This window comes from Macaca nemestrina, chromosome 13, assembly GCF_043159975.1.
Source record: "Macaca nemestrina isolate mMacNem1 chromosome 13, mMacNem.hap1, whole genome shotgun sequence".
In the NCBI taxonomy this organism is placed as follows: domain Eukaryota; kingdom Metazoa; phylum Chordata; class Mammalia; order Primates; family Cercopithecidae; genus Macaca; species Macaca nemestrina.
The window spans coordinates 38,110,348-38,229,677 of record NC_092137.1 but is presented as its reverse complement, the minus strand read 5'-3'; the positions used below and the strand labels follow the sequence as shown (position 1 = coordinate 38,229,677).

Sequence of the window (119,330 nt, the reverse complement as noted above, 5' to 3'; positions counted from 1 at the left end):
CACTCTGTCGCCCAGGCTGGAGTGCAGTGGCGCGATCTCGGCTCACTGCAAGCTCCACCTCCTGGGTTCACGCCATTCTCCTGCCTCAGCCTCCTGAGTAGCTGGGACCACAGGCGCCCGCCACCACACCTGGCTAATTTTTTGTATTTTTAGTAGAGACGGGGTTTCACAGTGTTAGCCAGGATGGTCTTGATCTCCTGACTCCGTGATCTGCCCGCCTCGGCCTCCCAAAGTGCTGGGATTACAGGCGTGAGCCACCGCGCCCAGCCTCAAAGAATATTTTTAAATGAATTTTGTGATATATTGTTTGGCACTCTCTACAAGGAACATAGAAATTTATGCTCAGTGTTCAGTGTAGTAATTTCTTCACAATGTCATCTCTTTTGGATTTTACAATAGTTCTCTGTGGTTGTGGTCCAGTCTCATCCTTACTTGAAAGCCTGAAGGACTCAACTCGCAATACTTAGTTACATCAAGTGCATTTTAGCCAGTGGCCTTCCAATCAGTGGTACCATTGGGAAATAAACTTTAGATAGAACTGTTAGTTGGCCTTCTATGGACAATTACTCAGGACTTCTCTTCTCTCTTTTCTGTGATGAATTTTATTGGAGAAACTTCTCAACCTGAGAAACAGAAACTCACCCCAGGCATTACTTCTATAAGGTGAGTATTTCTGCTTTCAAACTTCCCAGAAAACTGGAAAAAACCAATGTTTCTTTCTGGATCAGATGACTTGAGGTTCCTTCCTAATGGGGACCTGAGCCAATCTGTAGCCTCCACAAGTGAGTACTTTGGAATTAGAAAGGTTGGACATACTCTAGTGTCATATTAGAAAGCTGGAGAATCAATTTGTGGCCTTTTGGACACTGGTTGCTCATTAAAATCCTCTTTTTGCATCTACTTTCTCACCATACTTTGTAGCCTGATTCTAGCTACTAAATCCAGCAACCTTTTCTTTTACTTCTCATCTTTTTGAGCTTTCTAGCCACTGTTCAAATGAATTAACTTTATGAAGTAGTATCAACTAGTAGCCCCATTTTATAGATGAAAATTAGAAGATTTGAATCCAGAAACTCTGGCTCCAAAGCCCACACTCTTAACCACTGTGGTGCTTTTGTGTTGATGATTAGCTGCCCCTCTCTCTTCTTTGAAGTGTTCTTTAGCCTGTCTTCTATGTGCATTCATTTCTTGGTCTGTTTCCACCTCTTTGTTTTCTTCTTCCAACACCTACAGGTAAACATTCACCAAGATTCCTTGGTGATGACATATTTATCTCCAGTAATAATCCAGTAATAATAACAATAATACACTTGTACAACTACAAGTGTACGTCACTTTTCTTCCCGCTGGTTGAACATCTGTGTTTCCACAAAACCCAACATTTTCAATTTTGACTGCATCATCTAACCTCAAAACATGCTTTTACAGGGTATATTTTTTATTGACATATAACATAAATGCAGAAAAATGTACCAAATAATAAGTGTACTTTGAGGAATTTTCATAAAGGGAACACACTCTTGTAGCCAGCACCAAGATTAAAAAAACAGAATATCACCAGCACTTCAGACACACCTTTTGTGCTTTTTCCAGTCACTATCCACTTCACCCCAATAATAAGTATTATCATAATTTTTAACATTATGAATTAGTTTTTCCTGTATTTGAACTTTATATAAATGTAGTTGAACTTTTGTGCTCTTTGGTGACTATCTTTTTTCATTCAACATTATGTTTGTGATATTCCATGTTTTTGCATGTAGAGGTAGTCCATTTACTCTATAACGGCAGTCCCCAACCTTTTTGACACTAGGGGCTGCTTTCATGGTAGACAATTTGTCCATGGACAGTGGGTGGGGGGCGGCGATGGTTTAGGAATGAAATTATTCCACCTCAGATCATCAGGCATTAGAGTCTCATAAGGAACATACAACCTAGATCCATTGCCTGTGCAGTTCACAATAGGGTTTGTGCTCCTATGAGAATCTAATGCCGTCACTGATCTGACAGGAGGCGAAGTTCAGGTAGTAGTAATGTTTGCTCACCAACTGCTCACCTCCTGCTGTGTGGCCTGGTTCCTAATAGGCCACAAACTGTTACTGGTCTGTGGCCCAGGGTTTGGGGACCCCTACTGTGTAATATTCTGTTATGGGAACATACCACTATTTATAAAGTTCATTTTATTGTTGATGGACATTTTGGGTGGTTTGCTGTGTTGGGTTAATATGAATAATGCTGCTTTGAACATTTCTGTATAAATGTTTTTAGTGGTTATATGCATTCTCTGGGTTCATGCCCAGGAATGAATTGTTAACTCTGTATTGCCTGTTTTTGTCTGTTTTCTTTCATTACTCATAATGATTTTGTGATTCGGCCATTTTGCTTATGTCAATAGTTCATCACTATAATTAATGAATAGTATTCCATTGTATGGATATGATACCATTATTTATCTATTCACCTGTTGATAAATAGTTTCCAGTTTGGGCTATTACAAATGAAGCTGCTAAGAACACTCATGTACAATCTTTGTGTGGACATACATTTTAGTTTCTTTTGGTTAAATACTTAGAAGTGAAATGACTGAGTTGCAAGGTAGGTGTATATTTAACATTTTAAGAAGCTGCCAAATTGTTTTGGTGGTGGTTGTATGTGTTAGTCCATTCTCACGCTGCTATGAAGAAATACCTGAGACTGTGTAATTTATAAAGGAAAGAGGCTTAATTGACTTATAGTTTCTCATGGCTGGGGAGGTCTCAGGAAACTTACAGTCATGGCAGAAGGCATCTCTTCACAGGGCAGCAGGAGAGAGAATGAGTACCAGCAGGGGAAATGTCAGATGCTTATAAAACCATCAGATCTTGTGAGCACTCACTCTCTATCATGAGAATAGCATGGGGAAAATCACCCTGTGATTCAATTACCTCCCACAGGGTCCCTCCCAGGACATGTAGGAATTACAAGAACTACAATTCAAGATGAGATTTGGGTGGGGACACAGTCAAACCATATTATTGTACTATTTTATATTCCCCTCATTAGTATATGAGTTCCACTTCTTCCCCATACTCGCAAACACTTGGTAAAAAGATTAGTATGTTCAATATTTTTAATCTTAGGCAATCTAATGGGCATGTAGTGTTATCTCATTAAGATTTTAATCTTCAATGTATACATATGTCATAACAAGTGATGTTGAACATCTTTTCATGTGTTGATTGGCCATTCATATCTTGACTTTGGTCAAAAGTCTGTTTACATTTTATCGAGTTTTAAGCATTCTTTATGTATTTTGGATGTGAGTTCTTTACCAGATAAATATGTTGTAAATATTTTTATGAGTGTTTTGCTTTCTTATTGGTTCTTTCCAAAGAGTTAAAGTTTTAAATTTTGATAAAGTTCAATTACTAACAGTTTTTCTCTTATGGATAGTGCTTTTGGTGTCATATCTAAGAAATCTTTGCTTGCCCTAAGATCTCAAATATTTTTCCGGTGTTTTCTTCTAGAAGTTTCATACCTTCACATTTCACATTAAGATGTGGAATACATTTTTAGTTGATTTTTGTGTATGGTAGGCAGTAGGATTGATTTTTTAATAAAATATGGGTACTTAGTTTATTGAATGACATTTGTTAAAAAGACTTCATTTTCCCCCATTGAGTTGCCTTGGCCTATTTGTCAAAAATCAACTGGTCTGTTTCTGGACTATATTCTGTTCCATTGATCTATATGCCTACCTGTACCATAATATTAAACAGAACGAATTACTATAGCTTTATAATAAGTACTGAAGTCAAATAGAATAAGTCCTTCAACTATATTCTTTGTTCAAATTACTTTGGCTCTTCTAGGTTCCTTGAATTTTCATGCAGACCTTAGAATCAGCTTGTCAATTTTTATAAGAATGCTTATAGAAATTTTGATTTGGATTGTGTTGAATATTGGGAGGAATTTGGGCAACATTGCCATTTAACAATATAGAGTTTTACAATCCATAAATGTGCTATCTCTGCATTTATTTAGGTCATAGAAGTTGGGATGGGAGACAAGATGTTTTGACTTTAGTGCTAAGCCACCATAAGCCTCAGTTGTTCAACTGTTGGTTTCAAAAGTTGGAAATAATTCTCCTCAGCTATGTCCACTGCTACTTCTTTCTCCTTTCATCTCTTCCTTTTTTCTTCTTCTTCTTCTACATCTTTTTCACTGAAAGCAAATTTACCACAGGCTTGGTGTTTAATTCATATCCTATCTCTGTCCTTCTATTGTTCAGAATTTTTATATTATTTTCTAAATATCAAGTTCACTTTCCCAAAGAGGTAGATCTCTCCATAAAATGAATTCTCAATCAGCTGATTAAGATTTTCTTCACCTTGTTGCTCTTGAATTCCCTATGCCTGGCACATTGATGAATGGTTGTAGACTACTCCATGGATATGCACTGAAAAGGAAGACTGCAGTTTTCTGGATGTTTTAGGCCAAAAATCCTGCTCTTGAGATCAAAAGGGAGCAAGTTGTTTCAAAAAACATTGTTTATCTACTAAAATCAATTTTTCTTGAGTAATCTCTTAATTTATCTCTTCACTTTGGTCTTACAGGTGCCACATGTAAACACATATCAATTAGTACAAGAAAATATTTTCAGTCAAATGGAATATACATTCTTTACAAAGTGTACCATAGAGTTCTTTGTTTTTGTCTCACTTGTAGACTTTTGGCTGACCACATCGATGATCACAGTTTTTATATTTTTTGGTCAGGTGAAGATACTTTAAGAAATACTTTTAATAAATGTGATGGCCAGCCTGCAAGATGGCTCCCAGAGATTCTTGCCTCCTGGTATTCATGCCTGTGTGTATTTCCCTCCAGCACTGAATAGGGCTGACCTGTGTGACTACTAGGATATTGTGGAGATGGTGGGGCATGACTTTGGACACGAGGTTAAAAAAGAATTTGTGGCTTTTTTTTCCTCTCTTGGATTATTGCTCTAGGGGAAGCTAGCTCCCATGTTGTGAGGACACTCAGGCAGCTCTATAGAGAAGCTGATGTGGCAACAGAGGCCTCCTGAATAAAACTAACAGTAATTTGCCAGGCATGTGAGTGGACCAAATTGAGAGGAATCATCCGGCCCCAGACAAACCTTCACATGATATCACAGCTCTGGTCAACATCTGCACTGCAACCTTATGAGGCTGCCTACAGAAACTATGTGAGATAATAAGTGTTTATTGTCATCGAAGCCACTACATTTTGTGGCAATTTGTTATAAAGCAATTAATTAACTAGTACAGCTAGGTAGAAAAGCTTGAAAAATCTTTCTTAAATCTCATTATAAAAATCTTTATGTAATTTTGTTTTCTACTGTGATGTCACTAATGTTTGAGTTAATTTATTATTCAGCAATCAATAACTAAAACAACTAGTTAGAAAGACTTGAAAGAAATGTTCCTAAATCTCATGACAAAACCCCAGTATAACCTTGTTTTATATAGTGATAAACTCTTCAAATAGAAAGATCTGAAATGTTTTTGCAAGACATGAGTGATTTTTGTTTTAGCGACATGGCAAGTGGATAGGTGTTCCTTCCAGTTTTCCTGGGGGAGGAATTAAGATAAGCAGTATGAGGTGCACTCTCATCCTCACCTCTAGTATGAGGTAGAGGAGAACATAATGGTGATCTCTTTTCAGAGTCCCAGGCACTAAATGAAGGTCAAGAGAACTCCAGGGTTTCTTGTGTAAATATCTCTGACTCTGAAAACTTGGGACATTTCTACATTGTTTCATGGATGTATTTTGATGTGGTAAAAATCCTTCCTTTGTGCCACATATCGGCATTAAATGATTGAGGTGTAGACTCTTGTGAAACTTTCATTTAATTACGCATGAAGCTCTGTAGAATTTCACCCACAGAACAGGGGTTGTTTTGTCAAGTGTTCAAGACCTCAATTTGCCGTTGGCTCACCCCCAGCGCAGTCATGCGATTAGTCACGCAAGTAGTCACGAACACCCTTTACCATAAAGGAATAATCGCTGATGGCCCCACCGGTGCTCCTTCCCCCAAACATGGCTCTAAAAACTAAATTCAAACATGTGTGTCAGTTCGGACTTATTTTTCATGTTTGTTTTGCCCAAAGCATGGACCATGTCAGAGAAGATGGAGACACCTTCACGGCCTGTTAGTCACATCTCACCAAAGCTTCTCAATGGGCTGTCAGACAAGAAAGGAGCCTCCTGTAGCCATCTTAATCAGCATCCCCCATCTGTGAGGTCATCGGGATATTTCAAACAATCTTCAGCTCTCATTAGTTGAGTGCGTTTCACAGGCAAGTCCTTATCTTTTGTAACTTTTGCTGCCACATCCTGAGAAAGCCTCTCTGCAGAATGACACTTTCCCTATGGGTCAGCCCGCCATAATGAGCCACCAACTGATGTGCCCTTTGCACTCACTAGCCGTATATGTTGATATTAACCTTTCGTGTTGCGAGATGTCGCTTTTACCCTTGGCTTCTGCCATGTAAGTCTCATTATTTCTAATAGGCTGTGGCAATTAGGGTCTTGGGGCTGTTGATCGCAGCCATGTGGAGCGGGGAAGGGGCACTGGGGAGAACAGTTGCTTTTTCTTTCATGAACAATGTGATGCATAGCTCAGCCCAGATCTGCAAACAGCGAGCTGTAGTAGACCTCCGGCCGAGGATGGGAAATTCCACACCCAGCGCTTTCACATGTCCTTTCTTCACACCAACTACTGGCTATTCGCAAATCCCTTTTGTGTAGAATGACATGCTTGGCAGATATTTCAGCACATTGGATTTGGCCTAATAAGGAATTTATTAAACAAGATTATTTGGGGGAAAAATGGGTACATTCAAAGGCATTCTTTTTTTTTTTCTTTTAAAGATAGTTGTCTGGAAAAGGAAGAGGATAACACTGATGACCAGCCATCTTGGGTGGCTCACAGGCTCACTAAGGAGGCAGTGTTGAGCCTGATGGATCCATGAAGGCCCCTCTGACTTGTAACTGTAAAATCATGGCTCTTGATGGAGCTCTACAGTCGTTGAAACCTGGTGGGCCACCTACAGCTGAAAGTAAATAAAAAGCTGTTTCTTCAAGGTTAGAACAATAAATTGGTAGAATCCTAATAGGGATAAGGGAATGAAGAGGAAAAAGTCCACAGTAGGGCAAGTGCATAAGGAAGCTACAAATAAGTAAAAACATAATATAAGGTCAGCTCTCACATTCTCTTTAGTTCTTTGACCTGAAGCTCTTACTATGTCAGAAAGAGAGCAAAACAAAATTAAGCATGATTTTTGCTTCAGACTAGAAAGGGTTGAAGGCTAAGGGACAACAGCTCAGAGGAAAGACATTAGCTTATTTATAGGTAGCAGAGCTTGAATATTCTACATCAGGGCAAGATTTTTCCAAAGAAATGCAAGAAAAAGCCCCTATATTAATCTGCTCTTTATGAAAATAACACTTGGGAAAGCCCCTGCAATGAATGTCTCATAAATTAAGGGCATTAATTCAGAAATCCTAGTGTGATACTGCTAAAATAATCCCTCCTGGCAATGGAGCAGTATGGCCTGCTGAGAGCCCCTTACTCCTGAGAGCTGATTTATTACTTGCTCTGCAAAATGACTCATTTAAAATGTAAGTTCATTTCAGCTAGGTTGGTCACAGTATAAATATGTTGTAATGGCAAGGTGGAGAGTTCAAAATATATAGCCAGTAAACATCAAAAATTAATTCTTCTTTGAATAGGTAAGAAGTCTCCAGTAGAAAGCATAAGAATCAATTTTCCTTCCTTCCTTCTCTCCTTCTTTCTTTCCTTCCTTCCCTCCTTCCCTTCCTCCACAAATATTTAATCAACTTGTGCTATGAGCAAGCACTGGACTGGGAGCCGATGATACTATGCACCTGGTAATGAAATCTATAGCCTCTTTGCTTTCATAAGTGCCTTTTCCAGGCTACTACCCCAACCCCACCTGGCTCCAATTTCATTCTTCTCCCTTAGTCCATGCCTGGGAAAATAGAATATAACCCACATGGAGGAGAGGAAACTGTTGGGGCACAGAGGAAGTCTCAGTGGAGTTCAAAGGCATTTACATATTTATGGCATTGGCTCTTTGGTTTCTCTTTCTTGGATCCTTTTCCTCCCATTGGAACATTGCTCCCCAGACCTCTGGAGCAGTACAAAGGGCCTGGGGCTGCCTCACACATGGCAGGGAGGATCCTGTCCTGGGAAGTCCAAGCAGGAACAGAATAGGACTCAGGGAAGGATGGCTTGGGCCAGCTGCTCTCAGACCCAGGGAGAAGAGTTCTGGTTCCTCTTATTTCTTGGGATCATCCTTCCTTACTTTTTTGAGTTTTTAAGGCTTTCCCACCTATCTGCCTATCTATCTATTATCTATCTATCTATCTATCTATCTATCTATCTATCTATCTATCTGTCTGTCTGTCTGTCTATCTATCTATCTATCTATCTTTCTGTCAATCATCTATCTGTCTGTCTGTCTACCTCTCCATCACAGTACCTAAAGGGGACTTTAGAAGGTAATAAAAATGATTGCAAATGACTAAACCCATTGAACAACTGCCAGATGAGAAAACTGAAGCTCAAAGAAGGCAGGTGACTTTACCAGGGTAATGCAGTGTCTGGTAGAAGCTGCTCACAATCTTAAATCTGTAATCTTTAAATGCAGCATTTATTGCCTACGATGTTATGACTCTTGGAATAGTTACTAAACTTTTTTGTTCTTCTGTTCCCAGTTGGGATCCCCCTAGTGACCCTTATTGAGAAAAGTTTTCTAAGTTCAAGAATAGAGGACATGTGGGAGAGGGTGAATTATGAAGCTGGAGCTGGAAAGAATTCAGTGGCGTGACTGCTGTGTGTACTATTGTCAGCTATAATTCAACCGGAGCTCTTACAGAGAACTTTCTTAATTTATGTTTAAAGTTTTTTTTTCCCTCTAGTGCTGTGTCCATAAATGGCCAGATTATATGGGACCATTTTCTTTGGTGGTGTTTATAGTTATCTTGTGCCAATACACAAAGTTGAAGCACTTCTTTCAGAAAACGAAATTATATTATGATAAACTACAGTTTGGAAGTAAATTTGGTGGTAAGTGAGCATTTCCTGGCCCCGAGGAGACTATGTAGGGCAGCAGTGAGGTGATCAGCCCTCTGACCTTAGAAGGAAGAACTTGGAGGAAGAGCACACACACCTCACAGGATATTATCACTTTCTCTGTAACTATTTCCACATTGTGTTGCAAACTACAATTCATGTCTGTTTCTAAGAGACCGTGAGATATTTTTCAGTTCAATTTCAAGTTGCTTCTGACAATTGAGAGGGCTTCACAGCTTTACAAACTGATCAGTGGTTTGGGCTTTCGATTATTTGATGCACAGAGAATTTCATGAAGGAGTGTTTTAAATGAAACTTTCACATTCATTCCTGTTCCAATGGGGGGGATGCACAGCAAAATTCAGTGGTGTAGCATCTCACAGTGGACAGATTCAGTGTCCATTTGACATTTGACAGTGGGTAAAATTTCATTCCCTAGGTTTTAAGGTTCAAAGTGAAAAAACAAACCTTGTATGGAAATAACTGATTGTGGAATGCGAAGGACCTGTGATCATGCAAAGGTGACAGAGCAGGTAAAATGCTTTGGACAGGAGGGAGAGAGTTTGCAGATAAGGAACCTATAAGGGGCAGGAAGAGGAATGTAGGACACTTAGGGATGTGGGTCACATTTTGTCCTGGAATCAGTACTTACCAGCTTAGTCCGAGGTCTTGAGACAGAAGTGCTGCTCATAAAAGTAAATTGTGTTTTTGCAATGAAATCTCTGAAACTTCAGGAGAACAGCACTTGGTCAGCTTGCTTGGGGTTACTGGTTCATGGTGACATACAAGTGTGTGTATGTGTGTGTGTGTGTGTGTGTGTGCTTAGAAGGTGGGTGCTCGTTGCTTCATAGAGCAGTTTCAGGGCCACCTGTTTTGGGCTTAGTGTGACTCCAGATAACCAAGAGTAGGAAACAACTCCCAGGGTGATGATGGCAGCAACAGTGACCCCAAAGTAAAGTGGTGAGTTTTTTTGACTATCTTCCCCGATTATGTGGGACCCTCAAATATTTCCCCCAATTATTTCTGGGAATCCCAAAGAGCTACCTCTTGAGTCCTCTAAACAAATTATCTCAGCAGCCTGAGAAAAGGGACTTGCCATTTTCCCTCTTCTCTGCCTCTGAATCCATTTGGTAATTATGGCCAAGAAGTCACATGTAGACTGCACTGCAGTGGGGTGTGGCTGAGAGGACTTGCTTTAGGGTAGAGCGAAGTAACGTGCTATTTATCTGTTCATGTAACACAAGCAATCTGTCTTTTATTCTTCATATTGTCACATTGTCCATAGAGCATTCAAGACCTGGAAAGGTAAGCCAGAAAAGAACAGTAACAACAAAACCAAAACAAGTAGACAAACAGAACAGCTTTGAAATATAGCTCCTGTTCTGTAAGAGCACATAGTCCATTGGAGATCCACTTACACATACACACACACACACACACACACACACACAAGGGTGTGTAAACAGTGGTGCTGGAGTCTCCTGACATTGTGCCTGGCAGCACTGCATGAGGAAAGACCCTACGGGAGCAGAAAATTTGAGATTGGAGCCATATTTTGAAGGAAGAGTAACATTTGGACAGGTTCAGGTGAAAGGAGGGGTAACTTCCTAGGTAGAGAAGTGGCACGTGGCAGGAACTTGTGTGAGGAGAAGCTGAAGCCAGCTGTTTGGTTGGAAGGAAGATCAGTTTTTCAGGAGAAGACAGTCAGTGTAGACAGTCCACACTGGCAAGGTAGCCTGGAGTCAGGCTATGGAGGACTTCAAGGACACCCTCATTGGATTTGGGGCCCACCCTAATGCAGGATTATCTTATTCCAATCCTTACCTTAATTATGTCTGCAAAGATGGCATTTCCAAATCAGGTCACATTCTGAGGCTTTGGTAGAGGTGAATTTTTGGGAGATGTTATTCAATTCACTACAGATGAATTAAGTTTGAGGCTGACTATAAACTGCTATAATTGGGGCAACAAGGAAAGGCATTTTGGAAGGAATCATATTTGAGTTGATACTTGACTGAGGACAAAGAAGTAGTCTGTGAAGTTGTAAATAAGCAGAAGGAACACCAAGAGGCAAGACTTTAAGATGACAATAAGTTTAGTGTTTAGAAAGAATGACAGCTTTTTTTTTGTCCTCCATGATGTGAATTTTCTCCCTTGAAATGGTGCTAAAGCATTTAAGCCTGAAGAGACAAAATAGGAGACAATCTTGAAATTGAATCCACTCCATCTATCTGCTGCTCTTGCTAAGGTCAAGGTTGTGCCGTGGATGAACATGACCTCGGCTGAAAGTATTTGAATACTATTGGTGTCCCATGAAATGAACTAAATTATTTCACGATTCTCTTCCTCTGCTAAACTTTGTTCTCAGAAATTAGAAGCCCAGAAAAGTAGCTCACACTCAGTATTCAAACTCTCATTGCAATGGAAGCAGCACTGCAGAATTTATTTAGTGCAAAGAGTTAGGAAATTTGGGTGTTAAATCCCAGTGTTAACAGTGGCCAAATGCGCCTTTTAGGTAAGTCTCTTTACCTCTCTAGGCCGCAGTTTTCTCATCTGTAAGGCAATGTTGGACCAGATCACGTGAGGGCTGAGGCAGAGTGGGACTCTTCCAACTCTAGCTTCCTAGCTTCCCACAATGCCCCAGGAATTGTCTGGCCTTCGCAGGATCTTCCCAGAGTTCAGGGACTCATTTGGCTCTTGGGTAGCCAAGGCTCTGAGTGTGGAATAGTTGTAAAACCACCATGTACAAGGGTTCTTGTGAATACACTTTCACTTCAACTTGACCTCTAATGTGAAGCCCAGTTTCTGAGTGTGGATTTACAAAGGCTTTCCTCTATACGCTTCTCCTTGCACCTGGAGAATCTGCTTGTGGACTTTCAGATCTACCAACTACCTTCCACAGAGCTCTCTGAGATAGGGAAGGAAAACCGGGCTTTACAGCTGAAAGACCAGGACTTTGTGAATAAGACAATTGTTCACAGCTGTATGTTTACCACAGCCTCTTCTAACTTTGCCTGTAATTACCTTGGCCCTATGCACTGAAGAATCTATCTGCACTGCAGTGGGACTCTTAAGTTCCCGTTGATTCTGAGTAAGTCCCAAATATATTTTTATTCTGTCTTCTGGTATTCTGCTGAGCAGAGAGCCTGCTCTGTGCAGGAGGTGATGAGCTCCTTGAGTGGCTCTGCTATTAGCTCACTGGTGACCTGGTGACCATCTCATTCTAGTCAGCCCAGGACAATCCCAGCTTGAAAATGGAAAATTCTGGATCCTGGAAAACCCCTCAATCTTGAGCAAACTGGGAGATTGGCGCTCTACAGCAGTGCATGAGGGCTTCTCGGAGTCCAGGAACAAATTTGGAGAGTAAAGAAATAAACTGAACACAGGCTGGGCGCGGTGGCTCATGCCTATATTCCCAGTGCTTTGGGAGACCGAGGTGGGCGGATCACCTGAGGTCGGGAGTTCGAGACCAGTCTGTCCAACATGGAGAAACCCCGTCTCTACTAAAAACACAAAATTAGCTGGGTGTGGTGGCACATGCCTGTAATCTCAGCTACTCAGGAGGTTGCGGTGAGTGGAGATCGCGCCACTGCACTCCAGCCTGTGGAGTGCAGCAACAGCAAAACTCTGTCTCAAAAAATAAATAAATAAATAAAAAAGGAAAGAAATAAACTGGAGACAAAGCACCAATCCTAATAGAAGGAAATAATGATCCACAGGCAGTGCCATGGAGCCCGCTGTGAGCCCTACTGCTGCTCCCTTCTCCCAAGACAATCCCCCTGCAAGGCTGCACAATGCTATGCTGAGCACAGGGAGTCTCTGGACACCTCTGCCTAGCTGCTTGGCTGGAAATCTACCTACATTTAGATTTTCTAGTAATACTCACTCTGTTTTTCTTAAGAGACCCTGCCTGGCTAAAACAATATATAGCAACATAATACATTCTGTAAGGAAAATCAGTAGGAATTCCTTACCTTGAAAAACATCTTTTCTGGCTCTGTCACAAAATAGGCCCTAAGTGGCGGTGGCGAAAGGACCAGCACTTCTCGTCACTGCTGATGCACAGGTGAGAAACTTGGATTGTGATTTCTGATGCTATTCTTTTCTCAAAGCAATCAGATTTTCTTGGAAGTTAGTTAATTGCAGTCTTAGGGGAAAAAAAAGCGAAGATGGCTTGGAACATTCTAGTGTTGTGGACTGAATAAAAGGAGTTTTCGAGAATATCAGAGGCAGTGCTTAAAGGAGTTTCTCCTAGCCCCACTGTGAAAATGTGAACATCAAACAAAAGACAATCACAGCTTCATTAGTCCAAGCTGAGTTGGTGAAAGGCTGTGAATTTGGTATAATACTCTAAAGAGATGAGTGTATAAAAACATAGCTAGCATACAAAAAGAGGCGAATATAACAGACAAGCAAATTAATATATATAGATATTCTAGCTTTTAAAAAATATTAAGTATATATCTTTTAAAATATTGATTCGTATTTGTTTCTTTCTGCACAAGCAGGAGAGAATAAACTGAGGGACCTACAAGTCAGCCATGACGCCCCTGGAGACGTCTGTTTCAGGAGCAGGAGGGATTCCTCGGCATTGTGCCATTTAATGATTAGGAAGGAATGGGGTTCAAGAAATCAGGAGTAGCAGGAGAGCTCCACAGTGCACCCCACCCTGATGAATTATCCAGTATCCTAAGGAGGGAGGTCATCTTTCATTTCTTAAGAGATGCAATCTCAGCACGGGTCCACTAATGAGAAGCAACTACTACTAAATAGAGCGTTCTTTTTTTTTTTTCTTTTTGAGACAGAGTCTCACTCTGTCATACAGGCTGGAGTGCAGTGGTGCCATCTTAACTCACTGAAACCTCCATCTCCCCGGTTCAAGTGATTCTCTTGCCTCAGCCTCCTGAGGAGCTGGGATTACAGGCACCTACCACCACGCCCAGCTAAATGTTGTAGTTTTAGTAGAGATGGCGTTTCACCATGTTGGTCAGGCTGGTCTCGATCTCCTGACCTCAGGCAATCTGCCCGCCTTGGCATCCCAAAGTGTAGGGATTACAGGCATGAGCCACCATGCCCGGCTACATTCATTTTTAAGAAGGCTGACAGATCAGGCCAATATATCAAAACTAAAGAATAATGCATGAATGCATAAGGACATGCAAATTTAATGAACACTTTATTTCTGGGAAAGAAAAGTCATGCAAAAATGAAATCTCTACGAAAGTCAGGGACATAAGAGTGCCACGTGGTGAAAAGAGGGCTATATTAGGTGTCTATCACAGTGCAACAGATTATCCCGAAACCTTAGTGGAAAAGGGAGAAAGAGAAGGGCAAGAGAAAGAAAACCAAATGTCTGCTCTGGTGGCCTAGGAATATTGCCTAATGTCAAAACAAGGAACAAGGGAGGCCCAACACTCGGGATATTTCAGGGCAAGAGATGATTGTGGCAGCCAGGCATGGTGCTTTGTAAAGCTCCCAGGTGATTGTGTCAGGCATCAGGGTTGAGAAGCTTTATCCCAGAGTGTGACTTGCCAATCTACATTTACTTTAGTCACAGTCAACTTGGTTAGTAGAGGTGTTGGTGGGGGGGTATAATGAACACTCACTGAGCATCAGTGATGTATCAGGTACTGTGCTAGGGCTGTTTTGTATATTTCCTCATTGACTCCTCACAATAGCCCCGGGCGAGTAGACAGCACAACTGTATTATCACCATTTTATAGAGGCAGGAACAGAGGCTAGAAAAGTTTAGTAAACTGAGACTGTCTCCTCCTCATGAAGGAAAATGGCGAGCAGTGGGCTGCAGAAAACAGTGTTTGGACTTAGAAAGTGATACCCGAAATGAAGTTCTCAGAAGCAAAAGTTTTGTCCTGACCTTATCCCGCCCTCCTGACTCAGTCCCATTCTCCACCTAGGCTAGCCGAACAAACTAGAATCCCTCTTCCTCGAGGTGAGTCATAGAGACCAGAGCCACTTTTCTCCAAAGCCAGCCACAAAACCTAAAAATATTACTCTGACATTCCTCTGCCTTTCTGTGTAAAACCTGGCCACAAAGAAATTATCTGGCCCACTTTGTTTGACTGCAGGTCATAAGACCCCCATTCCAGTGAGGGTCCTGCCCATAATCAGAAGGAAGGAATGCTGCACGGAGGCCAAGAGGAACCTAGGCAGACAGGCCTAGCTGGATCCCCACTCAGTCTGTTAGCGTTAGATTACAGCCTTTTTGTCGAATCATATTTCTACATGGCTGTACATACTTTGTTGAACCTAAGCTGTCATACTTTGTTGAACATGGAAAATTTCCCTTGCATCTTTGGGTCTTCATTCTGAAGGCTCTCAGGTACACATTAACAATAAATTTGTATGCCTTTTCTCCTATTAATCTACCTCTTGTCTTTGATTTTCAGTAAACCTTCAGAGGGCAAAGGGGAAATTTTCACTTGGCCCCTAAAAGGATGAGGTTCAACCACGGGGAGCAATGATGGGTGCTGGAAGGGAAGTGATGGGGGTGGGAGGGTAGAGGAGGGAAGATCTCTAGGCTTAAATCCAAGGCTGGGATGTAAATACGGAGCTCTTTCTCCTTCTTTGCCCTTGGAACATGGTGCTGTGGCTCTGGTGAGCTCCTACTGGGTGTTGAGTAACTTTGTGTGAAAACAATAGAGAAACTGAGAAGAAGAGGTCCAGGAGGAAGGGTCAGGAAATGCAGATTTCAGGTCACTGAAGAGGCCAGGCCAGTGAGGACATGGATGATCCTATGGAACATGTCATTGCTGCTCCAGGAGCAAAAAGATCATTTCAGGGTGGGGAGAAACTGGGTGTCTGGAGGCTTCAGGTTGCTGTTGTCAGCAATTATTAGAAAATGTTTTAAAGCAAATATGTACATGCCCACTCACCCATGCACACACATCTGCTTCTAGAAACAAACTGCATTTCTTTGCTACAACAAAAGGGTCTCATTACTTTATTTATGTGGAGAATGACATAGAGAATTCCCTTCCCGTAAGAACTGCAAGTTCACCTTGAAATGCAAAGTGGTTGATTGTCCTACACCCACTGAGTTTCTCCTTTTCTGAACATTTGACATCATTCAGTCTTTGCTGATAGGGAATTCTGCAGCTGTGTATCTCCTCACGTGGCCTCAAAATCTTAGCTGTTGGGGCCATTTCTTTACTCTGGCAATTTATAAGGCCTCTTGTGCTAACCTGTTAAATGACTTGGGAAAGCCATTGGTGCCCAAAAAATGATTGAAATCAGGAGCCAAGACAAACTTGGAAAGAAGGCCATGGTGCTAGGTACCAAATGAAAATAAAGGAAACAAACTGACTACAAAATCAACTTCAAATGCCCTGCATTGTGCCTTAGAGGCAATGAAATAGTAGTGCTGGCTTCCTAAAATAGGAACCCTTCACCAAGCAAGAACTGCCCGTTTCAGAGCCTGAAAGGTGCTCTTCTAAATCACAAAAGAAACAAGAGGAAGTGAGGTCATTGTTAGAGGTCTGAGTCTGGGATCAGAACGAGCCCCTATGTCTATGATACTAGGCTTGTGACCTAAGGATGTTTCAAGACCTGGAGAGCTGTGCTTGGCTAGACCTTGTCGCTTCTCATCACTGAAGCTGTTCCCAAGCACCACAGGCCCCTCTGGGAAATTAATGATGGTTGGAGAGAAAGCCAGCTCCACAGTCAAGCTGGGGGCATTTGAGGAGCCCAATGTGAGGAAATGAGGGAGGGTATGAATGAAAGAGGCAGAATATTTGCTTGGGTTCTGATCTCTGAGGCAGTATGTGGCTCAGATCCAAACTCTGTGGAGCTATTTCCTATGCTGGATGGAGTTCTCTCTTACAATATGAAAGCTTTAAGTACTGAATGTACTGTCAGCTATCTGGTGAATCTCTCCTATGCACAGTGTTGTAATATATCCAGGTGAGAGATGGAGCCCAAGGTGTGTCATACAGGCTGGTTTTTCCTTTCCAGAAAAAAAAGGTAAGAATATTTTTGTTTAAGATGAAAATTAATGAAAAGCCTTTCTTAAGGGTTATGGACTGAATATTTGTATCTCCCCCTCCCCAAACTTATATGTTGAAGACCTAACCCCAAATGTTAAGGTATTTGGAGATGAAGTTTATGGGGAGGTAATTAGGGTTAGATTAGGCCATGAAAGTAGGGTCCTCATGATGCAATGAGTGGCTTTGTAAGAAGAGGAAGAGAGAGAGGAAAAGACCCTATGGTACTTAATGAGAAGGCAGCTGTCTGAAGCCAGGAGGAGAGCCTTCACCAGAATCTGACCATGCTGGGACCCTCTTCTTGTGTCCAGCCTCCAGAACTGTGAAAAAATCAGTTTCTGTTGTTCAAGTCTGTGGTGTTTTGTCATGGCAGCCCAAGCTGACTCGACATTAAGTATCCACCTTTGCCCATGCTGGCCTGGGCTGTACTGAGAACATCTACCTTTTCATTGACTTTATCTGTCCCCAAATGGAATATTCCTTCCCTCTGATTGTGGCTTCTCCAGTGGGGATCAGATGGCCAATCTAGTAGCAGGTAGGTGGCATCATAGGAAACTGACATTTTGTAGGTCAAAAGTTATTTTTAAAAAAGCCATTGAAAATTGCTGCCATTTGGCCTATAAAATGGCTTTTCCACGTGGTTTCCCTGACATTGTGTACCTAGTCTATGCCAGGTGTTGTGGGTGCCCAAAATGTAAGAAGCACCTTTGTCTGCAGAAGATTTATATTATACTAGGATTCAGCAAACTATGACCCACGGGCCAAGTCTGGCCCATCACTGGTATCCATAGTTTTCCTGGAACACAGCCACACCCACTTGTTTACTTAATTGTCTATGACTGTCTTCATGCTACAAAACCAGAGCTGAGTAGTTGAGCAAAGACTGCACCACCCACAAAACTTAGACTATTTACCATCTGACTGGTTAGAGAAAAAGTTTTCTGAGCCCTGCATTACACAGTGGTAAGATTCAATGATCACTCATAAACACTGCCATTTTTCTTATTGCAATTTCACACATCTACCTTACCTTTTTTACCTTTCGTCACTATTTTTTTCACTCCTCTACTTGTTTGAATTTCCAAAGTCTCTCCTTTCCCCACTCTTCATGATTTTTGCTTGTTTCTGGCTCCCGTTCCTTTCTACTCTCTTCTGTTTGCTTTTCATTCTTCTCTTGATTGGCTTCTGCTCTCCTATCCTTGCCCATCTCTTCCCACCTCTTCATTCACTTCTTCTTCCACTTTGTTCCTTCCTCTTTTCCTCTGTGCCTCCTCCATGGAACTGGTTGGATTCTTTGACTTAGGATGGATGGATTGACTCACCTTCTCACCATTCACAGCGGCATTTCTGGCCCCTACACAATCTTATGTAGATTTCCCTCTTTAGATCTCCTCAGTCTCTGAAGCAGGACTGATATTTAACTGGTAAGGAAGGTAGCCTTGTAAGAATCAGTGTTTATTTAGACTGTCTGCTCTGATTGGTCAGTGTTGAATGTTTTGCAAACCATTCTTGCCATCAGATCATCTGCCTCAACCAGCCAGACAGCTCAAAATTTAGAAACGTTGCCCAGATACTTTTCTCTTAGAGACTCTATGAATTACTGTTTGTGGGCTCAGCCTCTGGGGTTTTAATGAGGCTCTTGTTGTTTTTATAGCATTGTGAGGCTGTGTCTAGAATTCAGAAATTAAGTCCATTCAAAATTAGGATGGGTGTGTATACTGGGTGGTGCCTTTCTTCCCACAAAGTAATGTGTTTTGAATCTAAGATATTCTGTGGTCAAATGCTTCTCAGAAGCCTGTACCAGCGGTTGCTAAAGACTTTCTTATGCAATAGTGTTGAAAAAAAAATACACCAAAAAACTGGGTAGTGTGGTATTTCTAAGCACTCATCATTGATGCCAGACTGACAAAAGACTTTATATTTCAGGGTTATTAACCATCAACCCAACCTACGATTGAATTGAGAGGAAATGGCCCCGGCACACAGCAGCCACAGGCTTTGCTTAGCTTTGAAGAATGTTGCCTAGAATATGTTTTAGTGACAAAGACTTGGCTGCATTTACCTAATTTTTATTTATTTATTTATTTATTTATTTATTTATTTATTTATTTATTTAAAGAGACAACGTCTTCTCATGTTGCCCAGGCTGGACTCAAACTCTTAGTCTCCAGGGATCCTCCCACCTTGGCCTCCCAAGTAGCTGGGCGGAACTGCAGGCACATATCACCATTCCCAACTTTGTCTAAAATTTGAATTTATTCACCCTAATTACTTTTCTTTCCCTTTAAAATGTTTTTGTTAAAGCTGTGCTCCCTGTTTTCCATGGTGAGTATGGCAATTCTGATTTCTGTATATTTTTAAAACTTGTGGACAAACCACTTAATCATTGTATCTAACAATAAAAGTCACAAACTTGTTATGGAAAAAAGAGAAAGGGATTTAGTCAAGCAATGTGTAATAGACATTTGTTGGTTGACTATGTAGGTTCTGTTATTTTCCTCCTAGCAGCCCTCATTGAAGTTTGGGAATCCATTTGGCTCTATGGAATCTGATTCCACCTGGGGCTCCGGGGTAGAACATGTGACCCAGAACAGCACATTTGGCTCCCCAGTTGTGTGATTGGCCCTGGGTGGACATATGACCAAGCAAATCCTATTAGAGTGAATCCCAGGACTTTTGCTTGGAATTCTAGAACAAAAACCTTCTTTCTTTCTTGCTGGATGTAAACGAGAAAGCACACAGCTCAGGGACCTCTTGGTGAACATCTTGGAACTATGAACAATATTGGGCAGAGGCTAGACAAAAGGAAGCTAGGTGCTCAGTGAAACTGTTGAGCTGTTGGACAATGCCTTAACTGAAACCTCTGGACTTCACAGTTATAACAGCCAATAAATTCCTCTACTTACTCAGGTCAAATTGGGTTGGGTTTTCCATCACTTGCAATCAAAATATTTCTACCTTATGCACAGGACAATTAAATAATGATCATAGGCATAGAAACAAGAGACCAAAGACTAGGTACTAGTGTCTGCTCCATGCCAACTAACTGGGACCTTCAGCCGGTCCTTATCCTTTCCTCTATGGGCCTCAGTCTCTAACATACAGAAAAGAAGTATAAAATTGGGCTTGGTGCCTTCTAAGATCTGTTTTAGATATAAGAATCTCTGAGTTCAACCCTCATCTTGATCCATTGCAAACTAGCTCTTGGTTTGCCATTTCTGTCAATGGCCCATCACACTCCCAGCCTCTGGATAGAAACTTTGAAGTCATCACTGTATCCATCTCCAACTCCATCTCTCCTCACCAACTCCAACTCCTCTCTCCTCATTATCTCCTACATCTGCTCTGTTACCAAGGCTTGTCAGTTCTTCTTTCTAAAGATCCCTTTTAATCTTTCCCTCCTTCCCATTTTTATGAACATTATTCATGTCCAGGCCTTCATCCACTTGCTACATCTCCCTATAGTTCCTAATCCCTTGAATCCATCTTCCTCATTCCTGCCAAATTAATATACTCAAACAGACTTTTAAAAATTACAGGAGCCCCACAATGGAAAAATGAAGTCTACACTGCTCAGGAGGCCTTCTGTGTGCTCCATTCATTGTAGCCATCCTGGCTTTTTAACATGAGTTACTTATAGCCTTGATTGAAACACAGAAAGAGGACTGTTTTTTTTGTTTGTTTGTTTGTTTTTTGTTTTTTTTGAGGGTATTTGGAAAGGACTTTTTCAGGAAATATTGGAGGCTCATATAGTAAATCTATTGCTGGGCCCAAGTTGTGGGGAATACATGTTGGTGAATGAAGCATGGCAGCCTTAGAGCTAACAACCTGGGGCTCCATGAGCACTGCGTCCTCTACACACTCCCTCAGATGAGTGTGCCCTGGAAAGTGTGTGGCACTTTTAGGTGTTAAATACACTTATTAAAGCAAGATATATCTTACATGTGCTCGACTCTGAAATGATGGGCATTTTAAACATTTGTGACTTTAACATAACCAAAACAGATATTGGTTAAGGTCTAACTGCTCTTCTTTTTAAAGCATATGTTAATGTATCAAGTATATATTTTATTGGGACATTCTGTAGTAGGTAGCCGTGAAAAAAGTGACTGTTGACTTATTATCTTCTTGGAGTTATTGCTGGATTAAGAGGAGACATTCTCTGTTTTTTTTTTCTTTCCTTATTTTTAATAACAGAAACCCTGGCCCATAAAGGCCTGTGTGCTCTGAGAGAATGTGCTGAGCCGGCCTTGTTTTTCTCCTGCTTCCCGTGACAGGGCGCTCCTCCCCACAGGACTTGCCAAGTCCTCATGCATGTTGAGTCAACATTTTGGATATGAGCTCATTACATGGGAAAAAGTGTTTAAACAACAGCTTAACATGCAAGTGTACTATGGGCTCTTTCCTGTCAATGTTTCAGTTCAAATTTCCTGAAGCTTGGAAAATTGCATGTATTTGTACAGTATCTCAGCATTCTCCCTCTGGCCTGAAGTGGGGCAGTTGGCTTCCTGCTGTAGACTAAACAAATGAATAAAAGATTCATGCCATGTATATAGTGTATCTACAGCTTTAGGCATTGTCTATTTTACTGACCGCCTTGTGGGTGTACTTATGTGTACAGTGGCCCATTGTGCTAATCCAGTGGTCAGAATAAGAATTAACATTCTTGAAAACCACTTCAGCTGGCCAATTTTGATTTCAGCTAGCAATCAAGTCAATTTGAACATCTAAAAGAACTAGATATAGTTATTTTCTTTATATTCATGGGGGAAGGAGGGGATCTAGAAGTGAATTAAGCTTCTTTGAGGAATTAGGGTTAGGAAAAAACAGGTAAGAGATGAGAAGAAGATAAGAATGACTTGGGAGGAGAGACTGGGGAGTTGAATGGTGAATGGGTAAAGATGGAACTTAATCTTCACTGTGTTGTCATGTCACAGACCAGGTATCAGTATCCACTGAGTACCCCCTTATTCTCTCTGGAGGAATATTTAGCCCAGAATGTCGTGAGTACCCCAGGCAGATGTTCATTATCTAATTGGTGCTTGAATAACTGAATTTAACTTTCTGTGTGTGTTGCCCTAACCTGAATCCCTTAGACATTGATAGTAGAACTGTGGAGAAGTATCCCTGGAGATAAGCCACAATCTCAAGAAGGCTGAAGAGTGGAGGAAGAAAATGGATAACAATCAGAAGAAGTGATTTGATGATCAAGGCCGTATAAGCCATATTAAGTTTAATAGTAAATAATACATAGAGAGAAATTTCTTCCTCTGAGTCATATGTGTTTATCAGTTTTCTATAGATGTTGATTGCCTTTGCCATGTATAAAATTTTATGCTTTTATGAGACTTTTCTTAAAAATATCTCTTGGTCAAAGTTGAACAAGTAATGAGTTGCATTTAGGGGGTAAACAGTGGTTGCCCTTCAGAAGGCAGGTGTGAGCTCAGTAAAATGTAGATTCACAGGTGAAGAGTTTCTGAAAATGTGGGACTCTGGAATACACTATATGTCTTTCCTTTTCTCTTTACTTCCTCTTTCAACTTTCCAGTTTTCAACTGAGAAAAAAGCTTATCTTTTTTTGTGTGCGTGACTCTGAAGCAATGTTTACCACCAAGGGTAGGGGCAAGAGGTACACTCTCTTCTAAATAATTTGGGATTTTCCCAAATAACCTAAGGTGTGGGGCTCTTTGGGACTTAACACGGCTGACGCCTTTGTGGATGCATGCTGATGGGCTGAGTTTCCTCCTAGGTTATGGGGCATGCCTGGCATGGAAGGCACTCTAAATTCCCTGATGGTTATGGCCAGTGTGGTAGGAGAGAATTAGAATCCATGTCCTGATAGAAGAGACTTTCTACATAGAACTTCCCACCCCCTCAGATCTTGTCTTTCTTCCAAATCACATTTGTAATATCCCTACACACCTCAGAGACATTTTTCTTTTTATCCAGCCCTACGTCATCTTGCTTGATAGACGTTTGCTCTTTTTTTCCCCTCCTCTCCAAAAAGGAAAGGAGAAACAAACAGCCAATATTAGGTGAACAGACTTCTTTCTGCCTTGTTTTATAGTTTTGTAAATCATAGTAAAACCTCACTTATTCAGATTTAAAGGTTGAAGGGCAGTTCAGGTTCATGAATAATCTCAAACATTGAAAATTATAAAAATAATGCATTGTTAAAAATAGTATGTATTTACAACAGTATGAATTAGTGGCTGAGAAAGTGGCCTCACTACTCCCAGGTCAAGGTTGTTGCCGGCTTGCTCTAATGAATTGAGAAACACCATTTGTATTTAGTGTGTTTCTTGTTGGTTTGCAAATCTTTACTGCTAAAATGTTTGAAAACAGCTTATCTTCTTGAGTAGTTTGAATTCCTCTTATTTACATTATTACTGCATCATAAAATATTTTGCTGGCACAAACTTTAGACCGGTTTGTATCCAATTCGTGATTAACACATTATTCAGGATTGGATGAATCAGACCTTAGCCTAGATTTCCTATGGGAAGTTGCTAAGACTCCACCGAGGAATATTTAGGAGAAGGAGCAAAGCTGAGTCAAACCACTCAACAAATGTTTGTTGAGTCTTTCTCTTTTGTGCCCAAACAGGACTGGATGTGGTAAACTGGGGTAACATAAGTATAGCAGCTAAAAGCAAAACCAACCAGACAAAAAATACTCACATATTTTACAAATCACACTTAGGTCACAAGCACCTCTTCACCCCACACGTCTCTTAGTCAAATGGCCAAGAAAAAGTAAAGTAAAATGATTTGAGTTTCACTTCCTCTCTCTTATTCTGTCCAAATGCTGGAGATCAGAGGATAGACAAGAGGAGGGAGCGAGAAGAGAAACAAGATTTGAATAACCACAGAAACAATTGGCTTTTGGGTGAATTCTAAAGCAGACCACAGGAAAAGGAAACCATTAAAATATTTTTGTTTTATCCGTCTTTCTCTCTGTGTGTGTGAACCTTAATTTGAATCTCACTTTTTTCCCAAATACCATCTAGTTTCTCTTGGCGTGCATCTCTCTGCTCATAATTCCCTCCACATCTTGAATGAACTTCATGTTCACCTCTTTGAACATTATTTTCATTTGAAGTTCAATGCTTTTCTCTCAACTTAGCTGAAATTGCTACTGCTCATGAATTCATGTCCTGTACTCCAGCTTCCAATTTTTTGCCAGCCTTTGAGAAGTCAGTCATAACTTACAGATTCTGAACTACATTCTTCCCTACCTTCTTACTTCTCTTTCTCATAGTTCAAGTTTTGGTCTATTCCTTTTACCCACTCTCTCTCTGGGCACACTGATATGGTTTGGCTGTGTCCCCACCCAAATGTCATCTTGAATTGCAGCTCCCATAATTTCCACATGTTGTGGGAGGGACCTGGTGGGAGCTAAGTGAATCATGGGGGCAGTTTTCCCATACTGTTCTCATGGTAGTGAATAAGTCTCATGAGATCTGATGGTTTTATAAGGCAAAACCCCTTTTGCTTGGCTGTCATTCTCTCTTGTCTGCTGCCATGTAAGATGTGCCATTCACCTTCTGCCATGATTGTAAGGCCTCCCCTGCCACGTGAAACTGTGAGTTCATTAAACCTCTTCTTCTTTATAAATTATCCAGTTTCAGGTGTGTCTTTATTGGCAGTGTGAAAATGGTCTAGTTCATACATGAAGGCTTTTTTTTTTTTGACTGTCCCTCTCTGAAAAGTACTCTGACCCAAAGGTGCCCCTATGCTCATCCAAAACCGTTGAAGTGAGAGAAATGAAGGCAAAGCGTCATTCAATATGGTATTATTTTTAGATGAGGACAGGAGATCCTGACTCATCCATAGAAAGTCAGTGTCATACCAAACCAAGTTCAGAGACTGTGGCTGCCGTAAACAGCTTTCAGCATAAAGGGACTGTGGATAGAGAAAATAAAGAAGGTAAACTCTTCCTACCACCCCTCTCTCCCATCTCCTCACTACTGCTCTTCCCTGCTGGTCAGGGTCTCTGAGGGTTTTGATGGGCAAAACTGTCATTTCTGCTGTTGAGAATACAACACAAGAAGCAGCCCGACCTTTGTTAATTTTGGTATCAGGATCAAGAATATTTTCCTGATGGATTCCTGTTTTCCTAGGAATTGCTTGAGAGCTGGGAGGCTGTGGTGGTGTCAACCGGTGATTTAATAAGGTGTGAGGGCCCCAATCTTTAACAGCTTCTCTTAAAATCACTCACAGCAGGTTCTGTGTGGTTCTCAGGCCTGTAATCCCAGTGCTTCGGGAGGTCAAGTTGGGAGAACCGTTTGAGGCCAGGAGTTCAAGACCAGCCTGGGCAACATAGTGAGACCCTATCCCTACAAAAAATTTAAAAATCAGCAAAGTGTGGTTGTGCACACCTGGAGCCCCAGCTACTTGGGAGGCTGAGGTGGGAGGGTCAGTTGAGCTCAGGAGTTCGAGGCTGCAGTGAGCTATGATCACCACTGTACTCCAGCCTGGGTGACAGATAGAGACCCTGTCTCTAAAAATAAAATGAGAATTAAAACATCACTCATAGCAAGCATGTAGCAAAGCATGTGGTTAACATTACCATATAAACATATACATGTAGTAATTGGCAAAGCATGTGATTAAAATTATCATATAAGTCTACATTTTAAAAAGAATTGGCAAAGTTTGTGTTTAAACTGCATCACACCATCATTTGTAGAAGGAAGATGCTAAGAAAGTGCTGTACTTTGACACTGGGAAAATGCATTGTTTGAAAGGGGGAGATATTCTACATTTAATTTTACTGAGTTTGTTTAAGAAACCGTCTACATGGATTTGTATTGGTGGTATTGGCTGAGGGGTCGCTGGCAGATCATATCCACCACCTAAACACAGCTTCAACGGAGTGTCTGGTTACCTCCTCATGCTCCTCTCTCATTGCCTTCTCAAGCCCCTCTTAGTTAACAATTCCCAGGCTCCCACTGGTTGCTGCTGAGGTGCACAGGTGGATGCATCAGAATCGTGGGACTCAGAACTCAGAGTAGAGAAGGATTCTGGGATCTGTGGAGTCTTAAAACTCAGGAGTCGGCCTTCATCTTTGCTCCTGCTGCTGCTACTAGCTGACATTTATTTGATATTTCCCATCTGCTGGGAACTTTATATACTTTTCATCTGTAGTCCTTCCAACAGCCTTGAAAGGGAGATTTTCTCCTATTTTGTTGAGCTAAACTGGAGGGTCAGACGAGTTAAAACATTTAATGTGGCACAGCGAGTTAGCAGCAGAGATCCCACAAAGATGTCTGACCACATACCTGACCCCTTTCCCTGCACCCACGTCTCCTTGATGATGGTGGACTGACCTGAAGAACGTACAAACCACTGCAATCATGAGATGACTATGACCAATTTTAGCCTTGTTTGATGTCCAATTCCATCTGATTATTCAGAGATAAACTCTCATTTCCCTTTGCAGGCACACAGGGCCATCCTGCAGCCCAAAACAACACTGCAAACTCCTATCCAATTTCCTGTTTCTATATCTTTTAGAGTAATTATGGCTCATCTTTCTGGGTTTTCCCATTGATATTTATGCTTTGTTGATTTTTCTACAGATGCGTTGGGGGCACATGTCCAAATTAAATAGCATTTTATTTTTTCCTGCCTCTTATTTTAAGTTCTCTTTGTCCTTTACTCTCCATGGGATTTGTACTATATTCCAATTAGTATCCTACACATTTAGGCTGTAGACTATTAGCTACACTTCCATATCACTAGACAAGCTCACGGCATTCAATTCTCTCTGTTATTTGATTTTGGACTCTTAGAAATTAGACCTTGATCATAGGTAATGCTTAGAGTCAACCATTGAAGACCACCTTTTACTTTCAACTTGAACACTTAATTCACCATTCTCACCAGCCCTCCAGGCCAAAAGGCTGGGTGTAATTGTCTATAGCTCATAAATAAGAAAGTCAAGGCCAGCAAGGTTGTGAGGCTTGCCCAGGCTCATGCAGTGATTATAACCATAAGCAGGACTAAAAGCTTTTGACTATAAAAGATCAAAACCATTCATGCCCTAACTACATTTTATATAAAAATGATTGACAATTTTTTTTATTAAACTGCACTTTATTTGTTGGCATAAAACAGCTTTCAGGTTTTTAAGTGAGTTATGGTCACCTTGGAACGGCTCTGGGTGAGATACTGACATCGCTGAACTATGTTTTCAGCTTCTGGAGCTCCTACTTTCATTCCTTATCTTGGGTTTGGTCCCCACCTCCGTATTTCCCTGGTAGAGCAGAGTCTCTGGCTGCTCCTACCCTCCCCCTGCCAACTCCACCTTCTGGGTCCGAACTTGGAAACTCTGGCCTCTTGATGCTCCTCAAATCACAGCCTGACTATGGCGGTCTTTTGCCCCTCAAGTCAAAGGTCCAGCTTTTGGTGGATTTCTCAGTCTGGGGCATCTAAGCTCAAAGTTCCTTTAACAGAGAACAAAGCTTTTCATTCCTCAATCAGAGCTAAGATGCAAGCATGTGCTTGGGAGAGGTGACACTTTGATTTAGAGCCACATGAAAAGGTAAGTGACTGATGGCATATCTGCTCTTAAGCTGGTTTTAATGAGCATGGAGAAGGGAGGGCAAGGGCATGAGTATCTAGGGGGCTGGTACAGAATGGATGTCCCTGAGAGAGTGGAGGAGGGACCCAGGAAGCAGCTTGGGAATGCTCATCTCAGGGCTACTGGCAATGAATGTGCTTAAAAATGCTGCTGACTTCACAACTGCACTGAGTGTGGCCTCTCCGCCATGGGTTACCACTTTTCACCTTGATCCTTCTTCCCAATAATTCTTGGCATCAATGTAAACAAATCAAGTCAATTATTTATCACCAGAAAGGGTGTGGGGAAATAGTGAAAATTAGTGCATCCCTTTGAAAAAATCTTGGCCTAGAGAATTTAGGCCAAGAGTCATAAAAATGTTCATGCCTTCTGAATCAGTAATCTTTCTTTTGGGAATCTAGCCTAAGGAAAGGATGCCAAATAGAGCAAATGGTATGTAATCTGTTCCACAGTGTAGGGGTACAAATACTAACCTGTTTCCTAGTTAGTCGCTTGAACTTCCAATGCCCTATTAGTAGGAAGTCTAATGATGACTTTTGAGGCCCACCTCTGTTGGTCAAGAATACTGGGAGCTTATTTAGTCCAAAGAGGGTCAGAGAAAGAAGATAATGAGATTCATCCACAGCGGATCTCCCAGTTTCCATTTCTGTTGCTTCTGCTGCCAGCACCTGCTTCACTATTGAACATGGTGGGCCTGGGCATCCATGGCCACTGGCATCCTGGTCACTGCTAGGTCCAGCACAGGCTACAAGAGTCCTTTGAAACCTCAGAGCTCAGCTTATTAATAGCCTCCATATGCCAGCTGTGAGGCCTGTGTGGCCATGTTTAGTTGTCCTTTCTAGAGCAAGCATGCTGTACCAGGGTGGCTGGATCCAGAGTGGCTTCCAGCCTCAGCTGCATAGTGAGTGCAACCATGCCCCATGTTTCATCTGCATCATAGCCGGAGACTCCCTTTCTTCATCAGTCTTTGTCTCCAGGGCCATAATCTTTCTCAGTGATGGGATCTTGGGTGGTCATACCAGTACACCCCTCCTGGGTTTCTCTAACTTTGAACTGTGGGAGGAAGCTTCGAATATTAGTTTCTTCTCTCTTATGGCCTTGCTTTTAGACAATTTAACCATCTCCTTTTAGTCATCAGCTTTGCACTATGATGGCTCTCATCAAAGACAATTTTGTGACAATTTTGATAGAATTCGACTTTACCTGAACACCAGAATAATAGACACTTATTTCTCTGTTGTTGCATAACTAAGGCAATCACTCAGTGATATTTTATAGAGCAATAATAACAACAGCAGAAATCAGCTTCTCTACTTTAAAAACAAAAATAAAACATCTATATAGGCATGCAGATATTCATTGAAAATTTTTTATAGAAATCAAATGTGAGAAGACTCCAAAGATACAACATTAGGGGGACTGTAAAGTAAATTAGGATGTGTCTACTCAATGAGACAGCATGTGCTATTAAAATGATAATTATGAAGATTATGAGAAAACATGGGTGTTATCTCTCCTATTTTCTAAGCTTTTAAAAATTGTCAGGTTAAAATGAATAAAAGATTCTTAAAATTAATTCTTGACATGAAACTGTTGCCAACGGGACTTGCCGATGATTCATTTGGGAAAGTGAGGGAGAGAGAACTTAAGGATGACTTCTAAATGTTTGCATTCACCAATGGGGTGAAAATTGCTGCTGTTTGCTAAGATGAGGGAGAACATAGAGAGTCTAAGATAGACACCGGGAAACCAAGACCTTTGTCTATACTACATTTGAGAAACTTCTTAGACATCCATGTAGTGATATAGAGAAGTCAGTAGGATATATGAACTTGACCTTAGGGGACAGGTCAGATAAATCAAGACTAGAAATTTAAATTTTGAGAGCCATCAGTATGTAGATGGTATTTAAAGACATGAGACTGAATGAGCTGACTTACAAAGAGCATATAGATGGACAGTATAAGAAGATCTGGGACAGAGCCTAGAGTCATTCCAGAAGAGATCAGACAGAGAAAGACAAACAAGCAAAAAGGCCTGAGGCAATGCAGCCAGTGAGGTCAGAGGAAAAGGGGAGAAAGTGGTGTCATGGAAACTGGGAGAGGAGACAGGTTTAAGAAGGAGGGAGTGATCAACTATGTCAAATATTTTCAAAAGTTGAATAAGATGAAGACACAGTGGTGGCCACTGCATTTGGCAAAAGAGGTTATTCATGGCCTTGAAATGAACAGATTCAGGGGCATGGAGAGAAGGAAGTTGACCAGAGTTGGCTGAGCTAAGAAAAGGAGGTAAGGAAGTGGAGCAGTGACTACAGACAATTCTTTGCAGGAAGGCGTGCTGTGAAAGAGTTGAGAAACAGGATTGTGTCTGGAGGGAGCTATAATGTGAGAGGATGTTTTTTTTGGAAAGTAGGCACCAGAACACATCTGACTTCTCATGGAAATGATCCAGGAGGGAGAGAGAAATTGATCATGTCGGGGAGAGAGGGGTTTATTGCAGGAGAAAAGTCTTTGGGAAGGGCAAGGGGATGGTATCCAGAGTATGAGTGGAGAGATTGGTTTTAATGAAATGGACATGCTTGCTCTGCAGATCCCTGGTGTCCGTATTAAGAATCCTGGCATACATACTAGGTGCTCAGTAACTCCTTGTTATTACAAGCATTAGTCTCCTTGAATCACTGAGAGGAATGACTGCTTGCTGGTCCATCTCATTGCTCAAAAGTCAGGCCTTGAATGAGGCATTGGCAATTAATATGGCCCAGACAAAGAAGAAAATGATGAAATGACAGAGAGGTCTGCCCTTCTCTCCTATAGCCCCACTCAGACAGGCTATACACAAGGGGTGTTGATATGATATGCTTAAAAAATGAAAAGATCCCAGTAATTGAATAACTGATATAACTGTCTTTAAGTTGAGCTCTTCAGAGCTCCTGAGAGCGGCCACCAGGGAAATGGGCAATGTGGAGAAAACTACAACCTCAAAACCTCTGCTATTGTGCAATCAGGATGAAAACCACTCGAACTGCCCAGAAGCGGTCATGTGGTTGAACCCTGAGGAGAAAAGCTCCTAACCAACTTGTTTAGCAACCTAAGAGAACACAAGTTATAGCTGTAGTTCCAGAAAGTACTGTATTTAAGCTGGGAAGTCAGAGCTTTTATCTACACGGAATGTTATCTTTTATCATTAGGCTTCACTGTTGAAATAGCGTAAGTAGATCTTCATTGCCAAATAGCTCATGAAGAAAATGTCTATGTCTTCAAAAGCGTAGTTTAAAAAGAAGAATTTCTACAAAAAACCCCGAAATTTTCACTTGATTTCTTAATCAATAAAAAACCTAGGTAACTCAATACAAATTTAGAATTGAAACAAATGTGGATCAGGCAGGATTCTTAGTTGCAAACATCAGAAACCACTTCTAACAGATTTCTGCAGAAAAATAATTTGTTAAAAGAATAGTGGAATAGTGGAAATAACCCTGATGTCCATTTAAATAAAATATACTGTGATGTAGTGATACAATGAAATATATGACAATGAGAAAAGAACAAAACACCAATACAAACAACAACATGAATATATCCCACAGACGTAATATTGAATCAAAGAAGCTATGCAGCATGTATTGAGTATACACCGTATATTTCCATCTATATAACATTCAGAAAAAGGCAAAACAAACCTATGGTGCTGGTGTCAGGGTAGTGGTTACATTTTGGTGGTAGGAGTGGTAAAAGGGGATATGAGGAAGAATTTGGGGTGCTGGCTACATAGGTGTGCTCACTTTGGAAAATTCATTGACCTGTGTACTTTTTTCCTCTATCTATGTCTTCATCAAAGTCACACAGGAGAAATCAACCCGAGAGCTATTAGGTAGGTCAAAATGTCACCCAAGTGCTGGAAATGCAGATTTGGGATGTTAGATTCAAGCAGGCTTCTCAAACATGGCATAGAACTTGAATGAGCACATCTCTGAGCCGCACTAGATGCTGTTGTTTGCTCTGTGGACCCTCTCCCTGGGTTACACACAAATCACAACCAGACATCCAATTATAAATGCGTGTGTTTGTTTTCTGTCTCCCCAGCTGGAATGTGAGCTCACTGCTGGAACACAGTAGGTACTCAACAAATATTTATTGAATGCAGTTGCCTTGTTCATAACTGAGCAGAATTCTCCTTCTCACGGATGTGTTCTTTCTTTAGATGTAGTAATCTCATCAGTCAGGTTCCAGTCAAATATTGCTGTCCTAGGAACACGTTTGTTATTTAAAGTGATTTCCTGTATTTCTTCTCTGATTCATTCTCATAAGGCAATCTAATTTCTTGAGGTTCCAAGTTCATAGCACAGGGGTCATCCCATGGTAACCCCTGCATACTCACAACAGGAACATGTAATATACTCATGAACATGCAGTTTGACACGAAAATGCACATTGGATGGAGCTGAGGGAAGTAGTAAGGAAATTGGTAAACTAAGAAACAGGAATCTGTCCATCAAAGAAGAGTGATGAGGTGATTTCCTTGACCCAGATGAGATTGCACAAACACCATCTGTGTTTATTGCTTCACTTTCCCTCCCATTGACACTACGTCATTCATTTTCAGGGCCTGCTGAAGAATTCAGCAGTGGAATCTTGCCCTCCTACTGCACTTCCTGTTGTTTAGAATGGTTTAGTAAAGAACTGACTGACTTCTCAGACGGAGAATCTCAGAGGGCGCTTATGCTACCAGCTTTAAGCCTCACCTCACCCTCCAAAACAAGGCCCTAGGCTCTGTGGCCTGTGTTAGCCTCTCAGAGCCTGCTCTGACCAGCACTGGTAGTGGTACCCTGGGATACTGACCAGGCTTTGGCACTCTTGTCTTATTCTGGGGCAAGAGAAAGTAAAGAGAGAATGGGTTGCCCTTCATAATTTTACTTAGACAGCCAGGAGTGGTGAGGCACGCCTGTAGTTTCAGATACTTGGGAGGCTGAGGTGAGAGGATCTCGTGAGCTCAGAGTTTGAATTCAGCCCAGGGAACATAGCAAGACTCCATCTCTAAAAAAGCTCATTTAAATTTTGCTTAGAATCTTCACACTTCTACTAAAGCTGCCTCTCTTCCTCCCAGAGATGGGAAGTCAAATAATGATTCGACATGACCATTTTGTAAAATTTTGACCTACATTTCTCCATTTCATTCCTGAATGGGAGTAGATAAAAACTCAAAAGTCATCTCTATTCCGAGCTGAGTAAGAAGAAAAGAAACACCTGGGATGATTTTCTTCTGCCACCCTCCCTTGCTTATTTGCCCCTCTATTGCTTGCACATGATGCCTCAGTTCCTCTTTCTAGCTCCATCTCCCCTCTTCAGCAACCAAGCTACATTTCCAATGGCTGGATAGACATTTTCACGGGGATCTACTAATGACATTTCAAACTCAATATAACTAAAACCATATTAATCATCTTTTATTCGATATCAAGTCTTTCTTCTGGTTTCTTTGTTGAGGTTAGTAACAGTATCATTCTTCTTTTCACCCAGACGCCAAATCACAGACCTCCATAGACTCTTGTTGGTGAAGTCTTGCCAATCCTACCTCTAAGAATTTGATCCCTCTTTTCCATTATTATCTCCAACTTCCTAATTCAGACCCTTGTCACCTACCACCCATTCTAGCGTCCTTAAGAAGCAGTCAAGCATAGTGATTAAGGGTCAGTACCTGTGTCTAGATTAAAATACTACCTCTTCTGCTTTAGCTGTGTGAATTTGGGCAAGTTGTTTAATCACCCTAAGCCTCAATTTTATCATCTGTAAAGTGGGCTAATAATGTTTCTTGCTATGAGAATTAAATCAGATTATGTATATGAAGTGGTACCTGCAAAGTCCTCAGTACTGGTAGTGATTAGTACCACCTGTTCTCTCATCACTCCATTTCATTTGACTCACCACTGCTAGGTTTACCTTCAACAAGGCAGCTCTGATCACGTTTTAAAAATCCCCAGTGCCCCCAACTGGTATCGACCTAACACCTAACAGTCCCATTCTGCTATTCCAAGTTTTCCATAAGTCTTATGACCTTCTACTGCCTTAAATTTACCCTCTGTTCCAGTCAAATGGACCTCTTCCCTCTTCCCCACATCCTCTCCACAGTATAGCCTTTGTGCATTTGCTTACATTATATCTTCTGCTTGATTCCCCCTCCCTGTCCTTCAAGGTCTAACTTGAATGGCTGCTCTCTGATGACTAAATGTCTTTTTCTCTTCTTTCAAAGTCTCTGCACATAATTGCTCCTGTCTAACATGATGACCTGCTTTCTTGCTGGTCCTGCATGTTCATCTTACCTCTCTAGCTGGAGGAACCTTCATTCAACTGCTTCAAGTTGCCACATGTCAGCATTAAGGTTGAAACATTCAAGCAGTCATTTCCCCTTCTGCCAACAAGATGCTAAAAAACCAATTTGAGCAAATTCTCCATTAAGCTACTTGGCTAGATCAATGTTTAATACACAAAGTCTTGCTCAAACAACAGCCAAAGCTGGAAAAAAATTGTGGCTATGAGACATGGAAAGGATCTAATTATTCTTCCTTAAGCAATGTTCTTAACCCCAGCCTGTTTCCCAGCTTCTGAGCACTCTGCTTGAGTGATTAGCAATGCAAGATTGCACATTGGCCTTACCTCATACAGGATGAGGTAGTTCAATCCAAATTTCTCAAATAGGTTTTATTTTAACATTTTTCTTCCCAGTATGTCTGTAAGAGCTGGAAAATCATTGAATAGTTTTTAAAGAAAATTTGTGCCTTTAGCAGCAACTGGATGCAAACATCAGTTCTCATTAAAAAAAAATTTTTTTCAGCTTTATTGGGGCATAACTGACGAATAGAAATTGTATATATTTAAGATATATGACTTCATGTTTTGATATATGTATATGTTGGAAAATGATCACCTCAATCGACCTAGTTGACTTATCTATCACCTCACATAGCTGCCTCTTTTCTTTTGTGTTGAGAACACTTAAGATCTACCCTGGTAGCAAATTTCAAGTCTACAATACAGTATTGTTAACTGTTGTTACCATGCTGTATGTTAGGTCTCCAGAAGTAACTCCTCTTGCATGGCTGAAGCTTTGTACCCTTTGACCAACATCTCCTCATTTCCTGTATACCCCAGCCCCGACAACCACCATTCTACTCTGTGCTTCTATGAGATTAACTATTTTAGATTCCACATATACACGAGATCAGGCAGTATTTGTCTTGCTGTGAGTGGTTTATCTCACTTAGCATAATGTTCTCCAGGTTTGTCCACATTGTCACAAATGGAAGGATTTCCGTTTTCAAATATCAGTTCTCTTCAAACTCTTTGAGTACCCTGAGAAAGTTTTTGGTTTCCAATGGCTGCTCATTTCAGAAACTATGCTGCTTTCTAAAATCTCATTCAGCAATAGTTTCCTCCAGACACTGGCCCCAGACCAGAGAGTGTGGGAGGAAAGCCATGAATCCTTACAGAAAGCTATGCTTTAAAAGTCTCAGGTTAAATTCCATTTTGAAAAGTTTTAGCACAACTTCCCTTCTCCCTAGAGCTGAACTTCACTTCCTGCTATTTTTTACTCAGTTCAAGAGTATTTTTTTAAACGACCTGTCTCCTTATAAGTTTTAAATATGTTAATTAATAGGATATCGCTAGTTTAAATTATAATATAAATTCAGAAAATATTTTATAAATAGGCCTATACCATTCGGACTGAAAACAATTATAAAGGCTTGAAATGTTTGTGTGCATAATCCTATTTTTATAATTTCAATATTTTGCATTGAAATATACCTCACACTACACTGCTGACCTGACAGTGCTATGAATGGCACTCAAAAAAGTCAGTCTTGTTTGATGAATTTATCTGTCAACAAAATGCTTCTTTTATTATTGTTTTAAAATATATTTATCTGATTTACTTTTGCCTTTTCTTATGACATTCTGAAGATATTTGCATTTGCTTTCCTCCTTTTTTTTTTTTTTTTTTTGAGACAAGGTCTTGCTCTGTCACCCAGGCTGGAGTGCAATGGCGCCATCGTGGCTCACTGCAACCTCCGGCTCCTGGGTTCAAGAGATTCTCTGGGACCTCAGGTGTGTGGAAACATGCCTGGATAATTTTTGTATTTTTGGTAGAGATGGGGTTTCACCATGTTGGCCAGTCTTCTCTCGAACTCCTGGCCTCAAGTGATCCGCCCGCCTTGGCCTCCCAAAGTGTTGGGATTACAGGTGTGATCCACCACGCCATTCCTTCTTTCTCTCTTTAGAAAATAATTTTTAAATTCTTTAAAAAAATGTTCAAGGGAAATTTTCCTAGAAAATAGGAAAAATTTCAAGCATACACAAAAATGGAGAATATAGTATTGGACTTCAAACATCAATCACTTAAATTCCAGAATTATCAGTATTTTCCTACTTTTACTTCTATACATTTTTCCTTCCTTCCTCCTTTATTTTGGTTGATGTATGATAAGTGAATCCCAGAATTGTGTCATTTTACCTTTCTGTATCTAAGTGTTGACTGCTAAAAATAGTGTTTTCTTACATAACCACAATACAATTAATCACACCTATCAAAACTAAAAATATGTTATTGGTATCATCTAATACACTCTCCAAATTCAGATTTCCCTCATTGTCTTCAAAATGTTGCATTGAAGATGGTTTGAGGCCAGGTGTAGTGGCTCATGCCTGTAATCCCAGCACTTTGGGAGGGCGAGGCAGGCAGATCACGTTTGAACTCAGAAGTTCGAGACCAGTCTAGGCAACATGGTGAAACTCCATCTCTACAAAAAATACAAAAATTAGCCAGGCATGGTGTTGAGTACCTGTAGTATAAGGTACTGGGGGAGGTTGAGGTGGCAGAATCACTTGAGCCCAGGAGGTTGAGGCTGCAGTGAGCTGTGATTGTGCCACTGCATTCAGCCTGGGCAACAGAGAGAGATGCTGTCTGAAAGAAGAAGGAAGAAAGAAGAAGGAAGGAGGAAGGAGGAAGGAGGAAGGAGAAGGAGAAGGAGAAGAAAAGTTGGTTTGCTCAAATTAGAATCTAAGCAAGGTCCACGCAGTGTATTGAATTGTCCAGAGATGGAGAAGAGGCTGAAGAAGAGGCTTAGGTAAGCAAGAGCATCGGTGCAGGGGAAGTCCAGGAAACACTGAACTGGAGGAAGGGATAGAAGCATTACTTGAATAATGATCTCTGAGAGGTGCAAGTCGTGATTGGAACAATTTTAGCTATTATTTAGCCACTAGATTTTGCCTCTTTAAATGTAGTTCCATGCATAGACCGAAACTTGGAGGATCCCAAGATTTGTTCTATTTAGAGATGTGACTTCCAGAACTATTCTACCTCCTCTATCACTTCTTACTCCAGTAAATATGATGGAACACCCTTCTCAGGTTGAAAAGAAATTTAGAGACTTCCAGAGTAGGCATTGTCACAGCTTTTCCTGGCAATCCATTACAAAATTAGCTGTCCCTATTTTCAGAGGAGTGTTATGTGAGATCTCAATTACTTTACCTAGTATTCTATTTCCAGCAAAGTAGATGTTGTGTTTGATAGTTCTGAATGTATTCTGTGTTGATATTAGGGTTTCTGAGTTTGCTAATCATATGAGAATATATGTCAGCAACTCTGGTGTTAATAATTTAGCCTATACAAATCAATTCTAATGCAATCTTGGAATATTGTGCAACCCACCTGTTCATTAATATTTCACCATCTGTAGATCCTAGTAAAAGATGGGTCAAATTCAAATATATTTTATTTGGCTCTGGAGACAAAAATAATTGGCAATCAACAGTGGTAGGGACAGCTTCTGTTAATGCACAGTAGGAGTCATGGAAGAACCCTCAGCTGCCTCCTACAGCTCTTCCCAGCAGACTTCAAACACATTTTTTCATCCAACAGGGAGCCCTTTAGGCTTCTATTCACCAACCCAGTGGGATCTCCAATTGCTGGAAATTTCATAAAGCAAAATTCCCCAGGGAGTTTCAACAGAGGTACTTGGGAAGCCAAAACCCCACTAGCTCTTTGGCCCAACTCAAAAACACAGCCACAGAATAGCTTCCCACACTCTGTGCTCCTAGCCACTTGAGATTTAGCAGCTGCATTGTTCTCCTTGGTGTCAACTCCTGTCCATTGCAGGTGACTCTTGAAAGGAAGGGTAGTCTAAATGGAGGTAGGGCTGGGGAGAAAAATGTCATACTCGTTATCATCAGGCCACACATTTCTATAGCACTCTATGGTTGTACATGATGTTTATGAACATGGTACTCTTGATCCTCATGGTGACCTTGTAAAGTAGGAAATGCAAGAAATCTTTTACTCTGTTTTGTACATAAGCAGACTGAGGCTTACTGAAGTTAAGTGCCTAGTCCAATGTCCTACACTTGGCAAAGCTAGAACCAAAATGTTGGTCTTTGCCCTCTAGTTTAGTGCTTTGTTCTTTCCCCCAAATGGCTGCAGTATAGGTTTTGCCTTATAGACAGTCTTTGACTTGGTTTCTTAACTAGTGGATCCAGCTCACTTGTATGCAAAATAGGTATTCCTCAGTCTTTGCGGAGCCTGGGTGGACCTGGCACAGGCCAGCAATCTCTGCCTCAAATGACCTCGTCCATTTACCATAGTGTCATAGAATTGTCACTTTCTTTGTACATAATAATGTGAAAAATGATGGAAACCACTATTTTAAAGGAAAGTTTAAAAATGTTCCCTCTTTCTGCAGTGCTTAATATCTGAAAGCCACTTAATATGCCTGACCTTGAAAAGTCATGTCTATCAACCGTAAGTAGAAAATAAAATTTAATTTGCCATTTTTTAGTGAGCTTTTAAATTATACATCTCCCTGCAGCCTCTCATAACATGTATTGTGGATTAAAGTGCTACTTGAATACCTCTTTTTTCAAAACTTTATGATCAGTCACTATAGAAGAACTTCTTGTTCCTTTTTCTTCTGTCCTCCAATTGAATGACTAAGCTCCGTCTTCCTGACCCCCACACATATATTTAGGCCAGATTTCCTGACCTACCCTCATGGTATTTAGCTCTGAAACAAAATAAGTCAGTCTTGTTGCGTGAAGCAATTTCTTTGTTTATACTTCAAATTGGATTAGTTCACGTCATTACTCTCACTTGGGCTACTATGAAAATTTTTCTTCTCTTCATGGGTTTTGTTTTTATTAGGTTTTCAATTCTGCTATTCTTGGTTCAGATCCAAAAGCCAATTACTGGAAACATGGCCACAGGCAAAATTAATATGTTCATTTTAACATCTATCAATTCCTTCTCTCTTTCCCTACTCCAGTCTTTTCTCTTAACACCCATTTGAGCACCCCTCAGGAACCTGTACCCAAAGCCTCATACATTCTCTGTCTTCACTCAGCTCTCATATTAAGAAGGTCAATTCACACTGAGTTATAGGAATGTGACTTTCTATTGACACCTAGTTTACGATTTACAAAGCTGTTTCTCATGCGTAGACGAGATTCTGGGTGTTGGGGTGCATATTAGGGAAGAAATGCTTTTGGGTTCATCTGTCCCACACAGTGTCTGGACAACAATTTTGCATGAGGCCATCCAGTGATCCATGGGAAGAATGCTGTAGTCTTTAGGAACCTTCCCCGCCAAGTGACAGAAAATGAACCCAACTGCTTAACCAAAGAGACAGTGCATTTTCTCATGTAACTGAAAAGTCCACCAGTACACTTGAGTCATGTCTGAATCCAAAGTCTTCTCACACTAGTTCTCAGGCCTTAGGACTCTAACTGAATGACACCTATCCTGGGTCTCCAGCTTGCAGTGGCATATTGTGGGACTTCTAGGCTTCTGTAATTGCATGAGTCAATTCCCATAACAATCTCCTCATATATATATATGTATACACACATGTGTATACATATATGTGTTAAATAAATCAGAACTGCAAATCCATCAAGATCCTTTCTCCTTATGTGACCTTATGCCTGCAAATAGATACGTGGTGAGGGTGGGGGGAAGAACACAGCCTGACAACATACAACAACATGTGTATACATACACACACACACACACAAATATATATATATACACACATATATAAAAATATATATATATATATACCCATATATAAATAGATATATATTTATCTGTTTCTCTGGAGAACCCTAACACAAGACATTTAGTAGACCTATCCCCTTTCAATGTCCTCTTTACCACAAAAATTCTTCTGACTCAACCTCTAGAAAACTTTTTCTATGTTTGTGGTTAGGGAAACAAGTTCAGAGAAGCACAGGGAGGAGAAAATGGGGTACCTGTGAGAGATCTGGAAGCTTAACTTTTACATTCATAATACAAGGGCACCATAGAAAGACTAGAACACAAGGACATTGTGTTCGAGATCTAATTAAAGAGCAGAGAGGCTGGCTGGCAAAGGCCTCTCCCATCTCAGAGAGAATAGGACCAGGGCTGTAAGAGTGATAAGGTCAAGAAAGTAGTGACGGAAACTGTGATGAAAACACAGAAACATAGCAAGGGGTTTCTCCAGACTTACTGCAAGGTCAGCCCAGGTCAGAGCAGCAGCAGCAGTTAATGCAATAAAGCACAGCAGGTACAGTGTGCAGTTCTAAATCCAGACACACCCTGAATTATATCCTCACACGTCCTAATTGGGTAAACTTGAATGCATTTCTTCCTCTTTTAAGTGGGGATGGTGATATCGTGTCCCCCTCTGTGGGTTGTGTGAGGACTGAGTAAGATTTCATATGTAAGGGGCTTAGCAACATACTGATTAAGCAGTAGGTGGTAGGAATGAGATATTAATGTCTTTGATGTTCCCATTTTAAGTTCTAAGGACTGTTTCAGGGGAAAATGTCTGGAAATCTAGGAAAAACAACCTGAGTGGTCCTTTTGGGGCTTGCAGTTTTCAGGCAAGTATCCACCCACTGGAGGGCATTTTTGATTTGAGGCATGGATGCTATTGTTGTATGTTGTCAGGCTGTGTTCTTCCCCCCACCCTCACCACGTATCTATTTGCAGGCATAAGGTCACATAAGGAGAAAGGATCTTGATGGATTTGCAGTTCTGATTTATTTAACTATCTGATCGTCAAATCTGGCCCTAACTAAGGCCATGTGGCAGGGGAGGACTACTGACCATTAGGGAAGGGGAACATGTACTGGTGATCCCCAATTCACTATCAGCATCCACCAGCCCATTGCAAATGATGCACCTTAGAGGAAACGTGTGTGTGTGGTGTGTGTTGAAAGAACCTAACACTAGGAGCCATAATACTCCAGACTTAGACAGTTTTATTGTCAGCATCTGGGACTTGGCCTAGAACAGAAGAAAGAATGATCTTTCCTCACATCTCAAGGAAGCAGCAACAAGATGGGGCTGAAGCCAGCAGAAATGGGGGACATTTGACATGACTATAAATGGGGTCGAAACAGGCAAAGAGGAACCGGCTTGGTCTCAAATCTCGTGTTATTCTTCTGCCTTTAGTAACTGGGGTCAGATTTAACATTGCTTTTAAAAAGGTCACATTGAACTTTTTTTTTTTTTTTTTTTTTTTTGAGATGGAGTCTTGCTCTGTTGCCCAGACTGGAGTGCAATGGCATGATCTTGGCTCACTGAAAACTCTGCCTCCTGGGTTCAAGCGATTCTCCTGCCTCAGCCTCCCAAATAGCTGGGATTACAGATGTGTGCCACCATGCCCAACTAAGTTTTTTGTATTTTTGGTAGAGATGGGGTTTGACCATGTTGGTTAGGCTGGTCTTGAACTCCTGACCTCGTGATCCACCCACCTTGGCCTCCCAAAGTGCTGAGATTACAGGCTGAGCCACTGTGCCCAGCCAGTCACATTGAACTTTATCTACCCAAAGGCAAATTTGGAGGTCATTCTTCCATGACATTTAATCGTCCTAGGACAAAAGATTTTTCTGAGTCTCTAACTTCAGTGGTGACATATTAACAGTCATTATCAGTTATGAAAACAGGCTTGAGGACTGTTGACAGTAATTAACTTTCCCAGTGCTGCCCTGGCACCGCTACTGGCAAATAATGTTAGCCACTGAGACATCTGCTAATTAGAAGGCAATTGTTTCCAACTTTCCATTGCTTCTTTGACCCATGCATGCCATATAAATGAAAAGTTGGAAAATAATAAAAGCTGAAATTCCTATGCTGGAACAATATTTAGAAACCTCAGGGAAGAATCAAGATTAAAAGCAAACTTGATGCTGGTCCAAGGATCTTCCTCTTGAAAATATACAACAATAGGTCTAGAGCTTTCTCCACTGCACCTTAGCTACTCCCAGAGTGCTGAGTCAGTGGTAGCCAGGGATTAAGTGGAGAAAAGAACTAGACTGAATCTTGCCCTTTCTCCCTTTATTATTCTTGCCCTGACCCCCACAGCCTCAAACTTTTGAATTAGGGGATTGGAGGAAAGATAAAAGCCAAGAGCAGAAGTTTATGGGAGAATTCAGGAAAATATTCTGAATCCATGGTTCTCAAACTTGGCTGCACATTAGAGTGAACTGCGAACTTTAAAAAACACTGAAGCCTGGGTCCTAGTTCAGAAGATTCTGATGTCAATGGCATGGCGTGTGGCACTAGGGTTTTAGAAGTCTCACTAAGGGTGCAGCCAAGGTTGAAAACCATTGTTTTAAGTTTCTTGCATTTAACCCAAAAGTGAGGGGATTAATTTGTGGTTTCCTCTTACCTTGCAAGATTTCATAATGGTAGTGTTTCCTAACTTTAGATGAATATTAGAATTACCTAGGCAGGTTTTAAAACATGCAATGCTAGGGCTTCACTGTAGTTGAAACTGAAAATCTCTGACAGTAGGGCTTGAACAATGGCATTTTTAAACATTAATTCTCACATGAGCCAGGGTTGAGTGCTACTACTAAGGCAAAGGTTCTAAACTTTTAGTGTGCATGAGAATCACCTGGTGAGACTATTAAAAATGTATATTCTTGCTAGCCTGGATCTCCTTGGTGACCGCTCTGCTTCTAGTGCTGGGCCTCAGCACCATCCTGGGCCTGCTGCTGCTGAGGTGGCAGTTTCCTGCACACTATGGGAGACTGAGGCATGCCCGGTGGCCCTCACTTCCAGATCTGCACCGAGTCCTAGGCCAGTACCTTAGGGACACTGCAGCCCTGAGTCGGCAAGGCTGATTCATATGGCCTGCATCAAAATCAAAGCATTCTCAGGGGGCACGCCCAAGATGGCCGATTAGGAACAGCTCCAGCCTCCAGCTCCCAGCACGAGCGACACAGAAGGCGGGTGATTTCTGCATTTTTAACTGAGGTGCAGACCGACACCTCACACCTCACATGGCTGGGTACACCCCTGAGATGAAGCTTCCAGAGCAAAAGTCAGACAGCAACACTTGCTGTTCAGCAATATTCTATCTTCTGCAGCCTCCACTGCTGATACCCAGGCAAACAGCATCTGGAGTGGACCTCAAGAAAACTCCAATAGACCTACAGCTGAGGATTCTGACTGTTAGAAGGAAAACTAACAAACAGAAAGGACACCCACACCAAAACCCCATCAGTACATCACCATCGTCAAAGACCAAAGGCAGATAAAACCACAAAGATGGGGAAAAAGCAGTGCAGAAAACTGGATTTCAAAAAATCAGAGCGCATCTCCCCCTCCAAAGGAATGCAACTCATCACCAGCAATGGAACAAAGCTGGATGGAGAATGACTTTGACGAGTTGAGAGAAGAAGGCTTCAGTCGATCAAACTTCTTAGAGCTAAAGGAGGAACTATGTAACTGGCGCAAAGAAACTAAAAACCTTGAAAAAAGATTTGACAAATGGCTAATTAGAATAACCAATGTAGATAAGTCCTTAAAAGAACTGATAGAGATGAAAACCACAACAGGAGAACTACGTGACAAATGCACAAGCTTCAGTAACCAACTCGATCAACTGGAAGAAAAAGTATCAGCAATTGAAGATCAAATGAATGAAATGAAGCGAGAAGAGAAGTGTAGAGAAAAAAGAGTAAAAAGAAATGAACAAAGCCTCCAAGAAATATGGGATTATGTGAAAAGACCAAATCTACGTCAGATTGGGGTGCCTGAAAGTGATGAGGAAAATGGAACCAAGTTGGAAAACACTCTGCAGGATATCATCCAGGAGAACTTCCCCAGCCTAGTAAGGCAGGCCAACATTCAAATTAAGGAAATACAGAGAACGCCACAAAGATACTCCTTGAGAAGAGCAACTCCAAGACACATAATTGTCAGATTCACCAAAGTTGAAATGAAGGAAAAAATGTTAAGGGCAGCCAGAGAGAATGGTCGGGTTACCCACAAAGGGAAACCCATCAGACTAACAGCAGGTCTCTTGTCAGAAACTCTACAAGCCAGAAGAGAGTGGGGGCCCATATTCAACATTCTTAAAGAAAAGAATTTTCAACCCAGAATTTCATATCCAGCAAAACTAAGTTTAATAAGTGAAGGAGAAATAAAATCCTTTACAGACAAGCAAATGCTTAGAGATTTTGTCACCACCAGGCCTGCCCTACAAGAGATCCTGAAGGAAGCACTAAACATGGAAAGGAACAACAGGTACCAGCCACTGCAAAAACATGCCAAAATGTAAAGTCCATCGATGCTTGGAAGAAACTGCATCAACTAATGAGCAAAATAACCAGCTAATATCATAATGACAGGATCAAGTTCACACATAACACTATTAACCTTAAATGTAAATGGACTAAATGGTCCAATTAAAAGACACAGACTGGCAAATTGGATAAAGAGTCAAGATCCATCAGTTTGCTATATTCAGGAGACCCATCTCACATGCAGAGACACACGTAGGCTCAAAATAAAGGGATGGAGGAAGATCTACCAAGCAAATGGAAAACAAAAAAAAGCAGGGGTTGCAATCCTAGTCTCTGATAAAACAGACTTTAAACCATCAAAGATCAAAAGAGATAAAGAAGGCCATTACATAATGGTAAAGGGATCAATTCATCAGGAAGAGCGAACTATCCTAAATATATATGCACCCAATACAGGAGCACCCAGATTCATAAAGCATGTCCTTAGAGACTTACAAAGAGACTTGGACTCCCACACAATAATAATGGGAGACTTTAACACCCCACTGTCAACATTAGACAGATCAATGAAACAGAAAGTTAACAAGGATATCCAGGAATTGAACTCAACTCTGCACCAAATGGACCTAATAGACATCTACAGAACTCTCCACCCCAAAGCAACAGAATATACATTCTTCTCAGCACCACATCACACTTATTCCAAAATTGACCACATAGTTGGAAGTAAAGCACTCCTCAGCAAATGTAAAAGAACAGAAATTATAACAAACTGTCTCTCAGACCACAGTGCAAACAAACTAGAATTCAGGACTAAGAAATTCAATCAAAACCACTCAACTACATGGAAACTGAGCAACCTGCTCCTGAATGACTGCTGGGTACATAACGAAATGAAGGCAGAAATAAAGATGTTCTTTGAAACCAATGAGAACAAAGATACAACATACCATAATCTCTGGGACACATTTAAAGCAGTGTGTAGAGGGAAATTTATAGCACTGAATGCCCACAAGATAAAGCAGGAAAGATCTAAAATTGACACACTAACATCACAATTAAAAGAACTAGAGAAGCAAGAGCAAACACATTCAAAAGCTAGCAGAAGGCAAGAAATAACTAAGATCAGAGTAGAACTGAAGGAGATAGAGACACAAAAAAAATCCTTCAAAAAATCAGTGAATCCAGGAGCTGGTTTTTTGAAAAGATCAACAAAATTGATAGACGGCTAGCAAGACTAATAAAGAAAAAAAGAGAGAAGAATCAAATAGATGCAATAAAAAATAATAAAGGGGATATCACCACTGACCCCACAGAAATACAAACTACCATCAGAGAATACTATAAACACCTCTAAGCAAATAAACTAGAAAACCTAGAAGAAATGGATAATTTCCTGGACACTTACAGTCTCCCAAGACTAAACCAGGAAGAAGTTGAATCCCTGAATAGACCAACAGCAGGCTCTGAAATTGAGGCAATAATTAATAGCCTACCAACCAAAAAAAGTCCAGGACCAGACGGATTCACAGCCGAATTCTACCAGAGGTACAAGGAGGAGCTGGTACCGTTCCTTCTGAAACTATTCCAATCAATAGAAAAAGAGGGAATCCTCCCTAACTCATTTTACGAGGCCGACATCATCCTGATACCAAAGCCTGGCAGACATACAACAAAAAAAGAGAATTTTAAACCAATATCCCTGATGAATATCGATGCAAAAATCCTCAATAAAATACTGGCAAACCGAATCCAGCAGCACATCAAAAAGCTTATCCACCATGATCAAGTGGGCTTCATCCCTGGGATGCAAGGCTGATTCAACATATGCAAATAAGCATAATCCAGCATATAAACAGAACCAAAGACAAAAACCACATGATTATCTCAATAGATGCAGAAAAGGTCTTTGACAAAATTCAACAGCCCTTCATGCTAAAAACTCTCAATAAAATCAGTACTGATGGAATGTATCTCAAAATAATAAGAGCTATTTATGACAAACCCATAGCCAATATCATACTGAATGGGCAAAAACTGGAAGCATTCCCTTTGAAAACTGGCACAAGACAGGGATGCCCTCTCTCAACACTCCTATTCAACATAGTGTTGGAAGTTCTGGCTAGGGCAATCAGGCAAGAGAAAGAAATAAAGGGTATTCGGTTAGGAAAAGAAGAAGTCAAATTGTCCCTGTTTGCAGATGACATGATTGTATATTTAGAAAACCCCGTTGTCTCAGCCCAAAATCTCCTTAAGCTGATAAGCAACTTCAGCAAAGTGTCAGGATACAAAATCAACGTGCAAAAATCACAAGCATTCTTATACACCAATAACAGACAAACAGAGAGCAAAATCATGAATGAACTCCCATTCACAATAGCTTCAAAGAGAATAAAATACCTAGGAATCCAACTTACAAGGGATGTAAAGGACCTCTTCAAGGAGAACTACAAACTACTGCTCAGTGAAATAAAAGAGGACACAAAGAAATAGAAGAACATACCATGCTCATGGATAGGAAGAATCAATATTGTGAAAATGGCCATACTGCCCAAGGTAATTTATAGATTCAATGCCACCCCATTAAGTTACCAATGACTTTCTTCACAGAATTGGGAAAAAACTGCTTTAAAGTTCATATGGAACCAAAAAAGACCCCGCATTGCCAAGACAATCCTAAGCCAAAAGAACAAAACTGGAGGCATCATGCTACCTGACTTCAAACTATACTACAAGGCTACAGTAACCACAAGAGCATGGTACTGGTACCAAAACAGAGATATAGACCAATAGAACAGAACAGAACCTTCAGAAATAATACCACACATCTACAGCCATCTGATCTTTGACAAACCTGACAAAAACAAGAAGTGGGGAAAGGATTCCCTATTTAATAAATGATGCTGGGAAAATTGGCTAGCCATAAGTAGAAAGCTGAAACTGGATCCTTCTCTTTCTCCTTATACGAAAATTAATTCAAGATGAATTAGAGACTTAAATGTTAGACCCAAAACCATAAAAACCCTAGAAGAAAACCTAGGCAATACCATTCAGGACATAGGCATGAGAAAAGACTTCATGTCTAAAACACCAAAAGCAATGGCAACAAAAGCCAAAATTGACAAATGGGATCTCATTAAACTAAAGAGCTTCTGGACAGCAAAAGAAACTACCATTAGAGTGAACAGGCAACCTACAGAATGGGAGAAAATTTTTGCAATCTACTCATCTGACAAAGGGCTAATATCCAGAACCTACAAAGAACTCACAAATTTACAAGAAAAAAAACAAACAACCCCATTGAAAAGTGGGCAAAGGATATGAACAGACACTTCTCAGAAGAAGACATTTATGCAGCCAACAGACACATGAAAAAATGTTCATCATCACTCACCATCAGAGAAATGCAAATCAAAATCACAATGAGATACCATCTCACACCAGTTAGAATGGCGATCATTAAAAAAATCAGGAAACAACAGGTGCTGGAGAGGATGTGGAGAAATAGGAACACTTTTACACTGTTGGTGGGACTGTAAACTAGTTCAACCATTGTGGAAAGCAGTGTGGTGATTCCTCAAGGATCTAGAACTACAAATACCGTTTGACCCAGCCATCCCATTACTGGGTATATACCCAAAGGATTATAAATCATGCTGCTATAAAGACACATGCACACGTATGTTTATTGTGGCACTATTCACAATAGCAAAGACTTGGAATCAACCCAAATGTCCATCAGTGACAGACTGGATTAAGAAAATGTGGTACATACACACCATGGAATACTATGCAGCCATAAAAAAGGATGAGTTCGTGTCCTTTGTAGGGACATGGATGCAGCTGGAAACCATCATTCTCAGCAAACTATCACAAGAACAGAAAACCAAATACTGCATGTTCTCACTCATAGGTGGGAATTGAACAATGAGATCATTTGTACACAGGAAGGGGAACATCACACACTGGGTCCTTTTGTGGGGGGGGGCGGGTAAGGGGGAGGGATAGCATTAGGAGATATACCTAATGTAAATAACGAGTTAATGGGTGCAGCACACCAACATGGCACATGTATACATATGTAACAAACCTGCATATTGTGCACATGTACCCTAGAACTTAAAGTATAATTTAAAAAAATGTATATTCTTGCATCCTACTCCCTGAGAGGGGGGCCTGAGAATCCTGTTTTTAACAGACAACACAGGTCATTTTGGTGAAGGTGGTCGTTAAGACCATTCTCGTCCATCATTGTGATTGCTTTCTTGTGCTGACCAAGATGCAGTTTGCTCAACATAAATGCAACCTTGCCAACTGGTCTTTGGTGATCCTCAATTGAAGGGACAGGAAAATGAGGCAGTACCACCCTCCTAGGTGGCAGTTGAAAATATCCCCACTTGTTTTCTTATAATCATGCCTGGAGATGCAACAGATATTTAGTGAGCAAAGGCCAGGTATTCCAGTCAGTCAGTCCTGCAAACAAGAATTGTCTTGCCCAAAATTTTAATAGTGTTTCCAGTGAGAGACACCAGAAGGTGGAAAGGTTTGAATTGTGTGTGATCTAAAGATGAGAGGAAAGGTCCGACTGTTCAGGAAAGAAACCAAGACATGTAACAAAGCCTACCTCCCAGCTGTCTCTATTTCTCTCTTCTCCTGTCTCCCAAAGGAGCAATTCTAACCACACAAACCCTGACCCAATCTCTATTAGGATCCCAGAGATGGACCCAGTAGTCTCATATTCATTTCTGGTGAAATCATAACACAAGCTGTCTTTTCACTGGCCCCAGACCCTGTCATTCCTAGCTAGGTGTCCTTGGGGAGTCACTGTGTCATGCAGGACCTGGAGTCTTCATTTGTAAAATCAGTAGCTCGAGTTGGATGATTTTTGACACCTATTTTATTTCTGACATTCTGATCTTATTTCAGTCTAGAAATTCTTAGTCTGTGTAGAGAATAGCCTTCAGTATATTATTCCTAGTTACTCAGTTGATACGTGAAATACCCTGTTAACTGGAGCCAAACTTAAATCCAAAGTGAAAGACCAGGCTTACGCCATTATTTGTTCTAAAGAAGGAGTACATTTACTTGAATTCCTTCTCATGATCCAACAACTGTCACATGTACCTTACTTAAGGGCAGAGTTTGGTTCGGTAAAATATATTTACTTTTTATCGTTCATTAAGCAGTATTAAATTCGTAGTCTTTGTCCTAGATTAAGATTTCTATTGACACTTTGAGGCCAGATAACTTTTAGTTATGAAGGCTGTCCTGTGCATTGGAGGCTGTTTAACAGCATCCCTGGCTTCTACTTACTTGGTATTAATAGTACCCCCATCTAGTTATGACAAACAAAAAGTCTCCAGACATGGCCAAATATCCCCTGGGGGACAAAATCACTGTCCGTAATGTTGGGGATGTGATGACTAATACCCATTCCCTGTTCTCTAGGATCTCACAGTCTTTGGTGAGGAGAGAGCTATTGCACAGTTAGTTATGATACTTTATGGAAGCACACTGATGGTGCTATTCATCACAGGATATTTTGGGAGCAATCAGGGAAGTCCCCTGGTCAAGCCTTCATGGATGAGTAGGATTAGCCAAATGAAGCAGAGGCAAAGGGCAAAAGATGACAGCAGTTGCAAAGCCACAAAGGTGAGCAACAGCTTGGTGTGTATGAGGGACTTTTTGCTCATCTGCAAGGCAGCAGGCTGGCAGAGGTGATACTGAAGAGGCAGGCAGCACTTTGTAAGGCTTCTCAGATGTTCTCTTCTAGAGAATGGGGAGTCTCAGGGAGGTCTGAGGTAGAGGAGAAACATGGTCAGATGTAAATCGTAAAAAGACTGGATTTGCAGCAGACAGGCTTGGAGGTTGTTGGAATAGGTAATCCAAGAAAAAGAAGATGAGGGCCTAAGCCCAGGCAGAAGATGAGGGGCTGCAGAGGAGAGACGAAGAGGGGCCTGAGGGAGCACCATCATGGAACAGTAAGGGAGGCCCTTTTGCACCCACGGCCAGAGTTTTCCAGTTGCCCACATTCTCAGGGAAGGTACACAAACCATCAAGTATACACATATGTTTATATATATTTATATTTATATGAAGTACACTATATTATCATTTATATGTATATGTGATGAAGGTACATTCAATGAGAAGATGATTAACCTAATTTTGTAATTAATTGTATTAGTCCATTTTCATACTGCTGTGAAGAAATACCCGAGACTGGGTAATTTATAAAGAAAAAGAAATTTAATGGACTCACAGTTCCACATGGCTGGGGAGCCCTCATAATCATGGCAGAAGGCAAAGGAGGAGCAAAGGCACATCTTACATGGTGGTAGGCAAGAGACCATATGCAGGGGAACTGCCCTTCATAAAACCATCAGATCTCATGAGACTTATTCACTATCATGAGAACAGTACTGGAAAAACCTGCCACTATGATTCAGTTACCTTCCACTGGGTCCCTCCCATGACATGTGGGGATTATGGGAGCTACAATTCAAGATGAAATTTGGGTGGGGACATAGTCAAACAATATCACTAACCTAATTAACCAGTGAAGCTTTTGACCAGTTTTTAATGTGTCAAGAAAGATAGGCCTACCTCAGTTTACAGATCTGCAGCAAATGGGTGATGTTTTGCCAACAAACTGTTCTCCGTAAGAGAGCATGCCCTTGAATTTCCACATGCTCCTCAGCAGATCCAAACTGTAGGGGGCCACCCTGGGAAATTTCTGGAATCAGGAGGTCTTCCACCACCACCAGCTGCTAATGCTGCTGCCACAGTTTCAGTTAAATGGAAATTGAGAGATAGATGAATGTTTAAAGAAGATTGCAGAGAGAATGCAAAGTGCACACAGTGTATCCTGGAATGACTGGCAATTGGCTCTCAGGTGTCAGGAGTGTTAGGTTGGTACAAATGTAATTGCAGTTTTTGTCATAATGGCAAAAACTGCAATTACATTTATACCAACCTAATAGATTATTTCTCCCAGAACCTCCAAAATAATTCCCTGTTGGTAACTAAGTTAGGGCACAGGTTACTTTCAAGTTCCTTTAAGTCAGAGAACATGCATTATGTACCGCTCTGGCCCTTCCACAGAGCTGGGCAAACAGCAGACATTTAATAAGTATTTGTGAAAATGAATCAACATGATGATTGCATTAAGTTCTCCCCAGCCTAAATAATGCTCCCAAGAGGAAAAATCTCCCAAGAAGGAAGCAGAGGTGATAGCTGAAATCTATGGGAGTGCAAGTGGAGTCAAGCCAAGCCTAAAAAGTTGGTGGAAGGGGGTATTTCGACATGCAGAGCTGACCCCAAGCAAACCCAAGAATTTGACAAACTGTGTCCCTCTGCCTTTATTCTGAAGCAACCCCTGGCTTCCCATGCTTCCTACCTAGGTTCTTAGGTTGGACCATTCCAGGTGGCGCTCTGGGTCCCTCTACTGCATGCAAACAGCTCCTCTATGATGTATGCTGAAAAGTTCTATGATCTTGGAGGAGTAGCTCCAGAGCTATTATTAGGTGATAGCAGAGACCTTCTTTCTTCTAGGACTGAAAGCTTTTCTCTGCTTGGCTAACCCATATTATCTCCGTCCTGCTGCGAAGTTTGATTATGTAAAGAGAGGATGGATGGGATTTGAATTAATTACACTGATTTCATCTGAAGGAAGTCTCTTATTCAAAATATCTTCCTTTTTGGTAGATCACTGAAGATTTTTCTTGAGTTGAGCTCTGTATTTAAAAAGAGTTGCTTTATATTCGAACATAATATTCTTAGCAGATTGAGATCACCGTCCTGGGAATAGAAATTTTGCCTGGGACAGAGAGGAGAAAGGAGAAATGTTGTATGTTTACAGCAGACTTAGATGGCAAGGCAGTAAAAGGAAGGGGAGAGGTTCAAAAATGGAGATAGGAGAACAACAAGAGAAAGTGTGGCTTATATTGGGATTGTTCTCTAGGGTCGTGGTGGCAACCAGTTCTTCCAGGGCTTTGTGGTTGAGTTCCAAAGGTCACACAAACCCCTTGGCTCAGAATCTCCAATTGAGGAGAGGCTGTCTCTACAGATCAGCACTGAGTTTCTTTGCTGTTCTTGCCCCTGCTTTAGGGAAAGTTGGAGAAAGTGAAAAGAGACTAACAACAAGCCAGGGAGATATTTCCTGAAATTCCTTAATGCTGTATGTAGAATTGAAGAGAGCTAGAGCTGGGAGGGTCCTTGGTGAGCCCCTAGTTTAATGCTTTCTTTTTTTTTTTTTTTTTTTCCCATAGCTGAGGCCCATAGAAGGTAAGAGCCCATTCTAGGCATGCTGGTTCTAAGACTAAGGTCTGTCCAGTACCTGAATGACTGGTGCTGAGAATGGGGTATAGGATGGTTTTTTTGTTTTTTGTTTTTTTGTTTTTTTGTTTTTTTTTTTTGAGACTCTCTGTCACCTAGGCTGGAGTATAGTGGTGGTGCGATCTTGGCTCAACCTCCGCCTCCTGGGTTCAAGCAATTCCCTGCCTCAGCCTCCCGAGTAGCTGGAATTACGGGTGCCTGCCAGCATACCTGGCTAATTTTTGCATTTTTAATAGAGACCATCTTGGCCAGGCTGGTCTTGAACTTCTGACCTCATGATTCACCCACCTCTGGCTCCCAAAGTGCTGGGATTACAGTCGTGAGCCAGTGTGCCCGGCCAGGATGGTCCTTTTTTAGGAAGCAAGAGTACTTGTGCAGAAAGAAAGCCACATTGTGGCTGGGTGGCTTTAGTTAGACCTTTTGCAATTATTCATGCCATAGTTGAGACCTGGATTTTTGCTTCCGTTTGATGTTTGCTATTAGATGTATTAAAAGATCTTATGTCAAGCTGACAAAGGCTTCCGAGTTGAGAGAGGGTGGGGCTTGAGGGAATGAGAAGAGGAGCCCAAGCCCATGCCTGAAGGAAACAGCCTCAGAAAAAAGCAGCTTTGCCCAACACTTATGAGGTCATTGCCAGATGAAGCTCTATTTCATATCTGCATTTAGTTTCAATATAAAAAGATGTACTAGATTTATCCTGCAGCTAGAAAAATCCCAATGTAGGCCACCCTTTCTCTTGTTGGTCCCCTACCTCCATTTCTGAACCCTTCCCCACCTGTTCACTGCTTTCCTTTCAGAAGACCTCCCTCATCCCTGCCTAGTCCATCTGTGTCTACTGCAAAATGCAATGTTCTTCCTTTCTCTTCTCCAGACACAATTTCAATTCCCAGAATGTTGATTTCAATCCACTGAGGATATTAAGTTCCAATGTAAAGCAACTCATTTTAAACAAAGTTTTAAAAAGTTCAGCTGAAAACTCCAGCTGCAAACCTCCCAGAGTAGATGCATCTCGGTTTAAGATGTGTGGCCTTAGAGCAAGTAAGTGTATTCCTCTCTCCTGAAAATACCTTAATACAGATTCTCATAGAAACAAATCAGACAGAATTATTTTATGAACTATCCCAGCTTTCCTCCAGAACTGAAGATGGGCTGTAACATTCCTGCCTGGAAGTTTTTTGTTGTTAAATTCTGGTTGTTTGTAATTGACATTTATTCCTTGCCTAGAAGTTTTTAGGGAATAGACTTCAATGGATTGAGAGATGAAACAGTAAACTATATAGACTGTAACAAAATGCCTTAGGCATGAAAGACGTGTGACCTACAGGTGTAAGACAGAATGTCTGAAAAGTGCACACTTATTTTCAGTATCCTAAATGGCATGAGTGAAAAGATTATGAAGATTTATGAAGATAGCCCAAAGGTATGTCTCCTAAAGTCACTGAGAAGAGACAGTCTCCAACTCAGGCAAGGCAGAGAGAGCAAGAGAAAAATACTCAGAAAAGAGCATCACACCAGGCTGTTTTACAAACAAGTCTTCTGCCCCTTCCCAAATGCGAAAGGTCTTTCTCTACAGCAGGTGCCTAACATGAGCAGCCTCATGGTGTTTTCAGTTTCCACAGCTGGATATAGAATTCACTGGCTCCAGGGGAAAGCTGGATATTAGATCATTCATAGGAAATCATGACATGAAATTTTCAATGGAAATCCATCCGATTTTCATTTCTCTTGTTACGCACAGATGAAAAGTTGCCCCAGAATGTAAAAGGTCACTTCTATACCTTGGTTTTTCAATTTATCAACCTTATTAGGAGTGGGGCAATTCAACCCACATGTCTCACTTCGCATATCCTTCCCCTAAGCATCCCTGGAGACCACCTCAGCAGTCCCAGGACAAGCCCCCAGAAACTGTACATCATCTCATTAAATGTGTATCACAGTAGTTTTTCAATAGCTTGTTTGGTGCATGAGTCTGTGCTAAAATCAGTGCTTTGATTAAAACAATAGGGGAAGAATTCATTGAATGCATTTGACTCCACCATACCCATTTGTGTCCACAAGGGAATAGTTTGGGTTCAAAATCATCCGGTAATAGGGAATCCTAATTACCTTCCATCCCATCCCTAAGGCCAATTCAGTTTTAGTATAAACAGCACAGAGGTGAAAGCCTATTCCAGGCTAGGTTTCGAGAGTAGGGACCTGCCCAGAGGTTATCCCCCCTCCAAAAAGAACCCTAGTGCATTACATTCTATACCTTCTCCCCTAGTCCATTTTATTTTCTGTATCAAAGAGAATGCTCAGGATTCAGCCCCCTCATCAGTAGCAAGACCAACTGACTTGGCCAAAGTCACAGCTAGAGTCTCTTTTACTCGTAGAGTTCTTCAGGGACAAATCACTTAGCAAAGCACAGGGTGTTTTTTTCAACAACAGTCGCTTCTAAGAAAGGGCTAGTGTTCCTAGCAAGTATTTGACTTGCTTCACTGCCAATAAAAGGGGTTGGAGTGAGCAGCATTTGGCAGCCTCTCGATCCTGTTCACTTTATTAGAAAAGGCCTTCTTCATTTTCAGCCTTCCCGGAACCTTAATTTTTTTGGCTTCCCCTCCAGAATGGTTTTGCTGGTCTGCCCACCGTCCTCTGAGAAGGGGGGCTGAAAGCAAAGTTGGAGTCACTCCCAACCCCAATACCCTTTCTCAGCCTCTGATCCTCATATCTAGACCCCTCCAGGGTTTGGTCTGCCCTCCAAACAGCGAACCTCCAATATCATGATAGGCATGTTTGTCTTCAGGCCTTCTGACTCCTCGCTGGAGTTAATACAATATAAAGTACCACCGGATTTATTGCTTGCATTTGGCTTGGTCAGTGCACTCATTTTCTGCCAAGGGAAATAGCAGGGAGTAGAGACGAATATGAGAACCAAACAAACATAGGTTTACTCCTTACTAAACAGAAAGCAAACCCATCATCTGTGTCCACATAACCATCTCCAGGAGGCTCACAAGTAAGTTCTCTTGACTTGAAGTTGGCAATTCCATATGCTTGGCAGAGGTTCTCGTGCCTTCCTTTGTGCATAAGAAGCTCTCTAAGACCTTGCAGAATTAGGAGAAATTGCCCTCTGAATAGCCTATGCGTTGTCTCCAATTCTCAGGGTTTTAGGAGGAATTTATTATAATGAATTTCCCATTCTCTCTTGGCTGTGTGGCCGGCTCAGCTCCTCTCACTAATATCCCATTCATCTCAGGCTCTTCTGCCCAGAGTTTCCTTTATCAGTTGCTAGTGCCTGGGGCCAGCTGCTATTGCTGAAGCTCTTATGTCAACTTTTCTTTCGCTCCTGACCTCTGCTTCAGTTGGCTTCATTTTCTTAATATATTTTTATCTGAGATGGAATGAGAGTGCTGAGAGCGTAAAAACTGTTCTCCCGAGGCCATGCCTACTTCTCAAAAATGAACTGAAAAATTGTCCAGTTAGCTGAGTCTCTCAGGCCTAAAAGCAATTTTTATCCTCAAATAATGAAAACTGAGCAAAAAGTATGAGTCTAAGAAGACCAAATTCAGCAAATAATTGTCTCCATTTGCCATTTTCTTCCTGCCTGTAGTGACAAAGAAAAACTCCTCCAATGTTTTTCCATCTGGGCTCATTCACATGGAACCTTTGCTCAGGATGTGGAGAGGTGGGGAGGTTAGGCTTAGAGGAGGCCAGAAGCACTCCTGTGGAAAAGTTCAGCTGGGATAAATGCGCAGATAATAGGGAAGCTCAGACCTCAGAAGAGCCCTTCCCCTGAATTCCCCGGCATCCTGTCCTCTGCCCCCACTCTGGGTTTTATGGTGGCCTCACTGCCTTTGGTGTATTTTGTTTGTTTGTTTGTTTGTTTCCCAAACCCAAAGGAGTGAAGAAAGATGCTGTGTGCTTTTCTTCCTGATTAGAACCTTGTACTATCTGGCCACATAAACCAAAAGATTTCACCAATCCTCTGTTCATCAAGTTTCTGCCATTTCTCCAGGAGCCAGAAGCTTCCTTTCCCAGGAAATGGCAAAGGATATGCCAGTGAGCCCTGGTCTATATAAAGATGTCACACTTCTCCTCCTCTGGCAAATACCCGACCTTTGTGTAGAGCTCTGAGCAGCTGGACAATTCTTAGTCTGTTATTGGTGTCCCTGGATTCCTCTCAGTAGAACTATAACCAAAATACAGGTTTGGTCACTTGCCACTTGCATAGTCCAATGAACGTGAGCGAAGTCTGCTATAAGGAATGTGATTTTTGTATTCCAAAGCTAGCTTAGGGGAGGAAGTACAGGTTGCCTGCCTTATGGGCACCACTTTGCTTTTGGAGCAGAAAGCAGAAACTTTTAAAAGGGGACTCGGCATGAATGGCATGCAAGAGAGGGCATGAGTAGGTGGGGGTCTGTATGACTCAATTTGTGCCTTATTTACCAGGTGGTCCTTATCTACCAGGTGGTTGAGCTGGCACCATCCTGGGCAGAACTAGGTTGTAAAGTGGCCTTGTCTTGAGATATTCTGCAGGTGGGAGAGGGTTTCATAGTGGGTGCACTTTAGGTTGCATATTGACTATTGTCTTTTGAGGAAATCTCCTGGTAGGACAGAGTTCCATCCTGGAGCTTTTACGTATGCACATAGTCAGATAAGCTTGCCCTGTAGGGAGTGTCTGGTGAAGGGAAGGTAAAATGTTATCATTGCATTTCTAAAGAACTAAATAGGAAGTGGGGAACCGGGGAAAAGGGGGAAAGAGAAACTAAGAGAAACTAAAAATAATTCATTCTCTATCTCTTAGAAAAATGGGGGATACTTGGTTACAGAACTTCATGGAGTTCTAAACATTAAAAATTCACTGCACTGTTGATGGGATCACCTCCCAGAAGCTGAGGGATATGGCATCATTTTTCTTTCCTCTACTCTGACTCACAACATATATATCTCCCAACCCCCAGAGTTTGCCTTCCTATGTTATGAGCAGATGAACCCATTCATCCTTATAGCTGTAGTACACCCACCTAATGGGGTAAATTGCCCTTAGTAGGTCCTTACTAAGCTCTAACCAGAATTCAGTAAGTGGCTACTTTTGGTTCTTGAACACCATCACACAAAAAATTGGATGGAACCATGATTTATTCTCATTCCTTGTCAACTTAATTTCAGTCTGTTCCTCAGTTCCTTGCTAACATTCCTGAATGCCCAGGATTCTCAAATAGATCTATCTCTTTGCATTTTGCTTTGACTATAAAATTTTCTCTCCTCTCTCATTCCACAATAAATCCCCAGACAGCTGCTTCCCTCAGAACTGGTATGTTAATGGGTGATGATAGCTGAATTATATTAGAATCATTGCATTTTATCTGATGCCTCCATGTAAAAACAGAACTAGGCACCACCAAGAGCTATTGAGGAAGTTACTTTTGACCAATGGTAGGCATTGCCAATTTTATCGGTTTTATTTCTTAGAAGCTTATCTCTTCAGTGTGCTCACAAAGATGCACCTGGATGATTTGATGTTCTCTGATATTTGAGGACAAGTATACCAGGAGCTGTGTCTGTGTAGCTCAAACTTGCCCAAACAGTTGCCCCCATCAATAGCAACCAGTGAAACCAGTAAGCTGAAGAAACTGGTTAGATGTTAGCGTTTGGGGTCAAACTGAATAGTTTATGATGCGCCAGTTGGAATCAAACCAAGACATGGGAGTTCAGGACTTGCCACTGGCAGCAAAAAGAGGATTGCTCCCTCTTCCCAGGGACTCTATTTTGGCTCAGCTTTAGAAGTCACACTTCGTAATCTTTTCTTCTCTCTCTTCCCCCATGCCTCTGTGCAGACTGGCCTCATCCTGACTGTCTGCATCAGTTTAATAGGGCAGCCATAATAAATCACCACAACTTGGTGGCTTAAAGCAACAGAAATTTATTCTTTCACAGTTGAGAAGGCCAAAAGTCTAAAAATCAAGGTATTGGCAGAGTTGGTTCATTCTGAAAGCTTAAAGGAGAATTCATTCCATTCCCCTCTCCAGCCTTCTCTGGAGTGCTGGCAATCCTTGGTGTTTTTGGCTTGGGGGTGCAGAACTCCAATGTCTGCCTTCATCTTCACATGGCCCTCCCTCTGGGTCTCTGGGTCTGTCTTCCCTTTTCTTCTAAAGATGCCAGTCATTGGATTTGCCTCCTCAGTCCAGCCCCTACCTCCAGAATAATCTCATCTCAAGACACTTAATTACATCTGTAAAGACTATTTCCAGATAAGATCCCATTACAGGTATAGGGATTTAGGACTTGGACGTATCTTTGGGGAGAGGGGTGGCACAATTCAACTGACTCCTCCGTCTAAGGGAAGCAATGTGAAGTGATAGTAAGAGTTAAACATAGGACTTCGGATATGTTTTCCTCAGTTGGGGTCCCACTTCTGTCACTGACTGACTCTGTGGATTTTGCTTAAGTGTTTTACCACTCTGTGATTCATTTGTAAAAAGGAATGACACTCTCTTTTCATAGAAGTATGAAAATCCTTTTTTATAGCAATAGGAAGTATTGAGATGTAATTAAACAGATTTAGTGTCTAAAACAGTTCTAGCACAGAGAAATGGCAAGCAAATAGGAGATTCCTTTCCTTTGATCTTATTCCGTCCTGTAGAGTGCAGCTTTGTGGGCTTCTTGTGTCTCGCTGTCCTCCAGTACCTGGTTTCTGAGACATTTATTGGGCACTCACATTGGTCAGAATGATCTTTTTATGTAAGAAAATGCCAAATTTCCCAACCACATTATAAGTAGACATCTAATTATTCTTTGTATGTTTTATAGAATCCTGTATGGTGTGTTGCATTCAGTAGGTAATCGATGTATGTTTGTTAATTATTATTTTATGAAAAATGAAAATCTCACATGTAAAGACTTCCAGAGAGGGAGGGGGAAAAAAAACCTCCTTGGAAAATTCTTCCTGTGTGTAAATGAAAGGTAGAGCGGAGCCCACAATTTAAGCAGGTTGATGTTCCTCCTAGTCCAGTGGTATTTTGCTTTAGGGATGTGACCATTACAGGCTGCTGGGAATTAAGTGGGTGGAACCAAATGGTATCAGAAATCAGGCCAGTCAAGATAAAGTCTAGGCAGCAGGAAAATATGAAGTAGGGTATGGAGTCTGAGAGAACATAAGAGAATTCTCAGGATGTGGGCAGAAATACTAACAGAAAGATTTGGAAACAAGGTTCCCCTAAGCCTGGAGACTTATTTTCCAAGAAGGTTTCTCATCAGATTTTAACAACTCTTTGAGAGATAGTCTTATGCTTTTCTTTGTTAAAGTGTCCAGATTACTTTTGTGTACTTGCTTGGTAAATCCATCTGAGGCTTAAATCTTTCTAGTCAGGCCCTCTCATTCTTGAATCAGACACCAGAGATGTGCTCAGGAGAAGATCTGGGAAGCCTGCAGAGAGGTCTGCACTCTATGTTGGCTAAGGGACCATCCCTCAGGCTGTTCATTACTGAAATGCACTCTGCTAAAAGTTAGCATGAGTGTGGCTGCAAGGACCATGACATCCTTCTCTGAGGCCCTCTTGCCCAGCCCAGTTTGGGCTGCCCTCTGAGAAAGTTGCCAGCCTACTATATTGAAGATAAATGTTGCTTGGCCCTGTCCAGATGACAGAGATTCAGTCATGCCAGGTTCACACTTGCTTGGGCAGTTCCCTCTTGGAAGCCAAAGCCTGATGAGGCAATGGATATCATTAGCTGTCAGGGGTGTGCTGAGATCAGCTTGCAATATCTCCTGAGAGCCAATTGTGTGCCTCTCTTCTAAACTCTACATTCAATAACATCACATTAACAGCTTGAAATCAACTCTGGTAAGAGTATTTTCACCATGGAAATTGGCAAACTCTACAAATCAGGGCTTTCTCTCTTCCCAGTCCTCATCCTACCCCACTTCTGGGCATGCTGACATAGCAATCATTCACTCTTTCTGGGAAGACTCTCTTCATTCAGCTTCCAGGAGGCCACGTTTCTCAATCTGCTTTTCTCATTTCTTCTTTTGACACTGGAATGCCTCAGGATTCCATTCTTCAACCTCTTCTTTTCCTACATTGATTCCTTGGTGGTCTCATTCAGTTATATGTCTCTAAATTCCATCTTTATGCTGAGGACTCAAAATGTATATTACCAGTTTGAACTTCTTTGAATTCCAGCCCTGTATATCCAGTTGCCCACCTTATTTTTCCACTTGGATATTAAGTAGACATCTCACCTTAAAATGAGTAGAATTGAAATTCCCTTCAAAACCTGCTTGGTCTACAGTCTTTTCCATCTTAGAATGGCAACTTCCAGCTTCTCAGGTCAAAAACTTTGGAGTCATGTTTGATATCATTATTTCTTTCACAACCACACATACAATCCACCACCAAATCCTGTTGGCTCTGCCTTTGAAGATGTGCGGAACGTGACCACTTCTTATAATTGGTGGTAATTACCGCCCAAGTCTAGATTTTTGCAACACCTTTTAATTGCTCTGTTTCTCCCTTGGATGCTTACCATCTTTCACTCAGCGTGAAAGCCCCAGTCATTACAATGGGCTGCCAGGCCCTATTGAGTTGACCCCTTCTTCTCTGACCTCATCTCCTATTGACTCCACTTGGGGTACATGAGCCTCCTCCTGGTTTCTACAACATGGTGGGTTTGTTTCCATCCTCAGCCTGTGTACTGGCTGTTCCTTTTGCTCTCCTCCAGGAAATCACTTAGCATGCTTCCTCATCTCTTTCATCAACTGTCTCAACTGTTATCTGATTCTTACTGAGGTCCACCATGACCATTTTTGGGGTAAAGAAACAGAAAACAATAGTAACAACAACAAAAAACCCTGAATATCCACCCCCACTTCTCATCCCCTGCTTTATTTTTTTCCCATAACACTTATTACCTTCTAACATATATATCATTTATTTGTTTATTTCATTTATGTTTTCCCCTCTCCTATAAACTCTATGAGAGCAGGGATTTTGGTCTGCTTGGTCATTGTTGTATCTCCGGGGATTATAAAAGTCCTGATCTTCAGTACAGGTGATTCTCATTATTTGTAATGTAAGTTATGCTCTATAAAGTCACTGTAAACAATGAATTAGCAAATATTGAACTACTGTTCCTAAGAGAAACGCAGTGTTAGGTTCCTGTGAGCCTCTAGTTACATTTTTGTCAACTGACCAATAGATAACCTTATTTTATGTGTGTTTCTGATTAAAGATGCCTTACTTAATATATATTGTTGATTCATTGGCATTGAGCTCACAGCCAACTGTCCTTTAACTCATGCCTGAGCAAGGGGTATCTAACACATGTATTTTTTCTGTAAGGCACATCACAGCCTTAGTGTTTTTAGGAATGCTAGACTTGGGGGCCATTTTTAGAGGTGAAATTACTGACAAAACCACAAAACTTTGAAAAATAAAGCATTAGGTTGACCATAGAAGGACACTTGTTTACAGTATGAGAACAGAAACAAAAGGGCAGAGCATTGCCTTGTTCAACTTCATCTGTTGACGTGCACATAAGGTAACCCAATATTTTGCCACTCAGTGGATGCCAACAAATGCCTGCAAAAGCTTTGTGAATACTGATTTGAGGGTTACAAATAAATTTTAGTCAGTAGGCAAATTTACAAATACAAAATCTTCAAATAGTGGGGATCAGTTGTATATTCTCAACATCTACTTATTGAGAATATAAACCTGATTCTCTGGAAATCTTAAACATCTGTAGGGCCTCTACCTAGTGTAATTTGGATAGTTCCTTAGAGCTGCATGTCTTAACGTCTTCTTCCACTTTTTCCTTATCTTGGTTTGAAAGGCTAGGAAAGGATTCATTCTTTTGGGATTCAAAACATCCTTGTTACATTGAACATGTGTTATAAATAATCAGGACTGGAAACACAGACGGCAGGGTTAGCTGAGGAGGGGAGAAGAGCAGATAGCACTTCCTCATTTGTGCATTAACACACGATGAGTGGCAAATTGTATTTTCCAAAGATGGCCAATGTCTCCTATCATCTGTGCTTTTCTACAATGTGACCTTAGTTCTCCCTCATCAAGACGTGGAATCCACTTGAATCTGAGTGGGCCTGTAATTTTTCAAACAGTAGAGTGGGGAAAGTGATACCGCTTGACTTCTGAGGCTAAATCATAAAAAGTGATGCAACTTCCTCTTAGTTTTCTAGAACACTAGTTCTTGGAGCCTTGAGTCTGACTATCTGAGGCCACCATGTTGTGAACACACCAATCCATGTACAGAGGCCGTGGGTAGGTAATGAGTCACCTGTCCTAGTCTTTGAGTCCTATTAGCACAGGAACCAGACCTGTGAGGGAGGGAGCCTTGAGATTATATTTGCTCCCAGCCATCGAGTAACCGTTGGCCTTTGCTTCTTTCCAGCTAAGGTCCGAGACATTGTGGATCAGAGACAAGCCACTTCTACTGTGTCCTTATTGAATACCTGGCCCACAGTATCCCTGGCCATAAAAAAATGATAAGGGATTAAGTAGTAAAGTCATTACATGTTTTGAAGGTAGTTAATTCTACAGTAAGTGACCAGACAGATGGTTCTAAATTCACTTGTATTGCTAGTGTCGTAAGACAAAATTACAACAAATTTGGTTTAAAGATCTTAATTGTTCCCTGTGCTTTTGAGGTCTTAGCCATAAAATCGTTGCCTAGACCAATGTCCTAAAGCATTTCTCCTGTGTTTTCTCTAGTAGTGTTATAGTTTCCGATCTTACATTTATGTCTTTAATCCATGTTGTGTTGATTTTTGTATATGATAAGAGATAGGGATCCAATTTCATTCTTCTGGACATGGATATCCAGTTTTTCCAATACCATATATTGAAGAGAGTATTTTTTCCCCAGTGTATGCTCTTGGTACCTTTGTTGAAAATAGTTTGCTATAAATATATGGATTTATTTCTGGGTTCTCTATTCTGTTTCAGTGGTCTATATGTCTTTTTACACCAAATAACATGCCATTTTGGTTATTATAGCTTTGTAGTATATTTTGAAGTCAGATTGTGTGATGCCTACCACTTTGTTCTTTCTACTCAGTATTGGTTGGCTATTTGTGGTATTTTGTAGTTCCATATAAACTTTAGGATTATTTTTCTATTTCTGTGAAGAATGTTATTGGTATTTTGATAGAGATTGAATCTGTATATTACTTTGGGTAGTAGGGCCATTTTAACAATATTATTTCTTCCAATTCATGAGCATGGAATGTCTTTCTATTTGTGTCTTCTTCAATTTCTTTCATGAGAAAGAATTTATTAAATTTGATTAAATTTATTCCTAGACAATTAATTTTTATAGCTATTATAAATGGGATTACTTTCTTGATTTCTTCTTCAGCAAGTTAATTATTGATACATAGAAATGCTATTGATTTCTGTATGTTGATTTTGTATTCTGCAACCTTATTAAATTCATTTATCAGTATAGCCATTATAGAAAACAATATGGAAGTTTTTCAAAACATTAAAAATAGAAGTACCATATGATCCAGAAATCCCATAACTGGGTATTTATCCAAAGGAAAAAAATCATTATATCAAAGGGAGACTGTACTCCCATGTTTATTGCAGCACTATTCACAATAGCCAAGATACAGTATCAGTCTAAGTGTCCATCAACAGATGAATGGATAAAGTAAATGTGATACACACTTACACACACACACACACACACACACACAATGGAATACTATTAAGCCATAAGAAACAATGAAATTCTGTCATTTGCAGGAACATATATGGAATTGAAGGGCATTCTGTTAAGTAAAATCAGCCAGGCACCGAAAGACAAACATTGCATATTCTTTCTCATATGTGGGAGCTAAAAAGATGGATCTCATGGAGGTAGAGAAAAGAATGGTAGCTACTAGAGGCTATGAAGGGTGTGTGGGATGAAGAGAGGTTGGTTAATAGGTACAAACATACAGTTAGATAGATGGAATAAGTGCTAGTATTCAGCCTCTCAGTAGGGTGGCTATAGTTAACAAAAACATTGTATATTTCAAAATAGCTAGAAGAGAAGATTTGAAATGTTCCTAGCTGAAAGAAAGGATACATGTTCAAGGCGATGGATATCCTAAATACCCTGATTTGATCATTACACATCCTATGGCTGTATCAAGATATCACACATGCCCCATAAATATGTATAATTATTATGCATCAATAAAAACTTTCAAATATATATGAAAAAACATTAATTTGCTATATTTTTGATTCTATAATTGGGCAGCACTTTATTCCATACAATAGAATGAGTGTTCTGATGAGCCAAGAAGAGGAGGTTGGTTTTACAGACAGGAAAGGGCTGTGGAAAGCAGAAACAAACAAACAAAATAATGTGGATTGGTCATTTCAAAGTTTCCTTTCATGTAAAAGTTAAAGTAGAGGGGACTTTCTTGTCATGATGGCACTGGATCTAGGTCAGTGTTGGAGACAATGTCTGGGACTCAGGGCCTTTGCAGATCACAGAGGCTGGTCTTGCACAACCTCTAAAAGGCCAGACCAGGCCATGGCTCACCCAAGGGCATGAGCCCAGGGAAGCCCTAGGTCCTTTCCTGGCATCTCAGAGGGAACCATGTCTCACTGGCTCAGGCTAGACTTGTACATTAATCCACTGAGTTGACTTTGGATCTTACAGGCTCAAGGGATGGTCTTTGGGAGCAGGAAGCGATTAGGACCCTGGTCAGATTCATATATGTGCAACTGAGCCCACTCAAAGAAATAAATGGGAAAATTATATTTTTTTGGTTATTTGCCTTAATGTCACACATTATCATTAGGTCAAAGGCTTTCTGAGGTATACGTGTGCAAAGTGATTTTTTAGTATTTTTTTTTAAATTCTCTCTTTTTCTATAAATTTTAATGATGACTTGGGTATAAGACAAGATGATCCGTTCTGCAGCACCAAAAGTGGGCAAGAGAAGAGATCAGAATCTGGTATGAGACTGAAAATCACTGTGGCAACTAGCTTCAGTGGGGCAGCTGGGGTTGGTTCTGAAGAAAGTCTGTTCCATTTATATAGCAGACAGGAGTCCATGGGGTTCCCATCAGTTAGCACTGGGAGAGGGCTTCAGAGGCAGCACAGGCTGCCGCTGGGCTGGTCTAGGGGACTGGGGAGGAGGGAAGATGCAAAGCAGAAGGGCCTCTAGACCTCAGATTGGGGGTCAGGGAAGACCTATCTTCCTAAATGTGCTGAGGAATAGTTAGGAGGCAGATCAGAACAGGTCAAAAGAATAAGCACTATGGCAGAAGCTACTGTGGGTTCGGGGAAGGGGAGAGAGGATAAAGGGAGGAGAGATCTGCAGCTTGTGTGCCTACACTCTTTCTCATAAGCCTAGGCCTGGGAGCTGGTTGGCAGCAAAAACACACAATAGGGAGAGCCCCATAATTGTCCTGGCTCCTGGTACTGGGAGAGTGACTTAGTTCTCATGGCGAGGAGCTCTCTGAGAGTATCATCTGGGCAGAAATGTAAGGAGCACACCTGGTTTTGGCCAGTCATTGCCATGTTTGCAATAACATGGCTGTGGGCCAATATCATTATGCAACTTTGTGACTTGGTCATTAAGCAATGAACAAGGTCCTATTTGAAAGCTAAGGTCAAGCTTATGAAGCAATGCCAGCTTGTAACATCGTCCAGGTTAATTTAACACAGACGAAACAGACATATCTTTACCATCCAGGAGTAAATTATCCCAGGCACAGGAAAAGATGAAGTAGGAATGTTTCTTTTGGTGTCTTCCATGTCTAGTTTCAGAGACCCCATTCAGTTCCCATCTCACTCTGTATCTCACCCCTAGCCTGTGCTGTATTCTCTCAGGGCCATGACCTTTCCTTTAGTCTTCCTCCATCTCTCCATCCCTCTCTCCTTCCTTCTTTCTTAAAATATATTTTTTGAAACAGCACTCATGATTTTACTTGTTTATGTTTCAATTTCAACTTTTATCATAGATTATAGGGTATACCTACAAGTTTATTACATGAGTAAATTGCATGATCCTGAGGCTTGGGATCCCAATGATCCTACCACCCAGGGCATAAGTATAGGACCCAACAGGTGGCACTTCAGCCCATAACCCTGCTCCCTTCCTACCCCATCTAGTGATCCCCAGTTCCCATCTTCATTATTATGAGTCTTCAATGTTTAGCCTCCACGATCCCCAGTGCCTATTGTTCCCATCTTCATTATTATGTGTCTTCAATGTTTAGCCTCCACTTACAAGTGATAACATGCAGTATTTTGTTTTAGGTTCTTACATTAGGTCATTTATGGAGGTCACAATGCCCTCCAGCTCCACCCATATTGCTAAAAGGACATGATTTCATTCTTTTTTATGGCTGCATAGTATTCCATGGTGTATTTGTACCTCATTTTCTCTATCCAATCCACTGTTGATGGGCTCTTACGTCGATTCCATGTCCTTGCTATTGTGAATGGTCCTGCAATGAACATATGAACACATGTGTCTTTAAGATAGAATTAATTATTTTCCTTTGGGTATATACTCAGTAGTGGTATTGCTGGGTAAAATGGTTGTTCTATTTTGAGTTCCTTGAGAAATCTCCAAACTGTTTTCCACAGTGGCTGAACTAGTTTGTGTTTCCACTAATAGTGTATAAGCTTTCCCTTTTCTCTGCAGCCTCACCAGCATTTATTATTTTCTGTCTTTTTAATAATAGCCATTCTGACTGGTGTGAGATGTTAGCTCATTGTGGTTTTGATTTGCATTTCTCGAAATTATGGAATGCTGCATAAATTTACATGTCATCCTTATGAAGGGACTGTGCTAATATTCTCTGTATCATTTCAATTTTAGTACATGTGCTGCTGAAGCGAGCACTTGAATATTTTTTGAACACCCACTATGTGCCAAGGGTAGAGCAGAAAGTCTCTTCTGGCATGGATCTTGCATTCTAGTCATGCGAGACTTACTACAAACAAACATAGACCCATTGAACGTATTAGGTGGTAAAAGGTGCCATGAAGGAAAATGAAATAGGGGAAAGATATACTCAGCGTGGCCAGGAAAGTTCAGTCTGACAGGATGTTCTCTGAGCAGAGCCTTGGAAGCAGTGAGGGGGAAGCCAGATGGGTAAGCGGGGGCAAAAACAAGGGGGGCCCAAGGCCTCAGGTGGGAGCCATTCTCGAATCAGCAGGGAGGCCTGTGTGGCCACTGCTGAGTCAGACAGAGAGGAGGTTGGAAGAGATGAGGTCAGAGGCAACTGACGGTCAGGTGGTGTGGTAAGAGCTGGCTGTATCTGACTCAGCTTCAGGAATTTGTCTTCCCAGGGTCAATTTTTCTTAGTGGCTTCCTAATTACTGAAGAAACATCAAAAACTAAAATTAATGAATCTGAAGTGTCCTTTCAAGTTTGGGGGAGAAATACTCGAACAAGGGGCCCCTCCCTTCAAACCCCACAGGTATGTGCTTTTGAAAGCTTTGCTTCCCTTCTCCTCTCTAAAAGTGGTTTCCAGGCTGAGGAGCTGTGGGGGTGGCAGGAGAAGGGGGACTTCCTGCAGCAGGAACAGAAAACACCAGACTGTTCTCTGGCAATGAGCCTCCTCCCACCCAGCAGACGTCTCAGCGGGGGTGGTGAGGTAGGAGGTGGGTGACGCGTGGTATGTGGCCTGGCCCTGCTGCCCGTGCCCTCCTCACAACGGGCCTCAGCTTCTCATGGCTTAAAACCTGTTAGGTGTCAACCAGTTCTTTTTCCTGAAGCAAGGGCAAACTCTGGGATTCTGTAAGCCTTGAAAAAAATGTGCTCACAGATTTGTAGTAATCTCATGGCTCTCACTTGCTTTTCGGGAACTCTTTCACTTTACATCTGTGGGGTTAAATCACCAAAAAAAAAGGTTCAGCTAAGTTTGCATGTCGAAATAAATTACTGACTATTTTGTTTTTCTACTGAGAATGGGGAACCCAAGGGGCCAAGTGGCATTTTAAAAAGCATGCATTTGACCTGTGGAACAAGAGACAGCCTTTAGTTCCAAACAGGAAAGTCAATGGCAGTATTTAGTCAAAAGAGGGATAGAGCTCATGCTTTCTTTTCTTCCTTTTTCCTTTTTAAAGGACCAAATTCTTGACTGAAAGTTCTATTTTCATGAGGAATGAAGGCCTTTGTATAAGGAACGATCAATCTCTCCCAGTATTTTTCTTCCTTACAAAAAAAAAAAAAAAATCTAAGAACTTCTATTACCAAAAAACTACCTAAGAACTTCTGTTCTGTCTTTCTCCTTGTATGTGTTTGAGATACCAAAATTCACCCAAGAAACAGAAAGAGAAAATATCACACGAGCATCAGGAATAGATAAAAAGGACTAAAACCAATAAAGCCAACTTACTGAAGAGATTCTGCCTTGTGTTCCAGATGGGCATGTCCTTGGCCTCACTTGCCTGGTGATGTATTTCTACCCCTGACATCTGCCTTTTCTAGTACACATAATTTCTGAATCATCTCTTGTATCCCTTACTTGAGTTTTTAAATCCCAGACTATTTACTAGATTTTCACCTTTCTAAGCTATCACCATCTCTGTAGAAATTTCTGACATCAACTCATTTCTGGTCACCAGTCATTGCTTCAGAGTTGGTCTTAATAATCACCCTCACCTCCCCAGGGTTACTCTTTTCAATACAGTGCCCAACAATATCCCGCTCTTACACATGCTGATCCTATTCCACCAAGATAATTATATCCCAGCCTAGCCAAGGGCTAGACAATATAGTATGGAATCCCTTGAAAATGAAAGTGCTTGTGCTAGACGTGAAGCATTAAAAATGAGGTGAAGATCCAGGATTTGTAATGCCCTTGATGACGGAATCATTTTGATTCCTTCTCATGGCTTACAGGAGGGAAGGACAAAGTGAGCCACCAGTCCCAACAGTAGATGCTTTTTGATGATGGTTTGTACTTCATCTTCCAGGGACCAAAAGATCAGTTTTAATATTCCAGCTTCATTTTGAAGGCAGAAACAAAAATTTCTTCTGAGAATCCTAAGGGCAAAGAACCAACTGACTCTGTTTCTGTGTTACTTGATTTTCTTGCTGCCTTAACAGCCCCTTTACCATACTCCTCTACTTAGGCCATTTGTTAGAAACGTAGAGTGAGAGCTAAGCATGAGTATAAAAAAGAATCGTGGAGGAGTACTTTTTATTCATTATTCACTGATTCAACAAATATTTATTGAACATTGACACTATGATTAATACTGGAAATATGAGTGTGCCAAAACAGACACAATCCTTAGTTTCATGACAGTTATAATTCAGTAGGGGTGTCATACCTGAATGAAAGAATCATGGAAATAAATGTGAAATTACAAATGTTATAGGGACTACAAATGAGAGGTACATTGTGCCAGTGTGAGTATAAGTGTGAGATTGACTGGCCAAGGAATTCAGGGAAGGCCTCCCCAGAAAACGACAATTAATTTCAGGTTTGGAGGAGGTGATGAGGAGACGAAGGAGCATTTAATGCAGATGGAATAGCACAGGCAAAGACCAGAGGCAGATATGCTCCCGGAAATCCAGAACAGATAGGACCAAGACAACAGAGAGGGATAGGAGACAGTAAGGAAAGCATGGTGACATTAGTCAGGTAGGGACCAGCCCATGTTAATGATTTTTGTTTTCATCCAAAAAGCAATGGACAACAATTGTAGACTTCTTTAAAACTGTATGTGTCTCTGTGTGCGTGTATGTAGACAGAGAGACACAAATACAGAGAGAGAGAGAGAGAATGAATTAGATTTGCATTTCAAAAATGTAATGCCGGCAATGATTTGGAGAATGGATTGTAGCAGGGCGAGATTAGATGTGCACAATAAATTTGGAGCTATTTCATAATGCAGGTGAGAGGTGGTGGGAGCTAAAAACTGGATAGTGGCAGAGAGAGATGGCAATGGAGAGAAGTGGAAGTATAAAATCAACACAATTTCAAGATGGAATGTATATGGGGGATGAGGAAGAGAGAGGTGTCAAGGTGCCTATATTTCAAACATGCATAATTGAAGTGATGGTGGTATAATTCACTGAAATTTATATCACTAGAAGAAGTTCCCTATTTCATTGCGTGTATATGTATGTATGTGTGTGTGTGTGTTTGCACATGTAGGCAGGCCACAGAAATCACAATATTGGTTCTGGACACAGCGAGATAGATGTGTTATTGAAACAAGTAGCAATTAGTCTGGAGTTAGTCAGAGAAGAGGTCTCAGCTGAATTTATATGGTTTCGAATCATGAGTGTATAGGTGGTGATTGAAGCACAGGGTGTAGATGAGACTGCCTAAAGAGAAAATATAGTGTGAGACAAGATAAAATGTAAGATTGAGCCATGAGGATCTCTGACATTTGGAAATCAAGTAGAGGATAATGAGTGTTAAATAAGATGAACAGAATTCCAAAGAAGTAGTAGGAAAACCCAGAGATCATTGTGTCACAGGAGCCAAGAGAAGGAAGTTTCAAGAATTTACAATAACCAGCACACAATCAGAAATTACTAGTTATGTGAAGTAGTAGCAAAATGTTACCTATAGCCAGGAAAAAATTAACAAAAAATAGAAACAGACCCAGAGATGTTGGAATTAATAGACACAGACTTTAAAACAGCCATTATGCATATGTTTACAGGTTTAAATAAAAAGATAAAGATAATGAGTAAACAAATGGATATTCTCAGTAGAGAAATGAATATGATAATAATAATAAAATATCTAAAATAAAAAGTTCACTGGATGGGCTTAGCAGCGGAGTGGACACTGCAAAAGAAAGGATCAGTGAACCTGAAGACAGAGTAGTAGAAACTATCCAAACTAAAGCTAAGAGAAAAAAGGCTAGAGGTAGTCTCTGTTATCTGTGAAATGGTATTAAGCATTCAAATATTAATGTAATTAAAGTCCCCAGAAAAAGAGGAGAAAAAGATTTGAGATAAAAAAAGAAGAGAGATTGTGATAAAAAAGTTTTGAAAAACTATGCAGTCAAAATTTTTTCCAAATTTGATGAAAAATATCAACATGCAAATCCAAGAAGTTCAATGAACACCAAACACGAATGGAAAATGATGGCAGCTGCTTGACTTCAAATCTCCCCATGCAACTTACAAAACCCTTCAAATAAATAGAGTGAAAATAGAAAATAACATTATGGCTTTAGCATTACTAAGAATTGGAGAATACTACAAGCTGTAAATTATCAGCAAGTAGAAAAATGCACCATATTCTAACAGTTACCTTTTGCCTACTGCTTCAAGCCTATGGGTATGAAAGTGAAGTAGGGAAGTATTAAAGAATGGTATAGGCCGGGCGCGGTGGCTCACGCCTGTAATCCCGGCACTTCCGAGGCGGGCGGATCACGAGGTCAGGAGATCGAGACCATCCTGGCTAACACGGTGAAGCCCCATCTCTACTAAAAATACAAAAAATTAGCTGGGCGTGGTGGTGCGCACTTGTAGTCCCAGCTACTTGGAGGCTGAGGCAGGAGAATGGTGTGAACCCGGGAGGCGGAGCTTGCAGTGAGCAGAGATCTCGCCACTGCACTCCAGCCTGGGTGACAAAGTGAGACTCCGTCTCAAAAAAAAAAAAAAAAAAAAAAAGAATGATATCAAAAACAGTAGAGGGCATTAAGGACTTACATAAGGTATGCATACTATCAAAAGAAAGCCCAACTAAGTTAAGAAAGGCTCTGCACAATTTGGAACTTGGCAGTTCACACCACCAGCTGCAGGCAAAAGATTTAAAATGCGTGAGGCTCAGAAGTGGTAGCCCTGGAGAAGCACTACTTCTTAGGGAGAATGAGATACAGAGAAGTGGAGGTATTCCTTGGTGAAATAGCCGTGAAAGGAAAGAAAAAAGAAAAGATAAAATTAATGTTTCTAGGAAAAAAGACACAGTAGTCCCCTTCTTTTTCTTCCTAACTTCACCATCAACATCTTCCATAAAAGAAACTTCACAGAAAAGGGCAGAACTCAAAGGAGATGCTGCTGTCACACGAGGAACTCTCTCCACAGAATGAAGAGGCACAGAAAAACAGCAATCATATCCAAATAAAATTGTTGTAAAAAGTGAACCCAGGTAACTCAACTGAAGAAAATACTCCCTCACCTCAGGGGCGGGGTGTGGTGGGGGGAACCATGAGCTGAGGAAAATTGTAACATAATACTCCCACAAAAATTAATTTTCCTCAGAATAGAGTTTGGAGATACATAAAAAGAATCCAAAATATAAAACTGAATCAGAAATATAAATCTCAGCAACACTAATGGATCAAGAAAGAAGAAAAGGAAGAAATGAAATGATAGTCATTGAACATAGGAAGAATATCAAAGAAAATGGCAAAATCATACCAGAAATGTAGACAAAATTATGAGACCCAAGGGAGAATAAATTTAAATGGAAATTTAATAAAAGGCATTGAAGAAAAGCAGGAAAACAAGAGAGCAAAAGGGAGGTAAAGAAAGAAATGAAAAAGGTCAGAGGAAAGTGATCGAAGTGGAAGACCGGCCAAGGACGTCCAACTGGAGTTCTTGGACGAGGAGAGCTAAACAATGGAATATAGCTATTATTTAAAATTATAATCCGAGAAAACTTTCTGGAAATAAATCAGGAATTGAATCTACAAGTGAAAGGGTTCTTTTGAAAAAGTTGACCTGGCATGATTATATCGGAGCCATATCCTAGAACTGCCAAGCTTTAAAGAGAAAGAAAGGAATCCATATGGCCTTTTGGAGGAAACATAAAATAGCTTGAAAGGAGAAGAGGATTCGACTGACATTGGATTTCTCAACAACAACCTACAAAGCAAGACGTGAGTGAAGCGCACTTTGAGAAGCTTGAGAAAATGCAAGTCAAGAACTTTATATCAAGCCGAGCTGTTCTTCAAATATTAATGATATAGAAAAACAGTTTTGAAGATGCAAGAACACAAGAATACTGTGCCCACATGCCCTTCCTGACGAATCCACTGCAGAATTAATTGTACTTTATTCAACTAAGAGCTGACTGCGGACACTTCAGCAGGAGGATTGAAGGTGGGCATTTCATATATAGATCTAGGACTAATACAAGGTTGGAGATATGGATATAAGAATGGTAGTTAAACATTGCATTTTCTAACAGAATAGAAATAGTACAATTTTTAAAATGGGAGAAGTGGGTAAGAAAGAAGAAAGTAGAATAAGATCATTGAGTTTACACTGTAAGTAATAGGGACCCAAAGGATACCATTTAAAACTGACAGACCAGAGGGTAAAAGATTAAAAAAATTTTAAAAAGGTAATAAAGAGTCCTACAATGGTAGCCATTAGAACAAAATTAAACATGTTCCTAAATATCAAAAGGAATTTTCTAAAAAGGAAAGAAAGTACACAAAGAGCATTTTAAAAATAGGTTCAATGATTAAATTCTGCCAAAAAAAGAACTGGTTTTTCAGTTTATTTTATACAAAAAAAGAAAATTAAATGCAAGTGGTAAGCTGCTATGCACCAAGTGTTTAGCTTAGAAAAATAAAATACTCCTAGGAAACAATTTATCTTTTGTTCACAGGACAGTCAAATAGATGTAATAGCACATCAGTTCTAGATGAGTGCTTAAACAGAACGAAACCTAAGCATCCCAGCAGCAGCTACTTTGCACCAACCACTTACTATGTCTAGCTGCCTGCTGGTCACTTTATAGGAAGCCTTCACGGCAACACTGAGGCATTCTTTTTATGGATGAGCAAATTGAGACTCAGACAAGTTAACAATTAGCAGGAGGTCACTTCATTGTAAGTGGCAGAACCAAGCTTTAAGTATAAGTGTGTTGACACCAAGGCAATGTGTCTTTGCTACTTTGTGGCAGGACACTGTTTTCCTTCTATATCTCTTTCTTTCATCAGGTTCTAGGGCAGAATACTGGCCATTTTTGAGCTATTCACCTCTGTTGGAATTTGTAAGCATTGAGTAAAATTGTGAATTTGCCTGTTGCTGACTCCAGGGAAGAGATGAGTCAATCAACTCTGAAGAATCAAGATTTCCAGAAGATCTAAAGCCCCCTTGCCTTCCTCTTTCTCAGCTACCCATCAAATAAGAGGCCCCGTTGGAGAACCAGAAAGGACATTTTCCAAGCTGTCTGAAATCCCGGTTGGTACTCCAGGCTTCAACAACTTCAGCACAATGAGAGACAGCAAAGAATATCCTGGCCTTTGACAACCCCCTGCCTTCTAACATACTGAGGTTAATCAGACCCAGGACAATTTGGAAGGGGCTCTTCTGCCACAACTTGGGGAGTGGAGGTAGGGAAGGCCATAGGAGCCCCAGCAGGTAGGCCACATAGCTGAGTTATGGAATCTAACTCCGGTCTGTCTTCCAAATGTTTCTGGGGTGTCAGATCTATGGCAGCCTGAGGGGCATATTCTGAAGCCATGACCCTCCCAGAGATCTCTGACTTCTTTCAGCTTTTTGATGTTATTACACTAAGAGAATATGAACACCTCCTTACAGCCAATGCTGTAGTTATAAAACAGTTCACCAAAGAACCTATATTTCCTTGAAAACAAAAAGACAATGCAACAAGAAAAAGCATTTAAAAAAGATCTTCAAAAGAGGCTTGATAATTGCATCATTTAAAGGACCTCAGGGAAGTCTCAATGCTACATAGGTCCTGGGACAAGGCACCTGAACTCCATGCTTTGGTGAACTGCATTTCTTTTAGCTTCTCTGCTTGGAATCATGATATCCCCAGTGTATGCTGAATTTTGAAGGCCGATTAGCATTTTTGGCTCTTCCCCGCTGGCATCACCCTATTTCCTTGGGGACCCCAGGCTCTCAGCTGTAGAAGACTCTCAGACAGATGCACATTGCCCCAACATACTACCCTGCACACGTACTCAACTCTGAGGCTCCTGTGGAGTTGTGTGTTGTACTCCTCAGCTCCAGACCACTGTGTCCTGCCCTGGCCTCTACCCAGTCCTGATGGAGGCCCCAACATATGTGCCTCAACCCACACAGGCCTCAGAGTTTGGCAAAGTGTCCCACGCACAATAACTTTTGAGTCAGTAGTGCCTGCCCACCCCCCGCCCCCACCTTCCCCACCATCTGCAAGGTCTTGAAGCCTACTAATGAACTAATTAATGTATCTTACATATTCTTGATATGGTAAATTCATGGGCTCAGGGAAGCCTATTTTGTATTTTTTCTAATTCGTGCTTCCCCTGGACAGTTTACCAATACCCTGCTGCAGGCATTTACATTTAATGTCATCAGGAGGCAGTGAATATAAATGTGCAATAAATGTGCAGCTGTCCTTGGGTTCTGCACAAGCAGTACTTTAAAAGTAAATAATGAGCTAAAAGAACAAACTTAGAGGGTAATTTCCGACCTCCTTCATGTCTCTAACACCATGAAGTTTCGCTGTATTGGTTGCATCTTTTGGCATTGTTCATATACTACGTGCCTGGATTCTGTTTCTTGAACTTGTTGGGAAATGGAATCATATTGGGGATGACTCTGAGTTCCTCATAACCATAGCATTAGTTTCAGAGTGTTCCCTATAGTAATAATAAAAAAGCTTCAAAACATGCTGAAAATGTTTTAGAACATGGTAGCTTCAAAGACATTCATTAAAAGGATAGGCTGGTCTGCATGCTGGCTGTTTTACTGCTTTTCTAAACTTGGGTGAACCCCTGGAGGAGAAGCCCCAAACAGGGGGTAGTTCCAGCAGCCCAGGATGGAGTAAAGTGGACAAATTACAGGTCTGTTGGAGACAAGTGGTCAAGAGAGCATGGGTTACTGCTGAGCAGAGCTGGGATCAGGCTGGTTGAAGGAAAGGCACAAGAAAAGGACACCTCTCTGTCTGCCATAATGCCAAAGTCATGCTTCTGCTGCATGGAACTTTCTGTCTGGCAGGAGAGGCTCATAATTCTTTTCTTTAAGACAGGATGATAATACACATTGGGTGATACAATTAAGAAACATGATATTGGAAAGTTGCTGACCAAGTGCCACCTAGCATTCTTTCTCCTATACTAGCCACATGCCCATTCCTCTTGGCTACTGCGAGCCACGTCCAAGAACTGGGGCCCCAGCCTGGCAGGGTAAGTGTGGCTCCATGCTTTAAGCCAGAGAATTTAGTCGACTATGATCTGTTACTCTGTCACTCTGAAAGCTGAGGGCTCTGAAGGGTATGTGGTACCCATTTTCTGACTCTCACTCCCAAAAGTCCTTTTCTCCCTGAGTCAACATATGGTTGGTTCCCAAGGCCCTTCCTAGGAATTGGAAGCCAACAGTGACACAAAGCACTTAGGAGGCACACAACCACAAATGTGTGAGGTTTGCCTTCCTGTATTTTCTGGACCCATGTTCAAGCATGGAACTCTCTAGTTCATAAAGGGTTTTACTCTTGCAGGAGTCAGCAAACTATGGCCTGTGGGTGGAAGGCCAGATGGGGCCATGCTCATTCATTGACATACTGTCTAATGGTTGCTCAAAATCACAGAGTTGAGTAACTGAGACAGACTGGAAGGCCCACACAGGCAAAAAATGTACTATCCCGACCTTCACAGAAACAGTTTGCAGGCCCCTGATTTAGAGTAAGACCAGTTCTCCTGGGGGCAATGGATTGTCTTTGCTTTCAGCTTGACCGATGCCCCTGGGTAGGGATGGAGAGGGAGCCCGTCTCTCTAGTTGATTCTGATGAGAAGAACCAGGGTGCTCCACCTGGAATGTGAGCCTCTGATCTTCCGGGCATCTGGCACGCCTATGTCTTCCACGGAGCAGGAATAGAAGCTCCTCCCAACAGGGGGTCTTGACTATTTGAGACCACTGTAAAAGAAAAGTAAGAACAAGTGATTCGTGTTTCTGTTTCCTGTAAAATGAACATGGTTATCAACACTATTAACCTGGTTTACCACTCACTTTGATGCAGATACAGCTATGTTCATGTTTCACCGCTTCGTGAAACAGGCCTGCGCCTTCAGTCGGAGGCAGTCCAAATGACAAAATTGCCAACCTTTCTATCTGCAGTGGTCCAGGAATTATCAAATAACCTTAATTCCTATTAAACTCCTGCCTATTTACCATTACCTGAACCTTAAGGCAAAATCTAAATCCAAACCATCACAGGTAATCTCCAATCTCACATATTTTTCCAAAAGAATCATGTGTTAGGAAAGGATGATTGATAGCTCAAAAGTCACCAGTGCTGATTCCTGTGTTAGCAACCATAGCTGAGGTCAATGCTTAGAACGGGCGTGGGAAGATGTTCTCAAAACTGCAGCTTTGTGCCTTTGTGGTTATGTAACAGCCTCCTCCATTCAGAGGATTACCACAAATTGGTGCTTCCTGCTGTTCTCTCATGTTGACAAGGCATTTTGTATTCTGGAGGGAGGAGGTTGGTGAAGATTGGTAAAGTGGAGAAGACAGACATTTTAACAAAATATTCATATTTATCTGGTCTCTAACATGAAATCTGCATATTTTGTGGTATATTAATTAAGTCATTTTTGTAAGTTATAAATGATGCTAGTACAGTAAGTCATCACTTAATGTCATCAATAGGTTCTTGGAATCTGTAACTTTAAGCAAAACAACATTCAGCAGGTTCATAAATAATGTCACTTCCTTTAACGTTTTGTTATGACATTAATGAGAAAAAAATGCTTTTGTTATATGTCGTTTTGCTTAAAGTTGTAGTTTCCAAGAACCTATCAATGCCATTAAGTGAGAACTTACTGTATAATAACATTATGTTAGACTTTAGTGGGCTCCCAAAAGATCTTCTCTCACCAGGTAGACAGTTCTCTCTTTTAGAGATAAAAGAATTGAGCCTCACAGAGACGGTATAACCAGTCAGAGTCCCACCACGTTCCCACCTACCATTCACCACTAAATCCTTAGTCTGGCTGCAGAAAACAGAAAAGATTTATTTTCTCAAAAGTCAACTTTTTTAGACTACATTGATCCTAATAAGCGAATTCAGAAAGCAACTCTTAGACTCAACTTTTTCTGCTTATTGCCACCACCACACTCTCCCAGTCATATGACAAGAGTCGTTTGCAGTAGGAAGCAAAACCAGAAATGCACTTGAGCAGCCTTTCTGTGTCCTTCCTCACCTCGCCCCCACTGGGGGCCTGCATGATGGTGAGTGGCCACATAAACAGTCCCTGTGTCTCCAGGAGTCCTTTTCGCCATGGCTGCTGGAATGACTCATCCTTCTCTATCTGTAGCCTAGGCTTTCCCCTTCTTTATTTCCATGAGGGAGCAGTCTTAGATCAGAGCTTCCCCCAGAGGACAGGACCACGGCCCTCCCTAAAAGGTCCTGGATCTGGTATAAATCTAACCATGGGAGAAAACAGAATTCAGTTAGAGACAACATCAAGGGCAAACTTGAAGGGGAGCAAAACTCACAATATGGGTGTGGGAACTGGACCACAGAGTTACAGTGGTCATTTCTCCCCCACCACATCTTCTTTGTGAACTTTACCTTGCCCACTGCCCCAAGGGGCAACCATGTGGCTCATGGCCCTGGCCACCAATAATTGAACTGGGAGTAGACCCACTTTAGACATGACCCACTGTAACCAATCAGACATCTTTATCTAGAACTTGGAGTTGGGACACAGAAAGCCTGAGGGCATTTATTGTCTGTGAGTGCTAGACTCAAGATTCTGTGGGCTCAAGGACTGAGTTACACAGTCATTTAAGGTCATGTGCTAAGAGTATGCTTGACTGTGGGGAGAGGATGGAGCAGACACAAAGATAACTGAGAAAAAGGGAGGAGGAAGAGCCGCTCCAGACTCTAGCCGCTCCACCTTCAGTGATCCAGGTGCAATTCTTCAAACTGGGTTTCATAGTATTCCCTTATCACTGTGCAAGTAATTCCCATTTACTTAAGTTATTCTGAGTGGGTTTCTGGCCCTAGCAACTGAATGCTCCCCGACCATAAGATGAAATGGCTAGGGTGGAGCTAGGAGGCAGAGGCAGTGAGTGAGGGAGCTAGAAGGATTTTTCCTGAGAAAGTAAATCTTAGAGTCCAAGCATATGCATGCTATTCACACATTCCAAATTTTAGGAGACAGCCGTGTTTCAAATGTGCCAGCGTGCCCAAATTTCTGTTTAGGCAATTGTGGTATATCTGTTTACATACATAATTTTAGCATTGGGAAGGCCCTCCTAAGTAAGACACAAACCTGGAAACCATAAAGTAAAGACAAGATTGACAGATTAGACTACCTAGCCCTGAATTTTTAAATTGCCTTTGACAAAAGCCACTGTGAGCAAAATTAAAAGTGAAGAGGCAGCTTGGGATCTAAGTGACAGCTGTAGACCCGCTGCACACTACAGACTCCCTCCTGTTGCAGACCAGACCTCTGTACAGGTCCAGCCCTGGCTTTGTGGCTGTCACGACTACTGAATATGTCGAAACTGTTGGCAGCAAGAACATGACCTCTTGCTGTCCCAGAATGAGGAAATGAAAGGGAAAAAAGAGGAAATGGGATGAAATGAAAAATGGATGAGAACAACATAGAGGGAGCAAGAAACATTGAGAAAGATGAAAAAAATGAGCTGCTTATTTCTCCTCTGGTTCTGGGCCCTCTCCTTTGTGCTACCCTAGTGATGTGCTCTATTAGTCCATTCTTACATTGCCATAAAGAACTACCTGAAACTAGGCAATTTATAAAGAAAAGATGTTTAAGCAGCTCATGGTTCCTGTGGGCTCTATAGGCTTCTTCTTCTGGGGGAGGCTTCAGGAAACTTACAATCACGGCAGAAGGTGAAGGGGAAACAGGCCATGACCAGCAAGAGAGGGGGCGAAGGAGATGCTACACACTTTCAAACAAACAGATTTCCTGAGAATTCCATCATGAGACAGCACTGCGGGAGTGGTGCTAAACCATTAGAAACCACCCCTGTGATCCAATCACCTCCCTCCAAACCCCCACTCCAACACTCGGGATCACAATGCAACATGAGATTTGGGTAGGGACACAGAGCCCAACCATACCATTCCACCCTTGGCCCCTCCCAAATCTCATATCCTCTGACGTTGTAAAATATAATCATCCCTTCTCAACGGTCCCCCTCATTCCAGAATTAACTCAAAAGTCCAAGTCCAAAGTCTCATCTGAGACAAGGCAAGTCTCTTCCACCTATGAGCCTGTAAATCACAAACAAAAGTTAGCTACTTCCAAGATACAATGGGGGTACAGGCATTAGGTAAATACTCCCTTTCCAGAAAGGAGAACTCAGTCACAACAAAGAGGCTACAGGTCCCATGTAAGTCTGAAACCCAGCAGGGCAGTCATTAAATCTTAAAGCTCCAAAATAATCTTCTTTGACTCTGTGTCTCACATCCAGGCCACACTGATGCAAGGAGTGAGCTCCCAAGGCCTTGGGCAGCTCTGCTTCTGTGGCTCTGCAGGGTACATCCTCTGTGGCTTCTTTCATGGACTGATGTTGAGTGCCTGTGGCTTTTCCAGGTTCATGGTGCAAGCTGTCAGTGGATCTACCATTCTGGGGTCTGGAGGATGATGACCTTCTTCTCACAGCTCCACTAGGCAGTGCCCCACTGGGAACTCTGTGTAGGGGCTCCAACCCCACATTTTCCCTTTGCACTGCCCTATTAGAGATTCTCCATGAATGGTCTGCACCTGCAGGAGACCCCTGCCTGGACATCCAGGCCTTTCCATACATCGCCTGAAACCTAGGTGGAGGTTCCCAAGCCTCAACTCTTACCCTCTTTGTACTTGCAGGCTTAACAGCATATGGAAGCCACCAAGGCTTGTGGCTTGCACCCTCTGGAGCAGCAGTCTGAGAAGTATCTAGGGCCCTTTTAGCCACAGCTGGAACTGGAGCAGGTGGGATGCAGGGCACCATGTCCTAAGGCTGCACAAAGCAGCAGAGCCCTGGGCCTGGCCCCATGAAACCATTTTTCCCTCCTAGGCCTCCAGGCCTGTGATGGGAGGGGCTGCCCCAAAGATCTCTGAAATGCCTCATAGGCATTTTCCCTGTTGTCCTGACTGTTAGTATTTGGCTCCTCTTTACTTATGTATCAGGCTTTAATTTCTCCCCAGAAAAATGAGTTTTTCTTTTCTACCATATGACCAGGCTGCAAATTTTCCAATCTTTTATGCTCTGCCTCCCTTTTCAATATATAAGTTCCAGTTTCAGGTCATTTCTCTGTTTATGCAGATGAGTTAGGCTTTTGGAAGCAGCCAGGCCAGATCTTGAGCACTTTGATGCTTAGAAATTTCTTCTGCCAGTATCCTAAATCATTTATCTCAAGGTCAAAGTTGAACAGATCCCTAGAGCAGGAGCACAGTGTCACCAGTCTCTTTGCTAAACCATAGCAAGAGTGACCTTTCCTCCAATTCCCAATAAGTTCCTCATCTCTATCTGAGACCTCATCAACCTGGCCATCTCTGCCCATATCACTATGAGCATTTTGGTCAAAACCATTAAAAAAGTCTCTAGGAAGTTCCAAACATTTCCTCATCTTCCTGTCGTCTTCTGAGCTTTCCAAACTATTCCACCCTTTGCCCTTTATTCAGTTCCAAAGCTGCTTCCACATTTTCAGGTATCTTTGTAGCAAGACTTCACTTCTCTGGTACCAATTTTCTTCATTAGTCTGTTCTTGCATTGCTATAAAGAACTACCTGAGACTGGGTAAGTTATAAAGAAAGATGTTTAATCAGCTCACAGTTCTGTGGGCTGTAAAGGCTTCTGCTTTTAGGAAGGCCTCAGGAAACTTACAATCAAGGCAGAAGTTGTAAAGGAGAAACAGGCACACCTTCACATGGCCAGCAGGAGAAAGGCAGGGGAAGTGTTACATGTTTTCAAACAACCAGATCACCTGAGAACTCTATCATGAGGCAGCACTATGGGGATGGTGCTAAACCATTAGAAATCATCCTCATGATCCAATCACCTCCCACCAAGTCCCATGTCCAACACTTGAGATTACAATTTAACACGAGATTTGGGTGGGGACACAGAGCCAAACCATATCATGCACCAACTCAATTAAGCTGTTGTCATCTTAGTCATGGGCTCACTGTAGAACGGGAGTGGTAGGAAGAAACATTAAGTGAGTGGTCATAATGGTGGCTTAGAATTCAAACCCAATCCATGTGACCCCACAACCATGCTTGGGCAAATTAAATCCATGATTATCCAAAGGGTTTCAAAATCAATTTTTTTAGATCTAACTGTTTCCTTCCTATTCTTATCATTTCCTCTTCCCTCAAAGAAAATTCCCTTTATTCTTACCACCCACTAGAATGGAGACTTGAAATTTGGTTCTTTTAGCTTGCCAAATGATAAACAGCTCTCTCAAATTAAGCCACATCTCATCCAGAGAGAAGGCAATAAAAATAGTGATTTATGTGGTCGAGAGTACAGTGAGACGTTTTTATAGCATCACAGATGGTTTTCCAAATTGCAGAGCAGCTTTATTTCTTTCTGCATATCTCAATTTCTCAGTCCGCAGTTTGAAAATAATAAAGCTGCCCTCTTCCTACTTCTCGGGTGAATTGGTTAAATCATGAAAGTCTATAAATAAAAGCACTTGAATCCTAGAGAGAAGAGTCAAATGATAAAATAATCCCATTTTTCATCCATATGATGACATTTCATCCATATAATGAGAAGGCTAGGCATATTGCAATGTTTGTGGGGAAATGATCTGGCCCAGAGAACACCTGACTCCTTGGAGTGTCAAGCTGGGGAAGAGAACTCAAGTATATGCAGAGTACCGTTATTTCAGATATATGTTTGATAGCTCTGAAGTAACTACTGGAAGCACCTATGGGGTGGTATGATAAGATAACTGAGATTTACATTTCTACTTTACTACTCCTATTGGTTTTTAAAAACAAAACTGCTTGAGTTTGGTTTTCATCATGCTGGCTTCAGTCTTAGCCCAGGCTCTTTACATACTCTCTGTTCCAACTTCCACCCTAGGTGTACATGACATGCATTCTCAGCACCTCTGGGCCCATTCCCTTCTACCCAAGCCAGGAGTGCTGAGTGCTAAGATTTGACAATCCAGATCAGAAGCAGCACGATACAGTGTTGAGAACACAGGCCCTGGAGCAAGTCTGCTGTGTGTGAACCCCAACTCGCCTCTCTGACCTGGCATATCTCCTCATCCGTGACATGGGCATGGCACTAACATGCCTACTCATAGGGCTCTGGGGACAGTTAAATGAGGCAGGGTCCATAAAGCACTTAGCTCACTGCCTGGTACAATGAATGGCAACTACTTTTCATAGGCAATTATGAGAAATATGGTGAAGGTAGGCAGGGTAAAATAGTTGGATTGGTGCTTCTTCTGCAGGTGGCATTCAACTTTTTTTGTGTATTTGTTTGTATTTATTTTTCTTATAGCAAATTTCCTCTTCTAAACTGTGACCAAACAAATAGAATGATTGCTATGGTTTTACAATTTGCATGGCTGAATGAATATACCTTTGGTAGTTTTTTAGATCATGTTTCTAATTGTTAGAAAAAAAATTCTTTTTTTATCTTCTGGGATTTCAAGGGATATCTTCTGGGATATTATCTTCTGGAAAATAGGTATTAAATTGATATGGGACAGAGGCCATAGCATATATCCTACAAAATCTGTATCTACACTCTTATATTATACTTACTTGCCTGTATCTTTGAACTTGGGACCAATCATAAGATCCTACATTCTAGAGTTCCCAGAAAAAGAACATAGTAATTGAGTATGTATTGAATATTGTTGGCTGGTTGTGGTGGCTCACGCCTGTAATCCAAGCCCTTTGGGAGGCTGAGGTGGGTGGGCTACTTGAGGTCAGGAGTTTGAGACCAGCCTGACTAACATGGTAAAACCCTGTCTCTATTAAAAATTCAAAACAAATTAGCCAGGAGTGCTGGCGTGTGCCGGTAATCCCAGTTCCACAGGAGGCTGAAGCAGAATTGCTTGAACCTGGGAGGTAGAGAGTTCAGTGAGCTGAGATCGCACCACTGCACTCCAGCCTGGGCAACAGAGCAAAACTCTGTCAAAAAAAAAAAAAATTTATGGGTGAGTATTGAGCTAAGTGCATTATCTCATTCAATCCTCAATCTTATGAAGCAAATACTGTCATTAGCCCTATTTTACAGATATGGAAACTGAGCCTTAGAGAAGTAAGTAATTGCCATAAGTCACACATCTAGGAAATAATGAAATGAAAATTTGAACCAAAATCATCTGGATCCAGTGCCCACATTTTAGGAACTTGCTGTGGCTTTGATGCATCAGAATGTGGGAGCTGCAGGCCTGCGTAGACTAGTTGTGGACTCTTAGCTGCTCTGCCATCCCACAGCAGCTGATAGGTTCATATGAAGCCACCGGCAACTGCTGCCAAGTTACCAGTAAGAAAATCAGACATTTTGATCTATCTATCAATTGGAATGTGCATGTCCAGAATAGATCTAGGTATTTTTTAAAAAGCATTCAATGCCTGATTTTTAAACAAACTTCACATGCAAAGAAAATGCCCATGCATTTCTTGAAGCAGAAATATAAGTTAGTGAATTTGTTTCTTCTTGATAAAATGGTTAGAATTTGTTAGAAATTCCTTTTATCATAAAGTAAAAATTATCAGCTTTAACCTTCTCATTTGTCTCCTACTGCTTCTTTTCTTGTTCTTTATTCTCATCCATCCCCTTCTCTGTCTTTGCCTCTTCTCTTCCTCTATTACTTCATAAGAATCTAAGCAACTCCTTTAAATCTCAAATCAAATGTTCTTCCCTTGGATAGAGATCACTTCCATCCCCTTCATAACTAGCTGGGCCTGGTACCTTTTGGTTAGCAATTTTGCCAGAGATGTTGGAGAAAAAGGTGGCATTTCCTCTTGAAAATCCAGCCTGCAAGGCATTTACCATCTCATGCTGGTTTCGTAAGGCCCTGCTGTCCCTCCAGAATAGAGGCCCACAGCACTCGCTAGGTACCAGGCATGGTGAACTTGCTTGCCCAAGCTCTCTAGTAGGTGGCAGATTTACCCAGGTCTGCCTGACTTTAGAGCCTATTCTTTTAATCATTATACCTTACTGTCTTTATAGACAAGGTCAGGTTCTGTGAGATAACTTTCCATAGGAATGTACATAGTTACTGTAGAGACACTAGGTGCCACCTGCTATAGCCCTCAGAAGTGGCATCAGACTGTGCCTGGGCTTTCTGTTTTTAGGACAAGGAAGAATGAGTGTGACAGTGAAAGGTTCTATTTGTAAAGGATGGAAAAGCAGAAATCCCCAAATGCTAGATAAAAGAATGTGGACAAGTATATTGTATCCAATCATAGTATGTTAGAGTTGAGTTGGGCCTTAAAGATGATCTCCTCTAACCCCTTTATTTGCAGTTGAAGAAGTTGAGGATCTGAGACATTAAGTGAATTGTCTGAGGACACACAGCCAGTTTGTTAGATGCAGAGCCAAGAATGATTTTTTTTCATTCAGAACAAGCTATTTTTTGCAGTCCACCTTCACTCTACTTGGGGTTCATTTCTTTTTAAGAAGTCTCAAAGATTAGAAAATTGAATCGTTTTGAGCAATATAATGTCACAGTGTACAATTCTGCTGAAAGTAATTATAATAGCAATGCCAGCAGATCTCCTAAATCCATGGGTTCCAAAATGTTCCCGCCTTTTGCTAAGCTAATATATAGAATTTCAAAACCATATTTATACCACATAAAATTTCCAAAGAGCTGGGCAATTTCCTATAAAAACTCAGTTGTGCACTGATTGCCAAGTTGGAAAACTCAGGGTTTCCTGGCAACACCCACTTGGGCTCTAGGGAATGCAAACTTCTCAGCAAACAACTTCTTCTGACTTACCAGCTCCATCAGCAGCCATGACCCGAGTCACAGTGGCCCTTTCTGATGTTCTTGTCTCTGTTGCTTATGTTTCTCAAGAACCTATAATCTTGCCTTAATCCCTTACCAGCCGAATACCTCCTACATGCTAAACTCCTGGAACGAAAGGTCCACATTTCTCTCATGCTAAGAGTTTGGGACTAGAATTCAGATGAACTCATTTCTGGTACTGGTTCAAAAGCAAATGACCCCTGTAAATTCCCAGGTCATTAGTTACCTCATGGGTAAAATATAGACAATAACTCCTACCTGTTCATCTTTCAGGGCTGTTCTGAAGATTTTCAACATCTGAAATTCACAAGATCATGGAGATGAACTAAACCATCATGGAGATGCAACATAAACCAGATGCATCTAGCCCCTCATGTTAGAGTTGAGAAAACAGAAACCCAGGGCTTGAGGACTCCCTTGAAGTCATCAAGGTCCTGGTTGATGACAAAATCAGGACCAAGTTTCTGATCCTCCCAAATATTCCTTCACTCCTCAGTGCTGCCTGTGATGAGAAAGATCAAAGCATGCCTGCAATTGTAAATCATGCCACAGAGGCAACATGCAATTATTTAAGTACTAATTAATAGACTGTGTACCAAGTCAGCACTAATCAAATTTTTCATGCCTTGACAGGGTTGTAGCTTGTCAGGAATTTCTGAAGATGAAAAACCTATTTGTCTCAGGACAAATCCTTCTCCTTCCAGTAAATACAAGGAAAGGAGAAAGTGTAACCAGGGGTATTTAAGCTCATCCTCCTCCAGCAACCATCTGCTGTTGCTTTTTTTTTTTTTTAACGTTACTGAGATGTAATTTACGTACCATAAAATTCACCATGTTAAGGTGTGCAGTAGTATATTCACAAGGTTGTATAACCATCACTACCCTCTACATCTAGAACATTCTCATCATCCTGTTGCTTTTAGAACGTCAGTATTGTCAGCTCAAGTACAGCTTCACTCACATGTGGCTCTCAGTTCGGGTATATTCTGTGCTATCCCTCGTGTAGTGTTCATCTTGACCTACATGATCAGATGTCTCAAGTTCACTCTGTATTTGAAGAGCTCTGTGTCTACTAAAGGTCTGATTCCCTACTCATTGCCAGCAGTAGGAATGAGATGGTCACTAAGCCTCAAAATAAGCCTTAGCAATGAGAATCTAAAAAGCAAAGCTCAGCCACCAAGGCTAATTTGCAGGGCAAAAAGAGGAGAAAATTTCCTAAGCCAAGAGTGGGTAGAACTGAAAGTGGGAAGTGGGGCTGGTTTAAGGACTGTGGAGCGTTTTCCAAAATGCACTCTCTCCTGTCTTAGAGCTCATATGCATGCTGGATCATCCTCCACCCCATCACATCCCCCATTTTCGCTTCATCTAAGTCCCCTGGGATGCTGGAGCACCCACTGCAGGAGGCACCTGAACTTCCCTATCACAGTCCATCTCACCTGTGCACACCATGATTACCTGCTGACTTGTCTGCATTCCTGAATAGACTGGAAGCTTCAAAAAGGAAGAAGCCCTGCCTTTTTGGTTACTTATTCACCCTGCTTCTCAGCATCCTCTGGCACTATCTCAGTAAAGACTTCTTGAACGAGTGATTAATCTGGCCACAAACCCAAATGTCTTTCTATATCCCTCTAATGCTCAAATTAAGGTTTGAGTGTGAGAATGTACCCGAGCCTCACACAGTTATTTATGGTGGATACACAAAATAATAATAATTCTGGGTCAAAGCTGCTTTCCTGTAGCTTTCACTAAATAGTCCTCATTTTGATCCAAAGACCAAGAGAGAATACATCCTTTCCCTCTTCTCTGTGGTACCCCTTTAGGTATGTGACACGAGCTGTCATGTCCTCTATACCTTTTATTATTTGAGTTAACCAACTGTACTTCCTTCAACAATTAGGCGTAACATATGAATTATTTACTCATTCCTTCAACAAATATCTTATGGCATGGTCTATGTATAAAGCACTGTGCCAGGGCAGTGGGGGTGAGCAAAGGCATGGCACAGACGCTGCCTTAAAGAAGTCTACGGTCCACCGTGGTTGTGCTCTTCCCACTCTCTGGGGTTTCTTGAATGTCCCTTTCCAGATGTGGTCTCCGGAAGTGGACAATATATTTCCAAGTAATCTGACCAACACAGAGTTCAGAACTATAACTCATGATCTAGGTCCTCTGCTTCCAAAAACTTTTGAGTGTTTGTGTTATCCTTAGATAAATGCTCAGGGTGTACTAATGGGGTGTGTGTGTGTGTGTGTGTGTGTGTGTGTGTGTGTGTGTGTAATGTAAAAAGACACTTGGCTAACATTTTTGTAAGATGCTTGTTCCTTATGCTTAAAACAAATATGTGGTAGTATTTCTGGTGATCAAATTTCAAGTTAAACACATCCTTATCTCAAGTCCCTCTCCTGCTCCGAAAATCTCTTAGGAATAAGAGGATTGCAATCTTCTTCATATCAAACTGAACTCATAAGAATGGACAAATTCTTTTAAAAAACAACACAGGATATTTTGCACTGCCACTAATGGTTCTTTATGATGTTTCTGAAAATAATTGGAAGGGAAGCATGGACATCTGGCATGTGAATGAAGCTGTTTCTAATTAGGAGGGCTGTTTGTCTTCAAAGCAGAGTGAGCACTGGGGTACTCTTGGATGTGCTCTTCTTTGATGATGCTTGCTCAGGGCCTGGCAGCCTCCAACCTTCACCTATTTGAAGCCTGGGGTCCGTGGGTAGGGGGTAGGCCACCTCCTTTTAGCTTCTGACCTAAATAACTTTGGTCCTTAAATTCCTTCAGGCATTGGGCTTTTAACTTTGGTGTTTGCTTTGAAGCTGAAAAATGTGATTTTTTTTTTTTTTTTTTGTCATGCTGTTTCCTGGGTACTTTCCGTCTGTGCAGGAGACAGCATCACCAGGAGCCAGAAGGTCAGCAGAAGAGAAAGTGCCTCTCATCTGTGACAACTGGGATAAATGTGGGAGAACTCTGTCAGACTTGGGTGGTCAGGAGACCCAGGAACAATTCCAGGAAAAGCGGAGTGCCTGAGAGTCATTGTTTTCTACTCCTTTTTTTTTTTTTTTTTGAGACAGAGTTTTGCTTTTGTCGCCCAGGCTAGAGTGCAGTGGCAGTCTTGGCTCACTGAAACCTCCAACTCCTAGGTTCAAGGAATTCTCTTGCCTCACCCTCCTAAGCAGCTGGGATTACGTGCCTGCCACCGTGCCCAGCTAATTTTTGTAGTTTCAGTAGAGACGGGGTTTCACCATGTTGTCCAAGCTGGTCTTGAACTCCTGACTTCAGGTGATCCACCCACCTTGGCCTCCCAAAATGTTGGGATTACAGGCACGAGCCACAGCCTTGTTTTCTACTCCTAATATAATTTGTAGAAGGCATTGTGCTGAGGATACACTAGTCATTTCACTGTTTAATATTTTCTAGTAACTTTTCTTCACATAACATCTTTTTTTTTTTTTTTTTTTTTTTTTTTTTTTTTTTTTTACAGAATCTCGCTCTGTCGCCCAGGCTGGAGTGCAGTGGTGCGATCTTGGCTCACTGCAAGCTCCACCTCCCGGGTTCACGCCATTCTCCTGCCTCAGCCTCCTGAGTAGCTGGGACTACAGGCACCCGCCACCATGCCCGGCTAATTTTTTTTGTAGTTTTAGTAGAGATGGGGTTTCACCATGTTAGCCAGGATGGTCTCGATCTCCTGACCTCGGGATCCGCCCGCCTTGGCCTCCCAAAGTGCTGGGATTACAGACGCGAGTCACTGCGCCCGGCCAACGTCTCTTTATTTAGCCAATATTTATTAGGCACCAAATACGTGCCAGGGACTTTAAACTTTAGAAAGAGCTATTCTCATAAGTGTCTTAAAAAGAATCTGTAGTTTCCTGTTCTCTACATGGTTCCCAACACACATACTGTGGCTCACTGACATTGCCCTGGATACAGTGACCCCTCTTTGAGGGCAGTTGAGGTCAGGAACTTTAGAAAGCTCCCGAGTGTTGTTTCTTATCCAAGGAATTCGCGGGCGTGGAGGACAGGCCTTGAGGAGGCTTTTCCCATCAGCTCCCCACTGTATTTCTGGAAATTCCATATGGAACCCTGTGGTACCTATAGCTATTTCTGAAAATCAGTGTTCTTAGTGAAAATAGAATTAATTTAAAAAAATGGTTACCCAGACATTTTTTCTGATTGCAATGTTCTCACCAACAATATTCTTTGTTATATATTCTCAACCAAAGAAATCTGGAAAAAAGAAGCAAAAACTAAGGGATTAAAATCATCTACAATTCCATCACGCAGAGAAAACTACAGGTAAAATGTTGCTGTATACATCTCTTAATCTTTTCTAGATCTGTTTTTGTTTAGCAGCAGTTTTATAGCCTACTTTTTATGTAACAATATATTATGAACATTTTTCCAGGCCATTGCCTTTTCTTCTATGGTATAATTGTAATGGCTGCATAGTATTTCATTGTACGTATGTACCATCATTGATTTCACTAATTGCATATTATTAGACTTTCAGGTTGTTCCCTTTTTTTTTTCACAAAAATATACTGGGGTAAAAATTATTGTTTCTAACTCTTTATCCCCATTAATTATTTCCTTACAATAATTCCCAGAAGTAGACTTTCTGGGTAAAAAGATAAGCCAAAATTTAAACCTTTTGATATGTACATGAAATGACCTCGGGTTTTGAATAGAAAGGTCTTTGTCCCTAGCACTAACCCAACTGTGTGACCTTGGGCCTACCTACTCCATCTGTTAAATGAGGAGCATGGTCATACGCCCCACTGCATTTCAACAGCTGATTCTGACAACGTACCGCTGACTGTCTGCCCAGCAGCCATTCTTCACTTCATTCCAACAAACCCTGATTTTTTTTCAAACATTCACCCCTTCCCCATTGCAGTCTTTGTACTTCCAGATTAGGCCTAAATTGTCTAAGTATAATCTCATCCCCCTGCTCCAGTGAGAGGTTCAGGAATAGGCACATGGACCAATTAGGTTTAATAAGATTTATGGGGAAGTTTGCTGGGGCTTCTGGAAAATTCTCCACCTTTAAGAGAGAGCCATAGGAAAAGAGTCTCTCCCTCTGGATGTTGTCAAGCTTGGCCCTATTATTGCAACAGCCATGTTATCCCTAGTCTGAGAATTAAACTGAACACAGATGAGGCAGAGCTGAGAATCCTAAGGAAATGGGATTGGAACTGCTGAATCAGGCAAACTTGAAGCTTGCCCTGCCTCTAAATTTCCAGTTATGAGACCCAATTTTGATGGCATTCACTCTTGGAATCAGTTAACTTTAATTTATAACCCCAGTTCTGATCATCATCTGTTTAATTTTCTTTCTTAATTATAGTAAATGTTTTTTTCTCTTATAGACTTTCCTTCCAACTTCTTGTATCCTTCTCTTCTCCAATTTTGAAAAAAAAAAAAATGATGCCTCAAGGGAATATTTGAGTGAAAAAGATAGGACTTATGCCGACAGTTCAGAAATGACTAATTTAAATCTGTGGAACTAAGAGAGCCCAACCCATGCCTTCCAATTTGGTCATAGAATCAGAAGATTTTTCAAGTCGGAAGGAACCTTGATGCTCAACAAGTCCTAATCCCACTTTGTAGATGAGGAAACTGAGGTTCAGAAAGATATTATGAAAGTGTCAGACAGCTGGGTACTCCCCAGGCAGCACCTTCACAAGACTTACCTGGTACCCCAGTTTGACTCCGGTCATATTTCAGTGGGGGGGATATAAAATATATCCCACAACTGGTTATTTGAACCCTTTGTTTCCTGGCAAATCAAAGTTCCCCATTTGTAGCAAGGACTCAACGAGTAATGTTCCTGTCACCACATTGGAAGTCCAGTCTTCTTTTAGACCTCACTAGTGATTTCTTTCTAGAAGTCCCTAGGGAGAGTCCTCACAAATAATCCAGAGTTCTCTCTGCAGTGCCTCTGCTCTTGGTCTACACCCCTTGCTACCTTCTGCTACTTCAATTATTATTTCTTCGTACTCCTTGCTCACAATCCAGGCTGCTGTCAACCACCACCCAGCCCCCCGCCCCCCCACCTCCCACAACTTCATCTCCACTCAGCCAGTGAGCCATTGTCCAGGTTCCTTCTGGCTGTCCCTGGATTGCCACCTACTCATGTTCTTTTCCCTCTCTAGCCTGAAGAAAAACTCTTGTTCCACAGCAGCCGATTCTCCCAGGAGAGCTGAGTCTCTGGTGGGCAAATTGCTGCTCTCTTCCCCAGCAAGCTTCTCCCTGGGGCACATGTGTGCTTGGGTGAATGGGTTTGACCAGGGCAGGTTCCAACCCAGCATCACGCTGTCTGGGGGATCACATCTCTTTCCAACATGCAGCCCTGAATCCCAGTCCCCTCTGCTTAGCTGCTTCTTCACACAGGATGCTTCTCAGAAACTTCACTTCCAAATTATGGGGTGAGATTCAAGCTGGAATTCTTCATCTATGATGAAATTTTAAAATGGTATTCAAAGCTTTGTGCAAAATAGCATTTTATGGTATGTAAACCTCTAATTTTTATCAGACTCTCAAAGGGGTCTGCTAGAGACCACGGGCCTCTAAAGCTCTTTGAGTTCTAATGTTCTGTGACCCTGTGATTGCATAATACGATTTTGTGGCAAATTTGCCAAAAGCGGAAGCGTTCAGTCACTCTCCCAAACTGCTCTATTACATTCCTAAGTGAGTACAAGAGTGTATGCAAGAATTTTAGCCTTATTCGCACAGAAGATATTATATTAAGAGAATAATCAAGGATTCAGCATCAAAAGCTTTATCAGCAAGATATTAGTACCCTACCTAGAAGACTATTCTAACCTCAAGTACTATAAATATTAGGAGATCTTTATTTTCGTAGCAGCAAGATCTCGGAAACTGTACTGGTGAAAAAAAGACGGTGCTTAGAACTCCTGCTTCCCTTTTTAGTTGCTCTTTCTATTCAAGGAGTGGGATGCATGGGAAAGGTGGCCTGGCTCCTTTCTCCTCTGCGTAGCCTGTAGTTCTATGATTGGCCCCTAGACGGCGATCTTGTGTTATCGAGGGGCATAGTAGCTAAATGAAGTGGGAGCCTGCAGTGACTGATGGCTGAAACTGTCAACTGATCAAATGGTAAGAAGTGAATAGAAGTGGTTTTTAACCATAGTTGCAAGATGCAATTGGAAAGTAACACAAAATCTTCCCATATTACTTACAAGGAAATTTGGGAACACTTAGAATTAGTCTGTGGATTGAAAACATTATTTAAGTGTGATATTTAGAGGAACTTGTCAATTAAAAATTTTTCAAAATTATGGTAAAATACATATAAAGTTTGCCACGTTAACCATTTTACAAATGTGCAGTTTTTAAATTAAGTGCAAAATCGGTAGTGTTAAGTGCATTCACGTTGTGCAACCAATCTCCAGAACTCTTTCCATCTTGCAAAGGTGGAATTCTGCATCCATTAAACAGCAACTTTCCATTCCCTCCTCTCCCAGTCCCTGGCAAGCAGTATTCTATTTTCCATCTCTATGAATTTGAGTGCCTCAGAGAAGTGGAAAAAAGTACTTGTCTTTTTGTCACTGGCTTATTTCACTTAGTATAATATTCTCAAGTGGGACCTGCCAATTTTCATTACAAAATTATTTTTAAATTTGTACAGAAAAACTGGCAATTAATAAAGACCATGTGATTGGACCATTGTCTCATGCTCACAGCTTCACTGGCAAATGCACTCATTCAAACCACTAAAAGTGAAAACCTCCATCCACAAGACCCACCAGGAGGTCTCATAAGGCTCTATTAAACATGCAAACTCGCGAGACTGCCAAGGCCCACTCTGGACAGCAGCTGACCCAGAAGATTCATAGGCCAGGAGGCAGAGCATGTCAGTAGGGCACATCCAGCCTTCCTCTTCTATGGGACCTCACAGCAGACCACAAAGCCATCCACACAGTGGTCAGAAGCTATTCTCTTTGGCCCCCATGTGGACTGAGTTGTGACGAAATGAGACTCATATCAGTGGGATGTGGAGACCACGCTGTATCAGAGGCCTTGTATTTCACAGCAGCTAATATATTTTGGAGGAACTCCAGACCATAACTTTCATGCTCTTCTTAAGGTCATGCAAGTTACAAGGGTCACTGCACTTAGGGCAACTCAAAAATATGGCTTCCTCTCTGGTATTTGTAAGTTGTCCCTATCCAGATAGGATTTACCAATCAGGGTCCATTTGTACTTTCCTTTATCAGGTTTCCATGGGAACAGAGCTAGGAAGTTAGCCAAAAATCAAATGCTCATGTAAAACTGGAAAGGGTTTTGTTAATCCTTTATTCACTGCCCTTCACACGGTTAGATTACAAAGTCTGATAAAGCATCTAGTTAAATAGAAGGGAGTCAGAATGACAAACTGATATGAAGAACTAAATTACACAATGGCATTTGTCATCTCTTATTTGTTACAGCTGCTTTGGTTTTCAAAATGGATGTGACTTTGCACAATGCCTGGCTGCTTCTGGGGAAAAGTTTCCATTTCAAAACTTCATAAGATAATAAATTATATTTTGGGGGTGGATTTAAATACAATTGGAAGAGGGTTTCTCTCCTTTAGAGATAATTTCTATAGAAAATAGTAAACAGAGATTAAGAGAGCGAGGGAAAACAAATCTGGGCTCCAGAAGGAAGCCAGTTAAGGAAGTTGATTGCCAGAGGACTGGTGATTCAAGATCAAGATGAGAGATATGGTTTGGAGGAGCCCCTTTCTTTATACCTCACCTCTTTGGCTCTCCCTACACCTTCTGCTGAAGTTTGGGATTCTGTAACTAGAGATAAATCTGTTCATTCCACAATGACATGTAAAACTTAATATACAAATACCTTAAGAGAGAATTATTATGTAGTAAGGTATAAAAGTCTAAGAATGCAGCATCACAAAATGTTTAAGTAGAAAGAAGTCACAGAGCTCACCTAGCAAGCTCTTCATCTTATAATGAAGAAACTTGATCTCAAAGAAGGTAAGCAGCATTCCCCAAGCCACACAGACTGGTAGTAATGGAGCTATGGTTAGAACTTCAGAGGCCTGACACACAACCCATCCAATATTATATTTTTTTTCCCTAAGAGGCGGAAGAGGAAGCATGTGGAAAGGGAAGAGAGGAGTGCTGACTTAGGAAGAAGGCAGCAGGGCAAGAAGGGGGAAGGCACGAAGGCATTTCTTCCTGGCAGTGGCTGCTCCCTTGCTGCAGGTTAACTGCCCTTTTTGATGCAAGGCGAGGATTCAACATGGGTAGAAAAGGGCATGGGGCCAGTAATTTGTTAACTCTGATCTTGCTAAAAAGGAGTATCCTTTTAATTTTTAAAAGAGAAAGTAATTTGCTGCACTAATCATTCTTCAGGGACTTTAAAACTGCACATAGAAAAACTACGACTTCCTCAGGATACAAAATCAATGTGCAAAAATCACAAGCATTCCTATACACCAACAATAGACAAGCAGAGAGCCAAATCATGAGTGAACTCTCATTCACAATTGCTACAAAGAGAATAAAATACCTAGGAATACAACTTACAAGGGATGTGAGGGACCTCTTCAGCGAGAACTACAAACCCCTGCTCAAGGGAATAAGAGAGGACACAAACAAATGGAAAAACATTCCATGCTCATGGATAGGAAGAATCAATATCGTGAAAATGGCCAGTAATTTACAGATTTCAATGCTATTCTTGTCAAGCTACCAATGACTTTCTTCACAGAATTAGAAAAAACTACTTTAACTTTTATATGGAACCAAAAAGGAGCCTGTATAGCCAAGACAATTCTAAGCAAAAAGAATAAAGATGGAGGCATCATGCTACCTGACTTCAAACTATGCTACAAGGCTACAGTAACCAAAACAGCATGGTACTGGTACCAAAACAGACATATACACCAATGGAACAGAACACAGACCTCAGAAATAACACCACACATCTACAACCATCTGATATTCAATAAACCTGGCAAAAACAAGCAATGGGGAAAGGACTCCCTATTTAATAAATGGTGTTGGGAAAACTGGCTAGCCATGTGCAGAACACAGAAACTGGACCCCTTCCTTACACCTTACACAAAAATTAACTCAAGATGGTTTAAAGTCTTAAATGTAAAACCCAAAACCATAAAAACCCTAGAGGAAAACCAAGTCAATACCACTCAGGACATAGGCATGGGCAAAGACTTCATGACTAAAACACCAAAAGCAATTGCAACAAAAGCCAAAATTGACAAATGGGATCTAATCAAACTAAAGAGCTTCTGCACAGCAAAAGAAACTATCATCAGAGTGAACAGGCAACCTACAGAATGGGAGAAAATTTTTGCAATCTATCCATCTTACAAAGGGCTAATATCCAGAATCTATAAGGAACTTAAACAAATTTATAAGAAAAAAAAACCCCATCAAAAAGTGGGCAAAAGGTATGAACAAACACTTCTCAAAAGAAGACATTTATGTGGCCAACAAACTTATGAAAAAAAAGTCATCATCATTGATCATTAGAGAAATGCAAATCAAAACCACAATGAGATACCATCTCATGCCAGTTAGGATGGCGATTATTAGAAAGTCAGGAAACAACAGGTGCTGATGAGGCTGTGGAGAAATAGGAACGCTTTTACACTGTTGGTGGGAGTGTAAATTAGTTCAGCCATTGTGGAAGACAGTATGGCAATTCTTCAAGGATGTAGAACCAGAAATACCATTTGACCCAGCAATCCCGTGACTGAGTATATACCTAAATATATACCTAAATGATTATAAATCATTATCCTATAATGACACGTGCACATGTATGTTTGTTGCAGCACTATTTACAATAGCAAAGACTTGGAACCAACCCAAATGCCCATCAATGATAGACTGGATAAAGAAAATGTGCCACATATATGCCATGGAATACTATGCAGCCATAAAAAAGAATGAGTTCATGTTCTTTGCAGAGACATGGATGAAACTGGAAGCCATCATTCTCAGCAAACTAACACAGGAACAGAAAACCAAACACTTCATGTTCTCACCCATAAGTGGGAGTTGAACAATGAGAACACATGGACACAGGGAGGGGAACATCACACACTGGGGTCAGTCGGGAAGTGGGGGCCAAGGGGAGGGAGAGTGTTAGGAAAAATACCTAATGCATGTGGGGCTTAAAACCTAGATGACAGGTAGATAGGTGCAGCAAACCACCATGGCACATGTACACCTACGTAACAAACCTGCATGTTCTGTACATGTATCCCAGAACTTAAAAGAAAAGAAAAATTGTGACTTCCCAGCATACAGAGGCCCTGGCTTAGGACCTTCACCCACCTGTCCCCACCCACTGGTCTTTTGTAAGGTCAGCATTTGTAGGTGAAATGGCCTGGGTGTATTGTCCCTCTACCTCTTTCTCTTTGATTGAAGACAGGAATCACCCTCTATATTATGCATTAAAGATAACATTAAAGATAAATTAAGACATTTCTGGATCTTCATTTACGATAGAGAGACCACAGTGAGGAGAAATGTGAAAGATGTTTGCAAAGCCACTGTCAGGCTGGGAGTAATGAAGAGATGAAGAAGAGGGCTGTGAGAAGTAGCCAGTCCTTGACAGAGGGAAGAACCAATTTGAGAGTTGGAAGAGGAAAGTTTGGCCTGGCCCAAAGACCATCCTATATGAACAGAGAAGCCAGGTGTCCTGTTGGACTGAGCTCACGAACAGGATCTGAAGAGGGTCAGTGAAAGGACCTTCCTTCTCTAGCTGAAGGAACTGAGAGCAAGAACTGCAATCCCTGCTTGAGGAAAGGCTCTGGGAATGAGAAATCAGAGGAGACGTACTGTACCAGGAAGGGCTCGAACAGGGAAGCCATCAGCCCAGCTGAGCACGGCTGACCCTCCACTTGCAACCTGCACAAGTCAGAACGGAGTTCCTGCCCAGAGAAGCCTCACACACCAGTGAAGGCTCACTAGGACAGGGGGTATTATTCTTTGTAACCCCAGTCCCTGGAGATACTAAGCATAGAGTAAGTTATTCAATGTGGCTGAACAAATAGAGCCTGTACGGAATGCTGCTAATGCCTCAATATTTTCTCCAACATTTCCAGGGCATTCTTAATTTTAGAACTCATGGCCAATGAATGAACCCTGATTTTTGGTTCAGAAAATGTGCTTTCTCTAGACACTTGAAGAGTTGGGGAAAGTAATAACCATGAGGAGGAAGCATGGGATCTCTGGAGGTGACAGTCCTCCAGAAAAGGAGTCCTTGAAAAGAACAGGGATCTCTTGCTCTTGTGTGTGTGTGCACTTGCATCCCCCAGGTCCTCTCTGAGGATCCGGTTAGGTTTCTTTTTTTTTTTTTGGTTGGTGACATCTGGCAGCATTTAGTCTCTCCTCGGAGCTAATGACCTGGTGTCACTAAATTGTCACCAGCTGTGTCTAACTTTAAAAATCTGTGATTAATATGAGAGCTGAATTTTGCTTATTAACAAAACATAGCTTATTAATCATTCACAAGTATGTGGTAATGCTTCCAAAGACGTGCCCTGGCAGCTAAGAATGTATGGGCTTCTACAAAGAGATCAACAATAGAACGGGAGAAGTTCTACTGGACACAAAAGGAAAAGGGCATGGGAGAAAATAAACGTTTGCCTAACTCACTGTTCTGTTTAAACTGCCTTTTAATGCTTAGAAAATAGAAAGGGTGGCACAATCCTTTGCGGAAAGGAGGCTGTTGATGTTAGAAGAAATTCAGACCCCTGACAGTGACGAGGGGAGAATAAAAAAGCTGTAGCATCAGGCAGGTAGTCCCAGTTTCCTCCCTCAGTTCGGTGCCAACAGCCCAAGGGTGCTTGTCTGGCAGGGTCTGTCCTTTTTCACGTCTTTGGAGCTCATCAGTTTTTGGGTTCAGCTCTCTGGAGGTGGTGTCCACTCTAAAATCTAGAATGTAGGCACCACCTGGGAACCCTTCTGCCAAAGGAGATACAAGCAGAGCTGGAGGTCAGCAAACCATGGTGCTCCCACCTGCTTCAATCTTACCCCAGGAAGTGACTATGGAGACCAAAGGCAGGGTCCCTGGTGGCCCTATCCAAGTTGAGCTGGGAGTGAACATCTGCTGCAATCCCTTGGTAGAAGTCTGTGGTTGCTGTACCAAGAGATTGTCTTTCCAGAAATGTGGTGTGCGGTTATGCAAGATTCAAGAGCTCAGTAGAGGAAAAGAGGCTCCTAGCTGGGAAGGAAGAAGTACCCCAGAGCTGTGAAACATACATTTACATGCACAGACACACACACACACACACACACCCATGTATTCATACCATGTGTGCGTATGCATGTACAGATGATCCCTCACTCACGATGGCTTGACTTAACAGTTTCTCGACTTTATGATGGCACAAAGACAATATAAATTTGTAGAAACCATACTTCAAGGAACCACACAACCATTCGATTTTCACTTTCGGTATGGTATTCAATAAATTACATAAGATGATTTTGCTCAACTGTAGGCTAATGTAAGAGTTCTGAGCATGTTTAAGGTAGGCGAGGTTAAGCTATGATGTTCAGTAGGTCAGGTGTATAAAGTGCATTTTTGACTCACAATATTTTCAACTTATGATGGGTTTACAGGAACAAAACCCCATTATCAATTGAGGAGCATCTGTTTGTGGAAAAATAATCACAATCATGGAACAACTCATCTGACCAAATTTTCTCATGTTTTATTTCTCGGATTACAGTAGAAACATGATTATTGTAGGAAAAAAAACAGGAAATACAGGAAAGTATAAAGAAAAAAATAATCCCATCACAGAAAGAAACATTTAACATTTTGCATCTGGCACTCTGGTCTTTGAACTTGGCAGATTTAGTGCTCTTTATTTTGTTTTTCAATATTAGAATCACACTTAATGCACTGTTTTATTTATGTTAACAATGCACTGCTAACCTATTTTAAGTTAGGAAGATATCGTGGACATTTCCCCACATTTCCACGATTTTTATTGTTGGTATAATAGTCCATGTTCGAATGTGCCCAACCAGACACTTTAACTACAATTAAGATAAACCCATTTACTCAGAACCTTGGCTCACAGCATAAGTAAAAATGACTGAATCTCTAGTTGGGCCCTATAACGTGAAAATTCTCACCACATCAGGACGGTATTTTATTGGAGAATGGGGCAAGCGCAGAACAGGGTTGCCTGCGTTCTGTCTCTTCTGTGAGTGTTTTTGGGAAGAGAGGCCATTTTCTCCTCTCCTCCTCTCCTGTGGTTAGATTTGTTTTCTAATCTCTCTCTGTTCATTTGTGGTTTATTGTTTGCCAGAAATCTCCATGTCTGTTGTTTTGTCATTCTGGAGCGGCTTCCTTGTCTGGCGTAAATACCCAGGGTTCGTCACCTGGCGCCAAGAAAATTTAAGACAGGGACACAAAGGAGGCCTTTAGGAGTGCAGCTGTAATAGGCAGAAAGAAGAGAAAGGAGAACAGCTCTCTCTCTAGTGACAGAGAGGGGCTTCTGAAAGGGAAAGACTTGCTGGGGCGGAGTTTTCCAAATTTTTAGGCAGGTTTGAGGAGGCGGTGTCTGATTTACATAGGGCCCATAGATTGGTTCCATCAGGTGTGATGGTAACAGCGGGGGAAGGCTGACTGCCTCACCCTAATCTTATTATGCAAAGGGGCTTGCCACTTGACTGGCGCCATCTTGTCTGCTCCTTAGTGTACTGGTGGCTGGCAAAGAGAAAGGGAAGATGGGCCCAGTGCAGTGGCTCAGGCCTGTAATCCCAGCACTTTGGGAGGCCGAGGTGGGCGGATCACCTGAAGTCAGGAGTTTGAGACCAGCCTAACCAACATGGTGAAGCCCCATCTCTACTAAAAATACAAAATTAACTGGGCGTGGTGGTGCATTCCTGTAATCCCAGCTACTCAGGAGGCTGAGGCAGGAGAATCGCTTGAACCCGGGAGGCGGAGGTTGCAGTAAGCCTACATCGCACCATTGCACTCCAACCTGGATGACAGAGCGAGATTCCATCTCAAACAACAACAAACAAACAAACAAAAACAAAAAACAAAAAAGAAGAGAAGATGGAACCGCCATTTTGAACATGCCTAGTCCTGGGAAGTATTCCCCTGCTGGTATCTATGTTTTTGGCTTGATTTCACAGGCTGCTCTTTGTTAGAAAGGAAAAGTATTTGGGGCTGCTTTTCATTAAAAGGAAAACCTTACCGAGGACTTCTGTACCCTATCTGCCTAAGTAACTTATTTTTAACTTATGTATCAATTCCTGAATGGTTCAGAGAATCTTGATAAAGAGGAGGAGGTAGGGTGACCCTCAGCCCTTGGGAAAATACGGACATCTCATTCTGGAGTGCCTGAAATCAGCCTGCAGGAACTCCCTGTATTTGAGAGGCAGCCCTCGCTCTTCCTGAGCTAGTGGCAGAGGAAAGCGGCTGGAACAGCGGGGTCCTGTAGTGGGAGCTTTAACTCACCCTCCTTCCTATCTGTTCCTACTTAAAACCATCTGGGCTGTGAGGAGGTAATTTTCTAGCCCTTCAACTTGTGTGACCACACACATTCTTTAAAGAGATGTTTACTAGCTTCACAGGATTAAAAACAAACTCTCCTTAAAAAAGTTCAAAAAAAAAAAAAAAAAAAAAAAACCCAAAAAACACACACCTCTCAGTTTTCTCTGTGTTCTCTCTTCTGACTCTCCATAAGAAAGGTATTTGTGGCCTCTCTGAACCATGACTCAGATTTTCACTTGAATTTTGACTTTTCTCTTTTCCCTACAACTTCCTGTTGCTGCTGTGAAATGCTGTTGCCTGAAAGGGCTTTTCTTTTTAACTCCAAGGTGATTTATGGGTCCCTGTCTCGATCCGTGTCTCAGTAGAGATGAGGGGAAAAAGAGACAGCCAAGACCTTCACAGCCTCCTCATTCTCCTGACCTTAGAGTCCAGCTCACACAGAGGCTGGCTAGGGACGGAAGTGCCACTTCTCTGTGAGGGCGGTCCCCATTCGTGACAGTGCCAACTGAGGATTGTACATATTTTAGGCAGCAAAGCACAGGACCTTTGTTTTTTAGAATTCCACTCTGATCTTTCTTATATTTTCCCTATGCCAATGACCCAGGAATAAAGCTAGAGAAAGAGAAAATGTGATAATTCCAGCCTGGGGAAGGTGAAAGGACAGAATAGCAACAAATAACAAATAATGATGAATAACAATGTACTGATAGTGTTTACAGTTTGCAGAGCATTTTCATATCCATTATCTCATTAGTTCCTCACAGCTGCCTGCGGGGAAATGCACCACAGACATTCCGCTTATCCTGGTCTGCAGACTAGCAGCTGGAGGTTCTGTGATGGATGCTGTGAGGTGTCACCCAGACCCCTTGTCAGGGCAGAGAAACTCACTCCCCAGCTATCCAGTGCTCACTGCCAAGAGCCACAATAGAGTCCCTCACTGGGAATTCCCTCTGCTGAAGGAAGCTGCCTCAGCCAAGGTTATCTCCCTCCCTGGGCCCTGCCTTGATTCCAGGCAACTCTACGGGGCCATCCCAGCTCCAGAACACCCTGTAGGATCAGCTGAGAACCTGTAGCAACTGCATCAGAGGTCAGCTTCTCTCTGCCCAATTCTCCTTTCCTCCCTTGCTCCCTCTGGGGGTGGCTCTTGAGAGCTCTCCCTGTTAAACTTCTTGCATGCAAGTCCCCATCTGAAAGTCTTCCAAGGAACCTCACTGTATTGGCCCATTCAGGCTGCCATAACAAAGTACAACAGACCAGTGGCTTAAACGATATAAATTCATTTTCTCACAATTCTGGAGGCCAGAAGTCAGAGATCACAATGTCCTCTGGGACTCTCTCCTTGGGTTGCAGATGGCTGTTTTCTCTGTGTCTTCACATGGTCTTTGCTCTGTGCACATCTGTGTTCTTCAATCTTCTTATAAGGATACCAGTCATATTAGATTAGAACCCTCTCTAATAACCTCATTTTAACTTAATCACCTCTTTAAAGACTCCACATCCAGAACCAAGTTGGAAAACACTCTGCAGGATATCATCCAGGAGAACTTCCCCAACGTAGCAAGGCAGGCCAACATTCAAATTCAGGAAATGCAGAGAATGCCACAAAGATACTCCTCAAGAAGAGCAACTCCAAGACACATAATTTTCAGATTCACCAAAGCTGAAATGAAGGAAAAAATGTTCAGGGCAGCCAGAGAGAAAGGTCGGGTTACCCACAAAGGGAAGCCCACCAGACTAACAGCATATCTCTTGGCAGAAACTCGACAAGCCAGAAGAGAGTGGGGGCCAATATTCAACATTCTTAAAGAAAAGAATTTTCAACCCAGAATTTCATATCCAGCCAAACTAAGTTTCATAAGTGAAGGAGAAATGAAATCCTTTACAGATAAGCAAATGCTGAGAGATTTTGTCACCACAAGGCCTGCCCTACAAGAGATCCGGAAGGAAGCACTAAACATGGAAAGGAACAACCAGTACCAGCCATTGCAAAAACCTGCCAAAATGTAAACACCATTGATGCTAGGAAGAAACTGCATTAACTAACAAGCAAAATAAGCAGCTAACATCACAATGGCAGAATCAAGTTCACACATAACAATATTAACCTTAAATGTAAATGGACTAAATGGTCCAATTAAAAGACACCGACTGGCAAATTGGATAAAGAGTCAAGACCCATCAGTTTTCTGTATTCAGGAGACCCATCTCACATGCAGAGACACACATAGGCTCAAAATAAAGGGATGGAGGAAGATCTGCCAAGCAAATGGAAAACAAAAAAAGGCAGGGGTTGCAATACTAGTCTCTGAAAAAACAGACTTTAAACCAACAAAGATCAAAAGAGACAAAGAAGGCCATTACATAATGGTAAAGGTATCAATTCAACAAGAAAAGCTAACTATCCTAAATGTATATGCACCTAATACAGGAGCACCCAGATTCATAAAGCAAGTCTTTAGAGACTTACAAAGAGACTAAGACTCCCACACAATAATAAGGGGAAACTTTAACACCCCACTGTCAACATTAGATAGATCAATGAGACAGAAAGTTAACAAGGATATCCAGGAATTGAACTCAACTCTGCACCAAGCGGACCTAATAGACATCTACAGAACTCTTCACCCCAAAGCAACAGAATATACACTCTTCTCAGCACCACACTAAAACTGACCACATAGTTGGAAGTAAAGCACTCCTCAGCAAATGTAAAAGAACAGAAATTATAACAAACTCTCTCTCAGACCACAGTGCAATCAAACTAGAACTCAGGACTAAGAAATTCAATCAAAACTGCTCAACTACATGGAAACTGAACAACCTGCTACTGAAAGACTACTGGGTATATAATGAAATGAAGGCAGAAATAAAGATGTTCTTTGAAACCAATGAGAACAAAGATACAACATACCAGAATCTCTGGGACACATTTAAAGCAGTGTGTAGAGGGAAATGTATAGCACTAAATGCCCACAAGAGAAAGCTGGAAAGATCTAAAATTGACACCCTAACATCAGAATTGAAAGAACTAGAGAAGCAAGAGCAAACACATTCAAAAGCTAGCAGAAGGCAAGAAATAACTAAGATCGGAGCAGAACTGAAGGAGATAGAGACACAAAAAACCCTCCAAAAAATCAATGAATCCAGGAGCTGGTTTTTTGAAAAGATCAACAAAATTGATAGACCGCTAGCAAGACTAATGAATAAAAGAGAGAAGAATCAAATGATGCAATAAAAAATGATAAAGGGGATATCACCACCGACCCCACAGAAATACAAACTACCATCAGAGAATACTATAAACACCTCTATGCAAATAAACTAGAAAACCTAGAAGAAATCGATAAATTCCTGGACACATATACTCTCCCAAGACTAAACCAGGAAGAAGTTGAATCCCTGAATAGACCAACAGCAGGCTCTGAAATTGAGGCAATAATTAATAGCCTACCAACCAAAAAAAGTCCAGGACCAGATGTATTCACAGCTGAATTCTACCAGAGGTACAAGGAGGAGTTGGTACCATTCCTTCTGAAACTATTCCAATCAATAGAAAAAGAGGGAATCCTTCCTAACTCATTTTATGAGGCCAACATCATCCTGATACCAAAGCCCGGCAGAGACACAACAAAAAAAGAGAATTTTCGACCAATATCCCTGATGAATATCAATGCAAAAATCCTCAATAAAATACTGGCAAACCGAATCCAGCAGCACATCAAAAAGCTTATCCACCATGATCAAGTGGGCTTCATCCCTGGGATGCAAGGGTGGTTCAACATATGCAAATCAATAAACATAATCCAGCATATAAACAGAACCAAAGACAGAAACCACATGATTATCTCAATAGATGCAGAAAAGGTCTTTGACAAAATTCAACAGCCCTTCATGCTAAAAACTCTCAATAAATTCGGTATTGATGGAACGTATCTCAAAATAATAAGAGCTATTTATGACAAACCCATAGCCAATATCATACTGAATGGGCAAAAACTGGAAGCATTCCTTTGAAAACTGGCACAAGACAGGGATGCCCTTTCTCACCACTCCTATTCAACATAGTGTTGGACGTTCTGGCCAGGGCAATCAGGCAAGAGAAAGAAATAAAGGGTATTCAATTAGGAAAAGAAGAAGTCAAAGTGTCCCTGTTTGCAGATGACATGATGGTTTATTTAGAAAACCCCAATGTCTCAGCCCAAAATCTTAAGCTGATAAGCAACTTCAGCAAAGTCTCAGGATACAAAATCAATGTGCAAAAATCACAAGCATTCTTATACACTAATAACAGACAAACAGAGAGGCAAATCATGAATGAACTCCCATTCACAATAGCTTCAAAGAGAATAAAATACCTAGGAAACCAACTTACAGGGATGTGAAGGACCTCTTCAAGGAGAACTACAAACCACTGCTCAATGAAATAAAAGAGGACATAAACAAATGGAAGAACATTACATGCTCATGGATAGGAAGAATCAATATCGTGAAAATGGCCATGCTGCCCAAGGTAATTTATAGATTCAATGCCATCCCCATTAAGCTACCAATGACTTTCTTCACAGAATTGGAAAAAACTACTTTAAAGTTCATATGGAACCAAAAAAGAGCCTGCATTGCCAAGACAATCCTAAGTCAAAAGAACAAAGCTGGAGGCATCATGCTACCTGACTTCAAACTATACTACAAGGCTACAGTAACCAAAACAGCTTGGTACTTGTACCAAAACAGATATATAGACCAATGGAACAGAACATAGCCCTCAGAAATAATACCACACATCTACAACCATCTGATCTTTGACAAACCTGACAAAAACAAGAAATGGGGAAAGGATTCCCTATTTAATAAATGGTCCTGGGAAAATTGGCTAGCCATAAGTGGAAAGCTGAAACTGGATTCCTTCCTTACTCCTTATATTAAAATTAATTCAAGATGGATTAGAGACTTAAATGTTAGACCTAAAACCAGAAAAACCCTAGAGGAAAACCTAGGCATTACCATTCAGGACATAGGCATGGGCAAGGACTTCATGTCTAAAACACCAAAAGCAATGGCAACAAAAGCCAAAATTGACAAATGGGATCTAATTAAACTAAAGAACTTCTGCACAGCAAAAGAAACTATCATCAGAGTGAACAGGCAACCTACAGAATGGGAGAAAATTTTTGCAATCTACTCATCTGACAAAGGGCTAATATCCAGAACCTACAAAGAACTCAAACAAATTTACAAGAAAAAAACAAACAGCCCCATCAAAAAGTGGGCAAAGGATATGAACAGACATTTCTCAAAAGAAGACATTCATACAGCCAACAGACACATGAAAAAACGCTCATCATCACTGGCCATCAGAGAAATGCAAATCAAAACCACAATGAGATACCATCTCACACCAGTTAGAATGGCAATCATTAAAAAGTCAGGAAACAACAGGTGCTGGAGAGGATGTGGAGAAATAGGAACACTTTTACACTGTTGGTGGGACTGTAAACTAGTTCAACCATTGTGGAAAGCAGTGTGGTGATTCCTCAAGGATCTAGAACTAGAAATACCATTTGACCCAGCCATCCCATTACTGGGTATATACCCAAAGGATTATAAATCATGCTGCTATAAAGACACATGCACATGTATGTTTATTGTGGCACTATTCCCAATAGCAAAAACTTGGAATCAACTCAAATGTCCATCAATGACAGATTGCATTAAGAAAATGTGGCACATATACGCCATGGAATACTATGCAGCCATAAAAAGGATGAGTTCATGTCCTTTGTAGGGACATGGATGCAGCTGGAAACCATCATTCTCAGCAAACTGTCACAAGAACAGAAAACCAAACACTGCATGTTCTCACTCATAGGTGGGAAATGAACAACGAGATCACTTGGACACAGGAAGGGAAACATCACATACTGGGGCCTGTTGTGGGGGGGGGCGGGTAAGGGGGAGGGATAGTATTAGGAGATATACCTAATGTAAATGACGAGTTAATGGGTGCAGCACACCAACATGTAACAAACCTGCATATTGTGCACATGTACCCTAGAACATAAAGTATATATAAAAAACAAGACTCCATTTCCAAATACAATTATGTTCTGAGGTACCAGGGGTTCAGTGTATGAGTTTTGGGTGGCCACAATTTAGCCCATGATACCTACCTAACACAGAGTTGAAGAGATTGAGTGACATGCCCCAAATAAAGTAGTGTCCCCTTATTTAACACCTTATAAAATATCTTACAGCCCTGTGGTTCTCCCTGATCTTCTGCCCCTTATACCTTACATAATGGAATGGGCAGGTATCACTGCCAGGAAATCAAGAATTAGGATCCAGAGTTTCTGTGCTCTGTTCGCTACTCCACGTGATCTACCACAATTGGGAATCTAACTCATTCTATTCTGCTAAATCATTGCCAGTGCTCACAAATGCACATTGCAGTGGACAGTTTAATAATATTTTTGTTAACTGATGTTATCAATGACCACAAAATGACAAAATTAACGACAAAAAAATAACCTGGAGTACACTCTTGGTGAAGCAATAACACAGGGTACAAAAGAATACAGAATACACAGATCTGGGTCTCTGGGATAAAGACTAGATCCTAAAAATTGTAACTGATCAGAAAAATACAGAGCTGTATGGTCCCAAGTGGGAAATATTTCATACAATGGTGATCTGATAAGCTTCATTTTTTTTTCACGTGTTATGATGTGATTGTTAAACAATAGATACACATTGCTGGATATTTGATTTTCCTTGTCTCCTGACAAATCCACATGGATGAAAAACTAGCTGGAGGAGATTGGGGAGAGAAAAGAATCTGATTTTAAATCGAAAGTGGTTTTGCCTGAAAACAGTATGCTGTAAACTTGACTTTAGATTCTCACTCCACTCCTTCCTATATTGTGTGCTATGCAAGTGCTTTTATTTCACTGTTCCTCATTTTTTTCTCATCTATAAAGTGGAGATAATAATTTTTTATTGCAGAAGTATTGTGAAGATTAAACAGATTTATTTTTTAAATGTAAAGCACCCTGCACAGTGCTGGTGTATAGCAGGAACTCCACAAGTGTTAGTTTCTGGTTTATTAGAGAGAAAACCTCTCCTGCTAATCAATGCATTGCTACCACTGCCAGCAAAATGGGAGAAAGACCTTCAATGCCACCCCCAAATCTATCCCTTGTGCATAAGGGAGGTGGATATTCTCTTTCAACTTCAGGATTGCTGGAGGAGGCCTCTGCATCACTGCACTGAGCCCTGCAATAATCCTGCTAGCTGATCTTTCAGGGTCCCCAGGGCACCGGAAGTTCTCAAGGGTTAATGCATGTAATGGATAAGAAAGAGAATAAATCAAATAAGAGAAAGAGAGAGAGAGAGCGCGCACTACACAGATGGGTCTTTCTTTTTTCTTTTTAACTTTTATTTTCAGTTCAGGAGTATATGTGTAAGTTTGTTACATAGGTAAACTCGTGCCATGGGGGTTTGCTGTACACATTATTTCATCACCCAAGTACTAAGCCTAGTACTCAAAAGTTATTTCTTCTGATCCTCGCCTTCCTCCCACCCTCCACCCTCAAATAGGCCCCAATGTCTGTTGCTCCCCTCTTTGTGTCTGTGTGTGCTCATCATTTAGCTCCCACTTATAAGTGAGAACATGAGGTATTTGGTTTTCTGTTCCTGTGTTCATTTACTAAGGATAGTGGCCCCCGACTCCATTCATATTTCTGCAAAGCACATGATCTGGTTCTTTTTTAAGGCAGCATAGTATTGAATGGTATATATGTATCACAATTTCTTTATCTGATCTGCCACTGATGGGCATTTAGGTTGATTCCATGTCTTTGCTATTATGAATAGTGCTGCAATAAACATATGTGTGCAAGTGTCTTTATAGTAGAAGAATTTATATTCCTTTGGGTATATACCCAGTAACGAGATTGCTGGGTTGAATGGTAGTTTTGTTTTTAGCTCTTTAAGGAATTGCCATACTGCTTTCCACAATGGTTGAAGTAATTTACACTCCCACTAATAGTGTATAAGCGTTCCCTTTTCTCCACAACCACACCAGCATCTGTTATTTTTTGACTTTTTAATAGTAGCCATTCTGACTGGTGTGAGATGGTATCTCATTGTGGTTTTGATTTTTATTTCTCTAATGATCAGTGACATTGAGCTTTTTTCATACACTTGTTGGCCACATGTATGTCTTCTTTTGAAAAGTGTCTGTTCATGTCCTTTGCCCACTTTTTAATGGGGTTGTTTTTTTCTTGTAAATTTAAATTCCTTATAGAAGCTGGATATTAGACCTTTGTCAGATGTATAGTTTGCACATATTTTCTCTCATTCTATAGATCATTGTTTACTCTGTTGACAGTTTCTTTTGCTGTGCAGAAGCTCTTACATTTCATTAGATCCCAGTTGATAAACAACTTCAGCAAAGTTTCATGATACAAAATCAATGCACAAAAATCACTGGCATTTCTATACATCAACAACAGCCAAGCTGAGAGCCAAATCAGGAATGCAATTCCATTCACAATTGCCACAAAAAGAGTAAAACCTAGGAATACGGCTAAACAGGGAGGTGAAAGATCTCCACAATGAGAATTACAAAACACTGCCCAAAGGAATCAGAGATGACACAAACAAATGGAAAAACATTCCATACTCATGGATAGGAAGAATCAGTATCATTAAAATGGCCACACTGTCCAAAGCAATTTACAGATTTACTGCTATTCCTATCAAACTATCAATGATATTCTTCACAGAACAAGAAAGAAAAACTATTTTAAAATTTATATGGAATTAAAAAAGAGCCTACATAGCCAAGGTAATTGTATGCAAAAAGAACAAAGCTGGAGGCATCACGTCAAACTATACTACAAGGCTACAGTAACCACAACTGCATGGTACTGGTACAAAAAGAGACATACAGACCAATGAAACAGAAGAGGGAGCCCAGAAATTAGCCTGCACACCTATAACTATCTGATCTTCAACAAAACTGACAAAAACAAGCAATGGGGAAAGGACTCCTTATTCAATAAATGGAGCTGGGATAACTAGCTAGCCATATGTAGAAGACTGTATATACACCATATATAAAAATCAACTCAAGATGAATTAAAGACTTAAATGTAAAACCCAAAATTATAAAAACCCTGGAAGACAACCTAGGCAATACCATTCTGGACATAGCAACTGGCAAAAATTTCATGACAAAGACACCAAAAACAACAAAAACAAAAGCAAAAACTGACAAATGGGATCTAATTAAACCTTTTTTTTTTCTGTTTATTCTGTTTTCAAATACTCATTATAGAACATTTCACCCAATTCAAAAAGATACATAGAAGAGGGTGAGAAGAGTTGACATTTTGGTGAACATCCTTCCATGTCTTTCTCTATGCTAAAATACATAAGTGTAAATGACTTTTAAAAAAGGGTTTTATACTATGTGCTGGTTTGAAAACTGAATTTTTTTTCACTAATAACTCATCATGCCTATTCATCATATCAATGAATATAGACAGACAGTCTTTAATAGCTGCAAAATACCCCATTGTATGTTTCAGAATTTATCCAATCCCATATTGCTGAATATTTAGATACTTTCCACGTATTTGTTGTCAATTATAATAAAATATTTTGTTAAACAACTTTATATATACATTTTCTCAAACTTGTCCAGTTGTCTTTAGGATAAATTCCTAGACTAGGATTGCTTGGTCAAAGGACACTGGCTCCATAAAAGTGATTAATAATTTACGTTCCCACCTCAAGTGTTAGGGAAATCCCAAATTCCAGCTGTCTCACTTCAAATCCATGGTGATAAAATGTACACTCAACACTGGAATCCTATTATACATCTCTACATGGTTTGCTTTCCTACTCTTTTAAGATAATTCTAAATCTTTTCATTATGCCTTAACCCTACTGCACCACTTTCCCCTCTTATAAGCTCAGCTGATGTCCTGGTTTCATTCTTAAAAAAAAAAGAAAGGCATGGAGCACACCACCATTATCTGTACACCTCTAAATCAACACACCCCTCCCACCCCCACATACACACACACTGGAACCCGTTTTCTCTATCTTCCTCCTTCACTGTGGCAGAGTCCACATGGCTGGCATGGTTCGGCATCTTACTTGAACCACATTTACGCAACCACTCAAGGACTTCTTTCCTTCTCAGGAACTCACACATAAAATCTATACCAAAACTCAACAAAGATAGCCTAAAAAGAAAAACTAGGTACAGATCAATGTCATATCACTCATCCATTCTTTCAAACTCATTTATTGAACACCTACTACATACCAGGCACTAAGGGAAGAGAATGGTGAATGAGATAAACTAGGTCTCTATCCTAGAAGAATTTATAATCCAGTGGTAGTGAAAGGACACAAAGATAGATGTGTACCCGCCCCCCACTCGCTACACCCTTGTTCTGCTCTCTAATCTTTGCACATACCAGAGATTTCGTAAGTTCTGTGAGTACCTGGTTTTCTGCACGTACCAGAGATTTTGTTTTGCACATACCAGAGATTTTGTAAGTTCTGAGGCAAGGTCACAAGACGTGTTTAAGTAAGATAAACTCTTGCTGCCATAAACCTGCTCTCCCGCCTCAAAGTTTGAACCAAAATATCAGAAATGGCGGGAACCAATCATAGTTAGCCAAATCGCCTTGTTCAAACACTAGCCAATCATATATCTGATTTGTATAATAACTCTATGCCCACTTTTCTTAGACTATATAACACTGCCCGGAGCTCAGTGGGGGAGCTCTCCTGCCCGTCTCGTTTCACGAGCGAGGGAGAGTTCCAGGTTCGAACCTGTAATAAAGATCCTTGCTGCTTAGCTTTGACTCTGGACTCTGGTGGTCTTCTTCGGGGAATAAACAGATATAAACTCACCAAAAACGAGATAAGCAGATTGCTTGTGATGGATGCCAGATAGAAAAGAGAGACTGACTGGATAGACAGCAATGGGGTGGATTCAGAGCCCTAGAAAGGAAGGTCAGGGAATGATGTTCTGAGAGGAGATACACAAAGAAGATAGCCATTTAAAAATTCTTCAGGGAAGAACTTTCCAGGCACACACACACACACACACACACACACACACAAAAAAAAAAAACCAAAAAGCAAGCCCAGAAATCACTCTGACGTTGGAGGCAAAGCCAGGCCCAGGGTGGGTGGAGAGCAGTGCACGAAAAAGGCAGGAAGGGTATAGATCATGGGTGCAATTGAGAACATGTTAAAGAATTTCAAGCAACATGCTTGAAATTTCATTTTTAAAAGATAGCTTGCGCTAACCTGTGGAAATCGAACTTTACGGAAACCCAAACAACTAGTTGGAGAATACTCTCACTTTTTATATATTAAATCACATAAAACTCCAATAATGCAATGATGGATTAAAAAGAATCCACTTCATCTCAAAAAAACAAAACACAAAAACCAAAAAAACAAAAAACCAAAACAAAACAAAACCACTCCAAAGGTATACATCATAGAGTGTAAAGATCCCACATTCAAAGCAGAGGTGAATTACTTGTCAGGATCCCTTAGTGCTGAAACTGCATATGGAGCCCCCTTTTTTCTTCCCTTTTCTTTCTTTCTTTCTTTTTCTTTCTTTCTTTCTTTCTTTCTTTCTTTCTTTCTTTCTTTCTTTCTTTCTTTCTTTCTTTCTTTCTTTCTTTCTTTCTTTCTTTCTTTTCTTTCTTTCTTTCTTTCTTTTTCTTTCTCTCTTTCTCTTTCTTTCTTTCTCTTTCTTCTTTCTTTTCTTTCTTTCTTTTTTCTTTGTCTTCTTCCTTTCTTTTCTTTCTCTCTTTCTTTCTTTGTTTCTTATTTTCTTTTAATATTTAGCTTTATTAAAGTTTTTTTTAAGGAAAAGAAAAAAACCAGATTTGTGCTTCTGAAAAAAATTTTGGCATAGATTCTAAACAAACACACTAAAGCCATATTCTTTAATCTTCTTAGATTCATAAATGAGCTATTTCCTTAGTTAAGTACAATTAGGAATGGCTTATTTTCTCAATTTTAAGTGAGTTTCTGAAACATATCACATGACACAGAGGATGAGTGGAAATTAGAAATTGTTGCTGCTGTGATTGTTCATGAATTACGCCATCTTTAATTGTGTCTGAAATCTAAGACCACCACAAGGAATTAACATATAATTCAATCAGAGTTAAAAGGATATTACCAAAGTTAGCACTGTCAGTTTCCAGCATGCATATGGTGATAAATTAGGAAATCTTTTGTATATTTAAGATTGTCCTCTCAGAACATTTGGATATCCATGTAACACTGCCTTTAGGATAAAAATAAGATGGGGAGGAGGTCTGGAGTTGTTTACAGATATTTTAACACACACTTGAACTAAATATGTAGAAAAATAAAGTTTTTACACATGTATAAATTATTCCACTCCCAGAGAGTCATTGCTCTTAGGTAGCCACAGGAGATGGCTCTTTTGCATGTAAACGCAGTTGGTTCCCTTGTATGAAAGGCTCTCTGGCTTTCTCTTTGTTTCCCCTTCAGACTGTGTGGGGGCCACTGTGTGGACATCTTGAGTCATGCATTAACTAGGCTAATTATTCCAGTGAACTAAGCCTGCTGGGCATTAAGGCTGTGCTTGGTGCTATTACTACTCTGAGATCAATGTTCTCTCCTATTTCACTACGTTCAAGGTCACTAAGGAAAAATTTTAAACCCAAAGCGGTGCCTCCAGAGCCCTGGGAATCCAGATAAGGCACTGCTTCTCCTAGTATCACCTACATCCTAGCAGCCTCTCATTACTGCAAGCAGTTTTGTGGAATTCTGTAAACCAGGCTAATTTCTCACAATGTTAATAAAACAGATATTTACCTAATGATATTTTTAGAGCAGAGGCGAAGGGACACAATTGGTATAGTAATTGTTGCAGGAGATCATAAGGTCAGATATCACATACCTTCCAGGCATTCCTGGCGCCTTTCCTTCCTCCTCCCGCATAACTCTTCCCAGCACAAAATTTCCCTTTCTCAGATGAGAAAGGAAAAGTACACACCCTCTTCGCTTCCTCCCCCACTTCTGCCTTTTCCCCACAGCTGTTCTTGTTGCATTTTCATTTCTCTATTCTGGTCCATCGATCCTAAAGGCTTTGGAGTCCTGCCCACCCAAACTGGGTATACTGTCTTCGTGGATTCAGAAGTTCCCTTTCTTCCTCCACGACCAGCTTCCAGCTATCACTACTTTTCTCACTTTCCTTTGTTGAAAACCAGCTTTACCGTGTTCATGATCATTTCTCAGATGTCTTATTTAAAAAAATAGCCCTCTCCACACTTCCTTTTTTTTTTTTTTTTTTTCAAGCCTGCATTCCAGCCGGCTAGGAGGAGAAAGGTCCCTGTTGAGTTGGGACTCAAGGTTTTATTCATTTTCCCTCCATTACAGGAACACTGCTCCCTCAATCCTCACTGGTAGTAGAAATTCTGCTTAGTTTCTCAAGCCTGTATTTCACTCATCTCAAGTCTTCTCTAGCTTCTCTCCTCACTCCCTGAGAATGCTGTGTAAAGTTGTATGTGTCATACTCATCCCAATTATTAAAGAAAAAGGACACCTAACTACCATCAATTGAATTCCCAATATAAATGTCCTTTCCTCCTTAAAAGTAACCTCAAATTCTCCTCTTAGGTTGAGTGATCCTGGGAGAAATGAAATATGTAACGTTCTTAACTACTGGCAGCTACATGCAAACAACCACACACATTCTTCTTCAAATACTTTGGTGAGATGATTTCTATTCTTAAAAAAAGGCACTTCCAAGGATATAGTTATTAACATTTTATCTTTTATGTCTTTCCATAGTTACAACATTTTCACTAAGATAAGCAGCTTTTCAATGAAGTTGGTCCTTTCCTGAAGTAATTGTTCAAAATCTCTCTAATCACCACTCTAACTAGGTTTCCTTTGGGGACTGGGGCTAGCGCTGCTCATCTCATATTGTGAAAGTCTATCTTAAACCCACGCAGCATTCTTATCCTATTGTGATGAAATCCATAGGGTTCAAAAGTTAATTCTTCCATGAATGTGTACCAGGTGCTGGGGAAGGCTGGGAAGGAGAGGCTGAGTGGTACAGATGACCGAGTTCCTGAGGGTCTAGTTGAGCAAAGATATATTTAATACAAAACCAAGAATAACAGCATGAAGTCAATGGAATAATAGTGTGAAGTGCTCAAGGGAGCCCAGAAGAAAAAACAGTCCCATAATGGAAAAAGGAGGGTAACAGGAAGGGAGTTTCACAGCAGACAAGGAGAAGGGGCATTTTTGGCTGAGGAAACAGCCTTGAAATGTAGGCTGTACTTAGAGACCATTTAGCAGTCTGATGTGGCTAGGGGGTAAATTTGATAATTCCATGGGGAATGAGACAGACACAGAACCTCTACCCCAAATCCTACCATCTGGGGGCCTAGAATCCTTCTTTGTTTCTTGTCAGTAAGGCCAAGAAAAGTACTTTTTTGAAGAAGAATTTTAAAAGATTTGCATGGCTAGTGAAATCTTTGGGATTGTAGGAAGAAATCACAATAATAGTTATAACTATTATTATTATTTTGTCAAACTCCAAGTGATTTAAGACATACATAGTATTTTATAGCTAAAGGAACTTTAAAGACCATTTCATCCAGCCTACTTATTTTACAGATGAGGAAATTGAGGCCCAGAGAAAAGTTCCTCGCTGCAAATCCACGGCTAGTTAGGAACAAAGCTGAGCTAGAGCACAGATCTCTTGCTTCCTAAGCCAGATCACTTGCCATGAAAATGTGTCACTCTGTGCACCCCCCACCACCTACTTGTCCTATTTCTCAGAGAAGAAAAAACAATGGTTAGAGTTTAAGAGGTTTGCCTGAAGTCATCCAGCTCCTGGTGGCTCAGAGGGGACTCAAACCCAGGACATCGCGGACACATAGCCAACGCTCTCCTGTAAACATTCTTACTAAAACTTAACCCATTCACGAGGGATGAAGCGTGAGACAGAAGAGTGAGTGTGGTAATTAGAGCCCCCCCCAACCCACGTATCTCCAGTCATGACCTGGGTAAGAAATACAAGGGCTGAAAGGGGTCTGCTTTGCCTCAGCTGCCACCAGCCTAACCACGCACGGCTAAGCCTCAAGGAGTTCTCTTTCTTCACTAAGGGCTTAGCTGCAATGTGGTTTAAATTAGACATTTCTTGCCTGAGTAGAACAAATCACTTAGGTTATATGCTGACAAAAAAGGAACAGTCTGCATGCTTGGAAAGCTTAGGGGGAATTAAATTATGTGCTGTCACTTAAGAGTTGTTCCTCTGTCCTGTACACCACCACCTCTCAATTGCCTGCAGGAGCTGCAGAGCCTTGCGTGCAAGCTGTGCCATAACCCAAGGCTTAACATAAACTTCGGGCTCTCAGGTCATTGGGAAATAACAGGTATATCCGGTTGTGCCTTTTGTGCTTGTCTGCACGCAAATTAAAAGCTCGTGCTATGCTGAACTCCTTGGAGCCTCTGGTTACAGAGAAGGGAGGATGCCTTGGAATGGAATTTTCACACAATTGTCCTGTTTGTTTTTCCATAGAATTGGGTGATAGTGTGTGTTCGGACGAAGTTCGCACCTCTGGGAGGCTGAGCTCAGAAGGGGCGGGATGTGGAGATGGCCATTTGCCAGGCGATCCTCTAGAGAGTAGGGCTCCAAAGGACCCCACGTCTGAACTTTGAAGGGATGGTAGTGCTTACGGGGGGCGGCGGGGAGGGCGGGGTTTGCGCAGATCTCAAACTTCCTGGCTAGTAGCAACAATGCCAAGTGCAGAGCTAGATGGGGAGGGGTGCAGGAAGGGATCTGAAAGCTTAGGGACCATGTACTGAGGCTGTCACCTCCCTAAGGGAGGCTCCCCACCTCCCTAAGTTTTGTGATGCCCCCGTTACAGTTCAGCCCTGAACCCTCCGGATGGCTGACTGGAGTAGGAATGGAGTGTCCACTCCCTCTTCATGCTTCTTCCCGTGGGACGCAATAGTATTCCCTTTGCTGTGACTACAGCCTCCCCCCGCAACTCCCCCATTAAGTAGGAGAAATCTATGCCTATTGCACTCCAACTTTGAGATTTCCTCTGGCGGGAGTTTGCCTAGCTGGTGCAGCTGGGAAGCAGCAGAGAGTTTCTGCAGTCCGGTGGAACTGAATTCAAATTACAGTTCAACCAACATAGTGTGTGTGGCCTTGATTGATAACTCCAACTTTTCCTGCCTTGCTTTATTTGTCTGTAAAAAAGGGATTAGAGTAATAGTTACCTCAAAGGGTTGGCTGTGTGGGATTAATGAAATGATTTCTGTCAAGTGCTTGGCATATTGCCTGGCTCGAAATGCTCCATATATGGCAGTTCTTACATATATGACAGTACATTATTATTGTTACCATCGGTTTAGTTGGCAGAGCTGCCATCCAAAAATTTCAGACTGTGGTTCAATCATGGGCTTCGATTTCTGGCTGTGGCTCAGACACCCTCTTGGCTCCACACCTGAGCAGGATTCACATGCCTCTTCCACTGAGCTGGGCTCTCCCAGCTTCCTGACTCAGGCACCACCTGGTCTCCGGGCCGCAGGGGTTTGGGCACCATGCTGTCTGCCTCTTCTTCCTCCTCCTTCCTGGGGCTAAGGTACATCATTTGCGCAGGTGGCTGTCTTGGGAAGATGACATCTTTCTAGCCAGACACCTGGTGGTGGCGGCTCTGCAATAGCTTAGAGGGTTGCAGTGGTGTTTCAGTGTGCTCACACTTGTCTCAGGGGCCTATTGTCTTAAAATTGGTAACTGGGACATTATTGTCTCTGAAATGCACCATACCCTCACCTACTTCCTATGCCAAGACAATAGCCCATTTAGATTTTTCTTGGATGAAGAGATATTCACAAATAAAAACAAAAAACACACTCTTAAGTTTAGACAATGGTTCTCAAAGTGTGGTCCAGGGACCCCCTCGGAGTGGCCCCTGAGACCCTTTTCAGGAAATCCACAAGGATACAGCTGTGGAAATAAAACATTATTCGCCTTTCTAACTCTTATTCTCTTACAAGTTTACCGGGGTTCTTTCTGCAGAAACAGATGTGAGTCACCTGCTATCTTCTGTTAAGTCATAAATTAAAGAGATTTGTAACAATATTTTTAAAAACTGCCCTCTGACTAAATATTTGTGATTTTGGAAACTAGTTATTTTCCATAAAATGTTATTTATGTTAACATGTATTAGGTTTCTTATTTTTAATGAACTAACAAATATTTTATAATTTTTTCAGCTCTCATTTCTAG

General features: G+C 41.2%; 1 long non-coding RNA gene and 1 other non-coding gene across 3 annotated transcripts; one reads left to right on the top strand and one right to left on the bottom strand.

The window, feature by feature from the left end:
• The first annotated feature begins 17,991 nt into the window (after positions 1-17,991).
• Positions 17,992-86,839, top strand: LOC105464861 (uncharacterized). Of its 2 annotated transcripts, none has more exons than XR_011611623.1 (3): positions 17,992-18,084; positions 38,438-38,496; positions 86,747-86,839. It is a non-coding gene; the product is annotated as an uncharacterized lncRNA (long non-coding RNA). The 2 variants fall into 2 exon arrangements; XR_977093.3 differs by lacking the exon at positions 17,992-18,084 and adding an exon at positions 31,533-31,578.
• Positions 67,361-67,467, bottom strand: LOC112423772 (U6 spliceosomal RNA). The gene has a single exon (XR_003014328.1). It is a non-coding gene; the product is annotated as a U6 spliceosomal RNA (small nuclear RNA).
• Positions 86,840-119,330: the final 32,491 nt, after the last annotated feature.